The 123,833-nt window shown below is 45.7% G+C and overlaps 3 protein-coding genes and 1 long non-coding RNA gene across 4 annotated transcripts; 3 read left to right on the top strand and 1 right to left on the bottom strand.

Annotated features, from left to right (window-relative positions):
• The first annotated feature begins 22,895 nt into the window (after window positions 1–22,895).
• On the top strand, window positions 22,896–25,291 carry SLC18A3 (solute carrier family 18 member A3). The gene has a single exon (XM_036927206.2). The coding sequence runs from the start codon at window positions 23,314–23,316 to the stop codon at window positions 24,913–24,915; it is 1,602 nt and encodes a 533-aa protein (XP_036783101.2). The 5' UTR covers window positions 22,896–23,313; the 3' UTR covers window positions 24,916–25,291.
• Window positions 25,292–26,722: 1,431 nt separating this feature from the next.
• On the top strand, window positions 26,723–76,349 carry CHAT (choline O-acetyltransferase). Its single transcript, XM_036927200.2, has 15 exons — window positions 26,723–26,995; window positions 29,114–29,216; window positions 32,009–32,200; window positions 32,921–33,039; window positions 34,457–34,510; window positions 36,149–36,329; window positions 38,251–38,428; window positions 57,346–57,515; window positions 59,889–59,989; window positions 61,738–61,866; window positions 64,480–64,602; window positions 67,545–67,686; window positions 67,838–67,900; window positions 73,596–73,733; window positions 75,479–76,349. The coding sequence occupies exons 2-15, from the start codon at window positions 29,151–29,153 to the stop codon at window positions 75,731–75,733; spliced, it is 1,911 nt and encodes a 636-aa protein (XP_036783095.2). The 5' UTR covers window positions 26,723–26,995; window positions 29,114–29,150; the 3' UTR covers window positions 75,734–76,349.
• Window positions 76,350–84,537: 8,188 nt separating this feature from the next.
• C8H10orf53 (chromosome 8 C10orf53 homolog) lies at window positions 84,538–102,448 on the top strand. The gene is made up of 3 exons (XM_036927199.2): window positions 84,538–84,634; window positions 101,570–101,689; window positions 102,384–102,448. The coding sequence occupies exons 1-3, from the start codon at window positions 84,538–84,540 to the stop codon at window positions 102,446–102,448; spliced, it is 282 nt and encodes a 93-aa protein (XP_036783094.2).
• Window positions 102,449–107,598: 5,150 nt separating this feature from the next.
• Window positions 107,599–114,162, bottom strand: LOC130684494 (uncharacterized). The gene is made up of 4 exons (XR_008998773.1): window positions 114,042–114,162; window positions 110,506–110,666; window positions 108,318–108,442; window positions 107,599–107,868 (listed from the first exon to the last, which is right to left on the bottom strand). It is a non-coding gene; the product is annotated as an uncharacterized LOC130684494 (long non-coding RNA).
• Between the last annotated feature and the right edge of the window lie 9,671 nt (window positions 114,163–123,833).

Here is a 123,833-nt window from a genome sequence, read left to right on the forward strand (position 1 = left end):
TCCAGAATTTCCTGAATCCTGTTTTTCTCCAGGGACACCATCTCTCTCTCACCCTCCCTCTAGGTTAATTCAGCAGCTCCCAAAAGGCCTTGGAGTGCCAACCCCTGACACCTTTAGGTCCCCTTCCCCACAGCCCCTCAGGACTCCCATCAAGGGACCACGTATCCAGCCTTTGTTGCTTGTCATGGACTGTCACCCAAACTGCACAGTGGCAGAGAACGGCCCACAGATCTCCCTTGCATTGGCACCTGCTGGAGTTCAGTGGTAAGTGAGGTCCCCCCTTCCCAGCCCTCCACTGAAGGCAGCAGAGTGGTCAGACACCAGGAAGCACCCAGCTCTTTCCTATCCCCTGGGCAGCACCTTCAGCCCCTCTGTCCACTGCAGCTGAGCAGCCAGTGCCTGGCCCCTGGGAGGCTGGCTGCTCCCCTTGCCCTAGTTGGTATTCAACCCTGCACCCAGACCTTGTTCCCCTTTCCATGTGCCCTGCTGGGGCAGCCATTCCAGGAAGGGGAGACAGAAAATAATCTGTACACTATACCTATGGGGTCTCACTCCCTGGAAAAAATAAAGCAACCAATGGGGAAAAGAATTGTGGGGGTGCAATTTTAGGCAAGGTGATCTAGGAAGGCATCATCAACAAGTGCAAATGGAAGGGAGATGGGAAAATGAGATTGGCAGATGGATTACTCTCCAGGCAGAGGGGAGAACATGAGCAAAGAATCCAAAGTGGGTCAAGCAGGCATGCTGAAGACCTACTGACCGGCAGTGAGTTTGAGGGTTAGGTCTAGACCAGAGGGCCTGGAGGCCACTCTCAGGACATGACACTGATTGTTAATCATCAAAAGGCAATAATTAAACAGAGGACATGGTTCCCCTATTAGCTTATTGGTTTTTTAAGATAGAAACCCTGGGTGGAGAGAGGCACCTTCACAGTTAGTGGGAATAGAATCTGAAATCATGCTTTTAGAAACCCATTTGGCTTTATGCATTAGGAGATATAAAAGTGGTCCTGCCATTTGGACCAGTCATTCCACATTTAGAACTAGTATCCTGAAGGAAAACCCCCTACACAGAGATGCCTATATTGTTCCTTTCAATTAGCGTGGGAAGCTAGTTGGTTCCTGGGCCCTGGCACATTGCCCATCCTGTCCCAGGGCTTTGTCCCCCAGGGCCTCACCCCCACACTTGGCCCCCTGGTGAGCCTCCCACCTGGACCACCTGCCTCAGGGTGTGACCTCCATCTTCTCCAGATGGCATTGGTCAGGGAGCACCTCTCTCCCCTGATATCTAGCCTGGGACAGCCCTGCTGGGCTCCATCCTCTTCTCAGGAAAGAGTCCTCTTCTAGCTTAAAAATATGCCCAGGACTGACCCAATGCCAGGTGCCTCTCTCCATCCCTCCTACTTGGGTTTGAAGTTGTGCCTATCAGACAGGGCAAGGAGGACAGCTTGGGCCTGTCTCTTGCTCCCACCACAGGTAGAGGGTCTTATCAGGTGATCCTCCACATGGGGTACAACCTGGGCCCTTCCTGACACCCCTGGGAGTGCTCGGTGGGTCCCACCCCTCACTAAGAATGGCTGAGGAGGGCTACTTGGGACAAGGCCTGGCCCTCCTGTTATCCCTCCTTCTGGCCACTAGGGGGACCACAGACGCTTTCTGAGCCCACGAACAATGAAAACTAACTCGGAGGCTGGAATTTGCCCATTATCTGGGGTCAGATGGGAAAAATGTTCCAGCTAATGTAGTCTGCTACCAGATGGCATCCGAGAAGTTCAAATAAGGAAATGGCAACTGTCCACTGGTCACTTGTTCATTTACAAACTCTCGGACTGTCCACTCTGTGCCAGCCTGGCCAGGCATGGAGCCCACCGATGGTCAAGCACCCCACTGGGCAGGGACTAGGGGTATCATTTTCCTACAGTTTGCTATTTGCTCCCAGTCCTGCCCACACTTCTGCCAGCCCTCCCCAACACTTCTGCCATGTCTGGTCCCAGCCTTGTCCCCTGATGTCCCCTCATCCCTGGAAGGGCAAAGCAGCACTCCAGGCAGAGTCACCCTGAAGTATAGATCCACCTGGAGGGAAGGGTGAATGCTTCCAGCTATTTATTTCCTTCTGGCCGCTTCCCAAGGGTGAGTAGGGGGCTGGGAGCCACCTCTGTAGCAGGGTCCGTATGGCTTCCTGTTCTACCAAGTCACCCAGACCCTCAAGTCCTGGTCCTTCATCAAAGTCACATTTGTAAGGGTTGGGAGCACAGGCTCTGGGGCCACCTGCCTGGAGCCAAAACCTGGCTCTATTGTTTCCTGGATGTGTGGTCTCTCTTATTTCTGTTTCATTAAATATAAAATGGGAAATAATAGTATCAACATGATAAGTTAGTTGTGAGGAATAGATGAGACAGTGCCAAACTTTTCAAGGGGCACGTCACCAACTACTTGTTGGTTATAAAACCAAGCTAGTGGGTTGTGACCAGCATTTAACATAAACAGAGTGAAAAGAAGAGTATGCCTCCCTTAGGAGGGATCAGGATACACACCTACATATGTGTGTGGCACAAACCATTCTGCCTGTGAGTCCCATTGTGGGCTTGGGAGATGTTAGATTTATTAAATACAGGCCAAGATGTGGAGAAGACATGCAGTCAAACCCAAGAATCCCTCTTGGTGGTGCTCCTGTAGAGGTGTGTGCATGTGGGCCAGGATGCTCTCCATGGTGAGTAACCCACTCTGCTGGGAAAGAGAACATGGATGACAATGGCACCCGGTGTGGAGGACCCAGGCAGCCGTGGTAGGCAGCCATGAGTGTGTGGCAGAGAGTGCTAGAAGCAGCAGTGTGGGAGGAGCTGTGGCCAGGGCCTTGAAAGCTGGGGTTAGTTTGTGGACTTGACCAGAGGCAATGGGAATTTAAAGCAGAGGATGACCCATTTAACAAATATCTATCAAGTTCCTCCTCTGGGGAAGATTTATGTTTTAAAAAGTGACTGTGAGATCAGCATAGGATGTTAGGAGCTGTGGCAACACCAGAAGCAGGGATCTACCAAGAGGCACTACTGCAATAGTCCTAGCAAGACATAGTAAGGACAGAGGTCAGAATATCTAAAGAAGGAGGAAATAGGTGTAGCCTCTGTACCTGGGGCTGGCAGGTCCACAACACCAGGGGAGGATGGCAGCCATTATCCTGCACACAGGTCGGGAGGACAAAGCAAGGTTTGGAAGGCTTCAGAGGACTTCCACAGGCCCCCAAAGCACAGAAGCCACAAGGCCAAGTGGATAAACCCATGGGCATGAATCAGACAGCCAGGTGACCTTGTCACATTACTCAATCCCCTGCACTGCCAATTTATAAAATGGGGCCCAGAAGAGGACTTAGCTCATAGGTTTATAAGATTGAAAGCTAATAACAGTAAAAGCCTTTCACTGTCTGGCACAGGGCCAGGGCTCGCACTAGAACTGCTCACTGACCTCTCCCTTACAGCACAGACACATCTGGGGAAGGCACTGGCAGGCAGCCTGGGAAAGGACCAACTTCCAGCCACTCAGACGCAAGCCAGGGAAACTGGGATGACTTTGTATTGCCCCTGCCACCTCCAGACCCTTGCTCATGGCTCAGACCCAACCATCCGCAATGGCTTGGAGCCTTGGGGTGGTAAGTACAGCAGGCCCTGCAAGGCCAGCCCTCTAACCAGGTGGGGTCTCCTTGCATCTCGGCTGTCTGCACCTGGAGTCATTTTCAGAGGCTTCATGACAGATGGCCTTGAACCCATGGCCACATTACCTAAGCATAGACAGTTTCCTTGGTTCTCAGTGAAAATGGTCACTACATATTCATTCAGAAAAACTTGCTCCCAAACAAGGATCTCCCTTGGATTTTCCCTGAATCCTTCCTTTTTTAAAATTTTACTTTGGTATCACTAATATACAATTACATGAGCAACATTGTGGTTACTAGATTCCCCCCATTATCAAGTCCCCACCACATACCCCATTACAGTCACTGTCCATCAGCATAGTAAGATGCTATAGAATCACTACTTCTCTTCTCTGTGTTATACTGCCTTCCCCGTGCTGCCCCACTACATTATGTGTGCTAATCATAATGCTCCTTTTTCCCCTTATCCCTCCCTTCCCACCCATCCTCCCCAGTCCCTTTCCCTTTGGCAAGTGTTAGTCCACTCTTGGGTTCTGTGAGTCTGCTGCTGTTTTGTTCCTTCAGTTTTTCCTTTGTTCTTATACTCCACTGATGAGTGAAATCATTTGGTACTTGTCTTTCTCCACCTGGCTTATTTCACTGAACATAATACCCTCTAGCTTCATCCATGTTGTGCAATTGGTAGGATTTGTTTTCTTCTTATGGCTGAATAATATTCGATTGTGTATATGTACCACACCTTCTTTATCCGTTCATCTACTGATGGACACTTAGGTTGCTTCCATTTCCTGGCTAATGTAAATAGTGCTGTGATAAACATAGGGGTGCATATGTCTTTTTCAAACTGGGCTGCTGCATTCTTAGGGTAAATTCTTAGGAGTGGAATTCCCAGGTCAAATGGTATTTCTATTTTTAGTTTTTTGAGGAACCTCTATACTGCTTTCCACAGTGGCTGAACTAATTTACATTCCCACCAGCAGTGTAGGAGGGTACCCCTTTCTCCACATCCTCACCAACATTTGTTGTTGTTTGTCTTTTGGATGGTGGTCATCCTAACTGGTGTGAGGTGATATCTCATTGCGGCTTTAATTTACATTTCTCTGATGATTAGCAATGTGGAGCATCTTTTCATGTGCCTGTTGGCCATCTGAATTTCTTCTTTGGAGAAGTGTTTGTTCAGATCCTCTGCCCATTTTTTAATTGGATTATTTGCCTTTTGTTTTTTGAGGTGCATGAGCTCTTTATATAATTTGGATGTCAGCCCCTTATCGGATATGTCATTTATGGATATATTCTCCCATACTGTAAGATGTCTTTTTATTCTACTGATGGTGTCATTTGCTGTGCAGAAGCTTTTCAGCTTGATATAGTCCCACTTGTTCATTTTTATTTTGTTTCCCTTGCCTGGGGAGATATGTTCATGAAGAAGTTGCTCATATTTATATTCAACAGAGTTTTGCCTATGTTTTCTTCTAAGAGTTTTATGGTTTCATGACTTACATTCAGGTCTTTGATCCATTTTTAGTTTACTTTTGTGTATGGGGTTAGACAGTAATCCAGTTTCATTCTCTTACATGTAGCTGTCCAGTTTTGCCAACACCAGCTGTTAAAGAGGCTGTCATTTCCCCAGTATATGTCCATGGCTTCTTTATCGTATATTAATTGACCATATATGCTTGGGTTAATATCTAGATTCTCTATTCTGTTCCACTGGTCTATTGGTCTATTCTTGTGCCAGTACCAAATTGTCTAAATTACTGTGGCTTTGTAGTAGAGCTTAAGGTTGGGAAGCAAGAGTCCCCCTGCTTTATTCTTCCTTCTCAGGATTGCTTTGGCTATTTGGGGTCTTTTGTGGTTCCATATGAATTTTAGAACTATTTGTTCCAGTTTGTTGAAGAATGCTATCAGTATTTTGATAGGGATTGCATTGAATCTGTAGATTGCTTTAGGCAGGATGGCCATTTTGACAATATTAATGCTTCCTAGCCAAGAGCATGGGATGAATTTCCATTTATTAGTGTCCTCTTTAATTTCTCTTAAAGGTGTCTTGCAGTTTTCAGGGGATAGGTCTTTCACTTCATTGGTTAGGTTTATTCCTATGTATTTTATTCTTTTTGATGCAATTGTGAATGGAATTGTTTTCCTGATTTCTCTTTCTGCTAGTTCATCATTAGTGTCCTGAGACCTTCTATGTGCAGAGTGTGCTGGGTGCCATGGATATACTGATGTGGGCGAGCATGCTGTAGCCCAGGGGCAGCACACATCTGCAGAGACATCCTCCCAGTATAGTCCTCTCCCCTCCCTCCATGCCTACCTCTGATATTTCCCTGCCCAAAACACACTTTTTAAATTCCAAACACAGAACAGACTCTGACTGATTAGTGCTCACTTTTCTAGTTAAGACAAGTCTCCAAAGCCAGGAGGGATGGCTGGCAGCCTTCACTTATCTTCTTGATTTTCCCAACAGAGCCAACCTTGACTGTAAAATGCAGTTTCCCTTAAATATATTTTTGCCTATGTGGCTGGTCAATTGGGAGCTTCTCAGTGAGGCTGCAGTGTCCGTGTACCTTAGAGCAAATCTGCTTCCTGCCTTTTCCCCAAGTACATCTCAGGTACTTGCATTGCTCTAAGTGTCCCTCTGTCCATACCAGGTTCCACAGAATTTTAGTACAATGAGGAAGTCCTGTTGTTTTCAAAAGTGACAAACAGGGTAATTCTTCCATTGCACAGTCTACTTGGAATGTTGTGTACCAGGGGCTGTGTGCAACCAGCCATCTCAGACCCCATCTGCAAGAACATGCCCTCTAGTAGAGGAAACAAGCATGTAAACACATCCTAGTAATATAGTGTGACAAATACAGTGGTAGACACATGGTCTTATCACAAAAGAGAGAGAGACCAGTTTTATTTGGCGGGGGGGACAGGACAAAAAGGCTTAATTTGATCACCAAAGATGAATAGGAGTCATCTAGGCAGACAGGAGGGGGCGTAGTTAACAACAGCACCAACCTACTTCACCAGGAATCTCATTCCATCAATACCAACCCTGAGAGGTATTGTCTATGCACCCATTTTATAGATATGTAAGTAGAGTTTATAGAGGTTAAGTAACCTGCACAAGGTAAGAGAACTAGAAACTGATGAAGGAGGGACAAGTCTATATGGTTTTTAAAATGACAGAACCTGGATCCATAGAATTTAAGTAAACATGTTCAAGGCTAGAAAGAGAGAAGGTGATGGAGTCAGGAATTGAATTCAGGCCTTCCATCATATGCAGACTATGAGGTAGATGGATTATAGAGGCCCTTTTGTATTGAGCTAAAGAATTTGGACTCTGCAGTAATGAAGAGAATACAAAGGGTTTTAATTGGTGTGGCAACTTTACCTCCACTCTAATTTCTCCTGGCCAAAATGTATAAACCACCAACTCTAGTAGTGAGGAAGTAATAACAGTTTTTGGCCACAAAGGACATGTCCAGGACAAAGATATTTTATTTAATGAAGTTCTATTTCATGATGATATTCTATTTAATGAGAATTCCTGACTCAGGAAGAAATGGGCAAACAGCCCAGTAGAAAAAAAGTTAAGAAAGTATTACAGGCAATTTACAAAAAAGAAAACACAAATGGCCAATAAACATCTGAAAAGGTTACTCAGGCAATTAAAACAATAAGAAATACCATTTTCTCCCATCTGATTGACAAAAGAGAAGAAGACAGAAAAGAGCAAATGTTGCAAGGGTGTTAGGAACTGTGTACTCTCATACACTGCTGGTAGGGGTACACATTTACAGAGCTACTTTGGAAATTTATTTTAAAACTTAAAATGTGTGCTTGCAAAACTGGACAGCTACATGTAAGAGAATGAAACTGGATTACTGTCTAACCCCATACACAAAAGTAAATTTGAAATGGATCAAAGACCTGAATGTAAGGAATGAAACCATAAAACTCTTAGAAGAAAACATAGGCAAAAATCTCTTGGACATAAACATGAGCGACTTCTTCATCAACATATCTCCCCGGGCAAGGGAAACAAAAGCAAAAATGAACAAGTGGGACTATATCAAGCTGAAAAGCATCTGTGCAGCAAAGGACACCATCAATAGAACAAAAAGGCATCCTACAGTATGGGAGAATATATTCATAAATGACATACCTGATAAAAGGTTGACATCCAAAATATATAAAGAGCTCATGCACCCCAATAAACAAAAAGCAAATAATCCAATTAAAAAATGGGCAGAGGATCTGAACAGATACGTCTCCAAAGAAATTCAGATGGTCAACAGACACATGAAAAGATGCTCCACATTGCTAATCATCAGATAATTGCAAATTAAAAACACAATGAGATATCACCTCACACCAGTAAGGATGGCCAGCATCCAAAAGACTAAGAACAACAAATGCTGGCGAGGATGCGGAGAAAGGGGAACCCTCCTACACTGCTGGTGGGAATGTAAGCTAGTTCAACCATTGTGCAGAGCAATATGGAGGTTCCTCAAAAAACTAAAAATAGAAATACCATTTGACCTGGGAATTCCACTCCTAGGAATTTACCCTAAGAATGCAGCAGCCTAGTTTGAAAAAGACATATGCACCCCTATGTTTATCACAGCACTATTTACAATAGCCAGGAAATGGAAGCAACCTAAGTGTCCATCAGTAGATGAATGGATAAAGAAGGTGTGGTACATATACACAATGGAATATTATTCAGCCATAAGAAGAAAACAAATCCTACCATTTGCAACAACATGGATGGAGCTAGAGTGTATTATGTTCAGTGAAATAAGCCAGGTAGAGAAAGACAAGTACCAAATGATTTCACTCATCTGTGGAGCATAAGAACTAAGAAAAAAACTGAAGGAGCAAAACAGCAGGAGACTCACAGAACCCAAGAATGGACTAACAGTTACCAAAGGAAAAGGGACTGCGGAGGATGGGTGGGAAGGTAGGGATAAGGGGGAAAAGGGGGGCATTACTATTAGCAGACACAATGTAGGGGGTGGCACGGGGAGGGCTGTACAACACAGAGAAGACAAGTAGTGATTCTATAGCATCTTACTACGCTGATGGACAGTGACTGCAATGGAGTATGGGGGGGTCTTGATGATGGGGGTAGTTTAGTAAACATAATGTTGCTCGTGTAATTGTAGATTAATAATACAAAAAATACTTAAAATGTGCACAGACTGCTGGGATCGACCAAGTTGTTGGTGTATCTCCTGGGGAAGCACTCCACACAAGCACAAGGAGATACACTGCAACATCATCACAGCTAAAATTTTGAAATAACCCAAATGGTCATCATTGGGAAGTAGCTGAAAACATTGGGGCATGTTTATAATAAGAAGTACTATGCAGCAGCTAAGAAAATGGAGTTATTTCTGTATCAACTAAGGTGGATATTGTTGAGTGGAAAAGGAGAGAATGCAAAATGATACAAATAGAACAACATTTATGTTAAAACATACTTATGTAAACACAAAAGCTGTTTATGTTACGTTGTATATGGGTTCATAGATATGTATGGAAAACAGTTTAGAACTGGCTTGGAAAATACACATAAAAACAGGAATGGTGGTAGTTTCTGAGAGGTGACAAAGGGGGCCAGGTTTGGGGTCACAAACAAACATTCATAATGTTCTAATTTCTATAAGCATCTCTATAAGAGCAATTTCTATTTATGTATTACTTATATGAATAATTTTCATTTTAATAAATGTAGAGATAGATTTTTAAAATCCCTGATGCATCAGTTCCTGTGCAAATTGCTATGGCTGGTGCTCTGCAGAACACATGACAAGAAAAATCATGTCATTAGACACACACAGGCAGATCTTGCCCTCAAGGAGCTCTCAGGCTGGTGTTGGGAAACAGGTCCAGCACCATGTGAGATAAATTCCCAAGGAGGAATAGAAAATGCAGTAGGTTTACGGTGGGGAGGAAAGGTTCTTTATAGTATTTCAGGTATCAGGGAAGCATTTATGACAACCAAGGAGAGGCAAAACTGGGCAGGGGCCAAGAGAATGTCAGGTTCAAAGGTGCAGAGGTGGGATGAATGGATAAAGAAGATGTGGTACATATACACAATGGAATATTATTCAGCCATATGAAGAAAACAAATCTTACCATTTTCAACATGGATGGCTTATGAGATGGCTTCCTTAAAAGTATATAGCTCAATGCCTGATGCTTAGTAGGCACTTAATTGGTATTGTTTTTATGGACAGAGACAGCTGGGTGGTTTCCAGCTGGCAACCATTCTCCTCATTTGCTCCTTGGCTATAGCTGCATCCTCAGTCAGCTAGAACAAGTCCTTTCCACACTTGGACGAGCGCCTTAGTGGAGCTTGATGTGGACTCAGGGATCCCTGGTGTATGGGATCTTAGGGAGGGTGTGGAGGGATAGCCTTCCTGCATCTGAAGCCTGGTGAAGTCTGGTTTGTGTATATGTGTTTGGGGTTGTCCAGGGAGAGTTGGGAAAGGGGGTGCTGCTTTGGAGGATGCCATCAGCCCTTCCTGGCCTCTTCTCAAGAGGGTCATGGGCCAGGTCAATTCCAGGGCCTTGCCCTTAGTTGCTTCACTGAGACATCTGGTCCCAGAGATGTGAAATGACTGTTTCTGTGGAGAAGCTGCTGAGGTTGGCAGTGGTAGTGTGCGGGTGGGGCATCTGCTCCTGATTTATTATTTCTTTGTCTCTGTGGAAGCACTTAAGTGCAGGCTTAGTGCCAATGAAGCTCAGGAGCTGGATTCCAATAGTGGGGAAGGGGGCCCATCGACCCTGGCCTCATTTTCTCCCACCCAAGCACTTCCTCAGGAGGGCCTCAGGGCCTCAGCATCACTTAATTAATTTAGGATTCCCCAGTCACATATCCTCACATTCAAAGGAGCAGAGCGGTCCCTGTCAGCCTTTCCCGAAAGCCTGTGAATGTGATGGCTGGAAGCCAGAAGGAGTATGTGCCTGTCTGCCTGCCCTTGGCCAGTGCATCCCCAGGGCCCAGACCTGCCTTGTGTGCAGCGTAGCTGCAAAGCTGGGCTCCAGTGGGGAAAGTGGGGGACTGCAGCTCCTGCCCCATGGGCAGGACTTGGAGCCCCTCTGTGCAGCTCCACAGAAGGGGCTGCCCCTACCTGCTTTCCTTCTGACTCCTGACACTTCCTGTGAATCACTGGGTGAAGCAGGGCCTCAAACCCCCATGGTTTCTGCTCCTTCCACTCCCCATCCCAGTCTAACGATTCTCTCAGGTTCATCTCTTTCCTCCACTGAGACCTGCTGCCCCTAGCCCAGACCCCTAACCTAACCTTCCCCAGCACTGGGATAGTCAGTCTCTTCCTAACTTGTCCTTGCCTCCTCATCTGGCCAACCCATTCCTGCATAGGTGTGAAACTTCTTTTTTCTGTGAAGTTTCAGACAACTTCCCACACAGGGCCCTCTGCAGCCTGGGCCTGCAGTCCTGCTGCTTCTGCCAGCATTGTGGCTTTCACGATGTGCCCCCATCTTTTCTGTCCTCCTTGTCTTCCCTAACAGGCCCCAGGAGCTCCCACCTCTACACTTTTTGTTGTTGTTATTATTTATTTATTATTTATTTATTTTTAAATTTGGTATTATTAATATAAAATCACATGAGCAACACTGTGGTTACTAGATTCCCCCCATTATCAAGTCCCCACCACATACCCCATTACACTCACTGTCCATCAGCATAGCAAGATTCTATAGAGTCACTATTTGTCTTTTCTGTGCTATACTGCCTTCCCCATGCCCCCCCTACATTATGTATGCTAATTGTAATGCCCCTTATTCCCCCTTCTCCCTTCCTTCCCACCCATCCTCCCCAGTCCCTTTCCCTTTGGTAACTGTTGGTCCATTCTTGGATTCTGTGAGTCTGCTGCTGTTTTGTTCCTTCAGTTTTTCCTTTGTTCTTATACTCCACAGATGAGTGAAATCATTTGGTACTTGTCTTTCTCTGCCTGGCTTATTTCACTGAACATAATCCCCTCTATGAGGGTATACACAAACCAGACCTCACCAGGGTTCAGATGCAGGAAGGCTATCCCTCCACACCCTCCCTAAGATCCCATACACCAGGGATCCCTGAGTCCACATCAAGCTCCACTAAAGTGCTCGTCCAAGTGTGGAAAGGACTTGTTCTAGCTGACTGAGGACGCAGCTATAGCCAATGGAGCAAATGAGGAGAATGGTTGCCAGCTGGAAACCACCCAGCTGTCTCTGTCCATAAAAACAATACCAATTAAGTGCCTACTAAGCATCAGGCATTGAGCTATATACTTTTAAGGAAGCCATCTCATAATTTTCAGCCATCCTGGAGTAGGACAGCATCATGGCTGAAAGCTGGGTGCTGGAGTTAGCCTGCATTTGAATCCCATCTCCACTGCCTTGAGCTCTCTGGCCATGGAGAAATTACTGTACCTCAGTGTCCTTGCCTGTAAAAAGGTAATATGAAGGTTGGTAAGAGGATTAAATGAGTTAATGTCTGTGCTTAGAGCAATGCCGGACACATTGTAAGTACTTCCATATGTCTAAGTAAAATTCCTTCCTTCATTTGACTTACATTGAGTGCCTGATATGTACTCTGAAGCAACAGTTCTGATATCCGGTTGAGAAAGGAGAAAAAACATAATGCTTCCATTTTCTCTGACAGGATTACATGGGAAGTTCTCTTTTGCCTGTATGTTATGCTCAGATAAAGGATTGCCAAAAGAATTCACCAGGAGTTCTGTTGAAGAGGAAGCCACGGCTGCAGGAAGATCAGGGGCGGGGCCTTTGCCGGAGGCTGGTTGGCAGGCGGCAGAGCCAGTACCCTGGACAGCTCCCCGCAGCCCTGCTGGAAAGGGGACTGTTCTCAAGAATTGCCAAGGCTCAGGTCCTAGCCTTTTGCTGAAGCAGGGAGTCATCTCTTTCCTGCGATTCCTGCTCCCTAGTCTTTGGGGCTGCTGATGGGCTGGGGCAGGGTCTGCCTTCTGAGCTGGAATTTGGAAGATGAGGGAGTTTAGGGTCCCTGAGGCCTCTTTAGGTAGCAAGCCCAGGACCTTCTTCCTCCCTTAGGTCTTCATCTGCCCCTCTCCCTTGCACTGCCAGAATGCAGCCACCTGGCAGATACAGCAGCAGAGGCATGACAAGGTACAGGCAACAGGCTGGCAGTGTGAGGACCACAGACAGGTCCCACAGCCAGCATTTAAATCCAGGCAGGACTACTGGCATCTCCCACAAGTGACCCAGCTTCTGTGTGCCCAGCTTCCTCAGAAGTAAGATGTGGAACAGCACCTACACTGCACCAGGACTGAGTGCTGGTTAAATAAAACTGCACACATAACAACCCTGCTTTAGGATGTCTAATAAATGAGTCTATTTCCTGACATTGGGGAATGGAAGACAGAAGAGTGAGGCATGAGCCTAGGTAAGGTGGCTCCATGCTCAAAAACAGCTATAAATTAGGCAGGCCAGAGGGCTGGAAAAAGGGGTCTGCACCCTGAAGGCCCTGGGAAAGTTTCCATTCTCCAAGATTCCACTAAGGTGTAAGTTCTTCAGACACTAGATAGAATAGTCTGCCTTAAACCCCTATGCCCCCTGCTTTTTTAATCACAGAGGATGTGATATAATGAGTCATAAGAAAGACATATTTGGTCATTCAGGTAACCAAATATATATTTCCCAGATATATTTGGTCTTTACCCACAGTTCCTGAAAACACTGCAGTCTTAAAGCCGAAATGGGTGTCTTGTCATGTTAATGAGGGACTTTTGGATCCCACACAAGGGCAGGGGCTGGAGGTTGAATCAACTGATGGCCAATGATTTATTCAATCATGACTATGTAATGAAGCCCTCACAAAGACCCGTGGGAGGAACATATCTGTCTCTTGGACCCTGCTCCTCTGTCAAAGAGAGCTTCCACACTTGGGGAACCAGAACACATTCATGTGCCACCAAACAAGGGTTCAAGCTCCACAAGGGTAGACACTCCTTTATTTGGGACCTTCCCCTATTTATCTCTTTATCTGGCTGTTAACTTGTAAGCTTTACAGTATCCATCATTAAAATGGTAAACATCAGTGATTTCCTGAGTTCTGTGAGCCACTCTAGCAAATTAATTGAATCTAAGGGAGAGGTTATTGGAACCTCCAATCTGTAGCCAGTAGGTCAGAAGCACATGTAACTGTCTGGGGCTTACAACCAACATCTGGAGTTGGGGGTGGAGGGCAATCTTGGAGAAGGGAGCCTTTAACCTGGGGAATCTGATGCTGTCTCTGGGCAGATAGCATCAAAATAGAGCTGAGTTCTTGGACACCCTGCTGCTGTTCAAGAATTGCTTGGTATGTGTGTGGGAAGACACCCCTCACACACACACACACATGTGCACACACACACTGGAATCAGATCCAGGAACCCAAAAGGAGCTGTACTATTACTGCTGTGTATACTATTGTTGTGAAGGAGAAAAAACACATTTGGTGTCAGAGTACTGGGATTTGCTAGAAGGGCCCAGGCTCATGGAAATATGTGGTTTTTGAAGAGAAAGAATGAAAGGGCAGACGATAAGGAAACTTTGATTCCTAGATGGCTACCCAGTCACCCTTGATATGAATGAGCAGCTGCACTGCAATCAGTTACTAAAGGTAAAAGCTACCAGTGGAACTAGGAATAGCAGAGGACCCAACTCCTAAGGAGTTGGCTCATTGGGTATGTAAGGAAATGCAAACTAATGAGAAGCAGGCTAAATATACCATTCCCTGGTCATTGCTACCTAGAAAGGGAAAAATTATGTCAGAGCAACAGAAATCACTTCTAAGACCTCTAGTCACCAAAAAGATATTTAATGTAGAGGAAGGAGAAAACCAGGGAATAACTGAAACCAGGAGATACAATGTGAGGGAACTGGCTCATTGTGTAGATTGGCATCATCAGCTTCCTGAAGAACCTTTAGTAAAGTGCATTATGAGCATCACCAGTTTGGGGCTGTGTCTGGTTTGACTGCTTCAGAGTGGAAGAGCAGGTTTGGGCTGCTGCAGGACCCTCCATTCCCTCTTGGACAATCCCAGAGGGCTGTACCTGATCCAGACACATAGGAGGTTATTCCCAAGGGAACAGCCTGCCTGGTGGACCGGATAAGAGCCCCTGTGAGGTCTGTTTACCCTGAGAAGGGGCACTGCCCAACTACCCCTATAAATGCCAGATGGAACACCCCAGAAGAAACAGCAGATATGCTTTGTAGGCAAGCCATGTGGGATTGGCTTTAGTATGACCAAGCTGTTACCCCACTAAATATTCCTGTTATACAGGTTATGGTGATGCTGTGATTAAGGGGGCCCCTGTTGCATCAGCACTCCCATAACTTTACTGCTACAAAAGTTGTTAGAGGAGCCTTATCCCATTTGTTATCTCAGCTTTCCTACTTGAGTCTTACTGATAACAAGAGCATTGACATAATTAAGAAAATGGGGAAGGACAAAGGGGAAAGTCAAGAGACTTGACCCAACAGAATGGAAGTCTTCAGATGGTTATTAAAAAATGAGATGAATAAAGAGGACATTGATGGGGTTGAAACAAAGGTGTTAATGTAGCACTACCAGAGATTGGGTGGGCCAGTGGGAACCCCTGTTGTTCCCCCAACATTGCAGAGGCCCAGAAAAGTATGCTTTATTTACCCCAGTTTAGAGGAATTTAAAAAGCCTGAAGGCCAAGATAATAATGAGAAACCTAATCTGGAATCCCCTGGGCAGCGGTCAGGCAGGTTAACCAAGTTAAAAGATTGACAAATGGGCCAGGGTCTTCTGGCCACACCTCCAACCAGGGACCTGAGGCCATTTGCACGTATGTGGATAAAAAGGCCCTGGGGGAGGAGAAGAAACTTGCCTGGGACTATAGGAGCCCAGTGCACTGTGATTCCAAAACGTGTTGGTGAAGTCTTATCAGGAGCTAAGGTTAAATTGGGAGGATATGGAGACGCAATGGTTGACAGGATTGAGGTGAAAGTTTGGATGAAAATTGGGGTATTTGAGCAGATGTCATGTGAGGTGGTTGCGTCTCCTTTACCTGAATATATTAATTGGTGTGGATATTATGTCTGACTGGGGATCGCTTCCCCTACCTAGTACAGTAAAACAGAAGGCATGTAAGCCCGCCCTCTGGCCAGTTTTAATTGGGCATGCTAAATGAGAACTGCTAGAACTGTCTGCGCTGCACAGGTGGTTAACTTGAAGCGGTGTAGAATACCTGGTGTGCAAAAAGAGATCACCACTTTAATGAGTGACATGTAGGAAGCTGGAGTGCTGGGGCCCATGGATTCACTGTATAGTGCTCCTGGGTGGCCTGTGCAAAGGGGGATGGCTTGTGGAGACTAACAGTAGACTATTGAGTTTTAAATAAAGTTGTACGGCCCATAGCCTCTGCAGTTCCAGACATGGTCTCAACCATAAAGAAAGTACAGCAAGCTGAAGGAGGCTGGTACTCAGTGATGGACCTTGCAAACACTTTCTTCTCCAGCTGGATCTCTGAAAAGAGCCAACCAGAGTTTGCTATCATTTGGGAAGGACCCCAGTTTACTTCTGCCATGCTGCCACAGGGTTATCTGAACTCACCAGCTATTGTCACCACTTGGTCAGGGGGAATTTGGACTTGGTGCAGGGCTTGAGTGTAATAATACCCTATGTAATGACATTATGACAATGTCAGAAACAGAAGAGCAGGCTAGGACTGACTTGAACTCCATAGTGACACATATGACCAACCAGGGCTGGTTAATAAATCCAGAAAAGGTCCAAGGTCCTGCTCAGACAGTGAAATTCTTAGGAATAATGTGGCCAGGAGCCACCCAAGATATTCCATAAGTGACAAAAGATAAACTGCTGTCACTACCCGCCCCTAGAATGAAACAAGAAGCCCAGTGTTTGGTTGGTTTATTTGGATTTTGGAGGACTCATATTCCACACCTGGGACTATTGCTAGCTCCCATCTATGGGACTACAAAAAAGCTGTATTTGAGTGGGGACCTGAACAAAAAGAGGTTGTGTCTGAGTCACAAAATGCAGTTGCATGCTCAACACCTTTGGGCCCTTATGACCCCCACTCAGACATGATTTTGGAAGTGTTTGCCCCCCATACCCCTGCACCCTGGAGCTTGTGGCTAAAGCCCATTAGTGCCTCCCAGCAATGACTATTGGGATTTGGGACCAGAAAATTTCCAGATGCTGCTGCCTGGTATACACCATCTGAGAGACAATTTATTACTAGCATGCTCTTGGGCCTTAACTGAGGCTGCCTCAATAACTGAAGGACATAAAATAATCTTGAAACCTGAGATACCCATAATGTCATGGGTGATGTCAGATAAACACCCTAATAGGGAAGGCAGTACCCAGAAGAGTTCCGTAATAAAACAGAAACAGTTCATGCAGGAGCAGGCTGCCAGGGGGATGCAAGGAGGCCCACATGGTACCCAGGAGCAGGTAGCATTTCCTCTCAGATGGACACTGGATTCACTCGATGAGCTGCCAGAACCCACCGCTGCTTGAGCTGCGCCCTAGGAATAGCTCTCAGCTGAACGACAAATAGCTGCTTGGTTTGCAGGTGGCAGTTCCAGGAGCAATGGACAATACCCTGTTTGGAAAGCTGCTGCATTAAGACCAGCAGATGGCAAGACTGGTCAAAGAACCTATGAGCAAATCAGTTCAGTGGACTAATCTGCATGCTGTTTTCCTGGTAGTGATGGAAGAATTGAACAATGATAAAAGTGTTTGGATATTTATGGACTCATGGGCTGTAGCCAATGGCCTGACTGTACGGTCAGATATATGAGTAATGGAGAACTGGACTATGCCTTTGTGGAGAAAGGAATGCCCTTGTGGGGCACAGCCCTATGGAATCACTCTGGGAATTTAAGAGGCACATTAAAGTAGGACATGTTGATGTCCATCAGAAGACACCCCTTCCAAGATCAGAAGGTGTTTGGAGCCACCAAGTGGACCTGCTGGTACACTACTTTGAGGTGGCCGCCTGGGTCCATGAAATGAGTGGACATGGGGGAGCTGCAGCAATGTAAAGATAGGCTGAATCTGAACATATTCCTTGCACCCTGTGAGGCACAGAATGTCAACACAAACTGTTCCATCTGTCAACAAGAGAGACAAAGACTGCAGTTGGCTATGGGGAGAATTCCCCAGGGGAAGGCCCTACACCTAGCTGGCAAGTGGATTACATTGGGCCAATGTCAGTAGCCTCTGGAGGCTATAACTGCGTCCTGACTGGAATAGACATTTATTCTGGATGGTTTTTGCATACCCAGTGGTAGATGCAAATGCTCTAAACACCATTAATGGATTGGAACAGAAGATACTGTACCAATTTCGGCCACCAAGTTACATCTCTTCAGTGAAGGGACATACTTTACAGCCCATGATGTTCTATGCTGGGCAAAGAGACATCCCATGAGCTGGACATTGCATATCATGGTTTAATAGGAAATTGGAATGGGCAGTTGAAACATTTGCTGTCTAAAACTGGGGTATAAAGGTATGAGGGGGGGCTAAGGGAAGATCACCACTAGATAGATTCCTCTGCTTTTCTGGGAGACCTGGGGAAGAGGGGTGGGGGAGGATGGTAGTGCGACTATTCAGTTCTTCCCAACATCACTGCAACTTTTTTTCCTACCTGATGCAGGGATCCCAGGACCAGGGCTGCATCTCTGGGTGCCAGAAGCAAGGAAGATTACTAAGCAAGAAACTGTAACCTTACCCTTAAACCTTTGGGTCAGGATTCCTAAGGGCCTGATGGGGTGGACTTTGCCTTCACCCCATCTGGCCAAGTTGAGGCTGACAGTGAGCACAGCTGTGCTGCCTAGTGGCCGGGACAGCTGGCTGGATCTGCACCTGTGTAACCCTACCTTACCTGAGTGGGAGTGGACTGAGGGGAGGCACTTGCTGCCAGCAATCTGGACCAGCATAGTAGGCAAACCTAATGTCCCTTCCACAGGGGAAAAGTCTGGGTAAATATAAATGACAAATGGAAGGAAGGAGAAATTATAGCTGAGGGTGAAGGGATGAATAAGTGGGTTACACAACGAGGGAAATCCAACATTTTGTTAATACTTCAAGGAGCTCAGAGCAAGATAATAATATCTCTTAGCAAAAGCATGCCAGACACCCAGAAGGGGTGAAGCTATATGTTTGCCAAGACCACCTCTATTTTTGGAACCTGACATGGCTTAATGACAGCCTGCAAACTGGAGTTACATTGCTCTGGGAGAAACGCTGGTCATTAAGATATGTTGACGAACTGGACCAATACAGAAACATTTGTGATGGCTTTATAGGACAAATGAGTTGTCTTACTAAATCTGTCCCCACCCCATACTGGCTTCTCCAAATGTCAGACCTATTTGCATGGTACTATTATTTTATCTCATGTATAAATGCTATATTAAATGTAAGGGATGTGACAGGTATGATAGTTTTGCTGTTAAAGAATCTGTGTTTGAAGACCAGGGTGTAGACTGTGATAAAACGAATCAGAAGAAATACGTATTTGGTTATTCAGATAACCAAATTTATATTTCCCAGGTATATCTGGTCTTACAGTTCCTGAAAACACTGCAGTCTTAAAGCTAAAATGGGTGTCTTGTCATGTTAATGAGGGACTTTTGGATCCCACACAAGGGCAGGGGCTGGAGGTTGAATCAGCCAGTGGCCAATGATTTAGTCCATCATGACTATGCAGTGAAGCCCTCACAAGAACCCATGAGAGGAGCATATCTGTCTCTTGGACCCTGCTTCCCTGTCAGAGAGAGCTTCCACGCTTGGGGAACTAGCATGCATCCATGTGCCACTGAGTCAGGCCCCAACCTCCACAAGGATAGAAGCTCCTTTATTTTGGAACCTTGCCTTATGTATCTCTTTATCTGGCTATTAACTTGTATACTTTACAGTATCCTTCATTAAACTGGTAAATGTCAGTGATTTCCTGAGTTCTGCGAGCTACTCTAGCAGGTTAATCGAACCTAATGGGAAGGTCAGTGAAACCTCCAATCTGTAGTCAGTTGGTCAGAAGCATAGGTAACTGCCTGGAGCTTGTGACTGGCATCTGGAGTGGGAGGTGGAGGGCAATCTTGTAGGACAGAGCCCTTAACCTGGGGAATCTGGGGGAATCTGATAAGCAGAGGCCAGATAACGTCAGAACAGAGTTGAGTTCTCAGACACCCTGCTGGGGTTCAAGAATTGCTTGGTGTTGTGTTGGGGGGAAGACCCAGCTCTCTCTCTGTCACACACACACACACACACGCACACACACACACACACACACACACACACTGGAATCTGGTCCAGGGACCCAAAAACAGTTGCACTATTACTGCTATATACTATTACTGCTATGTATACCATTATTGTGAAGGTAAAAAAACACAAGGCAAATAATATATGCACAAGCAATTGCTCTGCTGGCTGGAAGACTGACCCTTTAAAGCCTCATAATAAGTTAGAAGAGGCTAGAGGTCTGTGTTGGGAAGCCAGAGCAGGGGTACTGAATTAAGAACATGCTAAATAAGGAGGCACAAGTCCCCCACATGGGAGAGGCAGGGAGGCCCTCAGCATCCCAGCTCCCACTCTGGGGTCATTTTGACTGAAGGCACATTTCACTACACCCACAAAAAAGAAGTAGAGTCACAGATTTATTACTTACAGCCGGGGATGAGGGAGTTGCACGGTGAGCCATGAGAAAGACAGACCTCTTTCCCAGGTCATGAGTGAGCAGGAGATGGAGATCAGGGTAGCAAGCAACTATTACTTATAAGGTAGTTGGGGCAGAGGTCACTAACTCTTTGTTGGCTTAATTCTAGGTGGTTATTTTAAAAGGTGCCTCAGGAGAAGCCAAGCAAGAACTTAGGGCAGGAATCCTAAACTAAGTCAAGACCCTGCTAAATGTCCAGACTCTGGGTGTGAGCAAGGTTATCATAATATAAAATGCATAGAAGCACTTCAAAAAAGCAAAAGTTGTTTTTCTCATCATGAGTTCTCAAACTCAAATGACTGGAGCAGCAGGTGACATAAAAATGCAAAGTGGGCTGGAGGGAGACTTCAAGGAGCTGGACAGTGTATGTATAGTGACTGAAGGCCTTCAAATAAAATGATTATCTCACCCAAAAAAGCCCTTCAACAATACCCATTTCTGCCCAAGGGCTGCAGTGAGTGAGCTGGCCCCTCACACCTTACTTAACAGAGACTGAACCTGTAGTCTAGAGACAGGCTGTGACTTGCCCAAGGTCATCCAGAGCCGGGCCTGTCCCGGTACTGGGCTCTGTCCCTCCCTAGGCAGAGGAAGTCAGGCCACCACAGAGCAGGTACTGGCAGCTCCTTAAGTGGAGGGGCTTCTCCTCTTTCCCTGGGTGCTTGGTGGGTGGGTACATGGGGCAGAGGGAGCAAGGCCCTGATGCCCTGGTGTCCAGTACCTTATCCCACAGCTATCTCAGGGACAGAAGCCTCTAATGCCTTCAGGCCTCCCACCAACCAGGATTGAGCCCAGAATCAAAATGCCCTGACCAGATGGACTAGCCAGGAAGTCAGGGTGCACCTGTAGCATTCATCTGCTTTTCACATGACCTACTACTGGGAAATGAAGATAAAACAGCACATTTTAAGATGATAATAACAAAAGCAACCACTTTCATGGCTCTTACTATGTGCTGGGTAGGTGAGACAGTGGGCATTATTACACTGTTTTAAGGATAAAGAAACCAAGGGGCCAGAAGGTGAAACAATTCCCTGGCCCTCTGACTAGTAATTGCAGAGCTGGGAGCCACCTCAGGGGTCTGCCTCTGGAGCCCTAGTTCTTTGCTCTGCATTTCAGTGGCTCCTTCAGGGTGGGGAGCACAGTAGGGGAAGGAGCTGGGTCTAAGACTAGTTTGCATTTGAGGTCATAAGGAAAATCCTCTCTGACTCTGGAAAAGAGAGACAAACTGCAATCTCAACAACACAGGTCTCCCTACCTCAGCTGCCTCAAAGACTCTCTCCTGCCCGCCCACAGGCAGAACGCGGACCCAAGTGCCATCCAGTGCCATCCAGGCTCAATACTCTTCTGGGGACACATTAGGTAGGCCCAGCTCACAGCCTGCGACTCAGCCTGTCTGCTGCGAACCCAGAGGGGTCCAGCCCCTCAGCAGGTGAGCCTCACTTGAGCCTCTGATGGAGCAAAGCTGCTGGACCCTACCCGGGGAACTGGGGAGCTGGGGAGCAGGTGCGGTGCCCACACGGGCTTTCCACAGCTCCAAGAGAGGGCCCAGGACACATCCTGCCCCAGGACTTAGAGGCAGGCAGCTCGGGAGAGTGGAGGCAATAGAGGGAGTTTTGGGGTGGGGGTGGGGTGGGGCCTCGAAGGAGCACGGGGAGGCCTTGGTCCTGCGCCAGGAGGGTCTGGAAGGAATTAGAGTGGGGAGGAGGCCGGGAGGGAAGAAAGAGAAGGAGCTGGGGGACCGGGCGGTTTAAGGCATAAGGGGGAGTACAGGCTGGGAAAGGGTGGTGAGGTGGTGAGGCGGTGAGGGAGTGTGGGAGAGGCAGAACTGGGTGGAAGTAGGGCGACTTCTCCCCTCAATCCCCTGAGTCAAGAATCCTCTGCTGTGACGTTCGCCGGAAGGGCCGATGGGTCGGAACCCGGCCCAGCAGTCTCAGCGCCTCCTCCTTCTCTGGGGTGCAAGGGGCCGGGGGCGGGGCCAGAGAAAGGTTGGGGGATCCGTACCAGGCGCTGCTCCAGTGGCCGCCCACCGTCCAGCTGCGAGAACAGATGCACACAGTCGCGGCTCACCTCGGGGGCTCCTTGCCCGCGGTAACCGGGTCCAGGCTGAAGCGGAGAGCTGGAGTCCCCGACGACTCCCTCTCCCGTGGGGCCGGGGGTAAGCGGCGTTGCGCGCCCCTTCCAGGGGTGAGGGAGGAAAGAGCCGGCTCGGACCCCTAGAACCTAGGGCCCAACCTGTGCGGGAGACAGAGCCCGCTCCTCGTGAGGCGCACCCACCCGCAGGGGTTTGCCGGGACTCTTTCTGCATCAAGACCTCTTCCCAGGGCTTCCAGCCCCGGCGCATCTGAGGAGGGGACCCTCGCGCGGCCGCGCTCCGCCTCCTGCCCCCGCCCCGCCAACGTCGCATTAGCATGAACGACGCAAGTGGCCCGGGCACCACTCGGGGGCCGAGACTCACCGCGTCACAGCCCCGAGTGGAAAGGAAAAAAGAGGAGGCGGCGGCGGAGGAGGCAGGAGCCGACGCGAGGGGAGGGTAGAGCGGCGGTGGGGCTAGCGAGCCGGTGGGCGGTAGGCAGCAGCGTGCTCCTCGGCCCCCGCGAACAGCCTCTCGGCTCTGCGGGAACAGCTCTAGGCTCCTGAGGCGAAAAGCGCTCAGCCTCCGGCCCCGGCCTCTCTGCGCTCTCGCCTTCTCGGACCGCCCCTGAGCCCAGCGGCCGCGAGTCCCGTGAGCGTCTCCGAACAGCGGCGGCACCTAGCCGGTACAGGGTCCTTGCCGTTACCATGAGCCCTACAGCCACCTGAGGCACTGGGGGCGCTGCGCCACGCGGACCGCGCCCCCGACGTTCTGCGCCCTGGTCTCTGCACTGCAGGGCGCTCAAGCCCAGCTCCAGCGAAGTGTCACCGGAAAATCGGCAGGGTGGGGGCAATGGAACAGGAGGCGACAGCGGACCAGACCCGGGCGGCAGCCTCCAAGCTGTCGGAGGCGATGGGCGCGGCGCTGCAGGAGCCCCGGCGGCAGCGGCGCCTGGTGCTGGTCATCGTGTGCGTGGCGCTGTTCCTGGACAACATGCTGTACATGGTCATCGTACCCATCGTGCCCGACTACATCGCCCACATGCGTGGAGACAACGAGAAACCCACCCAGGCCCCCATAGTATGGGTGTCCACGCTGTCGCCGCCTATCCCAACCAATGCCAGTGTCGGCACCCTCAACATCTCAGAATCTCCCACGACGGCCACGAAGCCAGCTAGGCCTGCCCTGCGGCCCCGCTATCCCACGGAAAGCGAGGACGTGAAGATCGGGGTGCTGTTTGCCTCCAAAGCCATCCTGCAGCTGCTGGTAAACCCCCTGAGCGGGCCTTTCATCGACCGCATGAGCTACGATGTGCCGCTGCTTATCGGCCTGGGCGTCATGTTCGCCTCCACCGTGCTGTTCGCCTTCGCCGAGGACTATGCCACCCTCTTTGCGGCGCGCAGCCTGCAGGGCCTGGGCTCGGCCTTCGCAGACACGTCGGGCATTGCCATGATAGCCGACAAGTACCCCGAGGAGCCGGAGCGCAGTCGCGCGTTGGGCGTGGCTCTGGCCTTCATCAGTTTCGGAAGTCTAGTGGCACCGCCCTTCGGGGGCTTCCTTTACCAGTTCGCAGGCAAGTGCGTGCCCTTTCTGGTACTCGCCGCCATTTCGCTGCTGGACGCTTTGCTGCTGTTGGCGGTGGCCAAGCCCTTCTCGGCCGCGGCACGGGCAAGAGCCAACCTGCCGGTGGGCACGCCCATCCACCGCCTCATGCTGGACCCCTACATCGCCGTGGTGGCCGGCGCGCTCACCACCTGCAACATCCCACTCGCCTTCCTTGAGCCCACTATCGCCACGTGGATGAAGCGCACGATGGCAGCGTCTGAGTGGGAGATGGGCTTGGCCTGGCTGCCCGCCTTTGTGCCGCACGTGCTGGGCGTCTACCTCACCGTGCGCCTGGCGGCGCGCTACCCTCACCTGCAGTGGCTGTACGGGGCACTAGGACTGGCAGTGATCGGCGTCAGCTCATGTGTGGTGCCCGCCTGCCGCTCCTTCCCACCACTAGCGATATCTCTCTGCGGCCTTTGTTTCGGCATTGCGCTGGTGGACACAGCGCTGCTGCCCACGCTCGCCTTTCTTGTGGATGTGCGCCACGTCTCGGTCTATGGCAGCGTCTACGCCATCGCTGACATCTCCTATTCCGTGGCCTATGCGCTCGGGCCCATAGTGGCGGGCCATATCGTGCACTCGCTCGGCTTTGCGCAGCTTAGCCTTGGCATGGGTCTGGCCAACCTGCTCTATGCGCCCATCCTCCTGCTGCTGCGCAATGTGGGCCTCTTGACGCGCTCCCGTTCTGAGCGCGACGTCCTCCTGGATGAGTCCCCTCAGGGTCTGTACGATGCCATGCGCCTGCGTGACCGCCCAGTGTCCAACCCGGATGGGGCACCTTGCAGTCCACCTGGCCCCTTTGAGGAGTGCGAGGACGACTACAATGACTACTACACCCGCAGCTAGCAGCCCGGCTCCTCCTCTAGGCAACCCACCCACTCTCCATCTTCCAGGTCAAGGTGGCTGCTGTGTGAGTGCACTGGCCAGCTCAGGCTCAAGGCCTGGCCTCTCCAGCGAGTACTCCAGTGCCTCCCCTGTCTTTTCTTCCCCTGCCCAAGTCCCCTCTTCATGACCCTCCCCCTTTCTCCAATGGGGCATGGAGCACCGAGGCATGCCAAGTGATGCACTCCTGACACAGATGAAGAGGTGTGTGGGCCCCCACCTTGGGGCTCCCCTTTCTAGATAGCCACACTATATCTGTCTGTCCTACTTTCCGTTCCTCCCAGTGCCAACTTGGCCCACTGCACCACGGTGCCTCTAGCCCGAATCAATAAACCATATCTGTCTGACACCAAGTCTCTTTACTGATGGTGGGTGGGCAGCCCCGGACAAGGCCAGGACCTAGGGGAAGGTGCTTGGTCTAGCCCCAATTTAGGGTTGAGGGCAGGGTGCTCACTGGGAGCCTATGGCTCTTTGGCTACCTGGAAAAAGAGATGCTAAAGAAGCAAACCCAACAAAGGCTCTCAGCCACAGACACGCTGTGGTGCACAGGCCCACCCCCCCAAGCCCCGCCTTCCCAGGCCCAGCACAGCGCCCCAGGGCAGTGCCCCAGGGCACCGCCCCAGGGAGCCTGAGGACCCGCTCCCTCACAGTCTGTTAGGTTCAGACCCTTGAGGACACGCCCTGCATCAGCTGGAGCTCAGAGACTGAGCTGCCCTACAAGCCTGGCATCCTGCCCTTCCAGACCACAAAGAAGAGGAGGGACTGAGGTACCCCTGGCAGAGGTCCGATCTCTGAAAACGCTCTGTGTGATGTGTGTGCTCATCAGCAAGGTTCTATCCAGGACAATTGGGGAACAGCTGTCTGTGTGTCTGCTGTGTCTGGGCAATGTGTGACTGAGTTGGAACTGGGAGGGTGTGAGTGTGGGAGCTGGTGTCAATACCCCACCCCTACAATACCCCAACTCCATCCTGAATGGAAGCAGCCACTCAGGGCTGTCAGAGAAATCTCCCCACCTGAGTGTGGGTCCCAGAGCCCCAAGCCGGCATTTGTGCACCACTCTAATTGTTGCAGTCTGTGGCCTGCTGAAGGCCCAGAATCCTCAGATTCTGGTGTGGAGAGGCCGCGGGGATGGGATTCCCTGTGTATTTATTACACAGTGCTTGTGAGGTCTGCACTCACGGTGTGTGCACCTCCGCCCTCTGCATGTGTGGCTGTGTGTGTGTGTCTGTCTGGGCAGGGCTGTCGTGGGGGTCTGTGTGTGTGTTCTTGCAGTAAGGATCTATAACTTGGGGGCGGAGGCAGAGGAAGTGCTTTGTCTGGGAGGAGAGTCTCTCTGGCCGTGGGTCTCTAAGCATTCCCAGGTCTGTATCTCCCCCACTTCCTAAAGCCAGCAGGAATGGGGCTGGAACAGAAAAAGAGGGAGGGCTCGCAGTCATCATCAAAGAGGTTTTATTAATAATAATAATAATAATTTTGAAAGCAGTTGTAGCAGGGTTTGAACCTCACCTAGACAGTGGGCAGGGCACAAATTTCCCCAGACCCAGCCCTCTCCAGGGATCTGCGGCTGCAGTGGCGGCTAGAATAATGGGGTTGGGGAGCGCGGGGACGGGGGGCATGGGCATGGGCGGGGCAATGTTTTGCACGCCCTTCTCAGGCCCGGATTCCACTGCTCTTGCCCAGACTCGTCCGGGAAGCTGTCCGAGCTGGGGCAGGGGGCTGGGAGGTGGTGTCGCCTAAGGCGGCGGCACGGGAGGGGGTTGAGGGTGTAGGGATGGAGAACAGCCAGAGAGAGAAACAGAGACAGGGGTGGGGCTGAGGGAGGAGGAACTGGAGGCAGGAGAGGACAGGCGCGGCCGGCTTGCCTGCAGCCAGTCGGGCGGCTGCGAGGACTCGGAAACGTCGGAGACTCTACCACCGGCAGAGGCGGCAGCCCCGACTCCGGTACAACTGACGCGCCTCCGGATCCCCGGCGTTTCGCATTCCCGCCACAGTCCTGCTTGGTGCGGTGGGGCGGCGGCCCAGGCAGCAGGGCGGAGAAGAGCAGGTGAGAGGGGCGCGCGGAGCGCGGCCCGAGGAAGGGAGCGCAGGGAGCAGAGCGCGGCACCGGAGGCTCCATCCAGGGACATCGCTGGGGCGGAGAAGCCCCAGGGCCCACGGAGTCCTCCGAGTCCCGAACAGCAGCGGCCGTCGGGGGACCGCCAGGAGATTGCGGGATTCCCTGGCTCTAATGCCTTCCCACCTGGGGGCAGGGGCACTGGGAGCTGAACGATGAGAAGTTAGGGGTAAAGCCTTGGAGAGGCTTGACGGTCAGGCTCCGCGGCTTCGCGTGAGTGGCCTCACTTCTCTTGGACCCCTATATGCTAAGTACCAAGGTCTGCGCTTTCTGGGCCCAGTGGGGAATCAGCAGGTCTCACCCTACCCGACCGCTCTGAAGTGCGAGCTCGCACCCTCCCCTCTCCGACTCTTCCAGAGGCGGCAGGTGGGAAAGGGCCACGTTTGGCAAGTATGGGCCTGGGTCCAGGGAGTTTCTACAGGGCATAGACTGCCTGTGATGCTGTGGTGCCTGGGCCAAGCTGGGGTTGGGTCTCCGGGGCAGAGCAGAGACCCCTCCTGGCAACCTTCCGGAGCCCAGCCAGTGGCGGCATGGGTTGCAGGGCACTAAACAGACAGGGATACATACACACATCCATCCTCGTAGCGCTGGCCCAAGGGCCAAGGAGGAAGAGCAGCTAGCCTGCCAGGTCCAGGCCCTCTTCTTTGGCCCCCAAGAGATGAGACAAGACTCAGCTGCCTTTCCAAGATATGGCGGGGCTGCAGGTGGTCTCAGACACAATCTCTAGGGCTCTACTAACCTGATTTTGCCCTCCCCTCCCCCTCAGCCCTCCACAGCAACTGGGGTGGACCCTAACCTGCGGTCCCTCGAGAGCAGCCTTTGCTCCACAGCACTGAAGGTTCTGGGTACCACCTATTCTGGAAAACCCAAGTGGGTGCTGGTGTTTTTCACCAGGGCTCTACATTCTCTGCCCAGCTCAGCCAGACAACCCCAAGTCCCTCCACCCCTGCACCCAGCACATTCAGGTTTTTGGAGGTTGTGTGCTTGGGTCCACCGTGCCTGTGCCCAGCCCCCTCTGGAGCTGTGCTTGCCTGGTGGTGCGGATGGGGTGGCATGGGCTGAGCATCTGTTCTGGGCTCTTGTAAGAGAGCAGGGGGTGGACAACTGGAATCATGATGTGTGGCTCTGAGGTTTTTGCTTAGGGGGATCTCTGAGGGTCGAAGTTGGCCCTACAAGCCTTATAAATGAGCCTTTGCCCCTCCTGACCTGGCTCATTTCTACTGCACCTTCAAATTAATCCACCTATCTTCAAGCTGAGTCAGGTGGCCCCCTGGGGCCTGGGCTGTCCAGCTTCTCTGTACCACCTCCCTCAGCATTCCCATGCCACCTACACTAGGAGCCTGCAGACCCTAGACTGCCCAAGTTGCAGCCCACCTGGCAGGACCCAGGGTCCTCCTGCCTGGGCCATGGGCCAGGCCCCCAGTCAGCCCAAAGTGCCTCGTGGAGACCAGAGCCTCAGAGGGTCATGTATTCATGCATGCATTCATGCATACATTTCTTTTAGTTAGCTACTAAACACTGAACCTACTTCATGCCAGGCACCCGGCTAGGTCCCAGAGATAAAACACTGAACATACGTGACAGGTATGGTCTTGCCCTGGAGAAGCTCACAGTCCAGCAGGAAAGAGAGATTTTAATCAGCAAAGCACAGATCTATTGGATCACAGCAGGAATAAAACAAGTGCTCTGCAAATGACCCTTCATGGATTTGGGGTGGGCAAGCCCACTGTACTCCCTCCCACACTGCCTGGGAACTCAGGGGGACCTATGTGACAGCAGTCTTGTGGAGCAGGTACCAGCTGAAGGCTCACTTCAGGTGTCACTCTTTCCCATTTGGGGACTCAGAGAGGATGCTGTCATCACAGAATCTGGTCTGGAGGTCAGGAGATTGGGGCCAAGCCTACAGTGAGGCCCCCATGTACACTGGGCCCACGTCCAGCCTGGCCTCCTCACAGGGAAGGGACGGAGTGTGAGGCTGTGGGAAGTGAAGGGTCCATGGCAGCTCTATGTGGCTATTGTGTTGATGACCCCCTGTTTCTTGGTCCCCAGGTCTGCACCTCGGTTTCCCCAACCAGGAGTCACCAGGATGCCCATTCTGGAAAAAGCCCCCCATAAGATGGCAACAACAAGTCCCAGCAGTGAGGAGGAAACTGTGAGTGAATTTTGGAGCCCTCTCTTTCATCCCTGCTCTCTCCACTTACGTGCCACTGCTTGTAACAAATCCAGAATCATCTGAGTGGGACTGTCCCCCAGCACTTGCCTGGTCCCCAGTTCTGTACTCTCATGGGCAAAAGGCCCAGCCCTGCTTCAGGCCTGCTGAAGAGCCTGGGAAAGCCTAGAGCAGCTGAGAATGGCTTCAGGGGGTGCAGAGGGAATGCAGCCACCCTTCCTAACCCCCAAGGCCAGAAAGAGCTCTAGACCTGGGCCAGGTACTCTCTTCTCCCAGGGCTTTACCCCATCCAAAGTTCCACCTCCAATGACTTTGAGCCCAGTGGAGTTGCCTTAGGGGAAGGCTGAATGCTATACTCCAAGCCCTGTCACACCTCAGCCCCAGCTGCTGTCACTAGGTAGGCACTGGAGCCTCAGGCACTCACCATCTTCCCCATTGGCTTGAGACAGTGCCACCCCTCCCTGGGCAGCCATCCTCCCTTCCCACCCCAGCCAACCTGCCAGAGCGATAGAGGAACACATCTGATCTTCACATGTTGAAACGATGGTCCCTCTGTCACCTTTGTCTTCTGGCTACCTCCTTATACCCAGCCCCACATTCCAGGGCTTATTTAAAACCCTAATCAGAACTTCTGGGCTTGTCCCATGAAGTTGCTCACTACATGGTCCTGACCTCTGCAGCTGACAAGCACTGTTGTGGCATCTGGTCCACGGCATATCCCACTCATTGGCTTGTGGCTTCCTTGAGAATAGGCTCTGTCTCTCCATCCTCCTTGAGTCTGGCCCAGGTCCTGGCTCACATAACTACCCAGAAAATGTATATTGACCTGCGACGCCAGGGTCCAGAGACCTTCTTTAATAAAAGTGAGTTAGTCACCAGTGAGAGCCCAGGGAGGAGCCCCACGGGCCCCATTCTTCTTTACCCATGGTGACCCAAGCTATGGAGCAGGTACCAGCTGAAGGTATGCAAAGCCCCAAAGAAGGGTGGCCTGTTGCTAGCAGGACCTCCAGCCAGGCCTGCTGGCACTCTGGGCAAAGCCACCAGCTGAGCTGGGTTTTCTGCGGTTGCTTGCCCACTGACCAACCACACAGATCCCTGGACCACAAGAGAAGGGAGAGGGGTCCAAAGCAGCTGGGTAGAGAGCCCGAACCTGACTCCATGGAGTAGGCTGGGCAATCTGGAATGCTTCCCAGACCCACTCTCAAGTATTTCCCAGGGCAGCAACCCATAGTTGGCACTGGCACCCTTCACCCTCCCCACTAGGTCAGTGAACCCTAGAGCCCTGGCAGGTAGAGGACCCCCATTCATTCATCAATGCATTGACCCTGTCCCTGTCTGCCCCAGGCTGCTGGGGTAAGGGGACTCCAGCCCCAGCAGCACAGAGGCACGCTTTCCATGGGCCCTTTCACTCTGCAGTGCACACCCCACAACCCAACAGGGGGCAAAGCCCTGAAAGAAGGTAACCCACTACCATCAACTCTGTAAGTGTTCATTAATAATATGAAAAGTCCTGTTTTCCAACTGTGACCAGCTCAGTGAGGAATAAGGAAAAAGAATAGAAAAGGGAGCTCAGGAGAAAGGAGGGGAAGTCTAGGAGGAAGGAGCAGACAGATGTGGGACACAGACTGATTCCAGGTCTCAGCTCTGCCACCAAATTGCTCAATGGCCTTGGATTAGCATCTCTACTCCCTGGGCCTCAGTTTCCTCACCTGTAAATGGACAAAATTTCCTGCCCAGGCTAAGCCATGAAATGGAGAAAGACGCATGAGATCCCTGGGTGAACACAGCAGAAGGCACAGGCCTGGACAGGGAGCACATTGTCTCTACCCAGGCTCTCTCCACACTTTGGGAACCCCCAGAGATTATGATTAGGAATAAGGAGAGTAAGGACATTACATCATTTTATGATGTATCTATTGGGAGCCAATTGTTTCTCTTGCTTAAGTCTCTCTGTGCTCCCCCCACACCCCACCCCACTATAGGTAGGAATTGTTATTTAAGTCCTATAGAGGAGGAAGCTGAGAATGGAGAGGCCAAGAGAAGAAGACAGCCCAGCACTGCACACTCCCTGCCAAATCCCTTTCCCAGGCCCCCGTGGAGCAGAGCACCCCTCCAGGGTTTCACAACCCGGAGGGATTTACTAAAGAGCCAGGGCATGAGTCACCTTCCCAGGAAATATCTTACAGAATCCTGCCATTCAGGCAAGCAGTGAACTCACCTCCTTCTCTCTCTTACCTGTCCAGATCTTCCCCATGAAAGTCACACCCTTTGGGTCCAGAGATCAGTTGGATTCTGGAGCTCCAACTGAAAACAATTCCTAAATTAAAAGTGACCAGCAGCCAATATCAATAATGAGACTGTTTCATCTTAGACCCATTCTTTATGGTTTATAAGCACTCACATCCATGATCTGTGTGATTCTCTGAGAAGCAGAGGTTATTATTTCTATTTTATAGGAGAGGAGACTGATCTGCTTAAGATGACACATCTGGTCAAAGCAGGGCCAGAGCTTCAACACAGATCTGTCTGGTGCCTACACAAGGTCTTTTCCGCTGTACTCTCTCTCCTCCTGTGAGCAGGGCTGGGATACCAGAGAAAGCAGACAGAAGCTTCCAAAGTTCATAAACCTGCTGAGCTGAGCCTTTAAACAGAAGAGACCCGGGAGAAGGAATAAGGATAGGGGTGGGTGGGGGCAGACATGGCATTAACCTGGGACAGGCTTGGACCACACTTAAGGAGGGGCACAGTGAGTACCTGAGGATCCTCTCTTCCAGGGGCTGCCCAAACTCCCAGTGCCCCCACTGCAGCAGACCCTAGCCACCTACCTGCGGTGCATGCAGCACCTGGTGCCTGAAGAGGAGTTCAGGAAGAGCCAGGCCATCGTGCAGCAATTTGGGGCCCCTGGCGGCCTTGGGGAGACCCTGCAGCAGAAGCTCCTAGAACGGCAGGAGAAGACAGCCAACTGGGTAAGAGTTGCTGGGAAGAGGAAGACTGGGGGGCAGACAATGGACCCACAGGACAGGGGCCAGGAAGAAGACAAGGAGACAGAGGGATATGAACAAGGGGCAGGTAGGTGACAAAGATGCGGGGAGATGAGGACAGCAAGGAGCAAGGATAGAGGGCAGATGAGATGTAGGATGGGGGATAAGGGTGTGTACCGAGAGGGACAGACAGGGCCAAGATGGGGTAACAGAAAGACATGGTATAGAGATGGAGGACAGATGGGGTCCAGGAATGGGGGACAGTGAGGAACAGAAATAGGGACAGATGGGGACAAGGACAGGGACCAGAAATGGGGCAGCAGAAAATAGAGGTGAGGTCAGGGAACCAGAGAGGGTGAAAGGCAGGAACAGGACATGCATAAGGATGGGCAGGGGACAGGGAGGAGGCACCAATCAACCAGGATGGGCAAATGGGATGGAAGAAAGGAGATAGCATGGGGTAAAGGTGGAGGAGAATCACGGTGGGCTGGGGCACACACAAGTCCCAGCACATAACTGGGGCCCAGTGTGTGTTTGTGTAATGAATGAATGAATGAATGAATGAAACAAGTCCATGGCCCAGTGCAGTGTCCCAGTTGTCCCTTGGGGTTGCCAGTATGGGGCCAGTGCTCTCCATGGGCAAGGTGCTCTTGTTGGGGGGTGGGAGCACTGGAGCTAAGGGGCCCCTCTCTCTTTCCCTGGCAGGTGTCTGAGTACTGGCTGAATGACATGTATCTCAGGAACCGCCTGGCCCTACCTGTCAACTCAAGCCCAGCTGTGGTCTTTGCCCAACAGCGCTTCCAAGACACCAATGACCAACTGAGGTGAGGCCACTGTGCTCCTGGGTTTGCAGCTGGGGTGTCTGTTCCCCCGGGGTAGGGGGCCTGGCCACAGCACCAAGATTGAACAGCCAAAGTTTGTGCCTTGGCTGAGCTTTTTGAGGCCAAATGCCCCTTAAAATATGGCCTCCAGGTCAGGGGGCCAGAAGGGAGGTTAGGCAAGGCTGCATGTGAGTAACAAACACAAACACAAAGTCTTCCTCAGAATGCATTTATTTGGGGTGAGGAGCATTAGTAGAGGTCATGGCCCCCATGTGTCCGCACGGCAGTCGACCTGGCCCAGGCTCTGGGAGGAGGCCTGTATCCTTCTACCCCATCAGGACGTGAGGCTGGGCCTTGGTACTGGGACACGCTGCCCAGGCTATCTGAGTTGGCCTCGGCTCCCCCTGGCCCCCAGCTCTAAATGGGTCTGAGTGGGTAGAAATGGTTCCTTCCTGCCAGCTGCCGCCAGAGCCTGTGCCATCTGCTGCAATTTCAGAGCTCACTGAGCCGCTGGAATGGCCTGTGGGCCAGTGATGACAATAGAGGGGCCGCTTCCCCAGGGTGGGGTGGAGGAACGGTCTCCCTGCAGGAGCCTCTCAGAGCCACACCTGAGTCTCTGGTCTCAGAACTCACATGTGGCCCAATGTGGGGACTGTTCAGAGGGAAGACAGAAACAAGAGGCAGGGCTCAGCTATGCTAGGGAGACCCCCCCCACCCACTTCTTCCTCACTGAGATCAGCCCAGCCAACCTGCTAGCCTGCTGGCTGGGACAGCCATCCCCTTTCCCCTGCAGCCTGGGTCCCCCTGGGCAGAAGGAAGTGTGCAGATGGATGAATGGCTTCTGAAAACAGTTCCTAAAATTGCATCCGAGGGGGCATTTTCCTCCTGATGCAATTAAGTCAGGCTCATCATCCATGGACAGTTAAGATGACACAGTCCCATGGCACAATTCTTTGGTGCCTTTTTCCTCCCACACCTGTTTTCCTTTTCATTAGCACTCAAGGGGCCTAATAATTTACTGTTCCCTGGAGATGGGTTTTCAAAATACTGTGGTCCTGGCCCAGTCTGGCCCCACCCAGCAAGGGCCTTGGCTAGGAAGACCCCCACCCCTGAGCATCCATCCCTCTCCTCTCCTATCTGCTCTGTGTCCTCTCCTGGCTTCCTCTCCCTCTTCTTCTCATTCACCTTCCAGTTTCCTCTCCCCCCGACCCCCTCCAGGTTGTCTCCACAGGAACATTTCCAATCCAAGGCCAGATGGGAGGCAGCGGCAGGCACCCCATCTGATGAGTCACCCCCAAGGCCTGGGTCTGCTGAGTGTCAGATAGCCTGGGAGAGACAGAGGGAGGAAGGGACGAGTGGCTTGGAGAGAGGGAGTGAGGCTGGGCCTAGACAGAAGCTAAGGCCTCATCTCTCTCCGCAGGTTTGCAGCCAACCTCATTTCTGGTGTGCTCAGCTACAAGGCCCTGCTGGACAGGTAGGCTGGGCCCAGCCTGGGGAGGGGAGCCCTGCTCTGGTGGAGCCTGTTGGTCCATCAGTCTCCCCACCATACTCAACAGGGGCTTCCAGAGGGCAGGGACCTTGTCTCTTCCCAGCTCTGTGTCCCTGGCTCCGGTCACAGAGCAGGGGGACTCCGCCTGCCTCCTACCCTGTCAGTTTGTACGGCTGGGCCTTGATACTGGGACACGCTGGGACTGGGGATGCCTCACCCCCAGCGTCAGGATGATCTTTACCCCCACTGGCCCCACCATGAGTGGTTCCTTTCCCTGGGCTGAGCACTATCTGCATCTCTTCAAATGCCCCCTCCCTCCAAACCTTCTATGTGCACACGAGCCTTTGTCAGGAATCTAGAGAACACACAAGAAGGTGGGGAGGGAGGCAGGGTGGAGGTGAGCGATGTGGAACTCACCTTTGCTACTTGCTCTTGAGGGGAATGGCCTCCCCACTCCGAGCCTGCTTACTGGGCTTCAGCCCCACTGGCTTCCTTTCCTCCTTAGACCAGTGTTCCTCAAGTGATCTGTGGTGAAACAGCAGTAGAGTTTTTAATTTTATGAAATATTTGTAAAACACTACAAAAGTGAATTAGTAGAAAAATGGTACAAAGGTACAAAATATGAGACTGCCTGTTTTATCATTAGGTTCAACAGACATAAAATTCCTCTGTCAAGTGACCATATAAGTTTCTGAAAGCTCCCTCTGGGGTCCCACGCTCACCCTGTCACGGCTTAGTCCTGACAGCTCAGTCCCACTGTGGGGACACTTTGAGCAGCATAGATGTGACGCCTACTGTGCCCCAGCTCTTCCCACGGCTGCCTCTTACCCTCAGGGCTCAGCTCACATGTCTGGTCCTCAGTGACGCTGTCCAGGGTGCTCCTCCTTGTCACCTGTCCCACTGCCTCAAAGCCTCCCACTTGCCAGTGTGCTGTTTGTTGTCACCCCGGGACCTGCCCCCATTAGACTGGAAACTCTTGGCTTGTTTGCCTCTGTATCCCCTGATCCCAGAATGGTGTCTGGCACTGAGGAGAGCTCAGTGACATTTGTTGGCAGAAGGAAGGAAGGGAGGGAGGGAATAACGAAGGGAAGAAGGGAGGAAGGGAGGGAAGAAGGGAAGGAGGGAGAGAGGGAGGGAGGGAGGGAGGGGTGGGAAGGAGGGAAAGGGAAGACACAAAACAAACTGAGTGAGACCACAGGAGAAAGAGAACTTTTTGAACTCACAGGATTCTAGAAGAGGTGATGAATAAGTAGGCTCTTGAAAGGAGTGGAAGGAGTTTTCTAAACAACTGAGGGGAGCACAGGGGCAGGTGAAGGCATGCCAAGCAAAGAGCAGCATCAGCGAGGGCACAGAGGGCTAAAATGGCAAGGGCTGCTCCTGTCCATTGGTGTCAGGCCTGCGGCAGGGGTGAGGGGGACCGGCAGAGAGGCCGGAGAAAACCCCAAGGGTTTTCATGGGCAGTGGAAGTGGGGTGCTCCACGACTGTAAAAAGTGGGGAATGGAGCTCTTTGAGGGCCACTGAAATGCAGTTCTGGGTTTTGTGCCCTGCTTTGCCAGTCAAATTACAGAAGGATCGATTCTGTTTCCCTGCCTCCTGCCCTGCTCCCCACTCTCCCCCTCCAGCCACGCCATCCCTACCGACTATGCCAAGGGCCAGCTGTCAGGCCAGCCCCTCTGCATGAAGCAATACTATGGGCTCTTCTCCTCCTACCGGCTTCCTGGCCACACCCAGGACACGTTGGTGACTCAGAAGAGCAGCGTCATGCCTGAGCCGGAGCACGTCATCGTTGCCTGCTGCAACCAGGTAGGTGCCCCTTGCTTCTACAGCCTCTCAGGCTTTGGGAGAGCTGCACACCTACTCAAGCCTTCCTGGTTCTTCAAGCGTGCTCAGCCCCCACTTCCTCCCAGGGCCACACAGTGAGCTGGGGCAGGGTGGCCCCAAAGTTGGGTCTCTTGACTCCTAGTCAGTCCCATTTTCTCCACTGGTTGGGTTTTAAGAACCAGGAGAGTCATCCATTGAGAATGCCTTCAGTTGGCTCCCATTTCAGCCCTGACCAGCCAGGTCAGGTGGAGGGTCATTAATAAGACCCCATATGGCCTCAGCCCCTCCACATGCAGTCCCCCAAACAGCGGTCTTCCTGGAGACCAAGCATAGACAGACAGCATTATGGCCTGACTGTCAGGACCTCCATGTCCAGGCACTAGGCTTGCACTTACACCCATTCATCCCATCTGATCTTACAATGGCCTCACACAGTGGGCCTTGGGATCTCCATTTGACAGGTGAGGAAATGAGAATTAGACAGGGTAAGTGCTCTTCCAAGGGTGAGAAGGAATCCTAGGTCCGACCCATGCCACAAGCCCATACTCCATCCCTTGAAGCTCAGGTCTTCAGACTGGGTTCCAGGGAGCTGACAAGGACCCATGGGAGCCCGGGGACAGGCTGAGTGTGAGGGCTCCTGATGCCTCACCAGTACCCACCAGACCTTGTATTCTGTAGACTGAGGCTGCACACAAATATTTCATCTGACAAAAAGCTGTTTTGTGTTCTTTTTAACTAAAACCCAAGTTTGACACCCACCCCAGGGACTTCCCTGGTGTTTGTTCTACAATATTTTCTTCTTGGGCTCCTCTGACATTTTCAGTCTAAGTTGGGACCTCTGTGAAAGTCTGCCATCTGAGGTTGGCTGTTCCCAGGTTTGAAGCCCACCTGACACCCTGGATAGCCATAAAATGAGAACCTTTCTCCATTTTCATTCAAAAGTCAAACCCAGCATTTCCCAGCCTCCATACCCTGCAGTAACCATCCCTTGCAGAAATGCTCTCAGGGCTGCTGCTTTGAACCAAGCTGCATGTGCACTGCTCAGAGCATGGGACCAGCCACTCATGTCAACCAGCTCAAAGGGATCTTGACCTGCGCCTGGAATAAGATGCTTTAAAAAGCCTAAAGCTCTGGCTTCAAAGCTACTGAATAACAGCTCTCAGGCCTTACATACAAGGTACATGCAGGTACACATATTCTGTGTTCACCTACGCACAGCGTATTTTGCGTGTTGGTTTTCCACCTTAATTTTCCTCTGCATGTTATTTCCTGACTTGCTTTTTTTTCTCCACTCACCAGTGTGTTTGAGCTCTATCCCTGTAGCTGATTCTAGAGCTAGTTCATCCCTTTTAACTGCTGAGTAGACATGCACTGGATAAGTATACTGCACCTTACCCAGCTGTTCCCCTACCAGAGACCGTTTGGCTCTCTTTACCATCTGCTCTTGCAAACAAGGCTATATGCACATTCCTTATATGTCTTCTGGGCCACGAGGGTATATGTTTCTGTAAGCCATGGGCTAAAGTATATATTTATAAAAGCAATTGCTGAATCATAGCATATGCACATTTTTAGTTTTGCTAGACAACTGTCTTCCAACAGCAGTTGTACCAGTTTATACTCAATTCCACACAAACATAATGGTTTAATGTGAACCAGGAACCACAGAAAGTTTTCTTTTAGCTAAGTTTAACCTGGCCTTCTTTGATTTGGGGCAGCCTAGGGTCCGGCACAGCCAACAGCACTGGGTTGGTCCCCCCACAGTGACTCTTCAGAACCATTACATCCCCCCAGAACCTTGAGCCCGAACATCCCCCACCCATGCTCAGGTGTGAAGCCTTGTGAATCCTGACAGCCTGGGTAGGCTGCCACAAGTGACGTGTTTGACCTGTTTCCCCCACAGTTCTTTGTCTTGGATGTTGTCATTAATTTCCGCCGTCTCAGTGAGGGGGATCTGTTCACTCAGTTGAGAAAAATAGTCAAAATGGCTTCCAACGAGGATGAACGCTTGCCTCCAATCGGCCTGCTGACGTCAGAAGGGAGGAGCGAGTGGGCTGAGGCCAGGACGGTCCTCGTGAAAGGTTAGCAGCAGTGCCCAGCACGTCTCCACGCTCATCTCACCCTCATGCCCATTGGCTTCCTCCCTCCAGGGTTGGACGCCATGCCTCATCCTCATTTGCCACAGCGTGGGGAGCTCAGGCCTCCCTCCAACTCGGGGCCTGATGGCAGGTCCTGCTGTCAGCCAAGGCACCTTCAAACTAAAGACACCTTTTGTACCCTTGTATTTCATCTGACAATAGCCTAGCTTTCTGGGTGAGGCTGCCCAGCACTGCAATCCTGGAATGTCTGGGAATATTTTGGGATGGAAAATTTTGAGCTACAGGAAGGCTGGCCACAATTAAGCAGTTGTGTTTTACAGGTAGGCAGGAGTAGTACCCATTTTCAGGGTCTGAGTCACTGGGAGAGCTATCAGGATGGGATCTGGGATGGAGCCCACCTCTTCAAGGGTGTTTGGCTGCCTCCTTCATGTGGACTCTCAATCCCAAAATTTTTCGTCTTCAGGCTGACCTTTTTCTTCTGGCTGGCTGCTGCTCTGATGGACGTTTCCAAGCATTTCCATAATAAAGCTGGTAGTAGTCTAAAAATTTTTTAATCATCCTTCTGGAAACTTCTTTGCAAACCCAAAGCCTATTCCCAGGAGCTGCATAGAGTGCCTTCCTTTCTTGACCACACTGGACATTCTGGGATGAGGGACAAGACTTCTGTGAGCCTCCATCTGCCCCTCGGACTTTCATTTGGCCAGGTGTCCATTCAGGCTCCCTGAGTGTCTGTCAGCTGAAGGCCTGGGGAGCGTGAGAGGCAGAGAGGATGAAGCCCCTGCCCCTGAGCAACTCATTGGATAGGAGCAGGGAAAGAGAGACATAGGGAAGCAGATTCAAATACACAGTAACACTAATGTCCACCCATGTAAGGCAATGGGCACAGCAGGTTGCAAAGAAGTTCTCCAGGCTTTTCAGAAAGGGGAGGGAGCCTTTCCAATTGAGAGGCTTTTGAAACACTTTTGGAAGCAGTGGGAATTGTGCAAATCCCTGTGACCTGAAAAAGGGGTAGGAGAGAAGGCTAGCACCCAGCCAGGCCTACCCACCATGGCCAATGCCTATAGCCCAGCAGGGACATGTGGACCTGTCCTGCTCCATACAGAGAGCCACCCAGCTTTCTGGGTACACTGGGAAAATGAGAAGGTGGTGGGGCCTGGCTCTCTGAAGACAGGCACTTGCATTTTCTGGTCCCTCTGCCTAGAAAGTTCTTCCCCCAGGGCTGGCTGACTGCACCACAAAGAGCTCAGCTCAGGTGTGATGGCCTCAAGCTTCCTTTGAGCAGCACCCCCACCCACCCCGCCCCCCAGCACATTCTGTCACCTTATCCTATTTTCTCTGTGATTGCATTTCTCACTCTCTGAAACCAGGTTTTTATTTGCTTGATTGGTGCTGATGATCTGCCTCCCTTCCATCATCTACAAAGGCCCAAGAGAACAGGGCCTTATCTGTTTGGTTTAACTTCTGAATCTGATGTGTCAAACACAGTAGAGCCCCTATTATATTTCTTAAATGAAGCAATGAAGCATTACTAATGATACTGGGCCCCAGACTCATTTCCCACCTACCAATTAATTATTCTTTCATTCAATTATTGGGCACCTGCGGAATGCTCAGTCCTAAATCAGGGGCAGCACAAACCACAGGGAGGTGTGGGAGCTCACCCTGTTCTCACAGACCTAACCACCAAGTTGGGAAATCAGTAACTTACTATTTGAAAGTGAGTTAATTCCCTCAGGAGACCATGGTGTAATCAAATCCCACTCTCGTCCCCTCCAGGGACAGAGACAGGCACCAAAATAATCGCCTCTGCTTCTAGTACGGTTTCCACTTTATTAGCAACCCAGGCCCGAGCTGTCTCCCTACAGGACTGGCGGGGATTGCCTGCAGGTCTAAGTGCTTGGGCTGTGCTCATCGGAATTAATTTGTTAATGGCACTTGATCTGGCTTTCTGAATGGAAGTGCTGTTTCTGAGAGAAGTGTGACAGAAAAAAGGGCACGCGCCTTCCTTTGGAAATCCAATTAATTCAGTTAGCACTGTCCTCTGCGTAGCAGGAAACCAGTCCTCCACAGAGCCCCCTCACTGACTGGCCCCAGACCACGGAAGGGAGCAGGAAAGCCATTCAGGACATAATTTCAGAAAGAGTATGGCAACTGGGGCTAGAGTTGAGAGCAAAGATGTAAAGACATGGGTGGGGTCCAGATACCTTAGAGAAAGGAAAAGAAAAGTGAGGACAATTCCTAGGCTTCAATTTTGATCAGTTGAAGAGGCGGTGGAACTATTCCCTGACATGGGAACCAGGTAGGGGAAGTGGCTACAGAATGGGGCAGTGTTAGGTTGGAGATGCCTTGAGTCATCTAAATGGAGATGTCACATTAGATCTATGTGTCTGCAACTGAAGAGAAAGGTCGGTACAGAGACATAAATTTGAAAGCCATCAGCATATAAGTGATATTTAAAGTCATGGACCTGGGTGAGATCATCTGGAAACAAAAGAACAGGGCATTGGAGGTCAGGTAGAGAAAAATGCAAAGAGGATTGAGAAAGTCATGAAGTCAAAAGAAAACCAGGAGATGAGTCATAAAGATCCAAGAGGGAAGGAGGGAACTGCCAACTGTGTGGAATGCAGCTGGGAACACAGGGAAGAGCAGGACAGAGAGGAGACTCTGGGCTTGGCAACCCTCAGTGCCTGGTGACCTTCACAAAGGTCAGACCAGAGTAGTAGGAAGAAGGAATGGAAGCCATCCAGCAGCATGAAGAAATGGCTGATGAGGCGGTCAATGAGTAGAATCGGTAAGTATGGATGACTCTTTTTATACATTTTGGTCTGAAAAGGAGCAGAAAAATGGGGGAGTTGCTAGAAAAGGATAGGGGTCAAGGGAAGTGATTTAGGAGGAAAAGCAAGTGCATGGTTATATGTAGACAAGTACGTGGAAGTAATCCAGTAAGAGAAACTGTTAATGAGGAGAAAGGAGCTAAATGCAGAGGTGGGAGGAAATTTTGCAAAGGCAAAAGGAGGTGGAACCCAGAGTATAAGAGGCCTTTGGTTGGGACAGGAAAAACAGAAAACAGAAACCTGGGCCTGAGGTCTATGGGACTTATGGCCATAGTGGTGGGGGTATGAGAAAGTTCCCAAAGGGTGGCTGCTGGTCTCAGATCTGCAGAGCCATGGCCATGAGCTTCGAGAGGCAGGGCTGGGACTGTGAAGACAAAGAGATCAGATGAAATAGCCTCTTGGAAAATGGAAAGAAAACTTACCCAGGAAACTTGCTGAGATATTTGGGCTTGGCTGAGTCACATTTGAAGGCTTGGGATCATACATTTAAGAAGAAACTAATAGCATATTTTTGCCACCCTCACACACACACCATGTGCAGCTACTCAGGTTCAGGCAAGGAGAACATGGGTCACCTGGTCCAGTCAAGGTTGGTGAGTATAACTTAGGGAGAGAGGGGGAAGGTGTGGCAAGAGGATGGTTATAATGTTGGAGTCTGAACTGAGTGGGTAAGTGTAGGAGTCTGCTGGGGCTGCCGTAACAAAACACCGCAGACTGAGCAGCTTAAACAACAGACATTTGTTGTCTCCCAGTTCTGGAGGCTCAAGTCCAAGATCTAGGTGCCAGCAGGGCTGGTTTCTTCCGAGACACCCTCCTTGGTTTGGGATGCCGTCTTCTCACTTTGTCCTTAAGCCATCTCCCTGTGTGTGTGTCTGTGTCCTAATCTCCTCTTCTATAAAGACACCAGTCATGTTGGACTAGGGCCAAACCTATGACCTCATTTTACCTTACTTACCTCAGTAAAGACCCCACCTCCAAACACAGTCTCATTCTGAGGTACTGGAGGGCAGGGCTTCAGTTTAGTAATTTTGGGAGGACACAATTCCTTGCACAACAGGAGGGAAGCGAAAGACAGAGGTGAGTGACAGACAGTGGAAACAGGCAGCGGCCAATGTGTTTGGAGGAGTCAGGGGGTAACACATTTTATAGTGTGTAACAAAGCAGGAGTCAGAGAGTCAAGAGTGTGCTGAGCACTTGAAACTGAGGTTTCAGAGGGGTCAGTTCCTGGGAGCAATGAGTTCCAGGCGTGATTGTGCACATGGGAGCTGAGGTTGGACTCTCAGACAGGAGGCTGAGGGGCCGAGAGAGGAGGAAGTGGGCTGGGTCATCCACATGGCCCTTCAAGCTGCCAGCACAGTGACTGGAGTCAGGATGGGGAGGAAGAAGATGAGCCACATCTGCATGATAGGGAGCTGAGGGAGTCAGGGCAGCACAGCAAGAAGGAGGGCTCTGATGGGAGAGGTCAGTGTCTAACAGCTGTGGTTCCAAAGGGAAAGGGCAGAGGAGTCATTGAGGACTAGAAACAGGGAGAAGGAAGCCGCCTGCCTGACCTGGCTCTGGGTGTGTGAGTGTGAAGGAAAACCACAGCCCCCTGGGGGTGGGTACAGGGAAGGGCACCCCTCAGGGTACCACCTCCTGCTGTGGCAAAAGGTGAATGGAACACTTTCAGAAGAGGTTAATGAGACAGGGTACCAGTGTCACTAGTCAGGAGACATGAAGGGTTCAGAAAGGCAGAAAGGAGAGTGGTGAGGGCTGAGTCCACCCAGGGACACTGGAGCAGGGGCCATGGGAGTGCCAGTGAGGGACCCAGGGACAGTGGTCATCACTGTAAACAGGGCTTCCAAATCCTCTGCCTCTGGGAAGCCACTCTCCTGGTTGCAGGTGTGGCTGCCTGGCTGTGGTTGAGAGGCCGGGGGTCTCTTGGCCCATTGCAGCATCACAGCACTGTGGAGCAGGTAAACTTTTCAGAGCATCTCAGTTGAAGTCCCAGGGTATCCACTTTCCTTCCTGGGACCAGGGCAAAGAACAATGCCGTGGGCTCTGGGGCCAGGCAGGTGCTGTCAGGCAGGCTGAGCAAGCCCCTCTTGTCCTGGTGGACGTCTGGACTGAGGCACCTGAGCTAAAACACCTGCCTCCAAATTTTCATAGGGTCAACTGAGGCCCAGCAGGGCAACCGATGTCAGGAGCTCTCTCTGCTTTGAGAGAGGGCTCCTGATCCTCCACTCTGCCCTCCAGCCAGGATGGCTCCCTCCGTGAGCTCCCAGACTCCTCAGCCCAACCCTCAGCCATGACATCGAGAGGATGGAGCTCAGGGAGGCCCATTAAGAGCCAGCATGGCACATCCCACGAGTGGTGAAGCCAGCTGCCTACCTCAAAGCCTGTCCCTCTGTGCCCTGTTTCCCCACATCCCATAGCCCTCACACTGTGCTTCTCACACAGAGCCCACTGAGAGGTGGTGCGGGACTCTGTCAGCCTGATCAGTCACAGCCAATGCAGAGCACCCTCCTGAGGTCCTGGTATTGTGAGGAGACTAGAACAAGCAGAAGACGTAGGATGAGAGTGGACAGGATAAAACCAGAGGAGTGTGTCAAAAGGAGTCCTGAGGGAATTTGGGGGCCTCACCCTCTGCCTGTCACAGCCCAGGAGGGCTCCCTCTGCCAAGCAGGACTTGAAGGCAAACCCAGGTGCGTTAAGATCAGTGTGACAGTCTGGCTGACGACCTCAGGGTCAACTCAAGAGCTCCTTTAAGAATACCAAAACTATTGCAGCCCAGGTTGGGCCTATTTATCCAGATATCAGTGGCTGCTGTGAATAAAGGTCCCCCTCAGTGCAGGGCCCTGTCTGGTGTGCTTTCTGCCCCTTGTGGCTTTAAGTCTTCATTAGAGCCTGAGAGGTGGGGAGGAGGCTGTGTTTCCCGCAGGTTGAGGAAGTCCCCACACTTAGAGGTGGTCAGTGGTAGAGCTGTGTCTTACCCCAGGGGAATCTGTCTCCTAAGCCTGAGATACACAGGGGAGGGACTCAGGGCCGGCCTCAGGAGAGGTATGTGCATCCTCTCAGGACCTCCTTCTCTGCCGAGCCGCCAAGCTGCGGCCTTCCTGAACCCAGGAGGAGCCAACACCGTTAATCTGGTCCGGAATTTAATTAGATGTTCGGCCCTGAGTCTGGAAGACTACAGCACTTGTCAATTTGTAGGAGAAGGATAGCCGGCTCAGAGAGCCCCGCCTCCCGAGCCCACTGGCTTTCCTGGGTGCCGCGTGGAGATCCTGTGAACAGACTTCTGAAGCAGATGCCTCCGTTTACACAGTCCCGTAAATATTTATTCCCAGCAGCCAATTAGAGCTGAGCCACTGCTTTCAAGAGGGAACTGACAGAAGGCGGCTGCAGCTGCAGAAGGCCTCAGTCATGGTTTACAAGAACCCCTTGGGATGGGGCATTTTGCTATTTAAGTGTTGTCATCCAGAGAGAGGCAAGTCTGCTGATTTTAAAACCAATTACACATTAGCAATAATTATTAGCCTCTCTGATTTAATTGGCCCAGAAATACCTGCTGGACTCTCTGGGCTGAAAGCTGTTTTCTTTCTCAGGCTGAGGTGGGTGTTGGGAGATGGGGCAATTCCTCCCTCCCACAGTGGAAGCATGAAGGCTTTTAGAGATGAGACAGGGAGAAGCGTGGTCCAGGGCAAGAAGCCTGGGCTTGACCTGGCCCTCCCTGCTGTCCCCAGAGCCCGGCTTCCAGCTAGGATATAGACATAGCAGCCCTGTGCCGTGGAGAGGACCGAGGGGACTCAGCAGGACTGTAAAGTAGGCAATCTGGTGCCTGGGCACAGAGGATGCTCACTAAATGATAACTCATATTGTATTTGAGGAAACACTCTGGGGAAGCTTTGTCCAAGGCCCACAGCCTCTCTGAAAAAATCTGGTGAACTGAAAATGGGCATCTGTTGAATGGGCACTGTCCATGCGGTCAGTGACAGTGACCCTTGGCACCATACTGAATGGCCTGTACTCCTTGTGTGGAACCCTAACCCTGATTAACTTCAGGGTGCTCTCTCGTGTTTTTTTGGGATCCCCACATACCACACGCTCTGTGTGCACACACTTCAGACACGTCTCTTCTTTCATGGTCCCCCAGTGCCATTGCTCTGGCCCATACTTTCCATTTCATGGACAGCATGATGATATTTGGGGTATAAGGCAGCTGGCAGCTGGGAGGGGTTCTTTGTAGCTCCTGTCATTCTCCATTTGCCACCCCTCCCCTAATTCTGGAAATATGGGAGCTCTTTAATTCTGCTTTTGTGGAAAGGGTGGTCAGACCCCAAAGGAAAGAGCAATTCTTGGCTCTTGAGTTCTATTTTTTTTAATTAAACTTACTTTGGGATGATTACAGACACTCATGCACTTGTAAGAAATAATCTTGCCTGTACTCTTTTTTCCCCCCAATGCTAACATCTTACAAAACTATAAATACAATGTCACATACAGAATATTGACATTGATACAGTCAAGACACAGGACAGTTTCATCCTTATGAGGATCCCTCATGCTGTTCTTTATAGCCACACCTACCTCCCTTCCACACCCATCCATGAAACCCTGCCAACTACAAATCTGTTCTCTATTTCTATGATGTTATTATTTCAAGAACATGATATGAGTGGAATCATACAATATGTAACCTTCTGAGATTGGCTTTTCTTCACTTGGCATAATTCTTTGGAGATTCTTGCAAGTTGTTGCAGGTTTCAATAGTTCATTCCTTTTGATGTATTCCATGGTATGAATGTATCACAATGGGGGATGTAACCATTCTTTGCCTAGCCCTAGATCCCAGAGATTTTCTTCTATATTTTTTCTAGAAGTTTTGCAAAATTATATAGTACATTTAAGTTGACAATCCATTCTGAATTAAAATTTTTTATAAGGTGTAAGATTTATGTCCAGGATTTTAATTTTTTTGCCAGTGTGTCCAATTGCTCCATCAACTTTTGTTGAAAAAGTCATCCTTTCCCCATTGTATTACTCTTGCACCTTTGTTAAAATCAGCTGGACATGTTTATGTGGGCCTGTGCTTGGTTTTTCTATTCTCTTCCATTGATCTTTGCGTAATCTCACTGCCAATACCATACATTCTTAGTTATATAGCAGTATAATAAGTCTCAGAATTAGATACACTGATTCCTCCAGCTTTTTTCTTTTTCAAAATTGTTTTAACTATTCCAGTTTCTTTGCCTTTTCATGTAGATTTTAGGATCGTCTTGTCTATGTCTACAAAAAGTCTTGCAAAAAGGAATTTTGATGGAAAGAGCTGTGCTAAACCTGTATATCAATTTGGGGAGAACTGACATATTCACTATGTTGAGTCTTCTGATGCATGAATATGATATATCTCTCCATTTACTTACATCTCTGATTTTTTCCATTAGTGTTTTGTAGTTTCAGCATACAAGCTATGTACATTTTTGTTAGATTTATACTGAAGTATATCGTTTGTTTTGCATGACTATAAATGGTATTGTATTTTTAATTTTGGTATTCATATGTTTGTCATTGGTATACAGAAGTACAGTTGACTTTTGTATGTTTATCTTGTATCCTGCAAACTTGTTGAATTCATTTATAAGTTCTAGAAGGTTTGGGATTTTTCTTGTAGATTCTTTAGGATTTTCCATATAAATAATCATGTCATGTGGAAGTAGGGATTTCTTTTTCTTTCTGATCTGTATCCTTTTTATTACCTTTACTTGCCTTATTGCACTGGCTAGAACTTTGGTACTATGTTGAAGAGCAGTGGTAAGAGTGGGTATCTTTTCTTGTTCCTAATCTTAGGAGGATGGCATGCAGTGTTTCACATTTAGCTAGAGGCTATTCTGTAGATGCTCTGTATGAAGTTGGGGAAGTTCCCTTCTATTCCTACTTTCCTGAGATTTAAACATGAATAGATGTTGAACTTTGTCAAATACTTTCACAGCATCAACTGCACAATCATATGATTTTTCCCTACTCTGTTAATATGGTGTGTTACATTACTTGATTTTCAAATAGTCAACCAGCCTTGCATCACTGAAATAAGCCCCACCTAGGCATGGTACATAATTCTTTTTATATGTTGCTTAATTCTATTTGCTTATATATTGTTCAGTGTTTTTGTATCCATATTCATGAGGGTTATTGGTCTATAATTGGTTGGGTTTTTTTGTGGGCTTTATTTTTTGTATTGTCTTTGTTTTGGTGTCAGGGTTTTATGAACAAATGAATTGGGAATTTTCCCTCCTCATATTAGTAGGAAGAAATTGTGTAGATTGGTCTTAATTCTTCCTTAAATGTTTCACAGAATTCTCTAGTGAAAGCATCTAGGCCTGAAGATTTCTTTTTTGGGGGTTTTAAACTTAACAATTTAAATTTTCTTAGTAGTTATAGGGATATTTACATGATCTATTTCATATTGGGTCATTGTGATAATTTATACTTTTCAAGGGATTGGTCCATCTCTTCTAAGTTGTCAAATGTTCATTTGTAGAGTTGTTCATAGTATTTTCTTATTATCCTTTTGATGTCTTCAGGATGTATAGATCTATTTCTATTTTATCCCTCATATTGTGTCTTTCTTTCATTTGGTTTTCTTTGTTTGTCTTGTCAGAGATTCAGTTGATCTTCCCAGATTTTTTGTTGATTTTCTTTTTCTTTTTTTCTGCTTTCAATTTTATTGCTTACTGCTCTTTATTATTTTCTACCTCCTGATTGCTTTGGATTTATTTTACTCTTCTTTTTCTAGATTCTTGAGTTAAGAGCTTATATTATTCACTCAAGACTTTTCTTACTTTCTAATGTCAGTATTTGTGCTATGCATTTCCCTCTCAATAATGCTTTAGCTGTGTCTCACAAATTTTGATACACTATATTGTTATTTTCATTCATTTCAATGTTTGTTTTTAAGATTTCCCTTAAGATTTCCTCTTTGACCCATGGCTTATTTGGGAAAGGGTAGTTTAGGTTCCAAATGTTTGGAACGTTTCCTGTATTTTTCTGTTGTTTATTTTTTCTTTGAGTCTAGGAGTCAGGGAACACATTTTTTTGTTCTTTCAATTATTTTCAAATAGTTGAGGGTGTTTTGTGGGGTAGAATATGATCTAACTTGGCATATACGGTCTGGGAACTTGAAAAGAATGTGCATGTTGCTGCTTTTGTCTGGAATGTTCTGTAAATATCAATTGGATCCTGTTGATTGATAGTGTTATTGAGTTTTTCTATATGCTTGCTGACTTTCTGTGTAGTTGTTTTATCAATTCTCAAGGGAGAGGTTGAAGTCTCCAAATACAATTGTGGATTTGTCTATTTCCCCCTTAAGTTCTGTCAGTTTTTGCTTCACATATTTTGTGGTATGTTTGGCACACACATAATTGGGATTGTTATGTTTTCTTGGTAGAATGACCCTTTTGTTTTATGCACTGTTCCTCAATGTCTCTGGTAATTTTCTTTGCTCTGAAGTTTACTAGAAACCACAAGAAAAAGCTATACAAACAGATACACTAAAAACACTACAGACAAACCAAATTGGAATTCTAAAAAATGTTCAAGTAACCCATAGAAAGGCAGGAAAATGAAAGCAAGAATTGAAAAACAGCAAACAAAAAATAATATGGCAGAGTTAAAACCCAGCATAACAATAATTGACAGAGTAGATTAAAAAACATGAACCAGCTATATGCTAGCTACAAAACACTCACCTCACAGATAGCAAAGTAGTCTGGTTGAACATAAAAGCAAGCAAAAATATATATTGAGCAAACATCAATCAAAAGAAAGCAATAGTGGCTATATTAATATCAGATTAGGTAAGCTTCAGAGCAAAGAAAATTACCAGAGACGTTGAGGAACAGTACATAAAACAAAAGGATCATTCTACCAAGAAAACACAGCAATCCCAAGTGTGTATGCATCAAAAATACCATAAAATATGTTAAGCAAAACTGACAGAACTGAAGGGAGAAACAGACAAATCCACAATTATATTTGGAGACTTAAACCTGTCCCTTGAGAATTGATAAAAACAACTACACAGAAAGTCCGCAAAGATAAAGAACTCAACAACACCATCAGTCAACAGGATCTATACATAATTTCTCATAGTCTATTGGTGTTGAAATTTTGTTGGTTCTAGTGAAGTGTAGGACATTTACCATTATTTACATCCCTTTACACTCCCTGATTTATAATTGTTGTAAATATTTCCTCTAATATAAATTTAGAACCACATCAGGCAATGTTACAATTTTTGCTTTAGCAGTGAAACTGAATTTTAGAAACTCAAAAAGAGAATGAAATTTATTTACTAAGATGTTTACCCTTTCTGTTGTTCTTTCTTCCTTCTTGATGTCCCAATGTTGCTTTTTTTATGTAATTTCCTTTCTTTGTGGGGAAATTTCTTTGGTCATTCTTTTAGGGTAGCTCCGCTAGAGATGAATTCTCTCAATTTTTCCTCATCTGAAAATGTTTTGATTCTCCCCTTCACTCCTGAAGGATATTTTTGCAGATATAGAATTCTGGGTTGACAGTTCTTTTCCTTCAGCACTTGAAAAAGTTTGTGCCACTTCCTACCAGCCTTCATAGTTTCTGATGATAGATATGCTATAATTTGAGGGCTTTTTTCCCCTACAGGTCAAGTATCATTTTTCTTTGTTTTCAAGATTTTTTCTTTGCCTTTAGTTTTCAGAAGTTTAGTTATGATGTATTTTGGTATGAATTTCTTGAAATTTATAATAGTTGGAGTAAACCGAATTTCTTGAATCTTTATATTTATGTCTTTTGCCTAATTTGGAAAGTTGTCAGCCATTATTTCCCTGAGTACTCTCCTTCATGCTCTTTTCCTCTACTTTTGGAACTCCAAAGACATGATTGAGATATTTTGTCCCACAGATCCTTTCAGCTGTTTTTTTTTTTAAGTCTATTTTCTCTTTGTTAAGATTGGGTAATTTCTATTGTTTTATCTTCAAGTTTACTGATTCTTTTCTCTGACCCCCTACATTCTGCTGTTAACCCATTCATTGAGCTCTTTATATTATTTATTACGTTTTACAGTTATAAATTTCCAATTGTTTTTCTTTACATCTTTTATTTCTTTGCTGGGATTTCTTTCTGTTTTTCATTTGTTTCAAATGTGTTCATAATTGTCTGTTGAAGTATTTTTATTATGACAGATTTAAAATATTTGTCACATAATTCTAACTTTCTGTCATATCAGTGTTGGCATCTGCTGATTGTCTTTTTCAGTCAAGTTGAGATCCCCCTGGTCCTTGGTATGACAAGTGATTTTCTATTGAAACCTGAATGTAGTTATGTGACTGAATCCCATTTAAGCCTTCTGTTTTAGCTGGCTGCCTCTGACACTGCCTCAGCAAGGGAAGAAGATGGGTGCTTTCTCCTTACAGCTGGGTAGGTGTAGAAGTACAGGTTCCTCATGTGACCTGTATTGACACCCCAGGAAACAATACTCCTTGTTACTGGGGCTGGGGGGTGGGAATTCAGGCTTTCCACATGGTTCCTACTGATGCTGTGTCTGGGACAACTGGGGTGGTGGTTACCACCCAGTGGAGATGGAAGTCCCAGCTTCCACCTGAGACCATGCCTTCTCTGTCAGAGGCCGAGATGCCTCATTACAGACTAGTGATGGTAGAAGTCTAGGCTCCCCATTCAGCGTTTGATGGCATGGCAATCGGTAGGAGTAAGGGAAGGTTAATATCTAAAAGTTTTTGTCTTGCCTCTTATCTGGTCCTTTGGCTAAAGAGAGCAGGCTTTGTTGGACATTTTTGGTCTAACTTTGTGTTTTTATATTGCTGGCTTCTGCAGCAACAAGTCTGGGATATTTTAGGTAAAACAGAAAACCCAGTGAATTCATTTGTGAGGGCTACCATAACAAAATACCACTGAGTGGCTTAAACAACAGAAATTTATTTCTCATAGTTTTGGAGGCTAGAAGTCCAAGATTGAGACATTGGCAGGGTTGGTTTCTCCTGAGACCTTTCTCCCTGACATGCAGTGACCACCATCTCACTGCATCCTCGCATGGCCTTTTCTCTGTGCACATGCATCACTGGTGAAGACAGCAGTCATATTGCTTTAGGACCCCACCCTTATGACCTCATTTAACCTTAAATACATTTTTAGAGTCCCCATCTCTAAAGATAGTCACATTGGGGTTAGGGCTTCAATAGATGAATTTGAGAGAGGGCCAAGGGACACAATCCAATTCAGAACAACCAGAGAACCAGCATCATGTTGTTCCTTGAGTCCTGGGGCTCCCAGCTGCCCTGTCTTCCTCTCTCTAGCTTTCAGAGTTTTCTTGCATTTGTTTTAAATGTAATGTCTAGGACCTTTAGTAGGTGGAATAGGGAAAATTCCACTTGATCTTCCCAGAAGCAGAAGTCCCTCTCTCTCTCTCTCAAGTTCTTTAAAGAGGCTTTTATAACTCAAGTCAAGGCAATTCTGACTTGCAAGATCCAGGTGTCATTGGACAAGAGGTACACTGGAGTCCTCATAGCCTCTGGGGACTGGATGCATAAAGATTACCTCTGGGATGTGTGATGGCAGATTTCCCTCTCAAAAGGAGATAGGATCCCTTCATTTTAGGAGGAAAGATGCTCAGATAGGATTGACAACGGTTTAGAGGCTCTAAGTCTCTAAAGGTTAGAAGCTCTGAGAGGGAGCCCAGTGCGTCCAACTAGACATTGTGGGGCAGGACAGTAGAAATCTGACTCAAGCCAACCTCCCAGGAACTAGATCAGAGAAGTCAAATGTCCCAAGGAGGGCTCTGACTGTATGCATGCGTGCACAGGTGGGTGTGTTGGGGGAGCAGAGCAGCACCTGAGAGTTCAGCAGCACTCCAAATACACAGGTGCTGGGTTTATTTTATCTTTGCTCACCTTAGTAACAGTCCATAAGCCTTCAGCCTCTAACAGAGCAACAGAACTCCAGGGCCCTTCAAAGCCTGGTGGCCTCTGGAATTTCTGCATCCCCAAAGCTGTCAACTCCCCAAGCGTGGGTGGCAGAGCAAACTCCTACTATTACTCAATTCTGATTTCTCACTATTAAGCAAGGGCTCCTTGAGAAAGATTGATTTAGCACATTAAATGAGCCTCTGTGTGCTCTATGAGAATGTCACAAGACAAACAGCTCCTGCTGCGTGCTTCCAGCCCACCGCCCTGTGTTTCCATTACATTTGAGCTAGAGTCATGGTGGATGAGTTTGGGTGTAGTTATTTTCTGCCTTACACGATAAACTTGTCAGCACTTGACCGATCAGCTACTTGTATGGAGGGAGTTCATTTGCAAGGCCACCTGGCATCCTAGCTCTGCTGTCCTGTCTCCATTTCACTCTGTCTAATGAGCCAGGACCTGGTTCCTCTGGATTGGTGCTAAACTCTGGGCCCGTACACAACCTGCGTGAGGTTCCCAGACTCCTGGCTGGACAGGTCTGCTGTGGGCTTCCCGGGGAGCTGCAGCCTGCCCATTCCACATTGGCTTGGGGCTGTTTCTAAGGAAAACTTGGTGTAGGCAGAAACCAAGCCTGGGTTCTCAGCACTCACTGACAGATGGCCAACAGGGCCAAGGGGTGCAGCACTGGGGCTGCCCGTGGCCTGTGCCCACCCCAAGCTGCTAGGCATCTTTGAGCACATCACCTCTGTCCAAGACCCTCCAGGGCCCCCCTGTGGTTGCCAGATGAGACCCATATCCCTGAGCCTGCCATTCACAAGCTTTGGTGATCTGCTTCCTGCTTGGGCCTTGCGGTTGTATGCCTGTGACCGAGTCCAGCAACTTCCACTTACTGGGTGACTTAGGCAAGACGTTTACTTCTCTGCTGTTCACCTGTGTATGGGGATGATAATAATGCTTATCTCATATTCATTAATAGGAGTGCTTAGATTGATGTTTGGCACAAACTAAGTGCTCAACAAAGGTTAACTAATAATATCACTTTACTGTTTTCTTCTAGCCTTGCCTAAATCCTGCATGCCTTTGCGCATAAGCAGGGGGGTCAAAATGCAGCCTGAAGTGTCTGCTCACTCACAGCCTGGGTATCTGCTTCCTAGCCCTCAGAGCCTTTTCCAGTTCCAGGACCGCTATCTCCCTCCTGACATGCTTCTCCCTTCCCCCATGCCTACTTGAATCCAACCATACCTGGCCAAAACCTCTGAAGTTAACAACCAGCCTGGGATCCCAAAGGAACCCCCCAGAACAGTGCAGGTCTGGGCATGATGGCCATAGGCATGGATTCCTACTGGAGCAAGAGAGGGGTAGGGCTGGGAGCCTCGGAAAGAGCAAGGAACCTTTTCCCTATCTCCACCTCCTCCCCACCTCTTACCCCCCATCCTACGAAGTTCCATGCCCCAAAGGTAGTGGTTTTCTGATCCTTACAGGGCATTTCCTGTTAGCTAGCTAGGGTCCACCAGGCTCCCTGTCTGAACTGGGCACACAGATCTCAGCCTCTCCTGTCCATGCACATTCAAGTCTATTGCCAGCTATGGGTACTCTTGTGTGCCCACCTGGTCTTGGAGACCCAGGGTCCACCCTCTGCAAGCTCACAGACATGGCAGGAAGGAGAACCAGATCAGGGCTCCTGGGGCTAGACTGGCAGTGACTGCTTGAAGCTTTGGGGTCTAGGGACAGCAGCAGGGTCATGTGCTATAAGATCATGTGCAATGTAGTAGTAAACCATGGGAGTATAGAGGGGGTCCATTTAGCCCTTGGCTCAGGTGATGTATGAGGCCAGCCTGGTGGACAGAGCAGAAATTCCTTGTCTTCTCTGAACAGGTGGCCAAGTGGCATACTCTGGGTGAGAGGAATCCTGGAGGGCAGGAGTTCTGTGTGGGTTGCTTCCACCCACACCACGTGCAAGGCCCGCGCCATTAAAAGACGAGGGAGCTTGGGAGGTTTCATGAGCAGGGCTTTGAAAAGCTGAGTAGAACATCCTTCCAGGGGACAGCCTGTGCGACATGAGGAGATGAATGTGCACAGGTGTCCAGGAAATGGCTGGAGGCTGGTGTGAGGTCCGTACAGTGATGCAGGGGAGGCGACCCCGGAGGAGTAACAGAGATGAGTCAAGGAGCCCAGCAGGGCATGTTCATGAGTTTGGATTCTACCTCATGGAAAGTAGAAGCTGTTTCAAGTTAAAGTGGGTGACACAATGACTGGACAACACTTAAGCAGAAAGAAAGGAAATTTGCCCAGGGCTACACCTGGGTTTCATTTACCTTTAGGTCTACAGGGCATGGCCCAAAGGCTTGAAGCTAATCAAACTGAGGCAGGAAAGCCCAGAAAGCTGTGAGGAAGATAATGAGTCATCCTGGTCCCATAAGGATTAAGAGCGGTCTGGAAAGTATGGTGCTCCCCAAACCCTCATTCCAGACAGGAGGGGGGAACAGATGACCCAAGGATGGGCTGGCTTGCTGGTCACTCTTCTCCCCAGAGTGGAAGGCATGCTATAAGAGAAATCTCTATCCCCCAGGGTTTGCAAGAAGTGGGAAGGAGAAGACGGGTGGGACTGGAGACTGTTTACATGAAGACACATGTGGACACCTCTTATGAACTGGAGGAACCACCTGGGCAGAGCAGGGAATAGTGTAACTGATCTTAGCATCTGTGAGGCCAGCAGGTGTTGAGGAGACCCAGGAGAGGTCTTAGGGAGCCCCGCCCTAGGCTGACCATAGTGGGGGGAGAAGTCACCACATGCCAGAGTGAGGGTAGTGCCCAGAATGGCCAGGGTGAGAGGCGAAGAGCAGGGAAGGGCAGATAGGACCTTGTTAAGGGGCATCCCAGGTCCCTAGCTAGACAGAGGAAAGGACATGTGCATTCCTGATGTGGTCGCCTACTGGCAGCATCCAGCCAGGTCTACACTCAGCCTCCCACTGACGGGGAAGAGACGCTGCTGTGCCTGGCTCCAGCACATGGCTTGTGAGCAGAGGCTGCGAGGAGACCCTGAGCCTCAGGGTGTGGAAGCCGCACCTGCTCCCACACATTTCCTGGACTGCAGGAAGGCAGATCCAGACAACTGTGAGAGAGGATGGGCATAACTCTTGGCTTGAGGCTCAAGAAAAGAAGCCTCCAGAGCCAGGGAGGAGTTCTCACTCAACAGTCACTGGGACCCAGTGGAAAGGGGCAGGAGCTGGGAGGTACGTGTGGCAGCACATGCAGACAGCTGCATGCCTGGGCTCAAAATTCAGGGAGACAGAGCTGACTACAGGAGACGAAAGGGCCAGCACTCAGGGCCAGGGCCACCCACGTGCCTGCCTTGATGCTGGGATGAAAGGGAGCAGGGAGGGGCTCAGCTGTCATCTTGGAGGGATCTTTGGTCCTCAGAAGGTTCCTCTCGAACAAAGAGAATAGCCTTCTGAACAGGGGCCTTGAATTTAAACACAGAACACAGGGGTTAAATAAATGAGAGAGGACTGGCAAAGTAAGGGTGCAGCTTCTCAGCTCCAGCTAATTCCTGCAGAGTGAAAATGTGAATCCAGTATCATCTGATAGTGTAAGTTAGGATTAAATTTAGCCACATGATGGAAAACCCAAAATAATAGTGGCTTTAAAAAAAAACAGGTTTCTCTCTGTGTGTATACCAGAGGTAATCCATTCAGAGCTGATACATGGTGGCAAGGGTTCGTCCTTCTCACTCAAGGTTCTGGCCCTCAACCTCATGGTCCAAAATAGAGGTGGAGCTCCAGCCATCACACATGTGTTCCAGGCAGCAGGATGAAAGAAGGGCAAAAAGCACATGCTAGTCATCTTTAGGGAGGTTTCTTGGAAACTGTCATACAGTGTTTATAGAGCCTGTTGGCAGAATTTGGACCCAGGGTTACCCATAGCTATAAGGGAGGCTGAGTAATGTAGCTTTAGTGCTCATTGTCCCTGTGCAAAGCTAAAAACCCAGCATTCTGTGACAGAAGGGAAAGTGGATATTACAATACGCAGCTAGCAGTTTCTCTACATAATGGTTCTTTGCCTCCAAATACCTTGTACCCCATCTTCCCATGCACAGAATACTCTGGGACTTGGTGGGGCAGTAATCCTGTACCCTGTTACTGCCTCCAGCTGGGAAGTCTGCATCTCTGGGCAACGAACAGCCCTCACCATCAGGTCCTGATGCCCAAACCACATGAGAGAAGGTGGGGAAAGAGCACAGTCATCACAGTAGAGACTGCTAGTTGAGAGGAGGATTGCACAGCCGTATCAGCTGGCTGTGATCCAGCCCCACTGAGCAGGTTTTGTGAACCTCCCAGTGCTAGGTAGAGGAAGCTGCCTAGGGCAGCCTATCTGGCCAGCCCAGTTCTATTCCAGGAGGAATCCCATGCCCAGTGCCCCCTGTGGAGAAGGCAAGCTCCCTTGGCAACATGTTTCCTGCACAACTCAGTGGCTTTTAACCTATTTGTCCTGATGAGTTCTACGTTCCTAAAACGGCCCCAGTGAGCTTATCTGAATATAGGTTTGGGGCAGCCTGGCCCTTCCATATGACCTCTGCATCAAAATGACTGCCAGGTGGCAGGGGGTGGGGAATTCAACACCCTTACTCCTTTATTTCAGATTTTCATAGGATATTGACTAATTTAAAATTCAGTAACTAATGTTTGAAAATCCTAGTTCAGGACAAATAAATAGGCCTATGTGCCAACTGTGGTTCTTGGGTGCCAGAGTGGGGTTGCTGTTGGATGGGAGACCTGGAGCTCCTTCCTAGGTGCCGGCTGGCCTGGGGGTCTAACATCCATGGTGAAGGCCCCAAATAAGCCCCCTTACCCTGGCAGGCAGGCCCAGTGACCATACATCTGGAGGCACAACTGACTGCAGCTGGAGTGTGGGACACTTGCAGGGACGTGAGGGTGAGCTGGCCCCTAGGGATGGCACAGAGGATCAGGACAGTCTGGCTGATTTCATGGCCCACCCACTGGAGTAGTGGGAGAGGTCAGGGCTGCCTCAAGATCTGAATGTCTGTGTGTGTGTCTTCCTGTGGTGTGTGGGGCTCTGGAGAGGGGACCCCACGCTCGGGGCAGGGCATGTGTTAAGCCCTTGCTCTCCTGCCCTGCAGACTCCACCAACCGGGACTCACTGGACATGATCGAGCGCTGCATCTGCCTGGTGTGCCTGGACATTCCCGGAGGTGTGGAACTCAGCGACACCAACAGGGCACTCCAGCTCCTTCACGGTGGAGGCTGCAGCAGGAACGGGGCGAACCGCTGGTATGACAAGTCCCTGCAGGTAAACCTTCCACACAGCATGGCCTGTGGCCTGAGGCTCACTCACTGGCCTCTGCGGCCAGGGATGCTGCATCCAGGGCCGAGGTTGTTGAAGGGCTGGAGATGTGGCACTGGTGTCAGCCACTGCACTGGCCAGAGCTCTTCTCAGGAGCAGGGGACTGAACACATCTCAAACTCCCTGACCTCCTGCAGCCTGTGCTAGGCCTGTGGGGGCTCTGAGTCAGACCCGGACTCACTTCCCACTTTCTGGCACACACTGTATGGTGGGGGCATGCCAGGGGCTCCACTGAGCAAATCCTCACACATTGAGCAAGAATCATTCTGCCACACAGACGCATCAGCTTTTCTGAATCTCCATCACCCGGGCCGGGCCATTTCAACACACCTCCCTCTATGCCTCAGAAGGAAGGCAGCCCAGCATCTCCACAGAAGAAAAGTCATTAAATGAAACATAACAGTTCATGTATTTTTCATTCACATGACATCAGCCCAGAAACAAGGCATTCACTTTGGCCTGGAGAAAAATACTCATGCAGGTGCAATGAAGCCAAGGTTGGGCCATCCATTCCTGTTCCCCATCCTTTTTCCCCCACTCTGCCCATCCTGAATCTAATCTTGTTTATTTTGAAAGCCACCACACTTTCACAATGACCATAATAAATAGCAACCTACTGTCTCTACAGTCTGGGTTAGCATCGTTCACAGTGATAAATATTCCTAGGCAACATGTCATTTTTCTGTCCCCTATGTTCTGCAGGTTATCCTTTTTATTGGTTTGCATCTTGATTCTGCTCTTTCTGATGAGCTCTCTTGCTGCAGCGCTGGCTGTTTGAGCTTCCACCAGTGGCGCTAATGGCTTGTAATCTTTCATGGAGTGGCTGCGGGAATGAAATTATATAATGGATGGCCAGGACCTGAAACAGTGAACTTTAGGAGCAGTTTTTAAAAGGCACTGTCTTCCTCCTTTTCCTTTAGGGATAGGACAGAAAAGCATTCATACATGAGTGGGTGCAGCCCTCCCTCCCCCATGCAGGGATGACCATGCCCTGCTCTGGGCTCTTTTTGAAACCATGATCAGGTGAGCTGGAGAAGCCAAACAGGCTCCATGGATTTGAACTGAGAAGACTGAGAGCTAGTTTCAGGACAGAAGGGCTGGGGACACTGGAAGAGAGAGGAGAGAGAATGAGTTTTGAAACTGCTACAGGTTTGTTTATTTGAAGAATGGGAGTAAAGATTCAGGCAACTGCTGTAGTATGAGAGATTGGGGGAAACGTGGAGAGAGTCAGCTGGATGTGTGTTATGTGTTATGGTGCCCTGGAAGAGTCTCAGCAAAGACTTCAACAGTTTGCTTATTTGCTTGTTTGCTTATTTATTTGTTTATGGATGGTGGAATGGTATCTCTCAAGTGTGATGTGCTGAGACAGGCTACCAGGCACCCCCACTCTGTGTGGGTTACACTTGAAGATTCAAATCTTATTCTGCTCATAATTTTCTCCCAGTACTTTTATAGAGATTGAATACATCTCTTTTCCAAATCAGCTAAATACAGCCTTGGAAAAGGCATAAAAAATCCTAAGTAATCTTTATAGTTCCTGTGGACCTGTCATATACCTTCCTTCTCACCCTCATATCCATCCTGTGAACCGGTCCTTATCGGATCCATCTTAGCTGAGAGTAAACTGAAGCCAGAGAGGCGAAGCATCTGGTCAAAGCTCTCCCAGCTGGCAGGTGGTCGAACTGGACTCGACGTCCTTGACTCAAAAGTCAGGAAGCAGTTCACAGGGAACCTCTCACTACATTTTTCCTTCACTCCCATCGAGGGGTATTTCATTTCTCCCTGAGAATCTCCACACCATCCAAACTGGATCACCATCTTTCATTCTCTTGTTCAACAAAATTACTAGCACCTGCTGTGGGGTAGACACTGGTCTAAACCTTGGGAATAAAATCAGTGGTGGTCAAAGACACAGGATTATCAGACACTTAATCACATAAGGCAGTGCAGGTGGCCCTGCCACTCAATGCAGATAACAGAAGCCAAAGGAACTTGCTTGAGGGGAGTGTGCACAGCCTCAGCCACAGTGAGCTCTTAGCACTCACTGGGCTACTTCAGCCAGAGACCTTTAGGCACTGCCCAGAGCATTTCTGGGAAGGAGGTCACACAGCTTAGAGCTGCCCTGAGGCTTCCATATTCTCAGGCCATGGCAATTGGGTGCAGCATTTTCTTCCAGAGATTAATGTGCTTTGATGTCCTTGGAGGAGAGGTCACCCTGAGAGGCTGGGGCTGGGGTGGGGGGGACTGGCTTCCAGCCAAGGGACTGGTTTAAAATGCTGGCTCTACCAGCAGTCCACTCACCTCTCTTTCTTAATACAGTTTGTGGTGGGCCGAGACGGCACCTGCGGTGTGGTGTGTGAACACTCTCCGTTTGACGGCATTGTCCTGGTGCAGTGTGCGGAGCACCTGCTGAAGCACATGTGAGTCCGAGGGCAAGGCCCCTCCAGAGGGGCCCTGGGAGGCAAAGCCAGACGGCTGAGCACCAACTGAAAACCCAAACTAACCTATTTCATATGTATGTTTTTTTTTTTAAGAATGAAGTGTAAAGTATAGTTGATATATAATATTATATCAATTCAAGTATACGACACAGTGATTTCACAGTTATCTATGTTATTAAATCCTCACCCAACTAGTGTAGTTACTATCTGTCAACATAGAATATATTCCAGAACTATTGACTATATTCTCTGTGCTATACTTGTCTCCATGACTAATTGATATTGAGACTTTGTGCCTCTTTATCCCTTCACTTATTTCACCCACCCCTTCCAGTCCCTCCCCTACAGTAACCACCAGTCACTTCTCAGTGTCTATGAGTCTACTGCTATCTGTTCATTTTGCTTTGTTTTGCTTTTATATTCCACATATAAGTGAAATCATATGGTACTTGTCTTTCTCCACCTGACTTTTTTCACTTAGCATAATACCCTCGAGGTCCATCCATGTTGTCACAAATGACAGGATTTCTTTCTTTCTATAGCTGAATAACATTCCATTCTATATATGTACTACCTTTTATGCCCTCATCTATTGGCAGACGCTTGAGTTGCTTCCATATATTGGCTATTGTAAATAATGTGGCAATAAACATAGGAATTCATATATCTTTTCAAATCAGAGATTTTGTTTTCTTTGGGTAAATTCCTAGAAGTGGAGTTACTGGGTCATATCGTATTTCTATTTTTAGTTTTCTGAGGAACCTCCATATTGCTTTCCACAGTGACTGCACCAAGTTCCCTTTTCTCCACATCCTCTCTAACACTTGTTATTTCTTGTCTTTTGGACAGTGGCCCTTCTAACAGGTGTAAGGTGATATCTCAGTGTGGTTTTGATTTGCATTCTCCTGATAATTAGCGATGTGGAGCATCTTTTCATGTGCCTGTTGGCCATTTGAATTTCTTCTTTGGAAAATTTTTTCTTTGGTGAAATGTCTGTTCAGGTCCTCTGCCCATTTTTTAATTGTTTTATTATTATTATTATTATTTGGTGTTGAGTCATATGAATTCCTTATATATTTTGGATATTAACCCTTTATTGATAAATCATTTATGAATATATCCTCCCATACTGTAGAATGCCTTTTTGTTCTGTTGATGGTATTCTTTGCTGTACAGAAGCTTTTTAATTTGATGTAGTCCCATTTGTTTATTTTGCTTTTGTTTCCCTTGCCAAAGGAGACATGTCCAGAAAAAATTGCTCATGCTTATATTCAATAGATTTTTGCCTATGTTTTCTTCTCAGAGTTTCATAGTTTTATGTCTTAACATTTAGGTCTTTAATCTATTTTGAATTTACTTTTATGTATGGTGTTAGGGAATGATCCAGTTTCATTCTCTTGCATGTAGCTGTCCAGTTTTCCCAACACCATTTATTGAAGAAACTGTATTTTGTATTTTCATCTCTCCAAGTGTAACATCGTCATGAAAAGAAATACTGGTCTTTGGAGTCAGACAGACCTGGATGGAAATCTGGCTCTGCTACTCACTAATTTGGGTGGCCTCCCTGGGCCTTAGTCTATTCATCTGTGCAATGGTTCAGGGATGCAGGGCAGCTCATACTCACTGAAACTCCAACAGCTAAAATGACAGCAGAGAACAAAGAACCATGCCTCCCAGGCCCTCCAGCTCGCCAGGCTGCAGAGGTTGCCTCTTTGCATTGCCTGCAGGATGAAGAACAGCAAGAAGCTTGTCCGAGCTGACTCTGTCAGTGAGCTCCCAGCCCCCAGGAGGCTGAGGTGGAAATGCTCCCCAGAAATCCAAGGCCTCTTAGCTTCCTCAGCAGAAAAACTTCAACGGTAAGGAAAAGGCCAAGTCCCCTCAGGGTGCCCACCTGTACCTCTGCTGATGAGGAACCCTAGAAGTTTCCAAAGACCTCAGATCCTCTGCCTCCCCTCTCCCACCTCTGCTCCCCACCCCCTCATGGAAATACAGGCGAACTAAAGGGGAGTTATAACTCTCCGGGAAATAACCTTGCTGAAGTAGCTATCATTTTCATAAAATGCAAACATGGAGTTATATTTTTTCACAGGTTCCACCTGACTGAGCAGAGTCAAGGTGGGGAAATCATCCCCTACTTTCGGGAGGGATAATAAACAACTGGTTTGAATAGATAATTTGAATCCCAACTATATCAATTTGCTTGAATTTACACTGCAACTTGACAAAGGGACCAGCCCTCTTCTCCCCCAGGGGGAGAGAGGCAGTTCAGGCCCTGAGGGGACCCCTGTCGGAGGACCAGGGCGGATGTGGCTCCCTCTGGGTGGTCAGTGTTGGAGTAGGGTCAAGGCTGGTCTGGAGCCTTGGACTGGCAACTAGCTCTGGACCTTGGTTGTTTATTCCCTCATGCAGTAAGTGAGCATGCGTGCATTCATTCCTTCATTTGTTCATCAGTGTGAGAGAGCTCTAGTGTGTGCCAGGCCTGTGGTAAGGCTCTGATATGCCATAGGGCCTGCCCTCCACATTTTAGTGAAGGAAGTGGAACCCCAAACCAAAACGTGTGGCACAGTACATGTCGAAACCAGAGAAAGGCATACAGACCTGAACTCACAGAGGGCATGGGAGCTGAATTCTGCCAGAACATTGAGAGAAGGCTTTGTAAAGATGGGCCTTGAGGGATGGATAGGAGTTCATGGTGCAGGCAGCTGGGGAAGAGGCAGAAAGGCAGCTTATTCAAGCTTGTATAGGTTCATAAATGATCCAAGCTATTCAGAACAGGATGGTTTGGAGACCAGCAAGTGAGAGAATGATCAGAATTGGGGCACTGAAGGGAAATTAAGGCCACACTGTGAAGAGCTTCACTTATGTTCTGGGTCCTGGAGGCTGTCCTGCAGCAGCGAGGAGTGTCTGGAAGACTGTACACAGTGGGGCTCATAGGCTCAAGCCCAAGGCTCTGGACGTCACCAGGCACTGCTCCAGCAAGCAGAGCCAGTGAGGAGAGTTCGGGAATAGCACAGATGAACAGGACAGAGTATGATTGGGCTTGGAGGCTGGGGAAGTCAGGTTCTGTTTGAGCTGCTGTGAGGCTGACTGGCTCCAGGCAGGACATAGGAGAGGCCTCCATATTCATCTATAAAATGGTGTGGCTATCTCAACCTTAGGGGCTGGTTCTTGGGATAAACAGGCCATGGGGAAAGTGAGTTGGTGAGCTGGTGAGCCCTGGGTGGAGGAAGGTGCCCGTTCACTTTCAGAGAATTGGGCAGGTCCCACGTGACCCCAAGGCTCTCTCTCCAGAGGGGAGAGCCAGGGTGGGAAAGCAGGAGCTCAGGCAGCCTCCCAAACTGCAGGGGAAGGGAGTAGGGTCTGAGTAGGCAGCGCTTGGGCAAGACGTTTCCAGATGACTGTCATGACCATGAGCTCAGTCCATCTGGGGACAGTGGTTCCAGAGGCTGGACTGAGTAATGATTCCCCCCAGGACCCTTGAACCTGGCACAGCCCCACCAAGAGCTGAGCTCACATGAGGCAGGAGGAATAATTCAAGGGGGGTCAGGCAGGGAATTTCTGAGTCCTGAGAGAGTGTGTCTGAGTGGCAGGTTGGGGTTGCCCCCCCAGGGCTCTGTGTTCACACACAGCTGGTGGACAGATGGTGTGGACCTTGCCAGGCACTGCTCCAGCAAGCAGTCAGCCTGGACCTCAAACTCGTTATAAAGAAGACTGGCCAGTATTGGTGGGGGGAGATCAGTGCTCAAGGGTCTCAGTGTAGACCCAGAATCAATCTTCCTGTTACTGTGACATGATTATGGGCATGTCCTGCATGTGTCGTGGGACATTCAACAGTAGTTTCTGGCTAACATGGGTTTCAGTCACTGAGGTGGAAATCCCAGTCAAGCAGCCCTTACTGTGCTGACCATGACCAGGGGCCAGGCCACAGGCTTTTCTTCTCAAAGCACAGAAGGGGTGAGTCTTGATGAACAGACAAGCTTGCAGCCATCTGAGAAGCGGGCTTTTCCCTGGACCAAGGGGGTTTGCTATGTCTGGCAGGATGGCCAAGATGCCAAAAGTACCTAGAGGGATGCCAGGAACACTTTCCCCAAAGGGTCAAATAATGGCCTCTTTCTGGCCTACTTCTGTGGACAGTGGGCTTCTGGAATTTTGTTTGTGGGCAGTGTTCTCCCTACCCATGCAAATGTCTCTTGTGCCCCCATGCCCCTCCCTGCAGCCAGGCCCACCTCCCCACTTCCAGAGCAGGGCCACCACCATGCCTGGCCAAGCCTCACTTTCAGCTCAGAGTGCCTGGTCATTTCCATATGTTAAGGTCTGTCTGACACCCCACCACATTCCTGGCAGCCAGGAACTGAATTCTCAACTCCCTAAGCGCTGGGACATAGACCAGCCTCAAGAAACCTGGTTAGACTCTGTGCATGTGTTCTATTTTATATGCAAAACTAGCACCATTTCTTTTTCTTCTGCAGAATAGTAAAGAATCTTGACTTCACTGTTTATAAGTTTGACAACTATGGGAAAACATTCATTAAAAAGCAGAAATGCAGCCCCGATGCCTTCATTCAGGTGGCCCTCCAGCTGGCCTTCTACAGGTGAGCAAAGCTGGCCGGCAGAACAGCTCTTGCCCGTATGGACTGACTCACCGGCCACTCCAGACAAGTGGAGGGAGGGCTGACCTGTGGGCCTCAAGAACTGGGGAGGCCAAGGCAGTCTGCATGGAAGGAGCTTGATTTCAAAGTATGAATGCAACCTCAGAAAGGAGAAAGAAGGATGTCACAGTGAGGAAATTGTCCTGAGCAATGGCCCAGGAGCACAGGCCCACAAGGCAGGCAGGCACGTGGGACCTCAGTTCCTCCTCCAACCTCATCCCACCCACATGGGCCTCTGTAGCTGTGACCTGTTCACCCCAGTTCTCTTGATTTAGATAAGGAAATGGAATCAGCATCCTTGCAGTGGGTTCAGCCAAAGACTCTGGGCCCATCCTTGATTTGTTTCTGCCGCTCACCCCCCACATCCCCATGTTGGCTCTCCAAATGTCTGTCAAACCCATCCCCCTCAGTCCCTCTCAAGCCCCTGTCATCTTGTGCTCAGCTGACTTGAACATGTCCCCCAGGGGTCTCTGCTTCCGCTCTCACCCACTTTAATGCTGTCTCATGAAGCATGAACTTTGAAAGTGCAAATCAGATTCTACCACTTGCCACTGTGAACCCTCCCAATGGCTTCCCACCACTTAGAATACTAAGTACAAGCTTAGAAAGTCTTCCTGGGAACCGGCCTCTCCTGGGGTCCTCCCCAAAGCTCTCTCTGTCTCCAGACCTCTGGTCTGCCGGGCCTCTGTCCACCAGCCCGTCACCACCACTCTTCACATAACAGCTTCCTCCCAAGTTCAGGTCTCAGCCAGGCGTCAGCCTTTAGAGGCCTCTCCTGACCTCTTATCTACAGCAGCCTCCTCGGGCCCCCTTGCCACCCACTTCTCTATCATTCCACATCCTGTCCTCTGTTCCTCTCATGGCAGTTGTTATTCATGTGAACAACCTTGTTGGTTGGCTCATTGACTTTGTTTTCTAGATGGTCTCCCCCAAGCATGCCACTCTGGGCATCTTGCACACCTGGCACAGAGTGGGCCTCAGGGACTGAGGACTTGAGAAGACACTACAGGAGTTTTAGTGGGGGTGGCACAGTCAGGTCTATGGTTGAGAAAAATCTCTGTAGTTAGTGGTAGTTCTGTGTGGGAAGGGTGAAAAATAGGGAGGAAGTGTTGAAAGCAGGGTATGGAGCCCGGCTGGCCTTTTATAGGAAGCAAAAACTGAAATGCAAAGTACATCTTCCTCATGACAGAGTTAACTCCTGTTGGCTCCAGCATTCCAGAAGCAAAAGTAAATAAACTGGCATGGCCAGTAAAGAGCTCTACCCCCACTGGGACCTGCTTTCAATTTGCAACATCCAAGGGGAGCATAAAGTAACCTCTCAATAAAGGTGACACTAGGTCTCATTAATGAGCAGGCAGCACCTATGTGGACACAGCATCCAAGATCCCAGTGTTCCCCGAGGGGCTGTAACTCATCAGGAAAGGAGTGAAGCTGCTCTGAGCATCTGTCCTGTGAGGACTTCTGGGGTACAGCTGATGTCACCCCATGAGGTCTGTGCTTATTGCCGGGACAGAGACCTTGATGACATTGAGCTGTGGCAGGACCTGACAGTTGATACTCGTATGTGGCTGAAATGGGCCATGAGGTCAGGGTCCCTCTGGGGCCACGACTGGAGACATCACCCAGAGGGAAATTCAGAGCTTCAGATCCAAAGCTGAAAGGGGCTGCTGGACCTGCACAGAGCACACCCATCCTCTGCTGCCCAGGGATCTCTGCCATCACTGCACAGGGTCAGGAATGGGCATGGCCTAAGGCACCTGGGCTCACTGAATAGCCAAAATGTGATCTGCTTCCCAAAGATAATGTTCTTCAGAGTCTGAGCCATAACCAAAAAGACCTTTATAATCTGCACCTAGATTCAGCAGAAAACCTGAAACCTGCCTTAAGTGGGGTTGACCAGTGACCAGCCAGCAATGACATCTACTTTCATGCCTTGGCCTGGTGTTTGCCTCCAGGGGCCCTAGAGATGCAGCCCCCTGCCAGAGTCAGTTCTCTTTGGGAGAAACCAGACAAAAGTGTACAGAAGATTTACTCACCTTCTCACCAAGCAGTACAGTGCCAAGCACTGTGCAGAATCAGACCCGGCCTTTGCTCCCCGGAGGCCAGCCAGTGAGGGAGGGACAAGCCCAGAAAAGACCAAGGTGCAGGGCCCTGACTGGCTTTGACTTTAGGGGTTCACTGCCCCTCGGGGACTTCTGTATCTCCTCCCCACCTCCAACACTAAGGACTTTATTGACTAGTGAGAAAGGTGTGGCCAGCCAGGTGCGCAAGCCCAGGCCTGCTCACTTGGTGCCTAAGGAAAAAATTGCCTAGCTGGTGGCGGACGTGGCCACTGCTGCTCAGGTAACAGGCATCAGGGAGGAGAGGTGCAGCCATGGTCCCATGGGCTTTGGAAGCCCAGCCGCCCCAGGCAGGGGGGCCTATAAAGCAATTTACACCCATAACCACTAAGCCCCTCCCAGCCTCCATCCATAGGTCATGCTTGAATTACTTTAAATAAAATAGGATTCCCTCAAGGGTGTGAATGATTAATTACACAGTTATTCCATTCTGTGCTATTAATCAAACACTGATCAGGTCTGGCAGAAAATGTTATGTTTCCCACCAGATCAGGTTATTTTTTTAAAGCAACCAATCCCTTCTTTATTTTATACTAATGCAATATCACCAGTGTATGAAAGTAAACATAACTTTTCATATTAGAGCCTCCCTGACGCTCATCCCTGGGAAATCTCCTCCAGAATTCTATTAACATTAAAGTGAAATACAATGCCAAGTAAAGTCAGGGCTGTACAAATAACGCCTGCTGAGGCTATTCGTCTTTCACTGTTTATGATTCCCTGAGAATGCCTCACCGTTTGCTATTCACCCTTGGTCTTCTGCAGGCTCCACAGGAGACTGGTGCCCACCTACGAGAGCGCATCCATCCGCCGATTCCAGGAGGGCCGGGTGGATAACATTCGTTCAGCAACCCCAGAAGCACTGAGCTTTGCAAAAGCCGTCACTGACCACAAGGCTGACATACTGGTAAGTCCTCTGTCTAAGGAGTCCCAGGGAGGCCAGGGAGGCAGCAGTGGGCTGCCCATCTGCTTGGCTCTGTGACAACCAGCCCCTTTGGCTCATTCATCATTACGCAGCCCCTTTAGGCCCTTGTGCTACATCTCTCGTCTGTTTACAGGATTCAGATAAGCTGCTGCTCCTGAAGGATGCCATCCGAGCCCAGACGGAGTACACAGTCATGGTGAGTGATGTAGCGCTGCCTCGCGCTTGAGCTCATGACTGTGGGCCATGCCCAGAGCTTTGGCTGCAGGATCCGGGGGGCCATGGCACAGGCCCTGGGGGACAGCTGGGCTACCAACTGCCCAGCCACTAGGCAAGGCCACCCCACCTCTCAGACTCTCCTTCTTATTTTTAGAATCTGGGTAAACACACCATCTTGCTTTTTACACAGATTTTACAAGAATACAACAAATGGTCTTTGAGAAAACACCAAATATGTATTAGCACTTTGCAGTTTATACAACAAGAGAAGTCAAATGTGAGGGAATGGCACCAGGGTAGGCAAACTGTGATAGTTTGCTACCTTGCACAATCATAGGTGAGGCAGTATTTATTCCCACCTAAGGCTGGATTTGCTTTCTTATTCTTCATGTATTTATTTATACTGCCCATGAATAAAAAGTCTTTGCTGAAAATTAATAGCGAAATCAAATTGTAAGGGAAATGTTTCCCTAGTTTAGAGAAATAATTTATTTTCTAGCACTGCACAGCCATCATTTGCATTCAAACAACATAGAATAAGCTACTACTTGGGCTGGTGATCAATATACTAAATATAAATCATTCTGATAGAGTCTTTGAAGGATATATAACCTATGAAAAGGAGTTGATGGAATTTCACTCTCTATACTTGAAAGCAAGTACAAGACATATCTGGGTTTTAGAATTAGCCAATGTAGATTTTTCTCTAATTCAGTTGCTCTGAGGAGCTAAGTGTTCCTTCTGGTTGGGGAAAATCAAGCACACTATCACTTATTCAATGGGTATTATTTATTTTCCTGTTTTATGTCAGACAAGGCTCTGGTTGGTAAGAAATAAAAAATGAAGTTCAAAGTCCTGTCCTCAGGGAGTTTATAGTATAGGTGGGAGGTGAGGCCCTCAAATGGTAAATCTCATCCCATGTAAAAAGAGCCCACAGGAAGTAGTAGAGAGAACGGAGGAGCAAGCTCATTTCTCTGTTTGGGAAAGCCAGGAAGATTTCCCAGAAGAAGTGGTGCTTGATACGAGACTTGAAGGATATAGAAGTACTTTTCATGTGGACATAGAATGGAAGAATGGCCCCAGAAGGGAAGAGCATGTGCAAAAGCAAATAGTCTTGGGAGAATAAGACACTGGAGAAAAAGCAAGTAGTTCAAGTGCGTGCAGCTTGTGAAGGACAGAGTTGCAGAGGAACTTAGATACTGGATTTCTCTGTCACAAAGATCACTCTGGTGATCAGGTAAAGGAAAGACTGGCTGGAGTTGGGGTGGTCTTTTGAGAGGCAGTAACACTAGTTAGGAACCCTTATGATATTTAGGGAGAGCAGACATAAGGACTGAAGTAGAGCAGGGGTGGGGGGAGGTTGAAGAGGAAGACACAGACCTGTGATTAAACATGGTGGGTTAAACACAGGACTTACTATCACTCCCTCTAAAGTCCTCAAAAATATCAACAAAGGGATTGTTTTTTAAACCATAAACACACTAGGGCAAAGAAAATGGGAAAGGAGGTGACAGCAAACTTTTAGAGCTTAAATGTAGAATAGATGGCAATTGACTTAGCAGAGCAGAGAAAGCTGAAATCCAAGCACACAGTGAGGGAGCCCCATCAACTGCACTGAAGAACCTCAGTATGGCTCAGGCATTGGAGACACCCACCAAAAGCAGGCGTGCACATGGGGCTGAAAAGAAGGGGATGGGTTGATGATCTATACAAGAAGCAGTTAGACCCTCAGTTCCTCTCCACTACCCCATGCAGTCAGGCTACTACCCTGCCCTTCCCCAGTGGTAGACTAGAAGCTTATCCTCTGGAGAGACTGAAGAAGAAGGACTCTAGACCTAGGAATACCAGGTGTACCTGAGGGAGTAGATACTGTACTAAAAACAGGCAGATTAATCAAAGTCTGCATATTCAACAGGAAATCCTCCAGCCAACATCTCCAGATACTGGGAACTATCTTTATTACCATCTCTCTCCAAGCTGGAGATTAGCGGATTTCTCTGCAGTGAGAATGACCTGGCCAAGAGAACAAACTTACAAATACTGACAACTGGGATCTCTAATAAAAGAGCCCAGCAGCTCACATACAGTGAAATCCACCAGTTGACAAACACATTCTCACACTCGTATCTTCTAATCATCTTTTTGGTGCTTTATTCTCTAATATAAATAGCCATAAATCATCAAACATTGAGAAGAGCTGCTAACATAAAACATAAAACCAGTAAAAACACTCTTGTTTAATTTTTAGATTTTTAATGTTTAAAAATAGTTTAGAAGAAACTTTTTGGAAATGAAAACAATGCAGGAAACAGGAGAACTTTTTTTGAACTATAATTGAAATCCTCTGAAAGATAAGGGAAGTAATCGTATGCATAAATAAGAACAGAAAATGTTTAAAAAAATTTTCAGGAAATAAAAATAACTCTTGGGGGAAACATGGTAGAAAAAATACAATGGAAGGATTGAGAGATAAAGCTAAGTAACTCCCCCCAAATACCAACAAAACAAAGAGATGAAATATAGGAAAGAAAAAATTCAGTACAGGAATACCCATATCCCAGTTAATAGGTGCTCAGAAAGAGAAAGTGGTGGGTGAGAGGGAAAAGGGCATTCAACAACAAAATAATTCAAGAAAATTTCCTAGAACTGAAAGACATACGGTTCATTTTGAGAGAGCCACCATATACCTTGCATAATAGATGAAAAACACTCATACCACAGAAATTTCACAATACTAAAATCAAAGAGAAGATCTTAAAATCTCTCTGGACAAAAAAAAAAAAGTACAAAGATAGGGATTAAAAATGTAATTGAACTTCTCAACAACATCACTGGAAGGTGGAAGATAGTAAAGCCATGCCTTCAAATTCTGAGGGGAAATTATTTTTAATGCATAATCCATACCCAGCTAAATTATCATAAAGTCCAAAGATAGAATAAAGACATTTTCAGACATATAGGGTCTCAAAGTTTTACTTATTAAGCTCTCTTTCTTATAAAGCTATTGGAGGATATAGGCCATTAACGTAACAGAATAAAAACATGAAAGAGGAAATCATAGGCTACAAAGATCAGAAGACTCAGCAAAAGAGGTAAAGAGAGAGTATGATAATAAAGGGAGATCCCAAGTTGACAGATGTTCAGCAGACCTAGGGAGCAATCAGTCTATACAAGAATAAGAAGTGAGCAGAGCAATGAAACTGATAAATTCTCTGATGTATTTTAATGGATTAATGGAAGTGCTACACTCTGGATAAGGGTTTAGGAACCAATTAGTTATAGATACATAGAAAGCTAAGCAAGTGGAAAATCACAATTTCATCATTTAAAAATGGTCAATTCCAGGGAAAACAAAAAACTGAATAAAAAGGAGATCTTAATACTCTACAGGACTCAGCTGTGAATACCTGCATAATTTAAGTGAAGTTAACACTGCATGCTGGTCAAACCACAAAGAGTTAAATGTAACTCTTTTGTGAGGAAAGGAGAATGAAAATGTATTTGGAGAGTGGGGGTATAAAAGACCGAAGTTTCATCTTCAGTAATAAGAAGATACAAGTAAAACTGAAATACACAGTAATGGCAGTCTAAGCATGTTATTCAAAACTAAGAACATGAATAGCTAAAAGGACTCCAAATGGTTGCCTCTGTGGAGTGGAAACCAGTGCCAGCAAAGGAACATAAGCTTTTGACTTGTTTGGGTTTTTGAACTATGTAAATATAAAACTTTGATAATAATTTAAATTTTTAAGAAAATTTTAGAAAAATATCCTCCACAGCACTGGGTTCTGTTGTGCTAAATATTTTAAGTTGCTGAGAACAACAAAATAAAAGAGATAGAGGATTGGAAAGGAGAGCTATAAAGACACTTGTAGGTAAATCTGGTGCCTGGCTGGCTGTGGAGGGTAAGGGACCAGGAAAAGAAGCAAGGCGACCTCCGGATAGCTGGCAAGTATACTGGTCGCAGAGACAGGAAATTCTAGCAAAGGCGCAGATGTGGTCTAGACCCCCCATCACATACTCTCACAGTACCTGATGCCTTTCCTTCATAACACTTACCTTGGTTTATGATCATAAGTTTTGTACCATTGGTTAATTTCTGCCTCCCACCATATGTGAGTCTATGACTACTTCATTCTCTGTTATTGCTCTGGCACCTAGCAGTGCCAGCACATAGTAGGCACTCAAGATTCCCTGAATGAAAGAAAGAGTGATGAGTCATTTTACCCATTACTGTTCTTGGCTCTAATGCAAACAATCTGTTAAATCAACTGCAGCTGCTAAAGTGAGTTCAGAGATGGTGAAAATGGGTGGGTTGGCTGCTGTACAGAGCAGCTGCTTCCATAGAGCTACACAAATCAGCAATTAAACAGAGGTAACCAGAGAAATTAACAGTGCGCTCTATTTCAGAGATGGGCTTATAGTTCTCTCTCTCCTAACGGGACACATCTAAAGTGAGCTGTAGTTTTCTACATGTCTTTTCAACCTATAAATAGGTGCATTTGGAGAGACTGGGCCCTCTGAGTCATCTTTACGCATTTGTTCTCAATGGAAAGAGAACCGCTGTCAAATCCCAAATCATGCCTTGTAAGCTTGAACAAAGTTCATTGTGATGGGAAGTTTCCTCCTATGGGGGGTTTTAACATCTAAGTGGCTATCTTATGTAATTGTGAGACACCCCCCCACACACACAAGAATTACTCCCAATTACCCTGATGTTGAACTGAAGGTTATTGCTACAGGCCAGAGGTGGCCCCCCATGTCTTCATCAGCCCCCAAATTGCCCCAAACATACATGTAATCCGAACAAAACGAATGTGCAGACTGCACATGCAGCCTCAAGCGGGAAAGACATAGAATGAGTGTCCTGCCCCCAGCCCCATAACCAGCCACACCACCACCCCTGAGCTCCTCCTGCTTTGGAACTCTGGAGTCTCCACTGCTGTTACCATATCCCTGGATAAAAGTTCAAATATCTCGTGATAAAAAGAGAAAACCTGTCTTCACTCAACAAGCTTTCCCCTTGAAAACATCAGCTGAGCCTCTGCTAAGATGTCTAGTTCCCTTCTCAGAATGATTTCTTATTATAAGTCCAGTTTAGTTTAACTGATTCTAGGCTCATGAAATAGCAGCCAAGATTCAGGAACAGACCTTAATGCCTTCTGTCCCTCATTCCTTGGGCTCCCACTGTTGGTTGTGGTGAGAGTCTGTCCAGCGACAGCCCAGGGCACACTCCCCCTGCTTGGATGAGGCCCTGCAGTCCCTGGGCCCAACACCTGTACCTCTCTGCAGATTAATCCCCTTCCTGAGGAGGTGCTGGGGATGGCCTGGCCAACCCATTCCTTCCACATAAACACCATGCGGTTACACACAGTGCGTGTCAGTAGTGACCATGCTTAGTGGGGCACTCAGACTCACCAACCTCTAACTCATGCTAGAACCCAACCTGCTCTACATTCATCCTGTGCACACAGAAATGTGCAAAGGCCCAAAGAGCAGAGGCCATGTAGTAAAGTGGTCAGTGGTGGGCAGCCACCTGCACACACTGTCTGCAGCAAGCACTAGGTAAGTGTGGTCTGCACTGGAATCGCCATTAGCACCGTGGACTGAAGAGCAGGGGAGAGGGGGTAGGAGCTCACATCTTGTTTCCTGTTCTTTGCCCCCCAACTACCCAGGCCATAACAGGGATGGCCATCGACAACCACCTGCTGGGGCTGCGGGAGCTGGCCCGAGACACGTGCAAGGAGCTGCCCGAGATGTTCACAAACGAAACATACCTGATGAGCAACCAGTTTGTCCTCTCCACCAGCCAGGTACAGCCCTAGTGTGGCCATCACTTAGTGTAACCAGTGGGCTTTCTAAAGAGCTCAGTGACCACAGGCCATCAGTTGGAGTCACGCAGGTCCCAGGTCAGGGTCCTATGACCTATGTGACCTTCAGCAAAAGGATCCAAATGCTCAAAGCACTGGTTCCCAATCTTATAAGTGGGAGTAATCATGTATGCCACCTTAGCAGAGCTGGACTGGATGGGATGGGCAACCATTCTGGTGCCCTAACCACTGTGCTTATCACCTTTCAATCTGTTCCCAAGAGGTGGTATTCCACCGCAGTGATCAGAGACTCTGAAGCCTGACAGCCTACAGTGAAGTCTTGGCTCAGCGAGATGAGATGAAGTAGGTAGAAAGCTAGCCCAGTGCCTGGCACAGACAGGACCCACCAAACAGGTCACCGCCGTTGTGATAAAGAGCCACATGACCAACAGCAGGCAATCAGCTGCCAGCCCAACATCCTGACCAGTGGTATAGGCTGGTCCTGTGGGAGGGCCACTGTCACAAAGACAGAATGAAACCCATTAGAGAAAGGTGGCAGTTTAGGAGAGAAAATACCCCCACCCCCCACCGCCCAGCCAATTCACTCAAACTCTACCTCATCTGCTGAAGGTTGGACATGGGTAATAAAAGGGGCTGATAAAGCTGTGTTTGAGAATAAAAGCCCACTCAGTAATTTGATTTTGTCATCATGGCAGTGAGCTTGCAGACATGAATATATGAGAACAGAACACAGCAACATAAATTCCTCAGGAAACCATCTGTGGGCAAAAAGTGCTTTAAAATGATTTTATGGCCTTTGGCTGTTGCACGGCAAATTTATCTGACAATGAGGTGACTCTATTAGCCAGACTAATGGTTTATTCTGCCCCATTAAAACGGCCAGTGTCATTTCTGAAGGCCTGAGTACACAGCACCAGAAACCTCGGGTTTAAAACAAACCCACCCCACACCTGCCCAACAATGTATCCTGTTTTCTCCTCTCAGACCAGCTAAGAAAATTAATTTGGAGTGTGGTGGTTTGGGTCTTTTTCAACTGGAAATGAACATTTATTTATGGGTTGAATGCCTTTAGAAACACATTTTCTTGGTTTGTGATCCAGATTACAAAATCTTGGCTTTCTGAATTCAAAACATATTAGGTGCATAACTAAAATTCCAGTGACAGCAATCTTTGAAATGCCCAATGCTGGGTAATTGTGCATGGCCAGGCCGTGGGGAGACAATCAGAGCAGCCAGGCTACACTGACAGTAATTAAGGATCTCGGGAAAATCAAGACAGGACAGATTTCCTCCAGTTCCATAAATTACTCCCTCTGGGAAGCCATCTAACTGTTGGGTGCCCCCAGCGTGCCATTTAGTAAATTATCCTGATTGCCTCGGTGCCTCAAAGGGCCCCCAGGTGAAGGAGAGGCTTAGCCTGAGACCCAGCCCCAGGTCACTCTGTGAGCTTCTGACTCCACAAATGGAGCAGATTTCGCACCAGGGAGGAGCTGATGGCCCCTCTTCTGCTGCTCTCTTGCAGTTAGATGGGTTTGTTTTTATGACTCTGGCTGTGGCCATTCATGCTGAAGCAGTTGGTTGATTTGGTTAGTTTAGTCAAACACCCAGGTGGAAAATAGAGAAGCAGGTATCTTGTGGAGACCCCTGGTTTGTTGGAACGTCCTGTGCTCTAGCAGGTTCACAGGTTGCATCAGAATGAGCAGCTTCCAGCCTCTTGTCCCCTCCAGGTGCCCACAACCACGGAGATATTTTGCTGCTATGGTCCTGTGGTGCCCAACGGATATGGTACCTGCTACAACCCCCAGCCAGAGAGCATCCTTTTCTGCATCTCCAGCTTTCGTAGCTGCAAAGAGACTTCTTCTGCCAAGTTTGCAAAAGCTGTGGAAGAAAGCCTCCTTGACCTGAGAGACCTCTGCAGTCTGCCGCAGCTGGGCGAGCCCCTGGCGACAAAAGGAAAGGCAACAAGACCCAGCCGACCTTGACTCCTGCCACCAGCTTTCATCTCTGCAAATCCAGCATTCAGCAGTTGCCAGCCCCTGCTGAGCCCTGCTCCCAGTCCTCACCCCCACTTTCTGTAGCTCCCCTGTCTTCAGGGCCCAACACACAGACCACCCCTGAGGCATCACACAAAGCTAGAGAGTTAGGAGAAAAGTGTCCCTCATTATGCATGAGAATTGTCATTATTTACCAAGGTGCCCTGGGCACTGGGAAGTAAGACCATCCTGGCTCAGAGGTGGCCTGGGTGAGGTGAAGTCCACACTGACTTCGCTCCATGGCCTCAGAAGCTTAATGTGGGTGTTTGCTTCTCCAGCAGGACCCAGCGTGTCCAGGGGATGTTTTTGCCCAATGAAAGAATGACTCATCTTACTACATGCAGTGTACCTAAATGAATCAAGAAGGAAGAGGCTAACTCCAGGTCATTACCTCTTCTCTTCTTGAGAGGAGTAGGGAGCTTTGTTTTCAGATTTAAAAGGCAATCTGATCTTGGCATTTCGGGTAGCCTGTGCTGAGCCATATAGTCATGTAAGCACCCACTCCTCTACACACACACACACACACACACACACACACACACACACACACACACACACACTCACACACACACATTAATTTAAACTATAATGACCTGGGCCCACAAACACATTTCTTCTTTTGCCTCCCAGGGCAGCCTTCCACTGAGTTCAGAAAATCTGGACCAGCTGTTCTGAAAGAAAAAAAAAATTGCATCTCATTGCCCTGGAGTAGTTGGTGCTCCCTGCTTCCCCAAGGGCATCAGGGATGGTCCCGGTTGAGAAATCAGCAGGGCCAGCAAGCAGGAGGGATGGAGGGAGGAGCAGTCCACAGCCCTGGCATCCTGCTACTTGCCTTTTTTCCCACAGCCCTTCACAGGAAACATGCCCTGATAGGTGACCTGCCTTTTAGAGAAGACAGCTATCAGTTGTTCCTTGGCCTTGTGTTCATTCTTAAGACAAACCACTGTGACATCAATTTCAGAAAATGATCTCAGTCGCCCAATCAGAGCACACTTGGACAGTGGGCTCCTGTCGTGGAGGATGTTATCCAAGGATTCTGACTAAAACCCATGTTGGGGAGTGCAGAGCAGGGCTCTGCACTGGCCTCGGGGCTGGGAGCCAGCTGCTCCCAGGGAATGGTCAGTTCCAGAGCCTACCCTGATGCAGGCAGACAGTCACAGAGCCGGAGTCGAGATTGTCCTGAGAGGCTCAGATCATCCAGGAGATGTGAGAGGCACTTCCAATTGGTGAGAATTTTTACGGGAAATCTAAAAAGGCAAGGGAGTGGGTGAACCACCTGAAAAATCACAACTGTAAATAGCTGAGGCTGCTAACTGGCCACTAACCAGAGAAGGCACAGAGCTCAGCTCTCAGGGCTGCCGGGTCCCCTGTGATCTCTGACAAGGGTGGTAGGGAGTGTTCCTGAAAAAGCCCTCCGTCCTCTATCCATCCTACTTGTGCTCAGTGTCATTCTAAGCACTGCCCCTGTTCCTGGGACCCTGCAGGTGTCCTTTCTTTGGGCTTCTGTGCCAGCCCTCTGCACTTTGACCTGTACTGAAGCAAACAAGGCTGAGATAAGCTCTTTGAAAATACAAACAGCCTCAAGCAGTGAATTCCTTGAGCTCTGGTTTTAGATTGAGGGTTTCTATTGGATGTTCTGGAAGGTTCTGGCAGTGCCCTTCAAAGGCATTGGTCTGTAGTCCATTCTCCTTCCCTCAGACATCCACCTTCCTGCTCCCCTTAGGAAGTTGCAGCCCAAGAGCCCCAGCAATGTCTGGGGAGCTTCTGTCTGCCTGCTGTAAGTTGACCCAAAGCCACTTGTCTGTTCTCACCAGATAACCACAGTGCAGCTCTAAGTTCTCTTGTGGTTTCCACCCATGGGTTTCTGGGAGGCAGAGACATCTGGATTGGGGGTCAGGCAGCTCTGCTGACCTTGGCCAAGAGACTTAAGTACCCCACCACTCAATTCCCTCTGTCATCCAATGGGGGTAAGAACAACATCCCAACCTGCAAGGCTGTAAGGACTTGGAGTCATGTGTGTAAAGGGCATTGCACGAGTAGGTGGGTACCAGTGCCCAGAGACAAGGTGACATTACCCAGTGGGCACTGTGTAGATGACTTTTGTTTCAAACTTTTTGTACTGATTTAACAGAACAAATTCTCATTTGCCATTCTCTGATCATAGGGAAAGGAAACTGACTCTATTCAGATATCAACCATGCACTGTGAGGGTTTGAGAAGTGTGGATGGCAGGAGGGAACACCTCCTTTCTCTGAGAAAGGGACTGGAAGCTGGTCTTCCCCCTCCAAAACAGGTGGGTGCACTGAGTCTTTATGCAAAGACAATGCTAAGCCATGGCCCTGGACATCTCCACGGGGACCCCGGTACGGGAGATTATTCCAAGTGTCCCCAAGAGATGGAAAATGAAACCTGGAGACAGTCATTTTGGGGCAGTGATGCAAAATAAAAATGTATGTGGCCACCTTACACTACTGCTCAGTTGCCAAAATATATAAAGTTATTTGAGTTCTATTTTTCTAAAATAGTTCTAGATTTATGGCAATATGTACATGTGTATTTATAGCCTTTCCACTTTGAGTTATAGTTTTGTGCTTTAAAGAAATATATGTATGACTAAAGAACTGTATATTGGAAGAATTATATTCAAATTATTTGAAGACCCTAAATCTATAGTCAATAAAAGGTAATGCCAAGAAAAATGGTGTTGGCCATTGTTTTACCTAGAAATGCTATAAAAATTTTCTTGTGAATTCAACAATTCATTTGTCTGAGGTCTGCCAGCAGCAGTGGAGAATGTCTAACAGCTACAGGAGGTAGCCCAAGGAAGGGAGGAAGGAACGTAGTCTCCTAATGTGTGGCATGGTACCATGCAGTGGGGGTGAGGGGCAGAGTCTCCACAGGGTGTTTGTGATCAGGTTGGCAAAAACCTGGGTGTAGAGATGGGTGCCTCCACTTAAACCCACACAAACATGCACAGGCAGAATGCATCAGGCTCGGAAGTGGGATGCCTGCACTATAAACCCAGTTCTATCTCTAACTTGCTGGAGATTTGGGGGGTATAATTTCACCTCTCTAGCCCTCAGTTTTCTCATCTGTAAAATGGAGTTGATATCAGCACTGCCCACTTGGAGGGTTGTGACAAGATGACGTGCAATGATCATTGTTTGAAAACTTAGGAAGGGAAGTAAAAACCTACCGTTCTTACTGCAGGCTCTCAGGTACATGTGCACACAGTTTCCCTCACCCTGCACAGCCTAAAGATATATTCAAAGCTGCAAGACCTCCTCTGCAGCTACAATAACCCACAGAACCAGGACTGAGATTTCTCTAAATAGAAGTCCAAATGCTCTCTAATCAGAGCTTAAGAGGAACCTAAAGTGTTTGAATTTGTGTAATTGGGACGTCAAAAAGGCATTATGCAGAAAGATCATGGCTAAGAATATTCCAGGAGGAATGGAGGGAATAGGAATGAACAGAGTCAAAGTAATGTGGGCTTGCTCTTATTTATTACATCACATGTGGCCGCAAAATAAGCAGACACAGACAATAGAAAGAAAGGAGTACAAACAGGTATGAAGCCAACCCCCAACATAAAATTATGCCATCCCCTCCTTGAAGATTCTGTGGAGTGGATGTTGGTACATTAAAGTGAAAATCCAGGGAGGAGTCCTTCCCAGGTTCACAAGAGTAGCCAGAAGTTTCCAAATTGCTCTTAGGGAGTTCTTCGGTGAGAGAGAAGAAGTGCCTTGGGTTCCCTTTATAAATTCAGCCGATCTCCCTATGTTTCTCTGAGTTTTCCTTCCAAAGAGGTCTCTTGAGTCTGCAAGATAAATGATATTCCACCCCTGGGAAAAGCTGGTTTGCCATCACATTAGAAGACCTTTCTAAAAACTCTGTTCTCCCTTGTTTTCTAAGGACCAGCTCTCTCCTTGTTTGTTTGTTCCCCTACTGCTTCTTCCATTTATGGGATCCATTTGTGGGATTTCATTTCCTATTTCTGTCCTTTATATGTCATTGGATCCCAGAATTCAGTCCTTGGCCTCTATTAAGGAGCAGCAAAATGGCAGGCTAAGCTGATGCAGAAGGGCCCCCTCCACCTATAAAAACTTACACATAAAGAGGAAATTCTTTTATATATATAGTCAAGTTTCAAAAAATGAAAAGAAATACTCACATTCCAAGAAAATTCCAAGAAGGATGTCCAAAACAGAACAATGAGTGGGAGCTAAAAGTATATTGGACCAGACAGACTCTAGTGCCTGACAGCAGGGTTTACCACTCATGCAAGTTGAGAAGACATAACCTCAGCCCCCTAAAGATGGGACATACAGCTAAGCTCTCCACACAAAACCAGAGCATCAGAGGGGTGTTCCAACCCTGCAAAAAGGACTAGAAAAACTTTCCATCAGCCCAGGAAAGTATTCAGGAACCATGCCATTCACTCAGAGCTACAGACTAGAAAAAAAGACATCCAGAAACTGTAAACTTGCACCATAGGTGGATGTGGAGTCTAAATCTATCAACTTATCTCTAAAGCAAGAACTCCATGCCAATAATTAAAAAAAAAAAATTGGCTGGGTCAGTAAGATTCAAAAGGCCTCAGCACAATCAAATATAAAAACACTTTCCACTACTCTGGACACACTAAATACCCAGGGGGGGGAAGCGCTCCATTAAATATGAGCTCCAAGTAAAAGCATATATACAGCACAAGAAATGGCTCACAGGAGGGAAAGCAACAGATAAAATAAACAGGAAAACTAACATCACAAAGGCTGGAATGAATAAATGACTCAGAGAAAAGCTATAAAATAGATATGTTTAACATTATAAAGAAATAAAAATTCAGGGAAGACATATGTAGGAGTTCAAGAAGGAGAGATTAGATAAAATGGGGGAAAGAACTATTCAATGAGAAAATGGCTAAGAATATCCCAGAATTTAAGAAATATATCAATCTAAAACTTACAAAGAATAATAATAGAGATTTTAAAATACTTAGACCAAAATGATAATAAAGGTATCTCATGTCACAACCTGCAGGATACATCAAAAAAGATACTTTGAGGGAAATTCATAGCATAAAATACTTGTATCAGAAAAGAAGAAAGATGGAAATTGATAAACTAAGTGTAACTTTAAAAATAAGAAAAAGAACCAAATAGTAAACTCAAAGAAAGTAGAAGGAAGAGTAAACAAAAAAGTAATAAAAATATAAACAGCTATAGATGAAGGAGAACATTTTTTAAAATAGAGAAGCTCAACAAAGCAAAAGTTGATTCTCTGACAAGACTAACAAAATAGACAAGTCTCTGGTAAAACCAATAATATAAAAAGAGAAATTCAGAAATAAATATTATTATAAATAAAAAGCTGACATAACTACAATAAAATAGACATTTAAAAAATAAAAAATACATCAACAATTTTGTACCAATGAATTTGAAAATGTAGATAAAAATAGAACAATATAATTTACTAAAACTGATGAAAGAAGAAATAAAACCTGGATAGTCTCATAGATCTTCAATAAATTGAAGCAGTAGTTTAAAATTTTCTCAATCAGGGCAAAACTGGGGGAAAGGGAGGAACATAACATTTTATAGGCATGTTCTATCAAACATCCAAAGAAATGATCATTTCAATTGTATACAAAGTAAATAAGGGGATATTTCTTCTTCTTCTATACTCCCTTGCTTATTTTCTGAAGCTAGTATAACTTTAATATCCAAACCAGACTAGGACACACTATTAATAAAGAAAAACTACAGGCCCATTTCACTCCTGCAAATATATCCAGAAAGCCTAAGCAAAATATTAGCAAACACATTCTAAGAGTATATAAAAAAAAATAATATACCCATGACTAAGTCAGGTATATCCAAGATGCAAGGTAATTTAATATCAGATATCTAAATGTTATTTACCCATCAACAGCTTAAAGAATAAAAATAATAGGATCAGAAATAAGTCAGGCAGAGAAAGACAAACATCAAATGATTTCCCTCATTTGTGGAGTATAACAACGAAGGAAAACTGAAGGAAAAAAATAGCAGCAGGCTCACAGAAGGGACTAGTGGTTACCAAAGAGGTGGGGTGGGGGAGGGCAAGTGGAGAGGGAGGGAGAAGGGGATTGTAGGGTATCATGATTAGGGCACATGGTGTGTGTTGGGTCCCAGGAAAGACAATGTAGCACAGAGAAGACAAATAGGGACTCTGTGACATCTTACTACACTGATGGACATTGACTGCAGTAGGGTATGGGGGGGACTCGACAAGAAGGGTGAATGTAGTGACCACATTGTTTTTCTTATGAAACCTTCATAAGAGTGTATACCAATGATACCTTAATAAAAATAAATAAATAAATAAATAAATAAAATAATAATAGGATAATTCTAATAGATCATTAAAATGCATTCAATAAAATTCAGCAATTATAATTGTTTTAAAAACTCACAGTAAAATGGAATTAGAAAAGAACCTAGCTTGACAAAGAACATCTGTAAAAAACTTTCAATGTACATCATCCAAAATATGTAAATGTTGGAGATGTTCCTTTCCTTTTAAAATCAGGATAAAGAGAGAGAATATGCATCATTACTACTTCTATTGATCATTGCACTAGAGGTTCTAACCTGTGCAATAAGATAAGAAGAAAAAATGAAAGGTTTAATAAAGGAAATAAAACTGTCATTGTAGACAATATGATTATCTACATAGAAAACCCAAAAGTATCCACAAATAAATTAATAGAAATAATAACAAAAGAATAAGGTGGCTTATATAGGATCAATATATAAAAGTCAATTTCATTCTACACACCAGCAACAAGCAATAAAATCACAATACAAAATACATGATTTACAATAGACTCTAGCAATAAATAGATCTAACAAAAGACATGAACACCTATATGCAGGTAATTATAAACTGCATTGTAAGGCATTTGAAGAAGACCTAAATAAAGGAGAGGTATTTCAAGATCATGAATAAAATCTCAGAAAGATATCAGTTTTCCCGAAATCAATCTTTAGATTCAGTACAACCTCAACAAAACTCTCAACAGGAAAACTTTTGCTTCTGATAACGGTAGACTAGTTAATTCAGACTAAGATTTCAACAGAAAACATCTTTAAAACTGGCACATATTTTTTAAGATATTGACTATCATAAAAGAACTAACTGGTTCAAGATCAGGGAGAGGATGAGAATAAGTAAGCATAGCACTGGAGATGCTTTTACTCTAAGGCTATGTAATGATCCTAAATAGGTAATGAAGAAGATGAGATGCAATTTTTGAAACTTTGCAGAGTTAGACATACAAAAGTTAAAGTACAGCACCATCAAGGGAGAACTCTGATAAGCCATTACCCTCACTGGGCTTGGATCTTAAAGGACTACACCACAGGAATGAGGATAAAACATAAACCTCCACATGAACTGCAGCCCAGTTTGAAGCCATCTGAATGACATAGAAAATCTCAAGCACTGAAAATGTATTAAAATGATCTTGGGTTGCTGGTGCTACCAAGACCTGGTAAGAGGTGAAAAAAAAAGTGTTCTACTGAGGAAGATAAAATCATTCTTGGCCTTAAATGGTTCCTGCAAAGAATTTTTCTAATACAATCTCCAATACACAATTAAGGTAAACCAAGCACTCTAGGAGACAAGATAAAATGAGCAGAAACCAGCAGAAATAACAATAGAAACAGACACATGGGGTCTCCAGATAATGGTGTTCTCAAATGCAGACTATAAAATAAAAATCTTTATTACCATCAAGAAGATAACACTAAACCTAAAAAATCTGGCAAGAAACCAAGAACTATAAAACATGGCAGGGCAGATTTGAAAAGGAACCAAACTAAAATTCCAGGATTGAAAAATAAGTAACTGAAAGAAACAACCAGATAGGTGGCTTTAATAACAGCTAAGACACAGCTGTGGAGAAAATTAGTAACTGGGTTACAGATTAAAATGAGTGAATGAATGCACACATACATACAAACATACAATCCCAAAGAAGCATGGAAGGAAAAAAGAGAGAAAAACACAGAAAAGACATAATGAATACAGTGAGAAAGTCTAATGTATATTTAACTGGAATCCCCCTGAAGAATGAAAAAATGGGACAGAGGCAACAGGTAAGAGATAATGGCTCATATTTTTCCCCAAACAGATGAAAGACTTAAATTCATAGTCTCAAGAATCTCAACAAATCCCAGGCAAGATAAATAAAATAAACATACCCCTGACTTGCCTGGGAAGGTTACTTGGCTCCTCTGAGCCTCAATTTTATAAATACTAAATAAAACCTATTTCATAGGGATGGTCAAATGATAAAATGAAATAATATGAAAAGTGCTTAGCATGTCACCTGACTCATACATTCTGCAACCAGCTGTAAATGTTGCCTATTGTTGTTATTTACCATTAACACCTGCCATACCAGGTTGAAACCCTGTTTGAGGGTCATGACAGCAAGCGACCACCTCTGACCCCCAACACACTTTTCTGTATCAGCAGAGGGTGCACAGTAGGTGGTGCAGGCATCTGGAAAGGGAGATTCTTCATCCCCACCCCCTAGGCCAGACGCTCAGGAGGGTACTTGGGGTGAGAAAGGTCCTTGAGCTTCATCCCATAAAGCCCAGGCCCCACCCACTCGCAAGTGGCCACACCCACTCTGAAGGCGCTGAAAAGCAGTTGCCTAGGAGTGTGTGTTGCGCTGTAGTCCCAGCAGGCAGCTGGCCATGCCCAAGAACGCGTTGGTCGTCATGCGCTATGGTCCGTACAGCGCTATTGGCCTGTCGGTGGAGTACCGTACCTTCCGCCTAGAAGGCATGCAAGGTGGGCAGCTGAACACTGGAGGGCCACACAGCAGTGTGTGCCCAGGTGAACCCCAAACTTTTAGCATCCATGCATGCTGCGCCCTTTGTCTAGACCTCCTTCCTTCCTCAAACCCAGACCAAGTGTTACCTCCTCTGGAAAGTCTTCCTGAATCCCCACCGTCCCAGGATGATTAAGTATCTTTCTTAGGCTTCCAGTGCTTTAATATGAGAATAGGAACAAACATATGGCACTAAGAGTCCATGGGATGCCAGGCAATGCCTGGATAGAAGGGACTACATACCCTGTTTTTCACACTGGAAACTGAGGATCAAGGATACCAAGAGACTTTTCTGTAGTCATAGCCTGGAAAATGGCAGATAGTCTATCCCTTGTTCATTCGTTCATGCAACAAACCTTTATTAAGCACCTAATACATGTTGAATATTCTTCCAGGACCTGGTGAAAGAAAACAGGTCCTTGACTATTCCTCCTCCTCATCATTGACTACTGATTGGCAGTTGTGCCAAGCCTCCACAGAGGAATGTAGTCATAGTGGGACCTGCTTCTGGCCATAATTTGGAGGAGAGAGGGGAGAGGTCTGGAAAGGTTTATTTGCTGAATCACATTTGAGTTGAGTTTTAAAGAGTAAGAAGAAACTCACCAGATAAAGAGAAGAAAGCATTCCAGGCAGAGGGACTCATATCTGTAAAGACTGGAAGTGTGAACAAATGATGTATTTGTTGAATTGATGGGAGGATGAGGCTGGAGGATAGACAGGGGCCAGATCAGGCAGGACCATATAAAAGTTTTAGGCAGGGGGAAGAAACCATTGCTGTGAGAAGAGTTAGAGGGGGCTAGGAATGGAAGCAAGGGAACACATCTAGCGACTGTCAAGGTAGTAGTCCAGGGAGAGGTGATAGTAGTTTGCACCAAGACAGCCATAAAAGGGTGGTGGATTAAAGTAAAAGCAATGGTGCTTCCTAAGAGGATGGAGATGGGAGGCAAGGATCAAGAAGATGTCCTCTGGATCCATTTTGAGTGATGGATGGAAGTACTCTATACTAAACTTGAGAACACTAAAGATGGACCACAGTTTGGAGGAATATGCTCCATTTGGAACATATTTAACTTCCTGTGCTTTGCTTTGAGCTGCATAGATGGAGATAGAGTTGACTGTGCAATTCTGGAATTCAGAGAAAAATTCCATTCTGGAGATAGAAAAGTATGAGTCACTGACTTGGGGAGAGCATATAGAATGGGAAGAGAGCCCAGGACTGTCCTAATGAACTCCATTTTTTATGACCCAAACCCAGGATCTTTTGGAAAAACTGCAGTGGGAGTCCAGAAGACACAAAATCAGCAATCAGGGAAGGCCTCCTGGAGGAGGTAGCATTTGAGTTCCAGTTTGGAGAATGGATAGGATTTCAATTAGCAGAGAAAGTTGCTTTCTCTGAGAGAACAGTTGGTTTAGAAATTTCTGTTACAAATAACTCAGTGTTATTTGGTGATGCTTAAATTGTTTCACAATCTTGGCTAAGGATGCTGCCTGAATAACTAACTGACTTTTTGCTTCTTTTCCCTTTGATGAGCCCCACCCATCAATCGCTCACCTCATAACCCACTTTTAGTTTATGTTCACTAAATGAGACTAAACAGCTACAGCATTTCTTTAAAAATAAGGCAGATCTTAGAAAGAACCTACATTCAAGAGTCTCTGAGCCTATTTACTTCCTCTGTCTCTAGGTCTCTGACATTTGCAGACATGTTTTTCCTTTGCTGCAGCCCTCAAGGGTGCAAGCTCCTCCTCCCCAACCCACTCCCACATTTTCTTAGTTTAGGTATCTCTTTTTTATCTCTACTATTTTTTTATTGTGATAAAACATATATAACATAAACTGCATTTTAACCATTTTTAAATGTACAATTCAGTGATGTTAATGGCATTCAAAATGTCCAAAACTTTTCAATACCCCAAACAGAAATTCTGTACCCACTAACAACTCCCTATTCCTATATAAATACATATAGCAAAAACTCCCTTTTTCCCCCTACCCCCAAGAACCTCTATGAATCTCTAACTTACTGTCTGTCACTATAAATTTGCCCCTTCTAGATATTTTATGTAAGTAAAATCATATAATATTTGTCCTTTTGTGTCTGAGTTATGTCACTTAGCATCTTTTCAGGGCTCATCCATGTTTTAGCATGTATTAGTACTTCATTCCTTTTTATGGCCAAATAATAATCCATTGTATGCATATACCACATTTTGTTTATCCATTTATCTGCCTATGGACACTTCATTTGGTAATTGTGAAAAATGCTGCTATGAACATGTGTGTACAAGTATCTGAGACCCTGCTTTCAGTTTTTGGTGGGTATATGCCTAGGAGTGGAAATGCTGGGTCTTCTGGTAATTCTATGTTTAGCCTTTTGAGGAACTGCCAAATTATTTTTCACAGCCACAGCAGCTGCACCACTTTACATTCCCACCAGCAGTGTAGGAGGGTTCCAATTGCTTCATATCTTTGTCAACACTTGTTCTTTTCATTTTTTCTAACATTATAGCCATCCTAATAGGTGTGAAATGGAATCTCATTGTGGTTTTTATTTGCACTTCTCTAATGACCAATGATGGTGAGCATCTTTTCATGTGCTTCTTGACCATTTGTGTGTCACATGTTGGGCCACTCTGCATTCCTGGTATAAATCCCTCTTGATCATTGTGGATAAGCCTGCACTACTGAATGCAAGTTGCTAGTTTTTTCTTGAGGATTTTGTATCAATATTCATAAGGGATATTGGTCAGTAGTTTTCTTTTTGTATAATGTCTTTGTTTGGCTTTGGTATCTTGATAATGCAGACCTCATAGAATGAGTTTGGAGGAGAGTTCCCTTCTCTTTAATTTTTGTAAGACTTTGAGAAGGATTTTATGTTAATTCTTCTTTAAATGTTTGATAGAATTCACCAGGAAAGACATCTGGTCCTGGATTTTTCTTTGTTGGAAAGTTTTTGTGTACTGCTTCAATCTCCTTCCTAGTTATAGGTCTGTTCAGATTTTCTGTTTCTTCTTGAATCTGTTTTGGTAGTTTGTGTTTGTTCATTTCATCTGTATTATCCAATATGTTGTTGTATAGTTGTTAATAGTATTCTCTTATAATCCTTTTTATTTCTATAAGGTCAGTTGTAATGTTCCCTCTCCCATTTATTATTTTAGTTATTTAATTCTTCCCTTGTTTTCTTAGTCAATCTAGCTAAATAAAGATTTCTCCATTGTACCAATCTTTTCAAAGAACCAACTTTTTATTTCATTGATTTTTCTCTATTGTTTTTCTATTTCTAATTTGTTTATCTCTATTCTAATCTTTATTTTTTTCCTTTTGCTAGCTTTGGGTTTCTTTGTTCTTATATTCTTTTGTTCCTTAAGCTTTATAGTTATGCCATTGATTTGAGATCTTTTTTAGTATAAGCATTTACAGCTATAAATATCCCTCTGAACACTGCTTTCACTGTATCCTGTAGGTTTTGATTTGTTGTGCTTTTCTTTTCATTTCTCTCAAGATACCTCTTAATTTCCCTTTTGATTTCTTCTTTGGACCATTGGTTGTTTTAAGGGTGTATTGTTTAATTTCCAAATATGTGTGACTTTCTCCACATTTCCTTCTATTGTTAATTTCTAGTCTCATTCCACTGTGGGCCTAAAAGATACTTTGTAAAATTCCATTCCTTTAAAATTTATTCAGACTTGTTTTGTGTCCTAAAACATGGTCTACTCTGAAGAATGTTCTGTGTGCACTTGAAAAGAATATATACTCTGCCTTTGGGTGAAGGGTTCTATTTATGTATGTTAGGTCTAGTTGTTTGATAGTGCTGCTCAAGTCCTCAATTTCCTTATTGATATTCTCTCTAGATGCTCTATCCATAATTGAAAGTGATGTATTAAAGCCCCCAGCTATTATTGTAAAATTACTTCTCCTTTCAATTCTGTTAATTTTTACTTAAATATTTTGGGACTTGGTCATTAGATGTGTATATGTCATAATTGCTAAACTTCTTGATAGACTGAAACTTTTAGTAATATCTAATGTCCTTCTTTGCTCTTGTAAATTTTTTGACTTAATCTAGTTTACCTGATGATAATATAACCTCGCTCTCTTTTGGTTATTTTTGCATGGAATATCATTTTCCATCCTTTCACTTTCAACCAGTTTTTGTTCTTTATCTAGAGTGAGTCTTATGCAGACAGCAAATAAATTGTGTTTTTTCAGCCATAATACTAATTTCTGCCTTTAGATTGGAAGATTTAATCCACTTACATTTAAAGTAATTACCAATAAGGAAAGACTTACACCATTTAGCTAATATTGTCTGTATGTCTTATCTTATTTGTGTTCCTCAATTCCTCCATTGCTGCCTTTTTAAAAACCATAGTTGATTTTTTGTAATATACCATTTTGATTCCCTTCTCCTTTCTTTTCAGTATACTTGTAAGTTATTTTCTTAGTGGTTATCTCAGGGATTACAATAAACATCCTAAACTTGTAACAGCCTAGCTTAAATACCAACTTAGTTTACACTAATATACAATCTACTCTTACACATCTTCATGTAGGAGCATTTCTCTGTATATTGTAATTGCAACAGATTACATATTTGTACATTATGTGCCTGTTAACATAGACTTATAACTATTGTATTCATTTGCCTTTTAAATCACATAAGGAAAAAAGAGGGGTTACAGACCAAAAGTGCAGAAACAATTGCTTTTAGATTTATCTCTGTAGCTACTTTTATCAGTGCCCTTTAGTTCTTATGCAGCTTCATGTTACCATCTAGTTCCTTTCATTTTAGCTTGGAGGGTTTCCTTTAGTATTTCTTGTAGGTCAGGTCTTTTAGCAACAAACTCTGTCAGCTTTTACAAATCTGGAAATGTCTTAAGTTATCCTTCATTCCTGCAGTGTATTTTGATATACATAGAATTCTTGGTTGACCATTGTGATGGTTAGTTTTTTGTGTCAACTCTGGGATAAGCAGTGGTGTCCAAATATTTCATCAAATATTCATCTAGATGTTGCTCTGAAGGTATTTTTTAGATGTGATTAATATTTATAATCAGTAGACTTTAATTAAAATAGATTGCCCTTCATGTTGTGGGTGGGCCTCTTCCAATCAGTTGAAGGACTTAAGAGAAAGACTGGATTTTCCAAAGAAGAAATTCTCTTGGCTCTTGAAATCCTGCCTGTGTCTCTTGTCTACCTGGCTTGGGGAATTCCAACTCAAATCTACAACATCAACTCTTACCCGAATTGCCAATCCTACAGACTTCAGACAAATCAGCCCTCACAATCACATAAGTCAATTCCTTAAAGTAAATCTCCCTATCTCCCCCCACTCTCCTCTATTCTTCTGAACTTAGTAATTCCAATTGTCCTGTCTTCAAGTTCACTGATTCTTTCTTCTGCCTGCTCATATCTACTGCTGGACCTGTCTAGTAAATTTTCCAATTTTATTTATTGTATTTTTGACTCAAGATCTGGTTTCACTTTAGAACTTCTTATTATTGATATTCTCACTTTGTTCATAACACCATTTTCCTGGTTTCTGTTATTTGTTTGTCCACAGTTTCCTTTGCTCTTAAAGCATATTTAGAATAGATGATTTAAAATAAGTCTAATGTCTGGATTTCTTCAGAGATCGTTTTTATGTGATTAATATTTATAATCAGTAGACTTTAAGTAAAATAGATTGCCCTCCATGTTGTGGGTGGGCCTCTTCCAATCAGTTGAAGGGCTTAAGAGAAAGACCGGATTTCCCAAAGAAGAAATTCTCTTGATTCTTGAAATCCTGCCTGTGTCTCCTGTCTACCTGGCTTGGGGAATTCAGACTCAAGTCTACAACATCAACTCTTATCTGAATTGCCAATCCTACAGACTTCAGACAAAGGATCTACTTTTTCCTTTGAATATCTAATGCTTTACTGTTCTTTGTATACTTTTTTGTTGTTGAAAACTGGGTTTTCAAATATTATAATGTTGCAACTCTAGAAATCAAATTTTTCCATTTTCCCAGAGTTTACTGTTCTTAATTGTTGAAGGCTTAGCTTGTGGTCTGCCACTGTTTCAACAGAGATTTCCTTGAATGCCAGGAGCTTTAAAACAAAAAGGCTTTCTCATTCTTTATGTGTTTTCTCTATGTTGCACTCCTTTAACACTTATCCAGGCTATTTACAATTCTGCCTCAGCCCTGCCTGCTTTCACTGAGCCTGTAGATTAACCAGCGGTGAAAGCTTAGGATCTTCCTGAGTCTTTTCTGAGCCTGCATCCTGTTCTGAGCATACACTTGACTTTCTAAATTCCCCAGTATACATGAGTGTTTTAAATGCTTCAATTTTTTTCCTCCCAGGCTTTATGAGGTTTATTGTATGTTTCAACAGCCTTTTGCCCAGACAGCTACACATTTTTCATTTGCCTTGTGATATTTTTAAGCACTGTGTATGGCTTTTCCACCCTGCATGAGTTCCAAGTTAAGTGAAACAAAGATAAGCATGTGGTGTCAATCCTTTAGGTAGGCCCAGACAGGTTAGAACAGACAAACACAAGAACTTGCAAACAAGGTCTGCTCTGCTTCCTTTGGAAACAGGACCTATACTGGGAAAAAAGTGTGCTGTCTTCAAGACTGCCACCAAGTCGGTGGGAGGTGAGGCAAGGGCAAATAAAGATGCCACAACACTTTCTTACCATGTTAAAGTTGCCTTTTTCTTGATTCAGCAGTCACTTGTTTGTCACTTTTACTTTCCAGAGTTCTGAGAAACTTGGTTCTGACAGTTTCTGGTTGTTTTGCAATGTTTCTGGGAAGGAATTGGAGTTTGGAGCTACCTATTCCACCACCTTGCAGATTTCTGTAGACACATTTTGATTGTGTTTCTAACTGCTGCCACAATCAGCATCATTGTATATCATTCAGTTAGATCATTTACATACAAAAACATACATTAAAGAAAAATGCATAAATGAGAATTTTGTGATAATATATAATTTACAAGTATGGAGGTGGGGGCAGAATCCTCATCTAGTTTGAACACAAATCCTGTCATCTCTACTGATCACCTCCCTCTGGTCACTGGTGTCCCTTGCTTACATTCTTGACACTGTTGGCAAAGAGATGGCATGAGCAGAGATTAAGCACTGAAGTCCAACCAACTTAGTTTTGAATTGGTTTCTATCATTTAGTAGCTGTATGGCCAAAGATCAAGTTATCTTATCTTTCTGAGCCTGTTTATTTATTGGTAAAATGAGAGAGGATCCCTACCTCACTGATATGAGATTCCAATGAGAAAATGCATGTAGAATCATGAACACTATACTCACACAGGGTAAATGTTCAGGAAGCATTAGTTCTCATTATTCTGAGGGAGGGGTCTCTAGGGAGGGGTGGAGCTTGGGGCCTGTTGCGGAGCAGCAAGCAGCCCGGTCTGGCTGAAAGCTGGTATGTAACAAGAGTCAGACCTTTTTCACCCTTGGCAACAGGGAGCCAGTAAAGTTTCTTGAGCTAAAGAATGATGAAATCAAGGATGGGTTTTAAGAGGCCAGTTCTGAAGGTGAAGATTTGGAGAGGGGGAGTGGGAAAAAATGAATTGTTAAGAAATATTTAGAAGTTAGAAATTACATTCTGGAGTTCAAGAGAAAAACAAAGGTAGATTTGAAATAGAAGTCATTATGACTTTAAATGACATCTATATGCTGATGACTCCCAAATTTATACCTCCAAACAGGATCTCTCATTGTCAACAAGAAGTTTAGTAAACATTTCAGATTATTATGCCCCTAATTTCTAAACTGTCCCTTACTTTACTATAATTTTTTTAATTAATCAATTAATTAATTTTATTTTGGTATCATTAATGTACAATTACTTGAACAACATTATGGTTACTACACTCCCCCTATTATCAAGTCCCGACCACATACCCTATTACAGTTACTGTCCATGAGCATAGTAAGATGCTATAGAATCATTACTTGTCTTGTCTGTGTTATACTGCCTTTCCCATGTCCCCCCAACCCCACGACATTATGTGTGCTAATCGTAATGCCCCTTTTTCCCCTTTCTCCCTCCCTTCCCACCCATCCTCTGCAGTCCCTTTCCCTTTGGTAACTGTTAGTCCGTTCTTAGGCTCTGTGAGTCTGCTGCTGTTTTGTTCCTTCCATTTTTGCTTTGTTCCTATTCTCCACAGATGAGTAAAATCATGTGATACTTGTCTTTCTCCGCCTGGCTTATTTCACTTAGCATAATACCCTCTAGCTCCATCCATGTTGTTGCAAATGGTAGGATTTGTTTTCTTCTTATGGCTGAATAATATTCCATTGTGTATATGTACCACATCTTCTTTACCCATTCATCTACTAATGGACACTTCGGTTGTTTCCATTTCTTGGCTATTGTAAATAGTGCTGTGATAAACATTGGAGTGCATATGTCTTCTTCAAAATGGGATCCTGCATTCTTAGGGTAAATTCCTAGGAGTGGAATTCCTGGGTCAAATGGTATTTCTATTTTGAGCTTTTTGAAGAACCGCCATACTGCTTTTCACAATGGTTTAACCAATTTACATTCCCACCAGCATTGCAGGAGGGTTCCCCTTTCTCCACGTCCTCACCAACATTTGTTGTTTGTCTTCTGGATGGTGGCCATCATAACAGGTGTGAGGTGATATCTCACTGTGGTTTTAATTTGCATTTCTCCGATGATTAGTTATGTGGAGCATTTTCTCCTGTGCGTGTTGGCCATCTGAATTTCTTCTTTGGAGAAGTGTCTGTTCAGTGCCTCTGCCCATTTTTTAATTGGCTTATTTGCTTTTTGTTTGTTGAGGTGTGTGAGCTCTTTATATATTTTGGATGTCAACCCCTTATTGGATATGTCACTTATGAATATATTCTCCCATATTGTAGGATGTCTTTTTATTCTACTGATGGTGTCCTTTGCTATACAAAAGGTTTTTAGTTTGATATAGTCCCACTTGTTCATTTTTGCTTTTGTTTCCCTTGCCCAGGGAGATATGTTCATGAAGAAGTTGCTCATGTTTATGTCTGAGAGATTTTTGCATATATTTTTTTTCTAAGAGTTTCATGGTTTCATGACTTACATTCAGGTATTTGATCCATTTTGAGTTTACTTTTGTGTATGGGCTTAGACAATGATGTAGTTTCATTCTCTTACATGTAGCTGTCTAGTTTTGCAAACACCAGCTGTTGAAGAGGCTGTCATTTCCCATTGTATATCCATGGCCCCTTTGTCATATATTAATTGACCATTTATGCTTGGGTTTTTATCTGAGCTCACTAGTCTGTTCCACTGGTCTGTGGGTCTGTTCTTGTGCCAGTACCAAATTGTCTTGATTACTGTGGTTTTGTAGTAGAGCTTGAAGTCAGGGTGTGTAATTCCTCCTGCTTCATTCTTCCTTTTCAGGATTGCTTTGGCTATTTGGGGTCTTTTGTGATTCCATATGAATTTTAGAACTGTTTGCTCTAGTTTGTTGAAGAATGCTGTTGGTATTTTGATAGGGACTGCATTGAATCTGTAGATTGCTTTAGGTAGGATGGACATTTTGACAATATTAATTCTTTCTATTCATGAGCATGGGATGTGTTTCCAAGTATAAGCTTTCCACTTCCTTGGTTAGGTTTATTCCTAGGTATTTTATTATTTTTGATGCAGTTGTGAATAGAATTGTTCTCCTGGTTTCTCTTTCTGCTAGTTCATCATTAGTGTATAGGAATGCAACAGATTTCTATGTATTAATTTTGTATCCTGCAACTTTACTGAATTCAGGTATTAGATATAGTAGTTTTGGAGTGGATTCTTTTGGGTTTTTTATGTACAGTATCATGTCATCTGCAAACAAGGACAGTTTGACTTCTTCCTTGCCAATCTGGATGCCTTATATATTTTTATGTTGTCTGATTACCATGGCTAGGACCTCCAGAACTATGTTGAATAAAAGTGGGGAGAGTGGGCACCCTTGTCTTGTTCCCAATCTTAAAGGAAAAGCTTTCAGCTTCTCTCTGTTAAATATTATGTTGGCTGTGGGTTTGCCATACATGGCCTTTCTTATGTTGAGGTACTTGCCCTCTATACCCATTTTGTTGAGAGTTTTTATTATGAATGGATGTTGAATTTTGTCAAATGCTTTTTCAGCATCTATGGAGATGATCAGGTGGTTTTCATCCTTTCTGTTGATGTAGTGAATGATGTTGATGGATTTTTTATTGTTGTACCATCCTTGCATTCCTGAGATGAATCCCACTTGATCATGAAGGATGATCTTTTTGATGTCTTTTTTAATTTGGTTTGCTAGTATTTTTGTTGAGCATTTTTGCATCTATGTTCATCAGGGATATTGGTCTGTAATTTTCTTTTTTGTGGTGTCTTTGCCTGGTTTTGGTATTAGAGTGATGTTGGCCTCGTAGAATGAGTTTGGGAGTATTCCCTCTTCTTCTACTTTTGGAAAACTTTAAGGAGAATGGGTCTTAGGTCTTCACTAAATGTTTGATAAAATTCAGCAGTGAAACCATCTGGTCCAGGAGTTTTATTCTAAGGTAGTTTTTTTATCACCAGTTCAATATCTTTGCTGATAATTGGTCTATTCAGATTTCCTGTTTCTTCCTGGGTCAGCCTTGAAAGGTTGTATTTTTCTAGAAAGTTGTCCATTTCTTCTAAGTTATCCAGATTGTTACCATATAATTTTTCATAGTATTCTCTCATAATTCTTTGTATTTCTGTGGTGTCTATAGTGATTTTTCCTTTCTCATTTCTGATTCTGTTTATGTGCCTAGACTCTTTTTTCTTGATAAGTCTGGCTAGGGGTTTATCTATTTTGTTTATTTTCTCAAAGAACCAGCTCCTACTTTCATTGATTCTATTGTTTTATTCTTCTCAATTTTATTTATTTCTGCTTTAATCTTTATTATGTCCCTCCCTCTACTGACTTTAGAGTCATTTGCTCTTCCTTTTCTAGTTTCATTAATTGTGAGTTTAGACTGTTCATGTGGGATTGTTCTTCTTCCTGAGGTAGGCTTGTATTGCAATATATTTCCCTCTTAGCATGGCCTTCGTTGCATCCCACAGATTTTGTAGTGTTGAATTATTGTTGTCATTTGTCTCCATATATTGCTTGATCTCTGTTTTTATTTGGTCATTGATCCATTGATTATTTAGGAGCATGTTATTAAGCCTCCATGTGTTTGTGGGCCTTTTTGTTTTCTTTGTGTAATTTATTTCTAGTTTCACACCTTTGTGATCTAAGAAGCTGGTTTGTACAATTTCAATCTTTTTGAATTTACTGAGGTTCTTTTGTGGCGTAGGGTATGATCTCTTCTTGAAAATGTTCCATGTGCACTTGAGAAGAATGTGTATTCCGTTGTTTTTGGATGAAGTGTTCTGTGGATGTCCGTTAGGTCCATCTGATCTAATACATTGTTTAGTGCCTCTGTCTCTTTACTTATTTTCTGTCTGGTGGATCTGTCCTCTGGAGTGAGTGGTGTGTTGATGTCTCCTAAAATGAATGCTTTGCATTCTATTTCCCCTTTTAATTCAGTTAGTATTTGTTTCACATATGTAGGTGATCCTGTGTGGGGTACATAGATATTTATAATAGTTATATCCTCTTGTTGGACTGACCCCTTTACATTATGTAATGTCCTTCTTTGTCTCTTGTTACTTTCTTTGTTTTGAAGTCTATTTTATCTGATACAAGTACTGCCACTCCTTCTTTTTTCTCCCTATTAGTTGCGTGAAATATCATTTTCCATCCCTTTACTTTCAGTCTGTGTATGTCTTTGGGTTTGAAGTGAGTCTCTTGTAGGCAGCTATAGATGGGTCTTGTCCATTCAATGACTCTATGTGTTTTGATTGGTGCATTCAAACCATTTACATTTAGGGTGATTATTGATAGGTATGTACTTATTTCCATTGCAGGCTTTAGATTTGTGGTTACCAAAAGTTCAAGAGTTACCAAGCTTCCTTTACTATCTTACAGTCTAATTTAACTCACTTCATATACTATTACAAACCCAACCTAAAGGTTCTTTTTTTTACCATGTTTTTTCTTCCTCCTCCATTCTTTGTATGTTATGAATCATATTCTGTACTCTGTGTCTATCCCTTGGTTGACATCTATTTAGCCTTAGGAATACTTCCATCTATAGGAATCCCTACAAATGCACTGTAGAGGTGGTTTGTGGGAAGCAAATTCTCTCAGCTTTTGCTTATCTGAAAATTGCTTAATCCCTCCTTCAAATTTAAATGATAACCTTGCCAGGTAGAGTATTGTTGGTTCGAGGCCCTTTCTGCTTCATTGCATTAAATACATCATGCCACTCCCTTCTGGCCTGTAAGGTTTCTGTTGAGAAATTTGATGATAGCCTGATGGGTTTTCCTTTGTATGTGATCTTTTTTCTCTCTCTAGCTGCTTTTAAAAGTCTGTCTTTATCCTTGATATTTGCCATTTTAATTACTATATGTCTTGATGTTGTCTTCCTTGGGTCCCTTGTGTTGGGAGATCTGTGCACCTCCAAAGCTTGAGAGCCAATCCCCTTCCCCAGATTGGGGAAGTTTTCAGCTATTACCTCCTCAATTACACTTTCTATCCTTTTTTCTCTCTTCTTCTTCTTCTTCTCCTGGTATCCTTATAATGCGAATATTTTTCCGTTTGGGTTGGTCACACAGTTCTCTCAATATTCTTTTATTCTTAGAGACTCTTTTTTCTCTCTGTGCCTCAGCTTCTTTGTGTTCCTCTTTTCTAATTTTTATTCCATTTTCCATCTCTTCTACTATATCTAATCTGCTTTTAAATCCCTCCATTGCATGTTTCATTTCAGATATGGCATTTCTTCTTTTCTATAATTTTTAAGGTTTTTTTTAAAATCATGGGCTGCAGTGTATTTATAACTTGATAAAATTTTAGAGTTAAAAAAAATTATTTTTCTACCAGCAAAATTATTTAAAGAAACAAGGAAGGAGATAGATCAGAGCACCAGTGTGCTAAGAGGGGTCAGGGAAGACTGGATGAGTGATTGAATATGCTGACAGTTCTTTACCTCTGAGTACTCAGGATCAGGAGATGGTGGGCTGAAGGCTCTAACTGCAGGAGGTAAAGCAGTTGGTACAGCCAAGGAGGCAAAGAGTACAGGCAGCTTTCCCCACAGTAGGGGAGGGGAAGGAGTGTTTTGAGAAGATCAATGGGAGAATTTTTGTGGTGGAAGGAGACGAGTATTACAAGGTGTCAGCAGGTGGTTGATTTTTAAAGTTAGCTTTGAATATCCCTGAATGATAATTCATATAACACTGGCAGCCAACATTTACTAAGGGCTGGTGACAAACGCCAGGGGGTTAACAGAAGCAAAGCAGGGAGGGAGCATCTGTCGCCACCCACATGGCCCCACCACTTTAGACCCAGTGCTAACTTCACCCCAGGCACAGAGTGGTGCGTTTTCAGGCCCTCGTGTAAAATCTGCATCTAAATTCTGTGTGTTTTAAAATCATAGCCCTTTATCATTTCCTGAAGCCCTGCTGGCTTTGGAATTATGCCTGATCTTTCCCGAACTTACTATGCCTTAAGAAATCTGAACATTTTTGTTCTTTACTACCCACAAATTATAATAGTTCAGAACAAATGTCTCTCCTATGGCCTCAATAATAAAACTAACCATGCTTAACAAAAAGTTCTCAGTAATTTCCCTGGCCATGGTTGCTTCTTGCCTACTGTTCTTAAGTCAGCCAAATGTTCTACTAAAAGGGATGAGAAAGAATTGAAATTGACCCATAAAAATAAAATCTGCACTTATTTACCTAAGATGCTATTTGTGCCACCCTCCTGTCCCTAGCTATGCATAGCTGTACACACTGGTGAGCATCAGCATTGCATCTATACCAGGCAGAGGACGGGAAGATTCCTGTCTTTCTGTTTGCCTTGACTTCCTAACCAGCAGCATTTAAATCATTCGCAAATGGTGCACAATTCCACCAGCACTAAGAAGAGTGAGGCTTTTCCATATTCCTTTGGTTTCCCCAGAGCCCCCTTGAAGAATTAGGTGCCACTTCAAAGAGGCAGGCATTCTGTGGGTGGCCTTACAGCTTCTGGTTGATTTATGTTGGAGTTTAGCCACTGCCTTTGCAAAGACTTTGTTGCATGGAGTATATTTATCTGACCTTTCTTTGAATAGACAACCCATAGCCACTCATAGGAAAAAATGGGTCTTCCATGTAGAGAGGTGGCATTTGGATGAGCTGCAGGAATTCTGGTGTCTCTCTGAGTTTGATCCCTGTAAGCCTGCACTGGCCGCCCTACAGCTGGGCTCAACACTTCCTGGACTGATGAGAGGGGAACAGACATCTTGAGAGTGAATATACTCTGTAGACTCTGAGGTGGCTCATCGCTTTAAAAAGAATCGGACTTAAGTCACTCAGGGTCCAAAAGAGTCATTGGGAATGCCCCAACTCCATTATCAGTTTGTTTATTCCATGAGCTGTGACTACTGGGCACCTGGGATTTGGGAGGACTGTGGTCAGTGAGGGAGACATGTGCCCTTAAAGGCCCCCAGAGCCCATGCTTTGTGACCAAACAGAAGGTAAACTGAAGAGTGATAAACTCTCTTAAAAGGATTTTTTCCAGTTGGGCTTCATTTGCTCAGGTGTGAGGCAGACCTCCATTATTCAGCACCCGCCCATTTCCATAGGGTGGGTTATTTGGCGGCTCAAATCTGTACCTTAGAAACACCTTGCCATAGAAGAGTGCTGCTGTTCTTGTAAACAAACCCCAAGCCCAGAAGCTACATAAGGCTCAATCAGTTGGGGCCCTGCAGGGAAAGGGCCATGGCAGGCCACAGGGTGCACAGCTTTCCGGGGTCTCCTCCTACAGAGCCCCTCCTCATTTATGCTGCAGTTGCATGACCAGCCTGAGCAGAGCCTGTGTCCTCCTCTCTAGAACCCCCAACCATCAGAGAGCCAGTATTCAGTGTTAAAAGGATAGAAGCAGCACCTTGCCCCAGAGGTGGTCTGTAAGGTGGCAGTAGAGAAGCTGTTTTGTTTCTGATTTCTTCCTATCAAATTGAAGTACATTTCCCAGGACGGTCTTCAGATAATACGAAACCAAGGTCCTGGAGGTAAACTGCCTTCTTGCTACCCACATGCTTTTCTCCCTCAGGCTATACCTCCTCTCTCCTGAGGGGGTGCTGCTGGGAGACAGCGTGATCCCCAGAAATCTGTACATATAGACTGCCTTTACGCATCCTAGACCACCCACTGGCCATTCCAAACTGGGCTGCTTCATTTAAACCAGCCATTGGCCCAAGCCGAGTGCCTTTCTCCAAAAATGTTTAAGAACACAACACTTAAATAGGATACAATAACATAAATATGCCAAAGAAAAAGATATGGGTGTTCTGTAGAGAGAGGCGTTAGCTGACACAAGGTCAATTAGGACCACTACTGGGTGCCCGCAGAGTGCTATCTCGTTAATGGAGATGCTCACTGCGTTGCTTTCTGAACTTTCCAGAAGTGAAATTAAAATCATGCAATTACAACGTTCACAGTTGGGGCTGGATGTTCTTGAACTGATTGAGGGATGAAGTGGACACACCAACATTTCAAAACAGCAATTGTCTCTGCAATTAAATGCAATTAGCAGACATTGCTAATTCTCTCCACATTGTCTACCTTTCTCCACATAGGACTGATTGAAATGCTAAGACTTTAAAAAACTTGCCCCCCATCTGATATACCTTTCCTTCCTAACCAAAACTCTCACCAATGTATGAAGCCTGCCTAAGGTGGTAATTTAGCGCCAGTGTTACAGGGTGAACACATGAAGAAAATGTGGGGGAAACATGTTGGAGAAAATAAAGCTCCAGTTTGCTCAATGCACATTATTTCTGCTAAACGCATATACTCTTGCATTTGTACAACAGAGAATAAATCTAACAATTTTTCTGTAGCAGATCTCTAGGGAAGGAGCCTCTTAATGTAAGTGATAACTAAAATGCAGACTCTAAAGGTGAGAATAAAAGTTTAGTCCATTAGCTTTTTTAAAAAGCATTTTGTTCCTGATAATTATAGAAAATCTGGAAATTCCTGGAAGAAGAAAAAGTTTCACATAATGTCACTACAAAGTGATAACTATGATATTTTCTTCTTTTTTCCTATTACAAATACATGTTTTAATTAATATTGAAAATATATTTTAACATATATGTGTACCTTGATTTTTTTGCTTACATTACAAATATTTTTCTTGCTATTAAAAGAATCCATAGACATTTTTTGAAATGTCCAAATAAAACCTCATTATATGAATTTATGACCATTTACTTAACCATCCTCCTATGATTAGGTATATGTTTTTCACAGTATTTTGCTTTTATAATACTACAGAAAGGAACATCTTGTTGCAGAGATCTGCCTATATTTCCAATTTTTTCCTTAGGAAGCTGTCCCTTTACTTGCAATTTCCTGTGCCAGAGATTAGGATCCTTTATTTTTTTTCTTTTTTTTTTTTTGAGGCTTTTGAAGCCATATTACCCTCCGGAAACATGACCGGTTTATATTTCCATCAACAGAGCAAGAAGTTACCTAATTCCCTGTATCTGCTCCAACACTGGGTATCATCTCTTTAAGAAAAGCTCAAAACCTCTTCCTAGAGAAAGCCCATACTTTCACAGACCATACAGGCCTGGGGCAAATCTCAACCAAAATCTGAATTGCTCGGGTGTCTGGATGTGCTTCCCAGCATAGGCGAGGGCACACTGGGGCAGCACAGCGAGCTGCCCTCCAGGGCAGTTGCCTTACAGCCGTGCGCAACTGGACAGCAGACCAGCTGCTGTCACCCATGAGGACCTCAGCACATCAGGTTACTCTAGAGTCTGTCACCAAGTCATCCACATCCCACTCCATCTTTTCCAGCTGTGTTGGCTGAGGATGGACACAAGGTCATCCTAGAGAAGACAGAAGACTGGAATGTGGTAGAACTCGTAGTGAATGGAGAAGTTGTCTTCCAGTGCAACATCAAAGACTTGGAGTTTGGTAAGTCCCTCAGCACCCTTTCCAACCAGCATTTTGCCTGCTCTGAAGCCTTGTTCAGCCTCTAGTTGAAGTGGTCAGTGTCATGCCCAGATTCAAATTGGATTTCTTTCTGAAGTTTTACCTTCTCACTCAAAGCCCTGTGGTCTGTAGCACATAAATGAGCATGTACTAAACCACAACACACATAGTGAAGTGTTTGATGGTCTGGGCTTCTTCCCAGAACCCTGGAAACAGAAGGCAGACAAAAAGAAAACAAAGTTTTAGCCCAAGACTTCAAATGATATGACGGGAATTTAGAGATAATAGATCATTTCAGGTTGTTGGGAGTTTTTTACATTTTAATAATGTATGTTTTATCTTTGCCTTCAAAACAGTTTTCGTTCTATTTGATTATTCTATCTAGGCTTGCTAAGATAATTAGAGTCATTACACAAGCAGTGCCTGACATTATCAGAACATTCTAAGGATTTCTTTGCCCTGGAGAGCTTCTGGCCTGGCAGGCTGGCATTGTGCATACCTCACTCTGCTCAGAAGGAAAAACTTTTGCAATCAACTAATACTCTACTAAAGGTTAACTAACAATTCACATGCCTGTGTACTATGAAATGCTCTCCTTGTGAAAGCCATGTATGTCTTATATGACATGAGATTGTGTATAAAGCTGGTCAAAAGAAAATTGTATCTATTTTCCTAGGAGGTGATGGTAAATTAGACCCACTGTGCAAAGAGGCCAGGAGAGCTGTGCTAAATGCCTACTGATCTTCTCGTCAGAACATCTCTAGTCAACTGAACAGCAGCTGCTTCAGGCTATTCTGTGATGCAAACAAAAGCAGCCATTCTGGGCCATGGATGCTAGGCTTTACCAGTCAGAACGTGGCAATTCCAGCCCACCCTTCAGCCTGCACAGCAAAGGGTTTCTCCTGGCTGCCAGGAAGCAGGGCCCACAAAAATAATAAAACCACACAATGTGCAGCATCTGTCAATCTCAACCCATAGGGAAAGCACTCCAATATCAGGTACACATTGAGCTGAAGGAAATAATAAAATGCAATCTAATAACAAAGCACCATCGCTTACTAATAACGCATTGTTGCCAGAAGCATCTGAGCTTCCATTCTATGGTAAGTGAGGAGCTAGGAACAGCAAAAATTAAAGATGGGCAGGGGGCAGGGAAGGGAAAATAGTCACCTTTAAAAATCTGAACTAAATTTTAATGTTGGTATTTGGAAACCTGATCAGTCCTACAGATTTATATCTTGCCCCCCGCAATGGAATAACATTTAGAATGCTAACATACATTACTGAAAGTCAAGTCTCTCATTAGTCTCCTTTAAAACAATAGTTATTTGCCTTCTTTTGCATTAGCCAGCCTGACAGGTTGTTGTGCAGATGGCCCCAGAGAGGCCAGGACAGAAGGTTGAAGTGGCCTCAGGTCCCTTCAGAGGAAAACATAACCCCTCAAAGTTAAAGAAGGATTTAGTTGCGGTCAGTGTGAAAATCAACCATGTCAAAATTATGTTCTTTTCACTTTCAGGTCCTATGCACCAACCTGTAGCATTTTTCTTAGCTGCAGAGTAGAGGAGAGGGCAGAAATGTGGATATCTATCTAATGACGTTAAATGTGAGGTCATGGTAAGAAGGCATCACACCTTGTAGAAGAAAGATGGATTCCTTCACTGAAAACTCTGGGCACGGCATTGAAAGAGGGCTTTCAGAGCCTGCTGGTGGCTACAGGCTGGCTGTGAGCATGCACCTTCCAGAGGCAGCCACCTGTTCCCTGCGGCTTCACAGCACCCAGAGAGCCAGCCTTTTCATAGCTTCAGGCAGCCTCAGAGTCCTCTGCACCCCAAGACTTCAAAGGCATCTGGGACTCTATGAAACCACTTATAGAAGTTCCTTATAAGTTCTTTCTCACACGTGATGAAATAGGGGATATAATTTTCATTTGCAGTCAAAATCACTTATCAGTTTTATTCAGAGATTACCACTTGGAACTCTTTGGAAATATTTAGTCATCCTTACTGAAAACCCAAGGCTAAAAAAAATTACTCTTCTTGATGTATGGTGCCAGTTTTCCCACGTCTTTGGTAATCCTAGATTTAGTGTCTTTTTCTCAAAGACCAGTTTAAGCTTTTATAAATGTAGCATTCTACCTTTGTATTTTGTTTTTAAATAGACATGTTACTACAAAAGAAATACATTTTCATTACAGTAAAACAGAAAAATACAGGTAAGGATAAAGTATAAATTTGGTAACATTTTAGTAGATTTTAATTTAGGCTTCTTCTATTTGTGTTTGCATATTCATAAAGAGATAAACATATATAGAAATTGATTGGGATCCCAATTGGGGATTGCATTGTATGTACCCAATTATGTATCTTTTTTTAAATTTAACATTTTTCTGTGGAGCCTCTTCCCATGTGAGTAAAACATTTGCTGACTATTCAAGCACTGTATCTGGAATTAGGAAATTTCTTCCTCCTTGAATAGTGATCCTTACTTTTCCTGCCAAACATTTTCTGCTAAGAAATAAAATTTCAAGCTTTCTCATTTGCATTCACAGCAGCAACTTCAGCTCCAAGGACTGGAGGGAGGGATCCCCCTTGGGCTTTGCAGCCTCAGTGTTGAACTGATATAAGTGCCCCCACACCCCCCACCGCTACCACCCGGCAGCCACCTTGCCCTCCTACATACCCTTACCCCCAGCCTGTGTCTCAGCCCTCAGAACAGACCCCGCCACCACCCGGACCTGCCCTCCATGACCAGAGGAAGAGCAGGGAAGGTGAGATTCCACACAATTCTGAGAAAAACCCCAGTGCATAAAGTTTCTGGGAGATGCCAGTGCTCAGGGTGCTGCATTCCAGTGTAGATCAAACGTAAATGATGTATGAATCAGCATTACTGGCAGAAATCACAGGATTACCTCCTGGTAGAAGGTGTGGAGAAGCAGGTGGGGTGGTGGGTGGAGGAGCCCTCAGGACCACTGTTTCCTCCATACTGTAAATGCCTTCACTGGTGGAAGTTTTACTTTGCATGTGAGTGTGTGTGTCAGGGGTGGAGATACTTTTCAAATAAACATTTAAAATGAAATCAAGAATTTTAGGTAGAGGTCATCTGGCTGTTTCTCTGTCATTCATTAAGAACTTTCTCTTGGGAAATGTAGTCATTTTTTCAGCCTAAAGAAATGTGCCACCATCCTTCTTCTCTGCCCACTCCTGTCTGATGTCTGCCTGAACCTTTGTCTCCCTGCAGAGAAACAGGAAGCATGGCTTGCTCCCCACTGAAGGCAAAAGGGCCCCATGCTTCAACAAGCATTCATGGGTCTTTTAATGCTTTTTAAGTGCCACTTAATTAAATCACATTTAAGTTTTGTTGGATGCCAAATCAATTTCATTGGCATTGGAACGTAAAGAAATGTAGATGTTAGAATGAAATGCGAAGCGTAGCTGTTTCTAATTCATTTTTAAATGAAATTTGGAGTCTCTAAGTTTTTTCTTCTAGTTTTAATTTTAAATCAAGTGGAGAGTTCTAGGGGCTCCCTGGGCTTGCTGCCTGAGGCCTGCCTAGCTGTTCTTGTGGTCTTGGTGGGTTCCTCCTAAAAAACCTTAACAGACAATACTTATTACAAGACCATATTTAACAGAACTATGTTAAAGATCAGTTCCTAAGGGGAGGTGCTGGGACATTTGAACAGTGGGTGTTTGAAAGGGGACCCCAAAGGAGTCTGCAGACTCTCAGTAGCAAAGGCTACTACTTTGGACACATATCTCAGACAAGGTAATACTGAGAGTTGATACTTAATCCCCCTGTGCTTTGCTGGCACCACAGCGGAGAAAATCTGAGGTGACAGCATATGTACCTTGTGGATGCCAAACTTCCAGGAGAATCATGTAGTTGGCCAAATCCAGGTGAAAGTTAAGATAATGCTAGCCCAGGGGGCTGGCATAAAGCATAAGAAATTTTCTTCCCAACCTGCTTAACCGTTTCATAGAAAAGAGTCTGTCTGGGGGATATTTGGAGAGCAGTGGGACCAGGTGCTCCAGGCCTTGCCAGGAACTGCTCTTCTGACGAAATTCCCCTCTAATGGGCCAGAGTTCACCACCTCCTCCCCACCACAAACCATGAGGCCCCAGAGTCAGGACGGGGCAGGCTGAGGGGCACTAAGCTGGTAAAAGGAAACAGGGCAGACAACATAACGACTCCTTGGGCACTGGCCTTGTGGGGGACACGGTGGAGAGAGGGCATGGGGTGGCCTTGAGAGGCAGGTGCCCAGGCTTAAAGGGGCAGCTGCCGCTCAGCTCCAGCACCCCTACTACTGTGCAGGAGGCAGCCGGCTGGTGGGATCAATCTCCTGAATGTTTACAGAAAAGCCAGAAACCTAGATGTTTCTTCAAAACTTTTGCTTTCAGAGTGTGGGCCCAATTTTTTGAAAAACACACCACCAAGTAAAAAAACAAAAAACAGAACAAAATTCACCACCTCTGGCACAGGAGTAGGGTGATCCCTTGTCCTTGTTTGCCCAGGGCCACTCTAGTTTATGCCTTTGGTCTGGGTGTAACTATCCAGGTCAGTGATGAGGTTACCTCTCCTGCAAGGCCCACAGCCCTCCTGTCAACGAGGAGCTGCATGCTGATTACTCTTTGTCCTGGTGAAACCACTTAACCCAACCATTTGGTTATGCAAACAAAAAACAAAGGCTGTTAGGAGATCTCTAAAATGAGGACATTTGAGAAGCTGAGCCCCTAAAAACCCTTATTGTTCACCGTGGCCAGTACAAAGGGTGAAGCTGCATCCCCCAGATCATGTGTCCTGATGAAATGCTTCTTCTTTACGTGAGGCACTGCACTCTGCCTGAATGGATGTGGACCTTTCTGAAAAGTGTGTTCCTGTTTAAGTAACTGTTCAGAAGAGGTCGAGAGCTGAGACCCAGAAGACTAAAGAAGAGTGGTAAATCCCTCTTCCCATGGGAGTAACATGTTGGGGGAAGCTTGGTCCAGCCTGTATTACCAATGTCCCCAGTATATAATGCTTAAGACCAAAAACATCTGACTCCTTCCAGGAAGCACTGCTGCTGCAGTCTCATGTCAGCCTGCTCTGGGCCCCATTCCTATGCTCTGACTTAATGAGTCTGGGAGCGGACCCAGGAATCTGCATTTTAACCTGTGCTTCAGCTGACTCCAGTGCACGCATAGCATCTGCACTGGGCATTAGTGCCAGACCACATCCCCCTAGGGAGCCATGGGGATCCCCTGTGAAGGCAAGGCTAGGAAGGCTATCCTTAGGCAGGTGAGAGGCGCTACTACTCCCCTCTGGGCCTGGATCCAAGGAGACTCGGCAGGCTTGGAAGTCCTGTGGCAAGAGAGAAGCTGGTCTCCAAAGCACGGAGGTAGGCCGGGGGTTGGGCTTGGAAATGTCCCATGACTTGGACCCTGTGAGTGTACCCAATCATCCCAGAGCCTCCAGCAAGCTCTGAGCTGCCATGTGAGATAGAAGGGGGGATTGCCTCTTCTTCTCAGTCTGTGTCTACTCTTGGGCTGGAGGGAAGGACAAGGGGGAAGGAACATTCCCCCACCATGAGCACAGCAGCAACACAGGCCTGAGCAGGCAGTGGCTCAGGAACCAGCTGGAGATGACTTCAGGCAATGTGGAAAAACACCTCCCAGAGGCCCAGAGCAGGGTAGGAGGCCACTGGGGTGCACCTCCTATTACTCCTGTGCAGAGGAGGAGCACACTGAAGAGTGTGGACTTGTCATTCCACCATGAGGAGGACATGTCTGAGCAAATATAGGCTTTGCTTGCTAACCTTTCACTTGTGCCCATGAGCCAGAAGGGCCAGGCAGCAATTGTGTTACACATATAAAAATGATTTGTCTTCCAATACGTATAGTAAAAACCCACACTTATATTAGTGGTCTTTACTTCAGATAAGAATCAGTGCAGGTACTCCTGCCCTCGCAGAACAGGGAGACTCCAGCCAAGGCTGGTAATGATTTGTGGTGGTGGTGGTGGTGAGCCAAGAGCAGCAATTCCAGGAGAGAGGGGGACAGTTGAGGGCAGGCCACGAAGCCCTAAGGATGGATGGGATTTCGGCCTTGTCCAGTCTGCAGACACCTTCCTTGCAGCCGTGTGATGTCCTGCCCCGCGCAGGGGGTGAGCCTGTGGCAAGGGAGCCTCCGCTGCCAACAAAGGCACATGTGGAATAGAAAAGTAGGTTGAGAGCCACAGCTACACAGGTTTTATAAAGTGCTCTTTCCCCATTAACTTTTATTTTAAACTTAGGAGTACATTTCTGAACCATTATAACTATTGTCCTGCAAGTCATCCCCCACATTCATAACGGTTTTCCACATCTTTTAAGTCCTCCCACTGACTGGGACCTTCTATGCAAACACAATCTGCTTACCCCAAGTTTCTCACAGTTCCTCAGCATGAACCCCACCTTGCCCTTTTCTGCCCGTCTCCTGATGCTTTCTCCTCCTGGAGTGCCCATGTATATTTTCTGGCTGACAAAACCTGGCTTGGCCTTCTGGTCCTTACTCACCTATCAGGCCATCCTCAAAGCAGTCCCCACCCCAACCCCACTCCTGCCTATAGCAGCAGATAAAAGCTCACAGGTGTTTCCTACCATGTGGCATTCTGTGCTGAGGATGCTGGCTTCCCGGTCTCCCCAGTCCTCTGCACGAGGTGCTCATCCCTGAAGACTTCTCTTTGCCTGTGTGTTCTGGGTAAGTGGAACCAAGTTCAGGACTTCTGAAAACAGAAGTGGGAAGTAGTGATGGTTAATTTTACATGTCAACTTTACTGGGACACAGGGGTCCCAGCTATTAGCTTAAACATTACTTTGGATGTGTCTGTGAGGGTGTTTCTGGATGAGGTTAATATTTGAATCTATAGAGTGAAGCAGAATTCCTCCCCAGTGTGGGTGGATCTCATCCAACCAGCTAAAGGCCTTAAAAGAACGGAAGGCGGGGAGAGGGAGAGCTGGCTCTCTCTGCCTGACTCTTTTTGAGCTGGGCCATAGCATTCTGCACTCAAACTAGAGCTTACACCACTGGCTCTCCTGGTCTCAGGCTTCACACTCAGAGTGGAACTATGTCACTGACTGTCCTGGATCTCCAGCTTGCAGATGGCAAATCAGGGAACTTCTCAGCCTCCATAATCATGCCAGCCAATTCCTTATAATGACCTTCTTTCTTTGCATATATAGAGAGACACATAAATATTATAAATATATATGTATGTGTAAATATATGCACACTCAAATATCATAAATCAATCTATAGACAGATAGATAGATAGAGTATATATATTGGTTCTGTGTCTCTGGAGAACCCTGACTAATACAGAAGTCCAGACTGTGGCCTCTCTTCAGTCACCCAACTCCATCTACCTCACAACTCCACCATCTTAGCAGGAGCCTCCTGATCCATCATGGCTACTGAGCTGCAGCCATCAGGTCTATGTTGCAGGCAACCAGAAAGAGGAAGGGGCAAGAACAAGGGTTTGCCCCCTTCCTTTTAAGAAGAATTCAGACGCCCCACATGATCCTCCATTTACACGGCCAAACCTAGGTGCAAAAGGAACTGGGGAATGGAGATCTTCAGACAAGCAGCCACATTCACTAAAACATCTTATTACTAAGATAGGAAGAATGGCCATGTGGGACAATTAGAAGCCTCAGCCACATGCTGGCATAAAGCAGATGCTCCCAGGATGTCTGCTATATGCATTAAAGGGGGCTCAGTCATCACTGGAGGCCCATCATGCCTGGTCTTGTGACAAGCAAGCACTGTAGGTCTGGGAACATTTCTAGGCAGTTCACAAGCCCCTCTCCTCATACCCTTTCCCCCTCCTGGACACAGTAGGTGGGCTCATCAAAAAGTATCAGCTCCCCCTAAGTTAATCTATAATATAAGGACAGCCCACATAAAATGCCCACAGGACTTTTTGGAAACAAGGACAACTGATGATAAAGTTTGTATTGAAGTATAAACAAGCAATGGAAGTCAAAAAATAGAAGAGAAATCTGAAATTGACAAGCAGGAATGTAGGGTATGATAAGGGCTTCTCAAATCAGGGGGCAGAGTGCTGTTCTAAAAATGTTGTTAGACACCTGGACAGCCATCTGGAGGAAAGTTGGATTCCTATCAAACTTTATCCTAGAATAAATCCCAGATGGATCAGATACTCAAATGTAGTAAATAAAATCACAAATTTGAGGTGTTGTTAAACTTAGATTAAAGAAGGCCTCTCTAAAAATGACTCAAAACCCAATGACATAGACAAACAAATGGATAAATTCTACTCCATAGGAATAAAAAGGATTTTGTGTTTTAAAAAAAATGCATGTAACATCAAAGATAAAAATACATATAGAGAAAAGCATTTTCAACTCATATCTTTAATCTATACAGATTTTCTACAGGGGCCCCAAGCCCAGCATCCCAGCTCTACCCCTCCCTTTACCAGAACAGGACTCAAGTAATTTTTATAATTTTCCAAAAGTGACCTGGAGTCTGCTTCAACAACGGATGACAATAATAATCAAGCTAAAGTACACATAAAATAAACCAGGCTTGCGCAACAAGTTTCAAAGTTCGCCAAAATTAAAAGCCTAAATAACACCAAAGGAGGCTCGGAGCAGCTGGTGATGAGACTCCAAGCTTGACTGATTCTTGTCTTTAAAATGTTCCAGTCACTTAAATATTCATTACGGATTCAGCATCACTAGGGAAATGGGTTAAATGAGTTAATGAGCTAAATACCACAATTCACAGTGGAAAATATCCAAAACTACTTGTTGATTACTATACCTTCTGAAGCAAGCAATGGAGTGGCACTAAATCCAGGCAGCCTAGCAACATTTGAGTAGATGTGCCTTCCTGGAAACTGTCCTGGGAGAGACATCCATTCTCCCTTGTTTTAAGTAATGCTTCCAAAACACCTAAGAGTATTTCAATGGTTTTCTGCATTACTGAAAAAAAAAAGAAAACTGCTAACCTTGTGTTTTTAATTGTCATAAATAAAACTTTTCTTAATCTGCTACAAATATTAGCACTTTATTTGAAGGGCCCCAGTATTAGTACCATGAAGTTATTTGTGTTTCTAAATGTCTTTCTGACCAGCACCCACATATTTGCCCCTCCCATGGTTCTGTCCACAGTCCTCTTTTCCCTGTACACTCTGAGGTCACATCCACAGCCTCAGCTATCACTTCCAAACATCCTTCTCCAGCCCTGACTTCTCTGCTAAATGCTAGATTCCAAATTTCAGGAGTCTGGTCAGGAAATTTTCATCTTCAAGCAGCTTAAGCCAGCTACAGCTGACTTAAGAAAAAAACAGGAACCGTATTGATTCATCTAACTGAAAACTACATGCACAGCTTCAAGTTTGGCTGGATACAAGCACCTGGTCAATGACAGCGGGACTCCGTCCCTTGGAGTGCTGGCTCCATTCTCATGCAAGCTGACACACAGTAGACAAAATGGCCATCAGCAGCTCCAGGCTGGCATTCCACCAGCTTAGCAGCCTTAGTAGAAAAGATGCTTTATTTCCCCAATAGTTTCAACAAAAATCTCAGGACCTTTCACTGGCCCAGGTTGGGTCATGTGTCCATTTCTGAACCAATCCCTGTGCCCCGGGTTGGTCATGCCTGGATGACATGCTCACTTCTGGAACTGTAAGGCAGGGGATAAATCCTATTGCAACCAAAAGGACTGAGTGTGGGAAAGACATTAGCTTCCAAAAGGAAAACAGAGGATCTGTTTCCAGAATAAGGGAGAAATGGATGCTGAGTAGCCAAAAATCGCAGTTGTTCCACATCTCCCGAACACCTCCAGCTGGATGGCTCACAGACAACCTGCGGTAAACCCCACACATCTGCTCCCAACTCGGTTTCTCTGACTGTATTCCCCACGTTGGTTAGTTATCAAGGACCTACTTACTCATTCTGGAAATTCGGGGACAGCCAATTCCTCTTTCGCCATCTTCTCTTGTTCCCGCTTCTGAAACACTGCTTATCAGCCTTCCCTCAGCACTGCCGATGCTCTGCCCTCATGTAGGATTTCCACCTCTCTTGCCTAGATTCCTACCTTGTTACTCTGTCTTCCTTATCTCCTCTGGAAAACCACTCCTGACATTGCTGCTAAAATAATTTTCTGAAGTATGAACTGGACCCTGTTTTGGCCCCATGTATTGTTGGTTTGGGGCAGTCCATCCTCCTGCTGTGCATTCTTGGGGACCTCCCCACCCTATGGGCCCTGGTGGAAGGTGAGTCTTGAGATGAGCAAGAAACCCACCTTGGTCAATTGGATCCACCTGCCTCCAACCTTGACTCGAGAGCTCTTGGCAAAGGATGAGGAGAGAACAGATCATGTGTTCTGTGGCTCCAGCTGTGGCAGCTACATCCAGTTTCTGAGGACAGCCAGGGTGAGAGGACAGCCAGGGCTATGAGGCCAGCCACAGCACCCAGCATCCATGAGGGTAGTGGTGCAGTCTGCCATTTCCACAGCCGTGACCATGGGACTCTCGCAGGCCTAGTCTGGGTGTGACCTGGCTGTTCCTCTGGCTCCAGAGGCTTTGTCCCTGTTCTGTATCCAGCCTGCTTTTCCAGGCTTCCTGGCCAGTCTTTAAGCTCCCTGATTCTCTTCAAACAGTTCCTTTTTAGCTTTTCTCAACCAGAGTCAGCACTGTTGCTCACAGCTGTGAATCCTAAGACTCCTCTGCATGGCTTTAGGATAAAAAACTCCAGCGGAGCTTCAGAGACCCTTGTGATCTGGGCCTCACTCACCTCTCTACCTGCCCACTGCCTACTCTACAGCCCTAAGTGACCAAACCAGATGCTTCTCATTTATGGGCCTTTGCCCTGCTGTCATGTACCATTTCACCAGGCAAATTGCTATCCAATTGAAAGAGCTCCTCTTGGCCTAATCCTTCTCCATCCCTTCTCTTTCAACAGAATGGTGGGCTTCCTCCTCTAGTATCTTGCAGCCTCTGACTTCTAGGTTTTGAGTGAATGCCTGGCATCTTGTATCCGTGTGCCTCTGCCCCCGAGACGGTCACAGAGCTCCTCAAAGTGGCAGCAATGTCATCTTTTACGTCTTTGTGCCTCCTGCCCCAGAGCCTGGCACAGCAAGTGTCACACAGTGAGCCCTTAACACATTTGTCAATAATTGAAGTCTTAGGAACTAGAAATCAATTTTCAGTCTATACTTATTAAAGGGGCAGCGTGGCATTCTTTCTTTGTACAGCAGGCTGTAAAGTGTCTTAACGCCTTGGAGAAAAGTGCTCAGTACCAATTGTCACTGACAATTTCTTAGCATCTCCCTTTGGGGATCAGCTGAACTGCTGGAGAAAACTGCCTCCCTAAGTTCTTGGTAGTGGGAAAATCTCAGGGACTGTAGGGCAGAGACGACTTGGCTCTCTCTCCTTTGGCCTCTGTGATGGACAGTGGCTGTTCACTTCCAGTGCCTCCCTTCCACCTTCTTGCAGGAACAGCCTGGTGTTTTATGAATCCACTTCTCCCCTACCCTTAGTCTACGTGGTGATTGACAGGGATGCCACACTCTCCCTGCAGCAGCTGAAACTCATGTTGGCTAATCAGAGCTTGACACCCCCAAGATCACAGTGATTGGCTTTGCTTAGGCCAGTGTGAGTTACGTTTTCTATCACTTAGAAACCAAAATGTTCTTCATGCCATCAGCCACCAAACACAACAGTGGATGCTCAGCAAGATTAAATGAGCACCACTAAGAGCAGCTGGGGCCCTGGGCCACCTCTCACACAGGAGCTGGGGCAGCTCCCTGCAGGCCCAGGCACACCCCACTCCAGTCTGGGGCTTGAATCACCCACCCACCCTTGCAGGAGCTGACTGTGGTCACTCACTCATCTTCCTTTTAGGACCCCCGAGTAAGCCCACTCACCCAGAGAGGGCCATGCACAAAGCAGAATTTATGGAAGCTTCCCTGGGAGACAAGGTGGCTTCTATTGCACACCCCACAGCAAGGGCTCTAGAAACCGTCCTCACAGCTGTCTGTTCCCCCAGTCTCTCCTAGGTCTCTCCTGGCCTGGCCCAGCGCTTCCCCCTCTTCCCATCTCCCCAGGGGCTCTGCCTCCTCCCGCTTTCATAGGCAAACACTTTCCTATTTCCTCTGCCAGCAAACTCCTCCCCCTTGTCTCAATTCTAGGCAAGAATGGACTGCAGGCTGAGAGCTTTCACTGTGTTACCTGTTTTGAGCAAGGAAACCATGCCATGCCCTTCATGAATGTTAATGAGTTCTCAGGCCTGGGAGCTAACAAGCCTTACTACCCGGATTTTTAAAAACACTGTTTCTGAGAGTAATCAACTTACCCCTGGCCACAGGCTGGATGGGGGCAGAGTCAGGACGCAACCCAGTCTGTGTCCGTGACCTTGATTAAGGTAAGAAACCAGCGTGGACAAGCCGCGCGCTGACGGGCGTGGGAGAGAGGAGGCAGAGGCGCCGAGGACACGTCATTCGATGCCCAGAAAGGTGTCCAAACATGTCAGGGCTTTTGGCAAAGGTGCTGCAGTACAGATTGTGGAGTTTTTCCTGAGAAAAATGATTGTGCCGGTGATGTGTTTGGGAAAATCACCCCCATTTCCCAATTTGATGTTCAGTTTGTCCTGGTGATTGTTACTTTCCAGACAGCTTGACCTGCTCCTAACACGAGTTATGCCCACCCTGGCTTGCAGAGCAACAGGGTGGATGCAGCCTTTGTTGTTCAAAGCACACATTTCAAAAGGCTGGAAGACCCCAGGAAAAGTGCCCCCAACACCTTTCCTAAACAAGATAACTTCGTTTGAGAAAATGCCTTGAAGTTTGGTCAGAGAGAAGCATGTGTGTCATTTTATGGACAGGGGGCATAGAAAGAAAGAAAAGATGGCTGTTTTCTTAGTCAGCAACACAATATTCATGGTTTTAGATGGAGAGTCAGGGCCAGGGTACAATTTACAGACCCTCACCTTCGGATCTGTATGCTGAAAAATTACTCAACCCCAAAATTCTCAGTTTTCTCCTCCATAAAATGGGGGTGGCAAGAACACCTTCCTGGTAGGACTTTTATGAGGATAAAAATGAAAGAATATACTAAGGAGCAGAGCCCAGAGCCTGGCACATGGTTAAGCCATAATAAACGTCAGGGAGTATTCATCTTTATCATTATCCTGCATGTCTCATTTTTATTTGAAGGATGTACATTGCTTTCCCCATCAAGACGAAGATGAAGTTTGGTTTTTAAGAGCCTCTGCAAGAAAGCGGCAGCATCTGCTTCCTTTGGCCTTTCCTTTGGGTCCAGCAGTTCTGAGAAGGAACTGACTGTGGGATAATTTCATTTTGCACTTCGGCTGGAAAGACAGGGACAGACAGCATGGGAGGCAGATAATTTGTAACACAGTCCAACTCTGGCCTCCAATTTTTTAGAATGCCCTCTATTAGGAAAGTTGGGTATTCAAAGGAAAAATAGGTCACATCGTCTCTTCCCACATACAGCGGTAACCCCATGAGCCAACAATCAGAACTACATTGACCAACCTGGTCAGACACTGACAGCTACCGCAGATTGACCACTGTGTCAGGTGCTCCCCTGACAGTCTCACTTACTTCTCAGTCAATCTGAGGAAGAAGCACCTGAGTCCAGAGGCAGCGTGGCTCAGTGGCTCAGGATAAGAACACTAGATGGGATTCACAAACAACTGGATATGGGCCCCAGCTTTGTGAGCTTAGGAAAGTTACTCAACCTCTCTGAGCCTCAACATCTTAATCAGTAGCATAAAAGTAATACATGTCTCTTGGGGTGTAGTGAGAATTTAGAGGTGTTACTAGGTGGAACACACCAATAACAATGGCTGGCACATAATAAGTACTTGGTAAACAATGGCTGTTATTGTTCTCACACCTATATAATGGCAGAGTAAGTAGAATGGGTATCTATAGAATGTTGTACCCAACATCCATATTCCCATCTTCTGGAAACCACACCTCATTTTATTTTAGGGTCCCTCCATTCATTCATTGTACACAGTCTTGGATAGGCTGTCAATCAAATTACTCCAGGAAAGATATGGATGGCCCAATAAATGCCAATCAGGAATTCCTCCCTGGAATTGGACTCTTAAGGAGAGTGACAAGATGACTGAACATAATCAGAAATCTAGGCATTCATCTTAGTAAGAACATGGACCAGGGTGTCCATTAGTTCCTGCTGCCCAGATCTCCAGCTCTATTCTGGTTGTATCCCTGCACCCCATGAGCTACCTCCCAGGCTTCCTGTGTGCAAATTCCAGGGGTAACTTCTCTTTCAATGAAAGAATTCTAAGACATTCTTCAAGAATCTTCCTACTTCAGCACATCCTTCTGCTCCAAATACATACAATGACAAATAAAATTTTCAAAGAGTACTCTAGGAGACAGTCAGCTCAAAAAAAAAAGATACCATGTTTGGGGCCAGAAACAGGACAGGAATGCAACATCGTACAGAAGCCATAAACCTGCTGAGTTCTGTGGCTCAAAGCGGGCAAGATACCCAGGAGCTTGGCTTTTTTACAGGGAAGAGGACTGAAAGTATTTCACATGAGATGGAGAACTGTCTGCAGTCTCTCTGCTTAAACTCAGATGTTGAGATATAGATACCCTGGTAAGGAAATAAGGTTGCCACAAACTCTGACCCCCTGCCTGGAGCGCCAGTTTATTTGAGGCTCTGGATCTCAAAAGGAGGATGGGAAAAGAACCTAGAATTAATCAAGACTGCCTGCTGGCTTCTTGTCTAAGCCTAGGATTTCTCTAGCATTACCAAAGGGTAGGATCTGTAAACCTCCATTATAATGCATGGTTCTAGGTGAGAATAGATGTGGTTTGTGAAAACATCAGCAAAAATGGCAAACTGATGGACAAGGCAGGAGAGAAAACAACTCAGAACAAAACAAAAAAGCCCTAAAACATCCTACTCAAAATAAGCCAGCAAACCAATATTCCAAAATATATGGGGAATGCAAATACTGAAAAAAGATAGCCAAGAAAATTAACAATGGGAACATGAATTCACTCCAGATAAAATTGTTTATAAAGCAACCTGAAAAATACTTTAAAATTATCATAAGTTTTTCAAAGAGATTTTTAAAATAGTGTTTATTAAAAATAAAATTACTTTTAAGTAGGCAGAAATAAAGACTGCATACTAAAATGAAAAATCAAGTAGGTATAAACAACTTAGAAATCTTGGAGAAGTATAGCCATTGAAAGTTTTCAAAACTCACTAGAGCTAGGGTCACTTTGGAAGATAATTTGTCAGTTTCTTATAAAACTGGACTTATTTTTGCCATACAATCCAGTAGTCATGCTCTTTGCCATTTACCCAAAGGAGCTGAAGATGTATGTCCACAGAAATACTTGCACATGGATGTTTATTGCAACTTTATTCATAATTACCAAAACTTGGAAGCAACAAAGATGTCCTTCAGTGGTTGAATGGGCAAATAAACCCTGGTACACACAGACAACAGAATATTATTCAGCACTAAAAGGAAGTGAGCTATCAAGCCATGAAAAGACAAGGAGGAAACTCAAATGCATATTGCTAAGTGAAAGAAGCCAATCTGAAAAGGCCACATACTGTATGATTTCTACTAGATGACATTCTGGAAAAGGCAAAACCATAGAGACAGTAAAAAAAAAATGAGTGATTGTCAGGGGTTCGGGTGGAAGGTGGTAGAGAGGGATGAATAGGCAAATCACAGGATTTTTAGGGCACTGAAAATATGATACTATAATGATGAAACTATATGATCTATATATGACCTGTTTGATACTATAATGATGGATCCATGTAATCATACATTTGCCCAAACCAACAGAATGCACAACACCAAAAGTGAGCTCCAATATAAACTATAGACCTTGGGCGGTCATGATGTGTCAATCGTAACAAATGTCCCAGTCTGACAGGGATGTTGGTAATGAAGGAGGCTCTGCATGTGTGGGGGCAGCGGGGACGTGGGAAATCTGTGCCTTCCCCTCAATTTTTCTGTGAACCTAAAACTGCTCTTAAAAGAAAGTCAGTTAGTTTTAGAAAAAACTCCCTAGATAGGATAAATTCTTGATAGAAACTAGTTGAGGAAAATATTAATGAATTGAAAGATAGTACTAAAGAATTTACCCATGATACAAGGTACAGAGACAAATTAAAAAATATATCTGAAAAACCCATTATGAGACCTGAAAGCTACTTTGAGATGTCCTAAAAAATATCTAATAGGGGTTATGGAAGCAGAGAATGGAGAAAATAGCAGAAAATACATTTCTGAAGAGATAATACCTGAGAAACTTGCAGAATTGAAGAAAGGGTTCTCCAAGTGTACTATGAGTACCAGTCAGCATAAAGATAAATCTACTCCTAGAGAAACTGTGGCAAAACTGGAGAACATCAAGGGTAAAACATTGCAAGAGAGAAAAGACAGATTGCTAAGAGAATGACAGACTGATGACAGCCTTCCCATTAGCAACAATGAAAGATGATGGAGCAATAGCTTCAAAAGGGCTGAGGGTAAGTCAGACAACTTAGAATTTTTAGAATGCCAGACAAACTATTATTTATGAATGATAATGAAAGGATTTTTATTCATACAAAGATTAAGGGGTTACCACCTACAGAGTCTCACTAAATTATAAAGGTTTGTTTTAAGGGTTCCCAGGATTTGTTTTACTGAGGTGCGGTTAAGACCTGAAGACATGGAAATGACTGACATGAAGGAAGTTTTATACTCACAGATCCCTAGAAAAAGGCATGGCACACTGCACAGGATGGCCACATGGGGAAGCACCAGGGTCAGTCTGAAGGCAGAGAGTGGGCAAGAGCCTTTATTGCAGTTTCTGTGGAAAGAAATGGACAAGGAAGAGTAAGCAGATTTAGGATTGACTAGTTTGAATAATTTTGGCAGGCTCTGCGGCAAAGGGTCCCTAGTTGTGTAGTGCCTAGTGTGGGGTGATCAGGGCAGGTGGATGGGGTCCAGAGTGTAAGAGTTCCCTGAAGGAGGTAGTGTGGGTGTGGGCTCTGGACTGCTTGGTCTGCCTGTGAAAGTCATGCTCAAGGGGAGTTGTTTACAATCTGTAAGGATTGACTAGCTCTAGGAGGGTGAGCAAGACCCCAATGTCAAAACATCAGAAAATGTGGAAAATTTTAAAAACTTGATTAATAGAAGGTTGTCTTTCAGCTAAAGTATAATGAACCTGGAGAGAAGTTGTGAGATACAAAATACAATGCAGAGCATGGCATGAATAAAACATGCCATTAAGTTTACTTAGCAATAAAAACAATAGTACAGGTATATTAAAGTAATTTAATTTCTTTGTCTAACAATGTTGTTTTTAGACAAGACCAACACGGTACTTACTCAATGGGTAGTTAATATTTGAAAAGTTCTTTGTTCAGGAGGTTATAAATACCAAACAGCTCAAGTGATTTTCAATAAAAGCATACCCCCAGAGAATGCATGCTAAATGAATTAAAATACCTATGGCTTCCAAACAATCAGAAGATAAATCGGATTAAAAGGAAATTTAAAATGCTTATTCAACAGAAGATAGGATAAATAAAATGAAAGATAGTCTACAATTTGGAAAAGGATATTTGTAGCACATATAACTGCCAAGATTAGGTTCCATAATTTATAAACACCTCCTAAAATTCAACATGAGAAGAAATAGAGTTTCAACTGTATTTGTTAGATTGTATTGGTTTAAAAGTACATACAGCATATCTAGCAAGACATTAGAATTTGATCCAAGTGGTTGGTGGGTACGTTGATGCCTGTTCTCATATTCCCCTTACTTTTTGGTATATTTTAACTACTTCATTTTTTTAAGAATCAGAAAGAAGCATAAATATTAAAAGAAGATCAAAACATACCCATTTGATTCCCAACTCTTTACTTTCACCACACTAGAAAGCAAACGCTCACTGTGCCGGCCAGAAGGGGTCTCAGCTGAGAGCTAGCAGGCCCACTGGTGGAGGAAGGGAGCTTTTGGCATGGCTCTGCCAAGCAGAGATCTGTCTCCCTGCTGAAGGGAGTCCCTTTCTCTCTGCACTTCCAAAGGAGCTGAAGGCTCCATGCGGTGGCAGAGGTGGTCCTCCAGCTGGCCCTGCTCCAGGAAATCCAATCCCATTTAGTGTGGTTTTCCCACCGGGTCTCCCATACGGTGTCTAGCTACAGCTGCCAATGGCTTATGGCTGAGAGAGGCTAGAAGGACACTGTTGTCATTTCTGCCCCTGGAGCTCCAAAGGGCTGCTCACTCCCCAGCATCTCAGAACCCTTTGGGCTTGGGGCATTTGATACAAAGCAAATCCAGTTCAGCTGCTAGCCAGAGGAAAACAGGTAAATTGGAGAAGTATTCAGGCCATGAGAAGTTTCAGATGGCGCATCCTTTTCTTTTTCAGAGAATTTAAACTTCAAAGATACAAATTTTATAGAAGTTGCTCCTTAAGAGACATTTTGGGAGTCCCAGGCAAGCGAGATACTCCACTTTAAAGCCCAAAGGCACATCAATACATCAGTGTTCAGCCTATAGTTGCCAAGCTTCTGTTGACTGCAAAGAACTTACCTCTTGGAGATATCTCAAGGGCATTCTGCTGAATGAAGAAAGCCAATTCCAAAATGTGCCGTACTGGATGATTCCATTTATATAACATTCCCCAAATGACACAATTATAGAGATGGAAGAGAGATTAATGGTTGCCAGGGGTTGCCAGGAGACTAACGGGGGCAGGGAGTTGTGACTCTAAATCCATAGCATGGGGGAGATCTTAGTAGTGGTGGAATGGCTCTGTGTCTTGAATGCAGACCTAGTTACCCAAGTCTATATCTGTGACAAAATAGCAAAAAACTATGTACACACATGGCACTGTCAGTTTCCTGAGTTTTATATTGCATTAGTTATATAAAATGTAACCCCTGGGAAAGCTGGATGAAGGGTACATGGGATCTCTGCTTCTATCTTTGCAACTCCTTGCAAGTGTTATTTTAAAATTAAAATTTAAGAAAAAAACTTAGTTGTATATAAATAGTTAAACCTATAGACTAGGGATCAGCAAACTATGAACCACATCCAGCCAACTGCCCATTTATGTATGAAAATCTAAGAATAATTTTTATATTTTTGAGTGGTTGAAAAATATTAAAAAGAGAATGTTTTGTAACACATGAAAATTATGTGAATTTCAGATTGTCGAGTCCAGAAATGAAGTTCTACTGGCACACAGCCATGCATATTTATTTATGTATCGACCATGGCTACTCTCCCCTCACCTCAACAGAGTTTAGTTGTTACTACAGAGAGCATATGGCCTGCAGAGTCTAAATTACTTACTGTCCAGCTATTTATGGAACAAGTTTGCCAAACCTTGCTTTAGAACCTTTAGGAATTCTATTACTTCACTATTATGAAAAATACTGCAATAAAAAAAATCTTTTACTTCTATGTGCACATGTGTAGGAATATCTCTATGATAGAAACCAAGAAATGGAGGCATTTTAATTTTTAATAGATATTGCCAAATTGGCCTTCAAAAATGATGGCTGTAGGGAACAGCTTCTGATAATGTGAAAGGGGTTTGAAACTCCTCCTGCTTTTTTGATGTTTTAAATGACAACATTTACCGATGCCAGACAAAATGTAACTGGAAAGCAACTAAAAGCAGGGGGAAATGGATGGGATATGACTCTTATGAGAAAAGAGCAAAGGAAGCGAGAGATATGTGCAATGAACTCTTCCTCTGAGGGCATCCCCTTAGGGGGCAATGGAGAACAGAGCCCAAGTAGAAAGTGTCTTCTAGAGCTGAGGAGTCAAAAGTCAATGTAGGGCTGCCACTGTGGCTGCAAACTGAGAGGGCAAATTCCAGGGGGGAGGAAGTCACAGGTGGAGACCACCAAAACATGTACACAGACTTCCTTTAAATCCTTGGCTGACTTATAACCTACAAGTACATGAGATGAGATTTCAAGGAACTTAGTGGAAGACAGCAGCCAGAAAGCTAAAAAGCATATTTTAATAATTGCCTCATGCTGAGGAATTGGGAGTTGGGAAGTCAAATTCTGCAACTTAGAGAAGCTTGGTAAATTCAGAATTTCCACTGAAATCTTGGAAGGATCAAGTTTTTGGAGTAAGGACCACTTACTAAGACTAAGGACTACACACTGGCAGTATTTCTCAGCCTTTTTATGTTGTTGTTCTCATTTTTTCTCTCTTCACCCCTGCTGAGGAGAAAAATTAAATTCCCCTATTGAGAAAAGTCAAATACTAAAAAATAGCATTTTGTCAGGTAGGGTTGTGGACCACAAACTATTATAATATCCAAGTATTTTTCACCACCACCAAGAACCAATTTTCAAACCCTCCGGGGCAATATTGCTCCTGTTGAGAATGCATGTCTTAGGAATAAGAGAAATCCAGAAAAAAACTCACTGTAACAAAGCCTAAAACCAAGCCTTTTTGTTGGATCGAATTGATCTCCCAAAAATCTGTCTGCTAAGTCAAAACTCAGAAGTTTTCTTCTTCTTCAGAGAAGATAACATAATTCAGAGTCTCTTACAATGTTTATCACTCATAATGCCCATATTCAGTAACTGTTATAAAATTGCTAGACATGTGAAGCAGCAGGAAAAAGTGACTCGTGCCCAAGAGGGGAAAACGAGATATAGAGGCATATCACAGACAAGCCAGATTTTGGAATTAGCAGACAAGGACTTCAAAAGAGGTATCATAAATATGTTAACAAACTTAACAGGAAAAGATAGGTTTAAGGGGTGAAGTGATGTGACATTTCCAGAGAGACAGGAATACTCAGGAAAAATATGGTACTTCTAGAATTGAAAAATACAATACCTGAAGTGAAAATCCATTGGATGGGATTATTAGCATGTTTGGACACCACAGAAGAAATGATCAGTGACAGGAATCATCAAAAGTGAAGCACAAATAAGAAAAAAATGAACAGCCTCAGTGACCCCAGGAATGATATCAATTCGTCTAACGTATGCATGATTGGAGCCACAGGAGAGGAGTGATGGGCAGGCCTTGAAGGCATTATGCTGAGTGAAATAAGCCAGGGACAAACACTGTATGTTTTTTACAGTATGCAGAATTTAAAAGAGCTGAACTCATAGAAACAGAGTAGAATGGAGGTTGCCCCAGGAGCTAAGGCTTGGGGGAAATGAGTAAATGTTGGTCAAAAGGTCCAAATGTCAGCTATGAGATGAGTAAGTTCTGAGGCCCTAATGTACAGCATGGTGACTATAATTAACAATACTGTATTATAATTTGAAAGTCAAGAGAGTAGATCTAAAATGTTATCACCACATACAAAAAAGGGTAATTATGTAAGAGGATGGTGATGCCTAACCTCACACAGGTAATCATTTTGCAATAGATGTGTGTGTGTGTGTGTGTCAAAGCATCACATTGTTCACCTTAAATTTACATACATTAAATGTCAATAATGTCTCAATAAAGCTGGAAAGAGGAGAGGAGATAAATAAATGGAATATTGTGGAGAAAAATGGAATATTAAAAAATTAATTCCAAATAAGGCAAAATAAGAGGAAAGGTGGAATAAAGAACAAAACAGACAAACAAAATGAAAAACAAGATGATAGGTTTAAATAAAACCATATCAATAACCACATTAAATATGACAGCCAACCAGTGTTGCCCAACAGATTTTCTACATATATAATAGGGTAGAAAAAATATTAGAAAAAATACAAGTGAAAATTTGGCAAATCTGATTTAAAATATCAATCCAAAACCCAAGAAACCCAACAAACTCCAAGCAAGATAATTGCAAATAAAATCACATATAAACATACTGTATTCAAACTTCAGGAAACCAAAGAAAAAGAAAAAATACTGAAAGCAGCAACAGAAAAACACATATCATTTGAACACTCAGCACTTCAAATACTGCTGACTTCTCATCAGAAACAATGGTAGCCAGAAGAAACATATTTCAAATGCTAAAAGAAAGAAATGTTAAGCAAGAATTCTATGTCATGAAAATATCTTTCAGACATTAAGATGAAATGAAGATATTTTTAGACAAAGAAAGCTAGAATAATGGGTCACCCACAGTATAA

Source organism: Manis pentadactyla, chromosome 8, assembly GCF_030020395.1.
Source record: "Manis pentadactyla isolate mManPen7 chromosome 8, mManPen7.hap1, whole genome shotgun sequence".
In the NCBI taxonomy this organism is placed as follows: domain Eukaryota; kingdom Metazoa; phylum Chordata; class Mammalia; order Pholidota; family Manidae; genus Manis; species Manis pentadactyla.

Coding starts and splice junctions, on each gene's coding strand:
- SLC18A3 (XM_036927206.2), top strand. CDS start 23,314: ATGGAACAGGAGGCGACAGCGGACCAGACCCGGGCGGCAGCCTCCAAG.
- CHAT (XM_036927200.2), top strand. CDS start 29,151: ATGCCCATTCTGGAAAAAGCCCCCCATAAGATGGCAACAACAAGTCCC. Junction 29,217..32,008: donor CCAGCAGTGAGGAGGAAACT/GTGAGTGAATTT, acceptor CCTCTCTTCCAG/GGGCTGCCCAAACTCCCAGT. Junction 61,867..64,479: donor TCAGCAGAAAAACTTCAACG/GTAAGGAAAAGG, acceptor TTTCTTCTGCAG/AATAGTAAAGAATCTTGACT.
- C8H10orf53 (XM_036927199.2), top strand. CDS start 84,538: ATGCCCAAGAACGCGTTGGTCGTCATGCGCTATGGTCCGTACAGCGCT. Junction 84,635..101,569: donor CCGCCTAGAAGGCATGCAAG/GTGGGCAGCTGA, acceptor CATCTTTTCCAG/CTGTGTTGGCTGAGGATGGA. Junction 101,690..102,383: donor CATCAAAGACTTGGAGTTTG/GTAAGTCCCTCA, acceptor CTATTTTCCTAG/GAGGTGATGGTAAATTAGAC.